Source organism: Nyctereutes procyonoides, unplaced genomic scaffold (assembly GCF_905146905.1).
Source record: "Nyctereutes procyonoides isolate TBG_1078 unplaced genomic scaffold, NYPRO_anot_genome, whole genome shotgun sequence".
Lineage (NCBI taxonomy): Eukaryota > Metazoa > Chordata > Mammalia > Carnivora > Canidae > Nyctereutes > Nyctereutes procyonoides.
In genome coordinates this window covers 1,463,000-1,601,069 of record NW_026575125.1, presented here as the reverse complement: position 1 = coordinate 1,601,069, position 138,070 = coordinate 1,463,000, and the positions used below count along the sequence as shown (strand labels likewise).

The 138,070-nt window shown below is 46.3% G+C and overlaps 4 protein-coding genes across 11 annotated transcripts; 2 read left to right on the top strand and 2 right to left on the bottom strand.

Annotated features, from left to right (window-relative positions):
• Window positions 1-18,033: 18,033 nt before the first annotated feature.
• On the bottom strand, window positions 18,034-46,190 carry ARSH (arylsulfatase family member H). The gene is made up of 11 exons (XM_055339003.1): window positions 46,122-46,190; window positions 40,555-40,596; window positions 38,794-38,943; window positions 36,981-37,102; window positions 34,561-34,686; window positions 32,050-32,473; window positions 30,292-30,428; window positions 26,140-26,274; window positions 23,053-23,215; window positions 21,715-21,836; window positions 18,034-20,089 (listed from the first exon to the last, which is right to left on the bottom strand). The coding sequence occupies exons 2-11, from the start codon at window positions 40,575-40,577 to the stop codon at window positions 19,722-19,724; spliced, it is 1,770 nt and encodes a 589-aa protein (XP_055194978.1). The 5' UTR covers window positions 40,578-40,596; window positions 46,122-46,190; the 3' UTR covers window positions 18,034-19,721.
• A 351-nt stretch (window positions 46,191-46,541) lies between these two features.
• On the top strand, window positions 46,542-70,250 carry ARSL (arylsulfatase L). 4 transcript variants are annotated; one of them, XM_055337334.1, is made up of 11 exons: window positions 46,542-46,606; window positions 51,715-51,759; window positions 52,944-53,093; window positions 53,965-54,086; window positions 55,821-55,943; window positions 57,743-58,166; window positions 59,904-60,040; window positions 62,441-62,575; window positions 63,321-63,483; window positions 65,991-66,112; window positions 69,280-70,250. In XM_055337334.1, the coding sequence occupies exons 2-11, from the start codon at window positions 51,737-51,739 to the stop codon at window positions 69,636-69,638; spliced, it is 1,758 nt and encodes a 585-aa protein (XP_055193309.1). In that variant the 5' UTR covers window positions 46,542-46,606; window positions 51,715-51,736; the 3' UTR covers window positions 69,639-70,250. The 4 variants fall into 4 exon arrangements, with proteins under 4 accessions (XP_055193309.1, XP_055193310.1, XP_055193311.1 ...); XM_055337335.1 differs by lacking the exon at window positions 46,542-46,606 and adding an exon at window positions 47,828-48,008; XM_055337333.1 differs by lacking the exon at window positions 46,542-46,606 and adding an exon at window positions 49,040-49,081.
• Window positions 70,251-71,097: 847 nt separating this feature from the next.
• Window positions 71,098-90,108, top strand: ARSD (arylsulfatase D). 2 transcript variants are annotated; one of them, XM_055338274.1, is made up of 10 exons: window positions 71,098-71,202; window positions 72,984-73,133; window positions 77,013-77,134; window positions 79,331-79,453; window positions 81,919-82,342; window positions 82,526-82,662; window positions 83,774-83,908; window positions 86,047-86,209; window positions 87,693-87,814; window positions 88,838-90,108. In XM_055338274.1, the coding sequence occupies exons 1-10, from the start codon at window positions 71,150-71,152 to the stop codon at window positions 89,200-89,202; spliced, it is 1,794 nt and encodes a 597-aa protein (XP_055194249.1). In that variant the 5' UTR covers window positions 71,098-71,149; the 3' UTR covers window positions 89,203-90,108. The 2 variants fall into 2 exon arrangements, with proteins under 2 accessions (XP_055194249.1, XP_055194250.1); XM_055338275.1 differs by lacking the exon at window positions 79,331-79,453.
• A 3,938-nt stretch (window positions 90,109-94,046) lies between these two features.
• On the bottom strand, window positions 94,047-134,236 carry GYG2 (glycogenin 2). Of its 4 annotated transcripts, none has more exons than XM_055337691.1 (11): window positions 134,216-134,236; window positions 133,134-133,240; window positions 127,991-128,132; window positions 114,904-115,078; window positions 113,744-113,906; window positions 112,698-112,824; window positions 110,188-110,410; window positions 108,843-108,974; window positions 99,836-99,940; window positions 98,633-98,740; window positions 94,047-95,913 (listed from the first exon to the last, which is right to left on the bottom strand). In XM_055337691.1, exons 2-11 carry the CDS (start codon window positions 133,138-133,140, stop codon window positions 95,752-95,754), a joined length of 1,344 nt encoding a protein of 447 aa, XP_055193666.1. In that variant the 5' UTR covers window positions 133,141-133,240; window positions 134,216-134,236; the 3' UTR covers window positions 94,047-95,751. The 4 variants fall into 4 exon arrangements, with proteins under 4 accessions (XP_055193666.1, XP_055193667.1, XP_055193669.1 ...); XM_055337692.1 differs by having other exon boundaries at window positions 98,633-98,737; XM_055337694.1 differs by lacking the exons at window positions 98,633-98,740; window positions 99,836-99,940.
• Window positions 134,237-138,070: the final 3,834 nt, after the last annotated feature.

The window sequence follows — 138,070 nt, the reverse complement described above, 5'->3', positions numbered from 1 at the left end:
AGTGCACCACCCAGGGCGACTCAGAGAAGCCACCGCAGCCTCTCCCAGGATGGAGCGCAGGACACTGAGCTACTCATGATGAGTGTCGGGATGCCACACGCTGCTGGCTGGCCATGGTGCCTGGGAAAGCAGCTTCCTCCAGCTGCCTCACCCCTGGGCGAGCACTTGCAGGGCTCCAGGCAGGCACCTCCTCAGCGGGGCAGCCGGCTTCCGGCCTTTCTTGCTCCACAAGTCCCCTTTGCGCTTCCTTCTGGTGTCCTTTCAACCGAGGAGCACTTTCATCTCATCAGGTGTCAACAAACAGTTCGCAATTAGGACAGTGAAGTGATGCTGGCGGCATGAGCTTCCGAGACGGGGACTCCGGAAAATATCCTGGGAGCTGCTCTTAGGCTTAACACAAAGAACGGTCGTTCGAAATTATATTTAGGATATTTAGGATAAGTTTAGGTGAGAAAGAAAAGCAGGGTTACGGGAAGCAAAGACGTTGTCACTCGGGAGCTATGTTCCCTCACTTTGCCCTTTTCCAGCAACGAACTATTTTGGTTTTACTTCTTAGAAGGTATTTCCATGGTAGGGTGTAAGTTGGAGCTGTTTTCTTTGAATGGCTGGATTGTAAAACTCTATAAGCCTGTGTCGACAATTGAGGAAAACTGTGCTGGAGTCTTAAGTGGAGCATTTAGGGCTCTATTTTAAGAATATACACATTATGTATAGCACATATGTTGTGTTTATTATATACAATATATAAAAAATATAATAATAAATATATAGTAACACTTTATGTATATAATACAATATAGCATAGATATGCTATATTATAATAGGTAATATAGTATAATAATATACTATAAATATATATTTAGTAACATTATAGTAATATATAATAAATATATAGTAATATGTAATAAATGATGTTTATTGTATATATATTGCATATATTGTAGTAAGATGTAAAATAAATATATAATAGTAATATATGATAAATGTATATATCATAGTAATATGTAATCAACTTATATTATAGTAATACATAATAAATATACATTATTGTAATACATAATAAATATATAAGAGTAATATATAATATATATTGTGGTAGTATAATTATAATATGTATTTTATGTACTACATATAGTATATATACTATATACATATTATAGTACATATACTGTATATGTACTTTATATTATATAGTAGTACATATAATATATATTATAGTAATATATAATAAATATATATCATAGTAATTAGACTTATATTTGAATAATACATAATAAACACATATAGTAATATATTACAGTAATATAGAGTATGTATTATAGTAACATACATAACAGTATATTATAGCAATATATAATAAATATATATTTATTGTATATATTATAGTAAGATACATAATAGTATATTATAGCAATATATAATAAATTATATTACAGCAATATATAATAAATATATATTACAGTAATGCATAACAAATATATTTAGTAATCTATATGATATATATTATAGTGACAGATCATAAATACATACATATTAAAATATGTTTTTAATGATCGGTAGGCAAAGTCAGCCAGCAGAGCAGGACTATGAAGGAGGTGATGGAAAGGAAGTCGTCCCCAACGGATCCAATGTGGGTGAAGACATCACGTTGCTGAAGAGTAGAGTGAGCACCTCCATACCTCTAGACGTAGAAGCTGCCGGAGACGGTGGGTAATTTTGACAGGTGGGCCTCCATCTCCAGTCAGGAGAAGCTCGGTGTGCGGCAGCAAGCATGGTGGACGGGAAGGCTTGGCTCTCCCACAACACCGGGAGTGAGACATCTCCCAAAGGACTTTCCAGGAGAGTAGTAAGTGGTTATGACCTAATCAATCCCAACAGAATGTTATGGGTGATGACACAACACAGGGTGTCTTGGGATCTTGGATAGAGACAGAAAGGAACTGGTAAGCAGGCTGCCTTTTCCCACCAGAAATACACATGGTGATGATGAGAGTCTGGGAAGTTGAGACCCATTGGGTGGCAGTGCCCACGTCCTGCCTAGGAGAAGTCACAGGGACTGAGGACAGCTTTGGGGACGGCCACACAAAGCCACATCTGTGTCACATCCATGGGCCTCAAGACAGGGCATCAGCTCTCTCTCCACCAGGAAGTAAGTCTCCGTCCCTAGACAGGCTCCTCTCTACCAGCATCTGCTTCCATGTCTGCAAAACACGTGCAGCGTTGTAGCTATGTCACTGGGTGGGTGACGTGGGTGGGTGAGAGATGGAACAGGATGTGCGGCACAGCACATGCTACGTTTTATGTTTTTAATTTAATTCATGTATTTTATTTAATTAATTTATTTACCTTATTTTATTTATTTTACATTACTCACATTATTAATGAATGCATTTTATTAATTTTGTTATTTTATTTACTCAATTTAGTTCATTTTATTTTATTGATTTATTTTATTTTATTTAGGTTACTTACGTTATTTAATTAATTTACTATATTTAATTAATTTAATTTTATCTACCTTTTATTTACTTGTTATGTATTTGATTTACTTAATTTCATTTTATTCTTTATTTAACTTATGTTAATTAATTAATTAATTAATTTTTAAAGATTTAATTCATTGATTTGAGAAATCTTGAGGTTCTGGGATTGAGTCTCTGTTCAGCCCCAAGTCAGGCTCCTTGCTCAGCAGGGAATCTGCTTCGCACTCTTCTCCTGCCCCTCCGCCTACTCTTCCTCTCTCTCTCTCTCTCTCTCTGTAAATAAATAAAACTTTAAAAAATTCTTTGCTTAAATTAATTAATCAATTTAATTTTATTGAAGGACAATTAAGACACAGCATTATATTTCAAATATCTTTATCTATCTCTTCAATAATTCCATCTTCCTGGCAGAAAAATCCCGTGGTCGTTTCACCTTTCTCTTGGCCTTCATAGATTTTAGGAGCCTTAGGGCCTCTGAGTGGCTCAGTTAAGCATCTGCCTTGGGCTCAAGTCATGACCTCAGGGTCCTGGGATTGAGTCCCACATCAAGCTCCCTGCTCAGTGGGGAGTCTGCTCCTCCCTCTCCCTCTGTCTGCCACTCACTCCCCCTGCTTGTGCTCTCTTTCTCTCTGTCAAATACATAAATAAAATCTTTTTAAGGAATGAATTTATGGGCAGGGAGTGTGAAGATCCTGAGGGCTGGGCTCTTAGCTTCACCACTTACAGCTGGGTGATTGGGGAAATTTAGGTACCTAGACAACAAGGATGGTAACCACTCCTACCTCACAGGGTTCCTGTAAAGAATAAAGGGAAATATGCTTATAAAGCCCTCAAGACCAGCTCCTCATGTCTATATATGGTATATGTGTGTGTGTGTGTGTGTGTGTGTCCCATATATATACATAAATGTTTATACATATTTAGACCATATACATTGGTAACATTTATATATGAAGTATATACACCACATATATACTCCATGCATATATACATGCCATATACATTATATGCACACAGCACACACACACATATATATACATACACCATATATGTGCTCCACATATATACACACACCATATACAGATACCATATATATACCCCATATATATGTACACACCATATATATTATATACACACAACACATATACACCATATATATATATATACACACACCACATATAGATACCATAAATATACTCCAGACATATGCATACACTGTATATATTATACACACAGCACATATACACTCCATATACATATATAAACACACTCACCATATATTTATTTTCTATATGCATATATACACATACCATATATATAAGCACACACCATATATACAGAGTACATGTATATGGTGTCCATATATGGTAACTATATGTAAACACTGTATACACCTGCCATATATATAGTATCTATAAGTCCATATTGAAATACATATTTATATATTATGTGTATGTATATACATTGTACATATTACAAATACATGAACCTAATTTCAGGTCTTAAACACTTATTCCCTGAAATCACTGGCATCGTCCAAATCCCTTATTCCATAGCTCATCTCCCAAACATTCTGATTTACCTGTTGCTAAGATATCTGCTTTCAATTTATATATAAATATATATAAGGAAATGACTCTTTTTGGGTGGAGGATAAGTCAGCTTCAGAGAGCTTCCTTTAACTTGCCTGAGTACAGATCTCCGGTACTGCAAATTCCGGTCTGTGAGGTAAGTGCACATGTCCCTTAGCCATAAGACAGGACAGGAAGAAACAGGCAAACATTCGTCTCTACAGATTGACAGGTCACCACCTGCGAGCCTCCCCCCCCCCATGAGAACACCCCGTTGTAAAACAGGGAATCAAATAGCAGCCAGCAGATGAACCACCAAGGAGCTGTTTATTCATGCATTCACTGAAATAACTATTGGCACTAACTTGTAGATTTGTAAATGAGAGGTCCAAATTAACATATTATTCAAGGATATTCACTGGTTACTGGGAAAAAGCCCCAAAGCCTGGAGCCCCAGCTGGTTATTAAGCTTACCACTGGAACTAATGGCCACAGATCCACTGTCTCCTTTTTTTTTTTTTTTTTTAAGATTTTACTTATTTATTCATGAGAGAGAGAGAGAGGGAGACAGAGACACAGGCAGAGGGAGAAGCAGGCTCCATGCAGGAAGCCTGATGTGGGACTCGATCCTGGGACTCCAGGATCACACCCTGGGCCGAAGGCAGGCGCTAAACCGCTGAGCCACCCAGGGATCCCCATTGTCTCCTATTTTTAGAGGTCAAAATTCTCCAGTAGCTACCATTTGGCCAAAAACAAGCTCTGAAAAGGGCTGTGCTCCCTCTGGCCAATCTAGGGGAAGCTCCTGCCTTTGAGAAAAATAATAAAATAAAATAAAATAATAAAATAAAATAAAATAAATAGAATAGAATAATAAAATAATAAAATAAAACAGAATAAAATAAAATAAAATAAAATGATAAAAATATGTACCTAACGGACTCCAAGTCAAAACCAAAACTGACAATCATACATGATGTGTTCATCTCAGTCAGTGACTTCTTAAAAAAAAGGCAATGCATGGGCATTAAGGAGTGCACATGATGAGATGAGCACAAAGAATAAATAAAGAGAAACTGGCGCTGGTGTGGGCCTCGGGTAAGGAAAGTCTCCTTCGGGAAAGGGCGCTGTGCAAATTTGTACTTCCTGGTTCTCTTTGCCGACAGGCCAGTGGGCTGTACATCATCAAAATGCCAAACTCTTCTTTTCTGACCTAGAATCAGGGTCAGACTGACTTCTGAATTCTCACCTTACCATCTTTTAGCTGCTGGAATGTTTAAATGTGAGATAGGATCATATTTTATTATTTAACTAGTGGTATGTTTAAAACATCACGCAATTTTTAAAATTAAAATATCTTATAAAAAATACTGTCAAAATGTAACTTTTTTTTAAAGAGAGAGAGAGCATTCTCATGCAAACCAGGGTGAGGGTAGGGCCAGAGGGAGAGAGAGAAACCCAAGCAGACCCCATGCTCCGCTTGGAGCCCAACCCAGGACTCGATCTCCACAACCTGAGTCGAAAGCAAGAATCAGATGCTCAACTGAGTGGAAGCCACCCAGGCAACCCCAAAATGTTGCTTTAAAGCAGAAAAAGAGTAAAATGTATAAATGACCCCTTTAAACCTACGGGATGGTACAATTTTACATATATAATATACATTTATATATATTTATATATAAAATATATAACGTGAATGTTTAATTTTATATACAAATTTACATACATTTATATAAAATATATGAATTTAATGTTTATACTTGTATAGATTTACACATATTTACATACAGAATATGCAAAAATAGAATATAATATTGTATTATTTTATATGCATTGATTATTTATTGTATTTGTTTACTCTCTATATACTCAAATTGGATCTCATAACTCGGACCTCAAAACACATGGACGTTCGAGGACTTTAAGAATTGAGTTCACGTGTTTCTTTTTCTTTTTTCTTTTTTTTTTACATGTTTATTTTTCTATGAATTAAATGTCCAAAACATGACATATTGCATATTGCCTTTGGGGGAAACATGCATTTTCATGACAAGACCGTATCATTTAAGTCATTGCTTAATTTTAAACAAGTATGAAGCGACCTGTGCTATTATTTATATGATTTTAGTGTCAGTAAACAAGTACGAACTGACCTACGGCATTATTTATATCACTATTAGTATAAAAAAAAAGTCATGTCAACACGTATCGAGGCTTATAATCCTTTCGTCTTTCTTTTCTTCTTAGGAACTGAATGCAAGCTATCCCGACTGTGTGATTTCAGGCACCGATGCATCTTTTCAAGGAACTAAGTTTCAGTCGGGAAGCGCCAAGGATGTCAAAGCCGGGGGAGCCTCTGGGTTTACATCCAGCGGCGGGTGAGGTGGCAGCCAGAGTCAGAAGACACGTAGGACAGCCACTTTCTACTGGAACCAGCAGGCGACCCGGGTCACCTCCGTGGCAGGTGGAATGGATCCGGGAGGCCGGGCAGGACATGGACATTCTGCACGTCCTTGCCGGCAAAAACATGAACTTGGAAACTGAGCCAAACCACAAATCCTCCAGGGATTCAGCCCACACCCCTGCAACCTGCTACAGGAAGATATTTTGCTTTAGTGAAAACCTTAGTAAGCAGTCAGGTTCAGCCAAGGTTCGTTTTCTGCCACCATCACCAGTTCCTTATAAAACAGCACACACAAGCATTCTCTGTCATCTCTAAAAACCCCTGACTATTTTTCCCTGGGGAGGAGAACCGTGTTTGCAGCCAATATCTCTGTCCCAGCATGGCAATTCTGAGACCCCAAATAAACACTAGGGTCATTCCAATGTTGAAAATCTATTATTGGGACGCCTGGGTGGCTCCGTGGTTGAGCGTCTGCCTTCGGCTCAGGTCATGATCCCTGGGTTCTGGGATCAAGTCCGGCATCGGGCTCCCTGCATGGAGCCTGCTTCTCCCTCTACCTCTCTCTCTCTGTGTGTGTGTCTCATGAATAAATAAATAAAATCTTAAAAAAAGGAAAGAAGTAAAAGAAAATCTATTCTTATAAAAGAATGTTAAAAGAGAAGATGGTCCCTCCTATAGACAGTCTAAAGACATCTGGGAAATGTCCATTCATATTTTTGAATCCTCTTAGTGAAAGAGAAATGCTGTATTACTCCCTTGGTATAGTAGCACACACACCTAGACACACACATGCACGCACACGAACTGACACTCTGTCGAAGCAAATGTGCGGCTTATAGCGTGATTCTACATCTATCGCCTCAAGGTCACAGAATAACACACAGGAGCTCAGTCATGAGGGACTGAGATTGTTAACGTCAAACTTACCATCTTTTATGTAATCAAATAAAACATAGAAAGTATAATGAAAAAAAATAGCTCCATGTGGTTATGCTTTCTTGAGAATACATGTTGTAAAATCTAAACATGGATCAAGTATGTCTTTTCTATTTTTATTTATTTTTTTAAGATTTTATTTTTTTATTCATGAGACACACAGAGAGAGGCAGAGATACAGGCAGAGGGAGAAAGAGGCTCCTCGCAGGAGCCCAATCGGGATGGAGGCTCAATCCCAGACCCGGGATCATGCCCTGAGCCGAAGGCAGATGCTCAACCGCTAAGCCACCCAGGCATCCTCAGATCAAGTATTTCTGATGAAAATTTAGTGTCTGCATTGACATGGCTGTAGGCAACAAATACTCATCAGATTCTGAAGACAACGTGTTAAAAAGAATGTAAAATAGCTCGTTGATTACTTCCTACACCAATTATGTGTTGATGCGGTAAGATTTTGAATATATTGGGTAAAGTAAAACACATTATAAAAATGAAAAAATATCCAATAAACAACATGGCTCCAGATAACTATGGCAACAAATGTAAAATACATAAAAATGATAAAAAATCTACATTAAAGAAACGAATGGACAAAAACCTATAATTCAAAAAAGGGTTTTTTTAAGTTTTAAGTAAAGAAAAACACACATCTTTCGTTTAATGGGAAAATTTAGTACTCTAGAGATACAACTCCTCCCTACAGTAACCCGTGTTTTTAAAGGAATCCTTTCAAAAACTCAAATTGTTTTTGTAACTGGACAAATTGGCCTTGAATGCCATCTAGAAAAACAAACAAAGCACAAAATACTTCTGCAAAAGAAATTATACCACCCGTTGACCCGACAGTCAACTCTTATAAAACTACAGCGAGGTAATGAATTCAAGGTGTAAGAAAGAAAGTGGAATGAGTATGTAAGGTGTGTACGTTACTTCACGCCAGCTGTGCGATTAGAGAAACACGCCCCGGATCTATCTATACTTGGGGCGATTGCCACGAGCTAGAAACCGCAGAGTTCTACACACAGGGGTGCTGGAGAAAAGCCATCCTTTCCCTCGGTGATTTGATGGGGGTGACTAAGGCCATCCATGGACCATTTTTTTTAATAATAAATTCATTTTTTATTGGTGTTCAATTTGCCAACATACAGAATAACACCCGGTGCTCAACCCATCCATGGACCTTGAGACCAACAAGTGGATTAATCCAAATGTCTACATACACAAAGGGTATCTGTTCAGTGCCCCCCTCCTGAGCGCAAGGCAGGACCCTCCACGAGCAGCCGACTCAGGTGGGTCCTAGAGTCTCATACTGAGCGACGAGATCAGTATTGTTTCACGTTGTCCACATGGTAGTTGAATTAATTTGTTGTTGGCAGCAAATATGTCTGCACTGCTGCCGTTATAATATGTGATACATTGGTAATAATCACTATGTAATAATATGTATCTACTAGGTACATCACATGCCTGTTCCAAAAATTTGGCACAGCCTTGCAAACATGGCTTTCCATACGTCTACAATCTCTCTGATATGCAGCAATGCACAACTACTTTGCAACAGGATATTACAATACCATGCATGCACATACTTTTGTAAAAAAAAAAAAGTTTTTTTTTTAAATTTTATTTATTTATTCGTGAGAGACACAGAGAGAGAAAGAGAGGCAGAGACACAGGCAGAGGGAGAAGCAGGCTCCACGCAGGGAGCCCAACATGGGACTCGATCCCGGGTCTCCAGGATCACGCCCTGGGCCGAAGGCAGCGTTAAACCGCTGGGCCACCCGGGCTTCCCCAAAAAAGGTATTTTTTATTTAAAAAAAAAGTATTTTTTAATAGATGTAATAGAATTTAAGATTTAGTAGATTTGATGAGATCTATTCTCATAGATTTCATCCTTTTAAAGGATTTAATAGTGCTATTTCCGGGTGCTAAGAATATAGACGCGTGTTCTATTGGTTTTAGCGTTCTTTTTTCACATTTCCAATATTAGAAATTCAATTTGATTTTAAGACACAGGACAAACAAAGTCTGTCCAGAAACGAACCTTGGCGTGTCTTACTCCTTCTGAGCCAATTATTCTCTGACCTTATGTTGGTTTTCCTGGTTACCTTTATCTTTCTGGAGCCAGAACAGATGGTCAACCAGAAGGCTGGATCCGACAGCCGACGGCTCCCATGTCAACAGACAAACTTGTCTCTGGATTCTTGACTTAGAAGACCCTCCCCCCTCCATAAATATAAAAACCAACCAAACAAAAACACCCCTTATCGTCATCCTGCCATGGACGTTAAGAGCCTTTACAGGTGCAAAAAGGAGACACAGAGCTTGCAATGTTTCTGAGAGGTGGTGCTCAGGGCCCTTCATGGTTAAAAAAAAACCAAAAACATGGTGGGGTTTTAAAGAAAGTGTCCACTTATTTCATCTTGCAGTCTGATAGAAAGGCTAGTGCCCCCGTTTCTCCGACGCTCAAAGCATGTGAAGCATGTCCCAAGTGCCAGGAAAAGTGAAGACGCTTCTCTGGCACTTTGCTTTACGCGTTGTGCTTCTCATTCAAACCATAATTATTCTGCGATTCTCAATCAGGCACCCCGGTAATACTTCAGGAAATGTCCTAAAGAAACAATCCGCTCCAAGGATAATCAGCTCGGTAGGATCGTTCCCATATCCTATCGCAGTTTTGGTGAGTTTGGGGTTGTTTTCAGTGAAACAGAAGCAGGCGATCTTGACTCCCGTGAGAGCTGAACTGGGAACATTTTTGGTGACAGCTCAGTGCCTACCTTCTTGGGTCACTTTATACCTTGGTCGGAGATGGCAGCCCCTGGTTTGGAACAGGTGCCATCAGCAAGCATCTCATCCCCATGGGACCTCCTCACTCTGGTCCCCCACCAGCTGGCTTTGCTCCGACGGGACTGCAGAAAAACCATGGCACGCTCACGGGGCTACAGCCAATGCCCCTGTACCCCGAACTCCAGGGCGACCCGGCTTCTCTCCCTGCTGCCCAACATGGTTCTGTCTAGCTCTTCGGGGGTGCTGCTGCCTGCCTGTCCCACTGGCTTCCCTCCGTCCCTGTTCCAATCTGCAGACCCCTCGGTCTTGCTCCTTTAGACCTTTTAGATCCCAAGATACCTGCCCTGCAGCTCTGAAGGGCCATTATATGATCTATGCCTCCTGCAACCCTATCCGTTTCTTCTTATTATTTTTATGTTTCCTTAAAAGATTTTTTTAAAAAATGAAAATGAGGAAGGAAAGGGATACTGTATACCGTCACCTCTGGCATCAGATAATATTCACACACAGATACAGGAATTAGCTGAATTAAAATCCAGCTCCGTGTCGCTCATGGATATGCTTCTTTTAAAAAAAAAAAAGATTCTATTTATTTATTAGAGAGAGAGCGCATGAGCAGTGGGAGCAGAAGAGGGAGAGGGGGAAGCAGAGCTCCAGTGAGCAAGGAGCCCGGGTAGGGCTCCATCCCAGGACTCTGACATCATGACCTGAGCTGAAGCAGATGCTTTATTGACTGAGCCCCCCAGGCGCCCCCATGGATATGCTTCTAGTAAAATATCAGCTTCCGTTCGTGCTCAATCTAGAAATAGGCAATGTGTGGATCTGCATTCCGATGCATTACAGCCCATTAACCGTTGTACTGATCACCCCATTAGGCGGAAACGGTTTTTAACGTCTATAATCACAGGAAGCAAAAACAATGAGATTTTTAAGAATTGTTTTAATTAAATGATTTAAAATTAATTAAGACTTAAAGCTGGACATCATTTGTAACTATTCTGTACAGGAGAGGAGCAGGATAAAGTGACCACGGGAAGAACGTCAAGGTAAGAAGAGCTGGGAAAGCAATGCCGCGGAGGTGCTGAACTGGTAAAAACGGAACAGAATTTCACAGAGAAGAGGCTATTGAAACTTTCTGAGTAGTCAAGAGAAGCATTTCCACGTTCGTATCTTTTTTTCTCTTTTATTTTTTTTTTTTTTAATTTTTTTTTATTTATTTATGATAGTCACAGAGAGAGAGAGAGAGAGGCAGAGACACAGGCAGAGGGAGAAGCAGGCTCCATGCACCGGGAGCCCGACGTGGGATTCGATCCCGGGTCTCCAGGATCGCGCCCTGGGCCAAAGGCAGGCGCCAAACCGCTGCGCCACCCAGGGATCCCTTTTTTTCTCTTTTAAACAACCGAGAGGTTAGTAGCTCTCCCACGATCAACTGATCGGGTGCAGTTGAAAGTATTTAAAACACAAGAGTAACCGTGTTATCTTGGAACGTCAGCATCTACAAGGAGGTAAGGAGGCCACGAAGGCTCCCACAGAAACACAGCCCAGAAAAGACGAGGAAAACACGCACACTGCCTCGCCTCCTGACCCCCTTCAGGCAGCAGTGTGCTCCAGCAGCACATCCGTGTCAGCCCGGCTAATGACCTAAACACTCTGAAATGCATTTTCCCCGTGGGAAAGCGACAGTCGTTATACGTGCCTCATGGGAGTTGTCAGGTGCGTTACACAAAAAACTAAAAGAACATTTATCCACGCTGTAGGAGCGGAGCCCTCCTGGTGGGCGGCTTCCCTCCTGGTTTGGGGAACGCCCGTCCCCTTTGTTCCGAGCAACCGGAAACCTAGCAGAGCCCTCCAAGCTCTCCTTGACAGCTCTAAGTTTCTTCTTACCCCTTGAGGATTATTATTATTATTATTATTTTTGCTTGAGGATTATTTTGATGTCAGCGCCCTCTGCAAGTTTTTTTAATGGAAAATGCATAGATAAATATATAAGAACAGAACGCTGTCCCGGCAAAAGGCTCCTTTTATGTAATTTTGTCATTGAAATATATGTAGAGGAAGAAGTACAGATTGCAAGTGTACCGCTTGATACGTTACCAGCAAGTGAGCGTGAGAGTCACCACCCTCCAGAGCATCTATCTCACTTACCAAGGATATTGGGTTGGTTTTCCCCTTTTCCTTCTAGTATTTTTAGGATTTTGAGTTTTGCGATCCTCGTTTGTTACATGGTCAAGGATGAGTGTCGAAACCTCACTTATTATTATCAAGACCGAATCAAATGCATTTCCAAGATGCATCAGCTTTATTTTCGGATAGCAATGTTTACAAACAGCCAGGTCTGCCACCGCGTGAGCTTGCAATGAAAAATGGAATAGGTCAATGCGGAAATATTTTAGAACTTTATCAACTAATAATTAACATACGTTAAAACACGTGTGTTAAGTGTCGAGACCAATGACGTTTGACAAAGAAAAAAAATTTCCTAATTGTTATACTGATGCAATCACCATGAAAATCTCTCTGCCTACACCAGATCCACGTCCTGGACAACCACAGCTTTGGTTTCCCCTAATCAAGACTCTATTGTCCTTTTCTAGAGGTTCGTATAAATAGAATAATACTATAATACTTTATGTGCTCTTTGGGTGCCTTATTTCTCAATTTCGGGATGGTGGATTTGAAATTCCTCTATGGCTGTTGTATACGTTGTAGTCTCTTCTTGTTCGCTGTTGAGTAGTACTTCATCCTGTGCAACCTGTTTATGTGTTATTCTATCAATGAAAGATAGACTTTGTGTTATTCTATCAACAGACAGGAACTAATCAATGGCTATTAGGAATGCAATGTTTATAGAAAAGCCCAACAACCAAAGTTTAAGAGAAAGAAAAAATTTGATAAAAATATGGCAAAGACTCATTTCCCTAATAAGACAAACAAACCAGTGGTTGACTAGTTGGTTTGGAAACCAACATGTCCTGTAAACATCCTTGTACGGGGATTTTCATGACCATGAGTCTCATTCCTCTTGGGTCGATACCCTTGGAAGGCATAACTTCATAAGTATATTTTCACTAGTATCTTTCCACGATGCCACCCACTCAGTACATTCACAGGGACCTCATGGTGGATTATTTCACACAGTGATAGGTTGGACATTGACTCTTCGCATTCTGTCCCGATACTCTTGAGCTTTTAGGGAGGCATTAAACTGAAGAGAGATTGAGCAGGAAGCCAGAACACAACTAACATCTGCCTCAAAGGAGCTGAAACAAAGCAGGAGATGGCCATTGGCAGGTGGTGTGAACCCTATGAACGCAACAAGTCTCACAAACTCTGTACAGCCTTCCGAGGGGAGAAAACAGTCTTCTTTTCTACAAGGAGCAAGTTCATGAGTATAAATTCAGTATCCGTTTTATACAAGTGAATCTTCCAGTCAAACACCCTCCCATCTGAAAAAATTAAAACTACCCAAAAATATATGCGATATCTGGACACAAGCTTCTTCATATCTAAGTGGAGAAACTATAAACACAGTAAGGCACGTCATATGACCAGTACTGTGACTTTGCAAATTGTATGTTTTATAGGACATAATAAGAGGGCACAATTTTGCAATTATTTGATGAGGTGATATGGTTTTGATCTGTCACTCACTCATCAGCCAAAAGTTTTTTCTTTACTTTTTTTTTAAAAGATTTTATTTGTTTATCCATGAGAGACAGAGAGAGAGGCAGAGACATAAGCAGAGGGAGAAGCAGGCTCCCCACAGGGATCTTGATGTGGGACTCAATCCTGGGACTCCAGGATCATGCCCTGAGCCAAAGGCAGACACTCAGCCACTGAGCCACCCAGGTGTCCCTCTTTACCTTTTTTCAAGCTCTGTGACCATTAATAGTTTCCACGTCCCGCCTCTTAGCTATCCTTCCAGTCCTATATCCTACTTTCCTCAAGAGGGATGCAAATCTGGGATTCCTTTCCAGGAGCCCTCCAAGGATGCCAGGAGTAGCAAGGACATCCAATTTTGGACCAATTTTATTCAGGGCCATACCTATAATTGACAACATGCCATCTAGCGATGAGGGTCATTATAAAACGTGCACACAGCTCTTGGACTTACGTTCCACCTTGAAGAATGCAACGTTATTTTCATTCAAGTTATTGTGAGTTGGTTGGAGACCACAAATCAATGAATAAAATGTTAACTTCCTCATCAAGAATAGGATCTAACTCCCAAAGGCATGAGCACAGCATCCAGTGACGCTGGGGTCAGTGTGTGTGTAATTCTGTTCTTATCCTGCACCGTGATCTGTCTCCATCTGGCTGGCTGAAAATGTTGCCCCGAATGCCAGCCCCTGTTGCAAAAATGTCTACTGCTCTTGAGTATAACAAACAAAATCAGTGAGGAATACAGTGACTTCAAAACTTTAGGGCATATGGTTTACAATAAGCACAAAGCTATGTTGATCTTTAGATTCCAGACAGGTCTCATTATCACGGATGTGACCATGACACGCATGCATTATATACATTTTAGGCATGTGTGGTGGTTTTTACAAGAAAGTTCAGATGTTTAGCCCTTCATTCATCTTAGCTTTAGTCTTGAAACTTCCTTTATTTATTTATTTTTCTACTGTGGTAACGATACTTCACATAGATTTTACCCTCTTAAATTTTTAAGTGCATAATATAATATGGTTAACTGTAGACACGGTGTTTTAGAGCTTATTCATCTTGCATACCTGAATTAATTTTTTTTAATTCTATTTATTCATGGGACGCCTGGGTGGCTCAGCAGTTGAGCATTTATCTGCCTTCGGCTCAGAGTGCAATCCTGGGATCCCAGGATCAGGTCCCACATTGGGCTCCCTGCATTATTTATTTAATAATAAAATAAAAGATTTTATTATTATTTATGTACTAATGAGAGACACAGAGAGCGAGCGAGAGAGAGAGAGAGAGAGAGAGAGACAGGCAGAGAGAGAAGCAGGCTCCCTGTGGGAGCCTGATGCAGGACTCGATCCCAGGACTCCGGGATCACAACCTGAGCCAAAAGCAGATGCTCAACCACTGAGCCACCCAGGTGCTCAGTGAACGACTCTCTGTGACCCTTCTCCTGCAGCCTCTGACAACCACCAGTCTACTCCATGTTTCTACAAGTTTGACGATTTCTGACGCCTCATGGGAATGGAATCCTGCAGGATTTGAATCTACAGTGTATTTATGCACCTAATATGTGCCTGGCCCCACAAAATCACCATGAGGGTTACAGAAGAAAAAGATATCACTCTAATTACTGAGTACATTGAGATAAATCTCTGATAAAGAAACATATGTATTTTTCCTAAAACACAGTAGTAATTAAAAGTAATCCTGTGAGACCAATGAGGAAATTTCCATACTTAATGAATGGGAGACTCTTGTGGTCACTATATGGGTGATAATAGTTGTGTGGGGTTTACATCATAAATAAATTCATGATGTCTATCATTAACCTTTAATGAGGAGGGATGACTATCTACATTTCCCAGATGAGATATTACAGGGTTATCAAGAGGTGACTCTCCTTAGAGATGGGATGAGTTTGGCCGTGGGGCTTAGTCTACTTAGTAAAGTTGGCTGACTTCTCTCTCTTAAGCAAGAAATAAGCCTGTTGCTCCACTTGAACAAAGATCCTTAGAAGTTAGAACATACATACTCCTATCAGTTCACAGACACTTAACAATTCCCATAACTCATCCATGAAACTGAATCATAAAAAATGTAATAGTGTCACTGAGGATGGTTGAACTGAATTATTGCAATGTCTGATACCCAAAACCATTCACTAATAATAATTCCTCTGATTTCTATTTCAAGAATGGATGAGCAAGCTCCTGACAGACCTATCTCCCCAGAGATCACAGCTGTAATCTCTACACAAAATACAAAAATGAAGTGGTGAAAGCTCTGGAGAGTGGAGCAAAAAAGGCAGATTCTGGAGAAGAGTCAACATTTGGAAGAAGGGACCATCAAAAGGTGAATTTGGTTTTTAAGGCTCTTAAGGCTCTTAATCTGAGAGTAGCCTACAGATTATACAAGGGGCAGCTAAAGCTCACATAGGATTCGAGGGTAGAGTCCAAAACATCAAAAATACATGTAAAAGAAAAAAAAAGAAAAAAATACATGTAAAAGAAGGTGAACATTGCAGAAAGAAAAGAAAGAGCCCGAGTGAGACATTTGTAAACACTGCACGTAAGCTCTGCCCAGATCTATGTCTGGAGCTAGAACTGCACAAATGCGGGGCAAACACAAAATGACCAATTAAAGATAAAAGATCAGAACAGGAATCTGAGCTGTTATCTAGTAGCCAGAGCCTGCTTTCTTTCTTTCTTTTTAAAAGGATTTTGTTTATTTATTCACAAGAGTCACAGAGAGAGATAGGCAGAGACATAGGCAGAGGGAGAAGCAGGGAGCCCGATCTGGGACTCAATCCCAGGACCCCGGGATCATGCCCTGAGCCAAAGGCAGACACTCAATCACTGAGCCATCCAGGCATCCCTAACCAGAGCTTTCAATTTGAGTCCAACCAAGTTAATTCCCTGATCAAACAAAAACATCAACAGTCTTTTGATGAATATCACAGAAACCAGAATCCCCATGCATAATGGTCAAAACGTCCAGGATAGAGTCCAAAATTATGCAGTGTATGCAAAGCCAGGATAATATGACCCACTCTCAAGAATAAAACAAACAAAATAGCAATAGGAACCAACCCAAAGATGACCTAGACAAGGACTTTAAATCAACTGTTATCTTTATACTCAATGAGATGAAGAAAAATATGTTCATCACAAAAACAAGATGGTAAATCTCAGCAAAGACATAGTAGCAATCAAATATGAATTAAATGTAAATTTTGGAATCAAAATGCAGAACTCAAATAAAAATTTGCTATAAATGCCTAAAAACTAGAGCACAAAGGGGAAGAGTCAATACATACATATGTATGTGTATATAACAAATCAGTAACTGGTATAAAGAAAAAGAAAAAAGAAAACAGATCAGCAGAAATTATCCAATTTTCAGATCAGGATGAAAAAAATTTAAATGAAGCTAGAAAACAATATCAAAAAGTCTAAAGTCCAGTCACAGAGGAGAAGGGAGAGAGAATAGGACAGTAACATTATTTGAATAAATACAAAATTTCCAAACTTTTCTGAAATACATAAATTTACGGATTCAGTAGGTTCAGGAAAACCCAAGTAGGATAAATATAAAGAAAACCATATCGAGGCACATTGTCCACAAAATGGAAATGTTTATCTTTAGTCTGAAAGGTAATGATGACTGATGAAAACACAAATCCCCAGATACAAAGAACATGAGAAAAAGTCAATGCTGAGCTAAAGACTATTTTTTTCTCTCCATTTCTTTAGAATGTACACCTTGTTGAAAGCAAAATAATCACACAATCTGGCAGCTACATAACACATGTAGTTGCAATCCATGTAACACCTAGGGCATAAAGAATGATGGAGTGCTGACAAATATATAGAGTAGCAAAGCTTCCCATTTTATGGGAACTGATAGAATATTAACTCTAATTAGACCATAGTAAGCTAAACATATATATTATATTTTCTAGATCCAGCACTAGCAAAGAGGAATAGCAAAAAGATAAAAGATAAAATTATATTCTAAAAGAAAAAATAACCAAAGAACCCAAAGAAGCCAGAAACGCAATACAGTTGGTGCAAACAGAGTTGGAAGACCCATATCCAACCATATCAATAATTACACTAAATGTTAATGGAAAAAAACATTGCAATTAATACCCGAGGTGATCAGAATAGATAAAAAAAAAAAGCAAGACCCAATATGAGGTCCAGAGAAGAAGCACTTTATTATTTTTCAATTAATCTATTTTTTATTTGACAGTAGTTGACACACAATGAGAAGGACTTTAAATACAAAGCCACACATCTGTTCAAGGGATGAGGAAAGGCACACCATTTAAATACTAAGCAATTTTCAATTTAATTAAATTATTTTTTTTAGATTTTATTTATTTATTCATGAGAGACCCAGAGAGAGGCAGAGACACAGGCAGAGGGAGGAGCAGGCTCCATGCAGGGAGCCAAATGTGGGACTTGATCCCAGGACCCCGGGGTCACGCCCTGAGCCAAAGGCAGATGCCCAACCACTGAGCCACTCAGGTGTCCCAATTTAATTAAATTTTAACACTATGGCTATGATCATTTCAGCTTAACTGGACTTCCAGATGAAAAGCATTACCAGATACAAAGAGGTAAATTGCATAATGATTAAAGACTTGATTCATCAGGAAAATAATTGTTTAAAAAGCTTCTAATACCAGAGAGCTTCACAATACAGGAAAGCAGATGAAACAGAGGGATAAAAATTCTAAAGTAGTAACTGTCTATGTTTTTAAATTTTTTACCATCATTATAACATAAGCAGTACCTGGGTTGACAATTTTCTCTCAGTAGTTTAAGGAGATTATTCCCTTGTCTTATGGCTTCCCTTGGAGCCATTAGCAAACCCACTTTTCTCTTAATACTTTTTATTTCATAGGAAATCTGATGTTTCCCTGTGATCGATTTAAAGATATTTTGTTGGTCTTGCACCCGGCCATTTTCCCAAGATTGCTCAAGGTATAGATTTATTTATTTATTTATTTATTTTTTGGGTTTTTTTAAATTTATTTTTGTTTATACTGCTTAGAATTGTTTCCCAAGTGTGCTTCCTGAATGCCTTTCATCAACTAAAAGCTTTTTTCATCCATTTTTATTTTAAATATTATTTTATTTTAAATATTGCCTCTTCTCTATGCTTCCTTCCTGTGAACTTCACAGGAAATGATGAATTACAATGGACAACAATGACAACATTCGTAACAATGACATTGATTGAGTGCTTCCTGGATATAGGGGGTTTCAGATGAATTAATGCATGTAGTGCTCACAGCTACTCTACACAAGAGACATTGGTTTCCTCCATTTTACACACGAAAATACCAAGACACAACAAGTCCTTCCCAATCAAAGGTCAGCAAAACAGGACAAAGACGTGTCGGCAGACCTTTTTTAAGACGGGAAGAGGAGGAAAGAAGAAAAGACGGGGAATGAAGGAGTAGAAATGAGTGTGGCATCACTTCCAGTAATATGTACACCGTCTGCTTCAGGATGAAACAAAATACTTAATCATTACTGATCACAAAGATAAGACGTCTCGGTTTAGGATCCGCAAGGAGAAGTTTCTACCAGAACTATGTAAACACAATGCCTTCGACCTATTGCTTCGAATCACCTTCTAAGAACCACAGAACCATAAGAATCTGCAGAAGGTCACCTTGGCCTGTCTTTTTGCTTGAACAATGACTCGATTATATAAAAACATGGCACAACTCTGGGTACACTAACGTCCAGATCCACTTTCACTTCATTGAGCTCCTGGACATGACTTGAAGAAAGAACTGAAATCTGAGGGTGGAGGGAAGAATTATTTATCCCACATGGACTGAACGAACCAGTGGCCCCTTTCCGCTCACCAAGCAGTGGATAGGATGTCATCTTCTTTATTACACCCACAAAAGGGGAAAGTCCCACAGCAGGGCTGCAGCCATGGTTTCCAAAGGGTGTTGAACACTGAGAACTGCTGTGGGACAGGCGTGAGTGTCCTGCGATGCTCTTTTATGGCCGCCTCGATTTTCTTGACCACTGAGTCAAATAATGCTTCGTTGTCAGGGTTTAGGGGTCGGGTCTCAGAAGGGTCTCTTGAGACGTCAAAGAGCAGCGGAGGGTCGTGGTAGGTGACATCTCCAGAACATGGACATATTCCGCTTCCATAGCAGGCGCCAGCTCCATCGGGGGAGAATTTGGGAGTCACGTAATGGGCCTTCCACACGGTTGCACCTAGAAAACAGAGCTTGATTACAGTTCCATGTTTCATATCATTTTAGGACTCTTTCCATTGAAAATACATTTCTTAAATGCTTTTGCCAACAACTGATAATCTAGTGCACAGAATTACTCGGCAACCGTAGCGTTTCCTCAACCATAGGCACAACTCCCAATTTTGCTGCAAATTTCAAGACTTTTCTTTTGACTTTATCATGAGGGCATTTGGAGATAATAGCCACCACTTGGACGGCTGCTATAATCCTGGAAATTCTGACTCCAATCACTATTTCACCCTGACGTGGCATAGGCAAAATGGAAATTTTTCTTTCTTTTCTTTTATTTTCTTTTCTTTTTTTTTAAATGGAAAATTTTCTAAGACTAAATACCACTTTCCAGTCTGAAATGGACAAAGCTCATTTGGCAAAGTCCATCATTCCTCATTCTTTTCTTCCTCCTTCTGGCCCCCTTTCTCTCTTTTTTCCTTCCTTGTTTCCTTTTTTTCTTCCCGTATAAATGGTTAGTGGTTCTATTCCCAGAGATCATTTTTACTGGAAAACATTGTAAGTGTTCTCCAGCCTGTGGTCAATGAGGCTTTTTCAGAAGGCTGTGGGTGGGGTTTTGCAGAAACACTAGGCTTTTCTAATAAAATTAGGCTGAATCACGTGACTCGGTCCTTCACACCCTTTGCTCCTCCCTCTCCTTCCTACATGGGATGCAAAGGTGATGGTTGGAGAAACAGCAGCCACTTTGCAACCACAGCATTAGAAGGAGCATGAGAATGAAGAGAATGAAAACCAGCATGCCAGAGAGGGCCGAGTGGAGATAGAGAAAGAACCCAGATCCCGGTCATGGTGTTGAGCACTGTCCCAGCTCTGTGCTTCCAACTTCTGAAATCCTTATTATGAAAATACAAGTAGAATTCTATTTGTTTAACCCTCGGTAGTTAAATCTGGGAAGATTTGGTTGTTGAGGGGAGCTGTTTTCTTGTTCCTTACCATTGAACATGCCCCTAACTGATACAGAATCTAGAAGGAAGAGGTTTTTGTGTGTTTGTTCTTATTTCATGTGGGACATTCATCCACAGAGACCTGAAGAATGGATCACATCACAAGTGATGCATCACATGGGAGAAAATCCACATCTTTTCTTAAAATTAAGTTATCTCCCATCAAACAAGAATTCTGGAACTTTATCCAAATGTCTGTGATAGAGCTTTCTCTACAGATGTAAGGAAATGAGTATTTCCTGTTAATTTATATTTGTTTGCATGAATCCTATAGCACGAAGGTGAGGCAGAGATGATTAATTGGAAGGAGACAGTAACTGCTGTGCGGGTTACATGCAGACTTTACTCCTTGCTGCTAATTGTCCCAGGGTCCTTAGTTGTGGAATCTCTCTCTGTCTCTCTCTCTGTGTCTCTGTCTCTCTCTCTCTCTCTCTGATGTATTCATGCACACGAGCTTGCACACACCTCTAGAATCTACCATAGAGCAATGGCTGCATAACTAACTTCCCTAAGGAGAAAGAATTATTGTGGCTGGATGCTGTTTGTCCATGGCACAACTTCTCCCAAGAGGAAAAGCAAACAGGGCTGTGTCTCTATCATGTTCCCACACAATTGCCATCTTCATACTCACAATCCTTCTGATGCCACCTGGCTGTATGCAGGTAGACCCCACAGTAGTGGAAGAGGAACTCATGGTCCGAGTGGGACACTCTGCCTTCCAGCAGGGGCATTAGGTTCCGGCCATCGATGACTCTAGGGAGAGAGGAAGAGATGCAGAAAGTGGTGAGAGAGGCATGGTTTGGTCACACATATTATGACAGCAGGAAGGGGGGAGTTAGTTAAGCAGACAAGGAGGAGGAAGAGAGGGAGGTGGAGGGAAGGAGAGAAAAGGAAGAGGACTTGAAAAAACAGCACACCTCTTCACTGATTTTATAACAAAGAGAATAACAACAACAAAGAAAAGCAGAAAAGGAGGTAAAATTCATAATTTTTAAGATAGTAGAAGAGGTGAGCGGCTAGAGGTGTTATTCCACTAGCTTGTAGGATGCTATGAATGAGTATCGTGGATTAGAAAACTGAGCTCTGGGATCCCTGGGTGGCGCAGCGGTTTGGCGCCTGCCTTTGGCCCAGGGCGCGATCCTGGAGACCCGGGATCGAGTCCCACATCGGGCTCCCGGTGCATGGAGCCTGCTTCTCCCTCTGCCTATGTCTCTGCCTCTCTCTCTCTCTCTCTCTCTCTCTGTAACTATCATAAATAAATAAAAATAAAAAAAAAGAGAACTGAGCTCTCGACATATATTGAATTCAAGTAAAACTCCACCGCAGATGAACAGATACTAGTCCTCACACATGGAATTAAACCATTAGAGCACGGGATGTATTTATGCATCTTGGGAACCCATAGAGAAATAAAGCATAATTCATCACACATACATTGACATATAATTACTTTTTTTGAAGATTTTATTAATTTATTCATGAAAGACACAGAGAGCGAGGCAGAGACACAGGCAGAGGGAGAAGCAGACTCCCCACCGAGCAGGAGCCTGATGCAAGACTCCATCCCAGGACCCTGGGATCACGTCCTGACACTCAACCACTGAGCCACCCAGGTGCCCTGACCCATATTTACTTTTATTCAGTAATTTACCTAATAAATATTTGCTTAATCGTCTGGGTGCTGTGTGGGAATATACATCTGAAAGGGTCAATCCCAGCCTGTGTCTGAGGACATGAGGACAACCAAGCCTGTGTCTGCATAACTATGACAAAGTAGAATATTTTCCAATAGGGAAACAGAGAAGTTCTCCCACCATCCACTAGGTAGAGAAAGATGTTGTCTGTCTATCTTAGCAGAATATTGAAAAATGAAGTAATCACCACATAGACCCCATAGAACATTCACTGATGCGTCCAAGTGCACGTCAGCTATATCTCCCTAGGTTAGGAGCCAGCACTGTGTCCATACCTGTCCTGGGGCAACATGCCTCCGCCTATGTAAGACAGTGTCGGGTAAATGTCCATTAGGCTCGTGGGTTCGTTAATCACTTTCCCAGCCTGCAGGACTGTCGGCCACCGGAATATTCCTGGGACACGAATGCCGCCTTCCCATCCGCCCATCCCTTGCCCACCTGAAACCAAAGATGAAAGCCAAAGATGAATTCGAGTCAACTGCATTTGTCCACTTAGTCGGAAATCACATCTAGATGGAACGTTTCCTGTCACTTCCAAATTCATGCCAGTGTGCTATATTCACACACACACACACACACACACACACACACACACACACGCAGAGATACAGACAACCTGAGATATATTTCTTGCTTTCACAAAGTTGGAATGCAACTTCTGAACATCTGGCCCTCAATCGACAAACCCAGGTATGATAAATAAAAACAAGTGTTGTCCTAATACAGAGCATTATTTTGTGCCAAGAGTGCCAACACAGCTGCACTATTACGAGATAAGAACATTCTGGAAAATCTTCAGTCTTTATTGGAATCAAATGAAGGGACTCTAAAAGATGGATACGTAAATGAAGCTCCAAGAAAGACCAGAGAAACAGGTTCTACCTAGGTCATGCTGAATCTTGAGAGACGATAAGGAATTTGGTTTTTATTCAGTGATCCCCCCATATGGATGGAGACGGAGGGGTCATAGTCACATGAATAGGGTGCAGAGAACGATAAACTGTTCAAGATCGCATCTCAGACTATGGTCATTCCGGGTGTTCCTGGGCACAAAATACAAGAAGCCCATGCTTTGGGACCTATCCTGAGGTCAAGACATTCATGCAGAATAGAGATACGGTCCCAAGCCAAGTGACATGGTCAAGATCATATAATGTCTTTATGGGAAAACAATCAGATTCTCTGGGTGGGGTAAGAGGAAACTCTTCCAAAGTAGAACAAACATGAAATGCTCATGCAATGCCCTTCACATGCCATCACTCTGGTAGCATGAATTACAAAGAAAAGAAAAAGACAAGGTCTCTCTGTGAAAGTGGAGAGACGCTAAATGGTAAAACATTAAGGGACAAAGACACCGGTCTAGCCAGCGTCCAAAGCCATCCCGGCTCATCAGCACCATTCTTTCTGGAAAACTTAACAAGCTGCCTGCACTGAATTTGTGTTTGTTTTGTATGCCAATGAGCAACGGACAAAAGAGCAAGCATAAATCCACCTTGACACTTCCACGGTCATGTTTAATGGCCAGCGACTGTGGTAGGCACCTACAACAAAACTAATCATCTACCCACACATGGTGTCTGTCCTCCTGGTGAGCTGGAGGCCAGTTCCAAAGTTAAAAACTGCTCACGACAATTTCGCCATGTGTCTTTGAGAGACATATGAAGGAGCTTTCTAGAGTGATGGTTTTATGCACAAACAACCCTCCACCACACACACACACGCACGCACACACGCACGCACGCACACAAGCAATATCACTATTGATATAATCACAGCTCATGTGATGGTATATATAGAGTGACTTAATTTTATTACACACCGTTTCTACTAGGCTTGGCACCAACTTAGTCCATGCTAGCTGATGTGACCCACCAGAAAAGGTGAATACATTTAGGAGTTCACTTGCTGTCAGTCACAACATATAACGTATCTATCATGTCTATCTTTCTACTACTTATCTATCTAGTTATCATCTATCTGTCATCGATTCATCTATCAATCATCTACCCATCATGTATTATCTATGTATGGATAAATCAATATATCTATCATCCATTTACCGATTATCTACCTGTCTATCTTGTCTTTCCACCCGTCCATCCAGCCATCCAGCCATCCATCTAGCCATCCATCCATCCATCGATTTATCACCTACCTATCTTCTATCTATATATGATTTCTATCTATCTATCTATCTATCTATCTATCTATCTATCTATCTATCTATCATTGATCTATTCTATCCACCAATCCATCCATCCATCCATCCATCCATCCATCCATCCATCCATCCGTCATCTACCTACCCATCCAGCTACCTATCATGTCTTTGCAACCATCCATCCATCCATTCATCTATCTATCTATCTATCTATCTATCTATCTATCTATCTATCTATCCTCGATCTATTCTATCCATCCATCCATCCATCCATCCATCATCTGTCTACCAATCTATCCTAAATTGTTCCATAAAGTACAAGGAACTACTAAAGTTCTGATTTTTGTAATGATGACGATTTTGACACCCTTTTGTTTTTGTTTTTGTTTGATTGGGATTGGGGATAGAAGGAGGGATGTAGCAAGCACCAAATTCATTTTTAAAATATTCGTTTTCATCCGTTTTTCTGATCCATAAGGGCAGACTCACTGGAGCTACTGAATATTCCAGCATGGAGTGCATCAAAGAAGTCAGAAGAGTCCACTTGCAATGAGGAGGAAGGCACCCACTCCAAGTGAATACGTCCTTTCCTGACGATCATTTCACAGTGTTTGAAGCATAGTGGTAACATAATTGGTTTTATTCCATGAAAAACCTGAATTTGATTATTCAAGTGAGTATTATTTCAGAGCAAGTGGCTCTCAACTAGAGAGAACTTTGGCCCTGGGGGAATATTGGGGAATGTCTGGAGACAGTTTTGGTTGTCACTATTATGTTGGGGAGGGGAGTAGAAGGAGTTGCCTTCCTGGCAACTGGAAGATGAAGATCAGAGACTCTGCTCAACACCCTACAGTTCCCAGAGTGCCCCACATCAGAGAGCCATCCACCCTCAAATGCCCAGAGTACAAGGGCTGAGAGACCTGCCATAGGTGGTCTTTGAGACCCTACACATTGACACTCAAGAAGCTTTCATTACATCAGGCATTTTTGTCTTACATTCTCAGAAATTGCCCCAGAACTTGCAACTTTTCCCATCTAGTTTCATAAGAGAATATAACTCCCACAATAATCTCCAAACCGAGTTTGTGAATGAATGTGCACGCACACAAAACGGAGTAGACAGTACTGAAGTATTATTATTATTATTATTATTATTATTATTATTATTATAACTAAACCACATGGGTACTGTGCACATCACCTTTGTAGATGCCGTTGGAGCCACCCAGCTGGACCTCGCCTTCTTGCACCTCCAATCGACCCCCGTTGTCTGAGGTAAAGTACACCAGTGTGTGATTGGTCAGGCGCTCCTGGTCCAGGGTCTCCAGGATCCTACCTGCAGGTGGAAACAAGACACTCTCACCTTTCACCAGGGACCACAGTTTTCACAGTGTTTTTATTATTAGGGGTTTGTTAGCACAACAGAATAATTAAGGGTTATTTCATTGTATAGGCTATCGTAGCATATGGTAAATCGCTATTACACACTCTAATACACATGTAGCATATATAAGTAGACTATACAGTAGACATATAAATATATACTACATGCCATAGAATATACTAGATAGTATACAATATAAAATTGAGCTTTATATATTTGTAGTTATTTATTATATATTTTATATTTTGTAATATTTTATATATGTATATAAGAGAATATATTCAACATAAATTCATAATAAATAGTAAACATATAAGTAATTTATAGCTAATAATATAACAATAAATATTATTATATTTCAAAATATAAAAGATGTTCCTATGTTTAGATGATATTAAATTGTAGTACATAATATATGATAAATTGTTCCTATATGTTTCAGATGATATTAAATTGTAATAGATAATATATGATAAATATACTATTTGTATGTAAATATATAAAATATAATTTACATATTATAATCCTGTGTACTTTTTATACTATGAGTATTATAAACTAATATGTAATATATGATATGCAAATATGCAATATATGATATGTAGGTATAGTGAAATATTTATAAGCATAATTGATAATATATTAAAATATTATATTGAATATATAATATATAGTATATAATCTATTATATAGTATAATCTATTAAAATATTGTATAATGTTTAATCATTATATATTATATAATAGCATTATATAATATTTACTTATTTTATAATACTAATGGATATTTTATCGTGTAATGTGTAATTTTATTATATGACATTTGATCTATCATTTCAGTATGTAATAAATGATTTTCTTGGGGATCCCGGGGTGGCTCAGCAGTTTACCACCTGCCTTTGGCCCAGGGCACGATCCTGGAGTCCCGGGATCGAGTCCCACTTTGGGCTTCCAGCATGGAGCCTGCTTCTCCCTCCTCCTGTGTCTCTGCCTCTCTCTCTGTCTCTCTCTCTCTCTCTATGTGTATCATGAATAAATAAATAAATCTTTTTTAAAAAATAAAAAATAAATAAAATAAAAATGGGAACACCCAATCTTTAAAATAAATAAATAAATAGATAAATAGATTAATAAATAAATAAATAAATAAATGATTTTCTTCTCTAATATTTAAGTGCTCGCTTTGGCAGCACATACATTATGTAATATTTTAAAAATATGATATGTAATATACATAAAATAAGACTATATATGATACACACAAGAGACATATTATACATAATATGTAAGAAAATATATTTTACAAGTCATGTAATAATATACACATATCAGATACACCCACTACATATACACATACACTATATTAGAAAGTCTGAACTAGTATGTAGTATACAGTATCATCATCACTCAAAGTACAAGTAGCCATTAAATACTAGGTCTGGCCGTTAAAAGAAACTTACGAATGCTAATAAGACAGGAGACGGTTTGAAACCAGACACGTCCAGGAGTAAATTAGCAGAGCCCTAGCCTTGCTGCAGAGAGCATGGGCCCCACCCTGCAAAGGATGAACTGTCCCCTCGCCTCTCTCATCTGACCGGCCGGCTAGTCTTGCTGCTTAGCTCGTAGCTAAGCCTCGGACCATAATTAGTACATCCGCTAGACTCAGCAGGCATTGCGCTGCCGTGTAGACACTCTCTTTAGGGGACAAAAGGTTTTCGAAAAAAACGAGTAGAAAGCTGATGTCGCCACATCCCAAACCATGCTGATTTAATTTCTGATTCCAGCTGGACGTTCGCCCTGGGTTTCTCGTGTCGCACTGTGGTCCTACCGTCCAGCATGACACCCCCCACCCGCCGCAACCTTGTCCCATTCAGACATGCAAAGACAACGTGACCAGCTTCGAAGAAAAGTGGTTTAAGCATAAACTCATTAACCTGGCTTCCTTGTCTAAAAGTGATTTGCTTTGGAAGGTACGTTGACCATTTTTTAGGAATGTTGCAGCTAAAAAAAAAAAAAGAAAGAAAGAAAGGAATGTTGCAGCTAGAAATTAAAATATTTTACAAAAAATAATAATAAAATATTTTACAACCCAGATTTTGTAAAGTAAACAAAATTATGGCTTCTTGGTAAGAAAATAATTACATGTAAATTATCAGTTCTTATCAGAGCTGGCTATCATATTTAGCATCATGGTGATTTATGCTATTTATACTAAGTAAATAAAATACATGCGAATCGTTTTATTTTTTGGAAATCCATATCTGTAACCTTCTGTGGACTCGATGCATAAAACCTATAGGAGTGTGTGTGCATATGTATGTGCGTTTTGCAGAAGAATAATCATGAAACTTCTTAGACAAAAATGCAAGGAAAGGAGACAAAAATAAAAAGCTGCTAAAATATATTTTTTTTAAATACGAGTGCCCTTGAACAGAGAATTTAAAATATTGCTGAATGCTTGGGGCATTTGGAAGATTCACTCTGCGTGTCATTCTGAGTCTAGCATTGGGGCAGCTTCTTCTTGAGAAAGTCATTAGGAAATGGTCCTAAGTTTTATCACCATATCGCCAAGTAGAAAAAAAAAACACGCACACAAAAGACACCTGTCTGATTTTCAGTCTGCCTCTGGTTTTGATAGGATTGTCATCAGCCACGAAGCGGGGGGGGGGGGGGGGACACACATCGTATTTGGAAGATGTCCTGCAGAGAAATACCTACTTTTCATGTCTCTCATGTGAACAGTATCAGCCCAGGAATGCAATTAATAGTATTACTAAACGCAATTAGTAGTAGTCACCGCACATCTCCGTCATGTATTTACATAGACAACAGAATAAAAACATAATTAGCAAAAATAAATAAAAATTCAAAAAAAATAAAAATAAAAATAAAAGCGTAATTAGCTGTTCATGGCAAACTCTACATGTAAACATGGGCAGAAAGTCCTTTTGCATAAAAGTGTTCTTGGCCTCGAGATAGAAATGCAGCAAAATGCCTTGTTTCCAAAGCAGATTATCCTGGAGGAGGATAAACGTCAAGGCAAGAAATCATAATCTTTTACAGTTACACTGACGTCATAATGTTAGAGCTGTTTTTACTGCAGCAGGTGTCACTAGCTCTCAATGTTTGTGTGTATCTGCCAGTAAATTAAAAAAAAAAGTATATACTATGCATATAAAGGCATATAAACAGTGCATGTACACATATATGAACATTAATATTTAACTTGCAAGGATATATCTAAAATATCAATTTAAATTAATTCCTTGCTTCATTGACTTCATATTGATAGACATTAAATGCATGTTTATATGTATTCAGGATATCCAAAAGTAACATTTTGATCTTTAAGAAACTTAAAAAAATGTAAAATTCTGTGAATATTAGTTTAGGTGGTTCTGCACAGAGCACTTTTCAGAGGCCTCCACTAGTAGAACGAAACAAACAAACAAAAAAAAGTCCCGTGTTTCGAAAGTAAAATACTATTTTGAGCCGAAGAAATCCTGCATCACGTCCAGTTGAGGAAAGAGGCTATTCGGAAAACACGATTGGTTGTTTTATTGATATGCACGTTTATTTATGACCCTTTGTGTTGATGTCTGTATTGACGCTTTATGACTTCTAAACACAGGGCTTCGGTTTTGGTAAATTCCGTCCTGCTTTTCTAAGCATTTCTCGTAACAGTGAGCTCATGAGAATGAGGCCTTTGCACTTACATGCATCCAAACGATGGGGAAGGGCTGTATCCTTCACGAGGCACCTTCATCGATTTTGAACAACGGGTCTCGACCTTAAGGACGGGGGAGCCCGTATTTCTAAGTGTGGCTGCTCTCGCTGCACAGTTGTTCATGGGAACAACTACTCAGCGACCGGCTGACCTACCCGAGGGGCTGTCCGTTGTTTGAGGGAGCCGGTGCGGATTCGCTTTCTCACGCCTCACACAGTTAAGATGATTTCCCTCCATACTTACCCACCATCCAATCCATTTCTTCGACGTTATCCCCGTAGAGACCGTACTTGCTGTGCCCCACAAACTTGTCTTTGGTGATCAGCGGAGTGTGGACGTGCAGGAAAGACACAAACAGCAGGAAGGGGCCGCGTTTGTACCTAAGTCGGAGGGGGCGGGACACGAGAAGTGAGTTACCATCGCAAACCGAGGCGTTTTCTCCACTCAGGTATGACTCTGCATCAGTCGAAAGATCCCGAAATGGTTGATAGAGGTTGTCTATGTCCTTACGTCACCTTAACCACCCACAACGAGTAGCAAGTAATGCAGTAGCAGAAGGACGTGAGTGGAAAGGCCATGAGTAGGAATAAAGAATATCAGAACGTTCGCAGTAGCGACAAAGCAGTGAGTGCAATCTGTCTTCGTTCCTTCCTCCTCCTCTTCCTTCTCAGTACTGCCTGAAACATAAAAGTGATGGCTGGAGCTTTGGCATGAACTTTGGACCATGAGGCTGCTTGCACAGAATCCCGGGAAGCAACATAGAAGGAGCTAAGGTGCTAATACACCTTATTTGTTGTGTGTCATGCATTTTAATGTCATATGGAGCCATTTAAGATTTCTCCTTCACACCTTTACAACCGGGCCTGATAAAGGGGGAAGGGCATAGAGACTGGGTGTGTTCTGTCAAAGACGGCGCATGGGAGTGGCAAGCAGAGCTCAGTGACCGCATTCTGACCGCTGTGTTACATGCAGCAAACAATCAAAGCATATGAGTGGGTGAAATTCCATCGTTGGACTCATTGATCCCACAAAATTATCATTTTCTTCTTCCATCTACTCCCCAATAGCACAGACAGAGCCGATGGATGAGCATCCACACCTACAACTCAATCTGCTTCTAGTTGGTAACCTAGAAGGGAGCTAGCGTGCAGAAGACAGGAGACCTTCACCTTCACGCTCACGTGGCTTCTACTGAACACATAAAAGTTCAAATTACGTATTTACGCCTAGAATCACTCCCTCATCATTCACGGTTAGAGAAGTATTTTCGGGCAGCTTCTAAGGCAAACCAAAATCAAGATCGATCCGTAAGATTGATTCAGTTTAGATCCCAATCCACACTGAAGTGATATAGATCAAAGTTATAGGCATTCCAGTTTTTATAAAAAAGAGTGAATAAAATTTATTTCTTTTTTTTTAAAAAAAGATTGTTTAAAAAGATTTTATTTATTTATTCATGAGAGACAGAGAGAGAGACACACAGACACACAGGCAGAGGGAGAAGCAGGCTCCCTGTAGGGATCCCAGTGTGGAACTCGATCCCAGGACCCGGGGGTCATGACTGGAGCCAAAGGCAGATGTTCAACCACTGAGCCACCCAGAGGTCCCAAAATATATTTCTTTTTTTAAAAAGATTTTTATTTATTTATTCATGAGAGACACACACACAGAGAAGCAGAGACAGAGGCAGAGGGAGAAGCAGGCTCCATGCAGGGAACCTGATGTGGGACTCGATCCCAGGACTCTAGGATCACGCCCTGAGCCAAAGGCAGATGCTCAACTGAGCCATCCAGGCGTCCCTTTTTTTTTTTTTTAATATATTTATTTACCATTTTAGTGTTTTTCAGGAAATTTCATGTTCAATTTTATTGTAAGGGGAGATCCTAGTATATGGCAAATATCACACACACACACGTGCACACACAAGGAGGCCTAACCCGACTTCTCCGAAACACAAGCAAAATTCCCGTGCAAGGAATCGGGCCGGAAATGACCCCATACCTGTCGATAAAGGCAAGGGCCTCCTTCAGCATGAGTGAAGCCACTCTTTCCTCCCGCATTGGCTGCTGGATGATTTCATGGTTTCTCATAAGAATGCAGTTCCAACGCCGAGTAAACCCGTAACTGGAGTACCAGGCAATGAAAAACAGAAAGGCGAGGAGAGCGAAGGTGAGGATGACCTTCCACGGAACCACGAACCAGCGGGCGTACTTGGGGATGAGGAGCAGCAGGGGGACGAGGCTGAGCGCGGCCGTGGAGATCCAAAGTTTGATCCGGAGCCAGCGGTGGAGCTCCGGCGTCTTGGAGGACTGGCAATCGCTTAGGAGGCCAAAGGGCAGCCCGTAGAAATAGTCGAACCCGTGGTTGAGGGGGTGGTAGCAGTGATCATTCCGAGAGGCACAGCTCAAACCCTGGTGCCATTTGCCTGCGGGAGAAACAAAATGGCACCAGGGGAGCAGATACATCCACCAGTTTCCGGAACGTGGGCTTCGCTTAGAAAAGTTAAATATGACTCGCACTCGCTCGCCATGAGGGTATCGCCTTGGTACTCCAACCACCTCCCTGGGAGATGCTAAGAAGGTCCCCATATTTGTCACCTACACCGCTTTCCCTACACCCCGCATCTGTTGTCCAGCAGTGCCTTCTGACTCTTTTATTCCATCCCACTGAAAGGGAACCAAAATTCTACCAATTCTACCTTGGAGCTGCTCCAAGGGTCCGAGGTAACGGCAAAAGAGTAGCCGTAAGCAAAAGGCTTCAGGTGATGCTCACTATTCGTTTTATTGAGCTCTTACTAATCCACTTCCGCACACTATTGGACTTAATCCACTCCAGGCCCTCGATTGCCAAAGAGAAATTCACCCTGTAGATGGATTAATAACCCTGAGGTCATGTTAATTAATAATGGCAGAGCTGAATTTCAACCTGGGTTTGGCCGTGCTCTGGAGTATTCCAGACACACAGTGTATGAGGTCTCCGTCCACACCGCGCTGCTTGCAGTTCAATAGGGACAAACACCGTACTGGTCACATGGTGGGGGGGGTACAAAGTCATTCTTTTGTTAATTTATTCCTTTAAGGGAGGACATCTCAAAACATTTAAGAGTCAGACATCCCACGTTGACAATCCTAAAAACCATGCACATAGTAAACAGGTGGCATTTCTGAAAGTTATTTGCTCACAGCATCTTACTCATTGGATTGGAATTCCACAGAATAAATGTGGTGGGATGCTGTCAAAATGTCACGCCTCCCCCCGGAAAAGGGCGTAAGATATCAGGTGACCCGGCTAAGTAGACTACAGCTGGCCGTCACACATCACAGGTCTGAACTCTGTGGGTTTACTTACACGGGGACTATTTTTGATAAATGCGGTACAGTCCTGTGAATGTATCTTTCTCCCCGGGGATTTCGTGGGATCAGTGTCTTCTCTCCAGCTCACTTTGTTGTAAGAACATGGCATTTAATCCGTAGAATTTACAAATACGCGTCAATCAATTGTTTATGTTATTGGCAAGGCTCCTGGTCAACAGCAGGCTGTTGGCGGTTGATTTGGGGGGAACTCAGAATCTGTACGTGGACTTTCCACTGTGCGGGGTGGGCGGGGGGTGGGTGTCAGCGTCCATAGTTCCCTCATTAGTCAAGGGTCAAATGTAGTAATCACCTCATCTTGATCATTATTCATGCCTTTGATTCTCCAGCTCAAGAGGAGCTGTTTAAAAACACATTTCCAGGCAGCCCGGGTGGCTCAGCGGTTGAGCACCTGCTTTCGGCCCAGGGTGTGATCCTGGAGACCCGGGATCGAGTCCCACATCGGGCTCCCTATATGGAGCCTGCTTTTCCCTCTGCCTGTGTCTCTGCCTCTCTCTCTCTCCCCTTCTCTCTCTGGCTTTCTCATGAATAAATAAACGAAATCTTTAAAAAATAAAAAAAAATAAAAAATAAAAACACACTCCCAGGGCACCTGGGTGGCTCCATCAATTAAGCATCTGACTCTTGGTTTTGGCTCGGGCCATGATCTGAGCGTTGTGAGATCAAGCCCTGCATGGGGCTCTACCGTCAATATAGCATCTACTTGAGATTCTCTCTCCCTCTGCTTCTCCCCCTACACACACTCACACACTGTCTCTCTAAATTAAGTAAGTCAATCCTTAAAACCATAAAATTTTAAAAAATTAAAAAAATCAAAACGCATTCACTTCTCTGCTAGTTATGATGTCATCAAAGTATGAATTCCTCCCCCCTCCCCCACCCCGAACTCCCTACAGAATATTCCATTTTGGTTATAACAATGGATGAGCACATTTGCGATTCGTTCCCGTGATTCTTCCGACACCCTGCTCTAGGTACCAAAGGTCCTGAACAATCGTGCATTAAATCCTTTCTGCTCGCATCTCCTCTCAACAGGTAGTCAGCTGGCGTGAGTCCAGCTGATGTCCCCAGGGAAGGCAGAGCCCCAGTGAGACGGGATGTGCACGACCGCGCTTCCCAGGCAGAGTTCAGCGAGCCATACCTATGAGGCCTGTGCGGTAGCCGTAATGCTGAAGCAGCTTGGCAAAGGTCGTTTCATTGGTGGGAAGACCGCCGGAGCCTCCAAGCCAGGTGAGCCCGCGGTTCAGGTTGTAGGGAGACGCCATTCCTAAGGTCACAGAAGGGGGCACCAAATGAGTATCGTAGTCCCTCATTCATGACACTCATGACAAACTCTAGGATTCTTCTTCCTCTCCTCGCAGTGTGTGCTAGTGCACCTCCACCATTCTGTTCTTTCCTGACCTTTCCCTTGCTTTTTCATCTCTACTGAGCTTGTCCTCCCATTTGTCAAATGCAGGTATCCTGTTGGGATCAGGACCACCAGCTCCATACACGATATCGGGTCACACTAGAATTTCATAATAATAACAAATGATTTTTTTTTTTTTTTTTTTAGTGCAGGCATGCCCCAAATGCTGCACAGGGCATACTTGTACTAAAGACCTATTCATTGATTATTCAAAATTCAAATGTAATTGTGCATGTTACTCTGGATGGTATCCTTGGACCTCAGTTCTGAGCTTTGATCTCATCTTTCTACATGGTGAGAAACCCACATCTCCCCAGACCCTCTGAAGTTGAGTTCCTATCTAGACGTCTCTATACTTAGGAACCCTGATCTCAACGTGAGCAACACAGTCAGTCGATGGTTATCGTACTTCAATCCTGCCTCAACAAAGGACACCAGAATCCCCTCCCCAGCCACTCAATGCACAAATGCCTTTGGAATCCTCCATCTCATTCAGTCTTGCCTCTTCCGTCAAATCCCATGTCAAGTCCTGATAACTCTACCCTGGTAAACGATTCAGATATTTATCTCTGATGCCATAGCTTTGGGGTAGAGCTTAAGTTGGGTTGTGCTGTGATGTCCACCAGGTGATCTCCATCCACCATCTCAGGTACCTTCTGAAGAACTTTCCAACCCATGTCCCTCCCCTGGTCAAACCTCATTACTATCTGTCCATCTAAATCTAATCTGGGGTATAGCTTACACAGTATTTGATAACAACTGATTTGAGATGATTTGAGACAGTTTGAGACGACTGATTATTGATGTGGCTGCCTTATTCTCCTAGTGCACTCACATGTGACTGCATTATCTGTGCATGCCACTACCTCTACTAGCACACCCTCACTTCTCACTCCTCACATTTCAAGGAACCTCATCCAGGAGGATTCTCCTGGGATGCTTTATGGGCTCCTATGGGCTTCCAATGCTCATTGAACGACCACTGGGATAGTTGCACTTTGAAGTGAATATATCCTACTTAAATTACAACTACCAAGAATAAACCTATAAATGAAAGGTATTACACCAACATACATAATCAATTTTTTAAAAAAACCAGAATATGTTAAAATAGCAGTGATCCAATCTGCTTCTTGCTTTTCCCTTCTCAACAGAAACAGGTACATTAAAAAGGGTGCCTTTTGCCAAATCCTAAAAGATGGAAGCCTACCTATCATTGTCAAGAAAAGTGGTTACATCTTTTAATTAATTATAAATATATGTACAGATGTTAGTGTGTGTATGAAAATCGGATGAAGGGGCAGCCCGGGTGGCTCAGTGGTTTAGCACCACCTTCAGCCCAGAGTATGATCCTGGAGTCCCAGGTTCAAGTCCCATGTTGGGCTCCCTGCATGGAGCCTGCTTCTCCCTCTGCCTGTGTCTCTGCCTCTCTCTCTGTGTGTCTCTCAATAAATAAATTTTTTTAAGAAAATCTGATAAGCAGAACTTCGATCCCATCTTTCTACATGGTGAGAAACCCATGTCTCCTCCAGGCCCTCCTCTCAAGTGGAGGTCCTATCGAGACACCTCTATACTTAGGTAGAAATGTGGAAATTTAGGGATCGGGAATATCGGTAACTTCTTCATCATAAAAGGTTTGATATGTTGTAGCTGAGTATAAACATTGATATTTGTAATGTTGATTCTACAACATTATGTTCTATGTGTGTGTGTGTGAGAGAGAGAGAAAATGTATGACTCTCATTCTTTTCCATGTCCTCCCCAAGAGCTCCTTCTGGTTCCAATCACATCCCCAGACACTGCACAGATCCACTTTTCTTGGAACTACTACATGCTCTCTGCTAGCTTGAAGACAAGAGGAACACTTTGAAGGCTCTGACTACACGTACCTGCAAATACTAGAAGCAGTTGGGAAATTGCTCACCAGAGCCTGAAACCCTTTGCTGTATGCACACAGGTGAGCAGGCTTAGTGGCACCCGGCAAGAGACCCACCTATTTAATATCTGCAGGTAGAGCAATACCATCCCCATTTGTATTTAGATCCTTAATACTGTAAGTGATCTTTGGAGAGTCTTTATGAAGAGTAGCAAAAAATAAATAAGAAGAAAGCACGACATATAGACAACGTTGGCCTTGCATTGCCCTGACTCACCTGATCTGATGGGGTACCTCCCTGTCAGGAAGGCAGCTCGACTCGGGGTGCATACGGAGGCAGCTGCCAGGTGCTGGGTGAGCCTCACGCCCTCGCTTGCCAGGCGGTCGATATTGGGTGTGCTATAGACAGAAGGAGGGTTCATCACGTGGGTTTCTAATTCTCAACAAAATAAAGAAGATTCAAAGCCATCCCGTTTTGAGTCCAATGTTTTCTGTAAACCTAAAATACATGCTTTTAAAGCTTCAACCCATCTACCTGTTTAGATGCATCATCCACGGTCACAAGGAAATGGAAAGCACACTTTAAAACAACATATCTTCAGGCGAAAACAATTGCAGACTAATACAGGTCCGCGGGTATAATTAAACTATAACCAGTGTGAGCTCATAGGCATTTCAATGCAAACGTTAGTCCATTTGTTCATATTATATTCCCGAAATGAAGGGGTGACTTGGATTGCATAAAATTGAACCGTATTTCTTGTAGTAAAATGTATCCTTTTTTAAAAATAAAGGAATGGTAGCATTTTGGAGTTTCACTTACTGCCCACTTTGCTCATCTGGTATTTTACGATCTCCAAAGATTTTTTGGAGCATCTATAGGATATAGGCTCACACAGGTGCTTTTAGCAAATCCCATAAACTAAGGTATCCACAATCTTAATAACACACGAATGACAACCCCACAGCAATGTGAGGGGGGAGAGAGCCCCATATTCCCAAACACTCTCAGCATCTGCGTAGGGGAGAGTCCGTCTGTGCAGACTGGTATTTTGTGCAAGTAGAGTCAGCATCTGGCTGAGGGTGACAGTACCAGATTCCCAGGCAACGTCTCCTGCCTTACCCGTTACTTCCTTGCAGGAGTTTAAATGGGAAACAGATGTGCTCATGCAGACCTTAAATGCCTTTAAGAAGACCAGCTCCTTTCAAAGTACAAAAATTTGCTTAAAATATAGGACTAGGGGATCCCTGGGTGGTGCAGAGGTTTGGCGCCTGCCTTTGGCCCGGGGCGCGATCCTGGAGACCCGGGATCGAATCCCACGTTGGGCTCCCGGTGCATGGAGCCTGCTTCTCCCTCTGCCTGTGTCTCTGCCTCTCTCTCTCTCTCTCTCTCTCTGTGTGTGTGACTATCATGAATAAATAAAAATTTTTTTAAAAAAATATAGGACTAGTGCGTGAGACACATTCCAAGGAGAACCGGTGGTATTTAAATTCACGCTAGGAGGCACCGTGTATTTGCACACGAATAAGACTTGTTTGGTGCTGAGGAGCAAGGATCATGGTCACCAAAAGCTTCAGTAATAAATCAGGGAAGATCCTGAAAAATCTCTAACGGGTCGTTCATCTCGGCCGTGGAATGTTATTTCCTTACAGACAGGACGGAATGACACTTGCTACCGCGTTGTTGAAAACATGCTGCTCCGTGAAAGAAACCAGACACGAAAGGGCACGTAATGTGTGTCATGGGCTGAACGGTGGTCTCCCCAAATTCGTAAGTAGGAGCCCTAACCCTCAGGACCTCAGAATGGAGTGTTTCTGGAGGTGGGGTCTTTTTTTTTTTTTTTTCTTTTCTTTTCTTTTTTTTTTTTTTTTGGAGGTGGGGTCTTTAAAGAGGAGATTAAGTTAAAGTCAGTGGTGGGTCAGTGGTCAGCGGTGGGTCCCAAGAGGAGCAGGGTGTTCTTAGAAGAGGAGATGAGGACACACACAGACGGATGACCGTGTGAGGGCATAGGGTCTACACACCGAAGACAGAGCCTCAGAAGGAACCAGAGGACCCAGGCACCCCCTCCACAGCGGGGTGGCTTCTTTACCTCACTGTGTTATTACCGTAGCAGCACAGATCCCCAACCCCCAGGTCGTCCGCCATCAGCAGCACAATGTTGGGCCTGGAGTTTCTGGTCATGAAGCCTGCGCTCAGGCCCCCAAACCAGCAGCACAGCCACAGCGACAGCCGGCAGGTCCTGAAAGCATGTGGGGACGTGACAAACACAACACGCGCCGTCAATCCGTGTTTGAAAGCCTGAAGTCCTGCTATTCCTTACCAACTGCCACTACACAGCGCACCTGACCTGCCTTATTCAGAAACCAGAATTGTCTTTAAAGTCTTGTTTTATGTTAACATCGTATAACATACACGTTAATTTTCTATGCCTTGTGATATTCAAATTCTTGTGACTTTTCAAACTGTTTCCTGACGTGAGATTCCTAAAAGAAGACCTAATAGTGGTGAAACTTCCTTGGAAGTGCTAATAATTTGATTTAATTAACGTTAATTTTCTATGCCTTGTGATATTCAAATTCTTATAACTTTTCTTTTTTTTCTTTTTCTTTTCTTTTTTTTTCTTTTTCTTTTTTTTTCTTATAACTTTTCAAACTGTTTCATGATATGAGATTCCTAAAAGAAGACCTAATAGTGGTGAAACTTCCTCGGAAGTCCTAATAATTTGATTTAATTAACGTTAATTTTCTATGCCTTGTGATATTTAAATTCTTATAACTTTTCTTTTTTTTTTCTTATAACTTTTCAAACTGTTTCACGATATGAGATTCCTAAAAGAAGACCTAATAGTGGTGAAACTTCCTAGGAAGTCCTAATAATTTGATTTATGTGAATAAAAATGTAAGCAAAATAGAAAATCGGAGGCTAATTGCCTGCTAGTCAGCTTTTTTTTTTTTTTTTTTGGACATTCAGTTGTACTTTTTAATACATTAAAATACATATTTAAAATAACATTGGGAATTCTTTTAACATCTGAAAAAGGAAAATTAACATATTTATATAGTCTACTAAGTGTTAAGCTGTACACTCACGCAATCCTTACTGCTAATGGCTATCATATGCTCAAAAACACACAATAGCCTTTGACCAAAATTGCTCCAAGTTGAGGACCATTGTCTTATGCAGGAAATGGGTTCCCCAACCCCAAATTCCATCTGATCCATTATAAGTTGTTAGCTCTACCTCAGAAAATGCATCTTAAACCCATTTGCATCCATCCGTCATGGCAGGCCAAGTAACTCGCGGTGTCTCTCACTTGGATTTCTCAAAACTCTCCAAGTGGCCTGACTGGTCCCATTTTGGTCACTTGGGCACCCTCCAAAATGTAGCCAAGGTGAACAACCCTATCAATGTACCAATCTGGTTGCAATGCTCCCTAACCAAGTCCAATGGCTTCCCATTCCCCCATGACTGGCAAGGCTCACAAAATGGCGCTCTTGGCTCTTTCATCATGCTTTCCTCTCATTACGCAACCACCAGCTTAGGCTCATCCATGGACGTCCTTACAATCCCTTCAATGATCCGTGATTTTGGCCTTTGTGCAGCCCTCACCTTTGCAACCTCCTGCCTTTTGCCCTATAAATTCGCACACACGCTGACATTCTTAAGGTAAGTACTGCCTCCTCAAAAAAGCCACCCTGTGGGATGCCCCCAGCACACCCCTCATTATCCTTAGGAGGTGTCACACAGATTAGGTAGGCCAAACATCAGCGGGGGTGAGGAACCCGGGGACAGAGAACGCTTCTGTCTGGCATACAGAGAAAAAGGAAGGTTTAGGAAGTCACCTACTTACCAGTTATAGAACAGCTGCTTCATGTCTGCGTATTTGGCTCCCCTAGGGAAGAAAAGAAAAACCAGAAGTACTGCACAGCCAACATGTCTCTCATAGCCAGGAACTCGATCCTGAGTATTAGAGAACTTGTTAATGTGGTCATCCTCTCAATTCTTCACAGCTAATTGCAAACAAGTCACGTTCCTCCAGAGTCAATCTGACCAAGAACATGCACGACCCAGTCCATTCTGGAGAGATATCACGGCTGATTCCCAACACGTTACGTGGATCTGACAACAAAAACTCGTTATTGCAAAGTCAGTGAAATAAATAAGCCATCCACGACTACGCATGCATTCCATAACTACTTGTATCAGGCACCCGGTACGTATGTACTCTGCTGCAAAGAACATTCTTCTGCCCAAGGTGGATAAATAAAAAACCCAGTGATGAACACCATGGACCTACGGCCTTGTTGCCCAAACTCATTGAGCACAATGAGTTTAGCAGCATGTTTAGGAGCTGTAATTATGATCCTTTTATAAGAGTCCAAAGAGTGGTAGAGTCTTGTGTTCCCCCCACCCCACCCCCGCGGAAGACCCTCAAACAGCTCCAAGTAGGTGATGCTTTGTAGGCTGAGGAGCCATCCCACAAGACAAATTCTATGTAATAATGATTAATGACACCACCACAGAGTTTATTGGGCTTTCTCATTCCCAAGGCATCTCTACACACGTTCCCATTGGATCCTCAAAATATCTCACCCAGCTTGCCTTGAAGGCTTAATGACACCTCTTTCGTTTTATGGGAGAGGGAGCTGAGGTCATAGGGTTCAGAACACTTTCACAAAGGATGGTAAATTGGAGATGTGGCATTTGGGAGGTCTCTGTAATCAGGTATGTGTGTCCCATACCCAGGGCTACCTCACCATCTTAGACCTCCAGTAAGGCTCTCAAATGGGGCATTGCCAGAGGTCAACTCTCGAGGGGGCATTTGATGAAACGTACACTCCCACTGTCTCTGCCCCACAAACCCCGAAGCAATACTTGCGCATTCGACTTGGTTCCATGGTGACCTTTGAACATCTCCTTGAAGGCAGCTAGAAAATAAAACCAATTTGGAAAGCCACATTCGTATGTGATGCCAGCCTCATGCATTTCTACACCTCCAGGAGCCCAGGTACGCCTCAGCAGTTTGCCCACCTTTTCTAAAATCCTAGGTTAATATTTGGGAGTAGGGAAAGGAAGTGGAGAATGGGATCATGCAGAATGGGGTAGAGATAGAGGAGCTACCTGGGTGGACATGGTCTTCTTGATATCCCTTAAAATCCAGATCTGATATGTATAATTCTTTGAGACTCTAGGAGCTCTTACACCAGGAAGTTAACTTTTATTTCCATTTATTTTGCAAATAGCTTTTTATTCCTTGCCAGTTAGGAAGAACTTTGCACAGGTGACCAAGACCATCCATTGTGACTGTTACCAATCTTGGGTTGGAGAGATACTTACTTATGAAATGACACGGCTACAATTGGTAAATTTTTAAAAAGCACCATTCTTGCTTTTTTTCACCCAACACTTAGGAAATGCTTGATGTCTCCGGGGAGCATGTACCGGAAATGCATTCTGGGAATTACTGGAAATATACAGGAATGCCATGTAATGGGTTAGGCAGTGGGGTTGGAGAAGGGGAACATAAGATTATGGTTTTTCAGGCCTTTGAGGAGATGTTCAAAGTTACGGACCTAATCAAGAAGCACCACTCGAAAAACTACCCTATAAGATCACGTTGTCAATAACTTGCATCTAAGAAAAAGTAGGAAGCACATTAGCCAACACGAGAATTACATCCTCAAATGGGTGAAAATGCACGTGCACATATGCGTAGACTCTGTTGAGAGTGAGAGTCAAAACAAACCAAAACCAAACCAAACCAGTGCCCTTGGATGGTGGTGTGGCCCTTCTAAAATATTGGGTGGAAAATGCAACTATGTGAGGTGATTCATGTGCTCGCTAACCTATTTTTGGTAATCACTTTGTAATATATACAGACAGCAAATCATCACATCGTACACCTTAAACTTACACCATGTTCTATGTCAATTCCATATCAATAAATCTGGAGAAAAGTCTTTAAAATTCCAGATTTTCATGTTTTCGGCTTTAGAGGTTAACTCCCAATGACCAAGAAATAGCAAAACATATCAGTCATAGACAGCTTAGTGAGAGAGAGGTTATCAGGTGCTTACATGGAAGAACCTGTGGGTAGGGCTTTATATGGAAACAAGGTCTTTCCAAATGTGATTAAGTGGAGGATCTGGAGTTGACACCATTGTGGATGAGGGTGGCCCTAAATCCAATGACAGGTGTTCTCATAAGAGACAGAGAGGAGATAGAGACACAGAAGAGAAGTCATGTGAGGACAGAAGCAGAGATGGGGGGGTCATGGCCAGCAGCCCAAGGACTCTTGGAGCTCCTGAAGCTGGAAAAAGCAGGAAGGACCCTCTCCTAGAGCATCAGGAGGGAGCACAGCCCTGCCTCACCTGGATCTCAGATTTCTGGTCTCCAGAACTGCAGTAAGATATATCTCTGTTGATGTAAGCCTTTGGTTTGTGGTCATTTGTTACAGCAACACCAAGAAACAAATATAAGCAACTGGGGGTGGGGGGACAATTTCTGCACACCAGGAGACACCATCCACAAAGCAAAAATGCCATGTTTGGAGAAGGAGAATATATCTGCAATATTTTCTATAAATAGTTTGGAAGAGGGAATAAAAACACAATAGAAAAACTAGACATCTGGTGTCTACTCATGGAAGACACACACGTGGCCAATAAGCTCATGACTATATGCTTAGTCTCTTCAGCAACTAGAAAAAGTAAATTTTAAGGATCATCAGGTTGCATATCTATCAAAACCCCAGTAATTTCTTCAAGTTTGATAGCATGCAGTTCCAAGCAAGATTCCATGAAGGTTACCTGCACACTGTCAGTGGAAGCTTTTGTTGCCACTAAATATTAATTTTTTAAAAAAATCGTAAGCCATGACACCATGGCTTCTCACCCCGGAGGGACTCAGCCAACAAGCAAAAGGCGGGAGAAAGCGTGTTCATTGCAACATCACTTTTAAATAGAATCAGGCTGAAGCCAACTGAAATCACGCTGACGAAGAATAGCTGGATAAATGGGAATTTATTCATAGTGCAGAAGTCTATGCTATCTCCTTGAAAAGAAGGAAGATGCCCTCATTGACCTTTTGGGTTTCTTTGATGGTAAAGCCGTATAATTCTGTGAGGCATTCCTCAAGCACGGCGGCAATCAAAGCAGTAATTACTTTCATGGGACCTTTCATCCAAGGACATAGTGATGCTACCTGGATGTTATGTCCTTAAGCTTTGGAGGAAGGACGGTAATGATAGGATTACTCCCACTCTTCTGTGGATACAGGGGGCCCCAGGGGTGAGGGTATAGCTTTAGGGCCAACTAGTAAAGTCAAATGCACCCTCTCCACTAATTAAAACATTCTCTCTATTAATATTCACTAATAAAAATCTTCTAGCCACTGAACCTAGTCTCAGAACTACCTGTATGCTCTTAAAAAAAAAAAAAAAAAAAAAAAAAAGGAAGCTCCTTCTTTCCCCTACACACCTGGAAAAATCATGCAATTATATAACCGAAGCCACAGCTGACTTGCAGAGTGCTGGTGGCCTGATGCCCGGTGGAGGCCCACCATGTTACTACGGCGGGGGCGGGCGGCAGTAGTACGTGTGTAGGATAGCGAGTCAGAGACATAGTTGCAACCCAGGGGGAGCCGGGCAAAACTCAGCAGGTCATACTCAAAGTGGAGCAAACAACTGATGATAATTTTCACTTGAGCATCTCCTTCCTTCCTTCCTTTGCTACATGCTCAGGACCAACGTCTACAGCGAGGCCGGTCAATGCAGCTAAAGCAGAGGAGATGCTCAAAGACGTAAATTCCCACCCGTGTCCCTAAAAAGAGCTTGAGAGGCAGAGCCAGGGAAACCGGTCAGACGTACCAGATGGCCGTCTCTCCATCTCAGCACTGAGGGCATCTGGAGCTGGATGGTTCTCTGGGGTGGGGCATCCTGTGCACTGTGGGGTGACGAGCAGCATCCTTGGTCTCCACCCACCACATGCCAGGAGCACCCCCTCCCCAGATATGACAACCACAATTATTCCCACATATTGCCAAGTGCCCCTGGGGCATGAAATCACCGTCTCCGTGGTGAGCTCCATTGAACCAGACCGTTCAGAAATCACCCTTGGATGATTTCAAATGCTGTTCATTCATGAAGCAAGATTCTGGTTTCTCATCCAGAGCTGTTGATTTAGAGTAGACCGGCTGTGATTCTATTCTCCCCCCGCCCCTCATTTAAATATATTAAATATAATTGAATAATATATTAAATATTTCGAATGTTAAATAATTGAAAGTAGCAATTTTCTCATTGCTTTATTTTACTAATTCCTGCTGGAGAGCGTTTAATAGGTTGAATGGCATCTTGTGGTTCCTCAGTTAAATAAGACACTTCTGAAAAGATTCACATAAAGCCCCAAACTTCCTCCAAATTGACTGATATTCAATGACTCTTGCAACATCGTTATTATAAAGTGAAAAAGAGAATACTCAACAGCATGAAACGTCTTAAATACATCTGTCATTAAAAGCCGACTCTCTTCCCCACCCCCAACAATTCCTATAAAGCCACATTTTCTGCCTGATGAGATTAACCCACCCCTCCATTATTTGCTTTCCACTAAGAAAAGGTCCAATAGTAAAACATTAAATGACAACCACTGTGAAGTAAATTCAGAGACCAGACCAGAAGCCAGGTTTCTGAATAGGCAAAACTGTTATGCTATGTGTGAACCTACGGTTTTCAATATTTTGGTGTTCATTCGTTCACTGCAATGGTACGAGCCGCATTATCCCATTCAAGGATTATAACAGCATCTACAAAGAAGAAAAGGAAGGAAGGAAAGAACAAAAGAAGGAAGGAAAGAAGAAAGGAAGAAATGAAGGAAGGAAGGGAGGAAGGAAGGGAACAAATTTTAAAGTTTGCAAGCTTACTTGTAGAGACTTTATCATTTTACTACCGAGCAAAGGTCACTCACCTCCACGACCTTTGATTATTAGCCCACTTACTTGTCTTCCTGGGAATAACAAAAACACTCTTGAACACATAGCATGCACTCCAGAAAATAGAATTTTACACCCCGAGGGTCCACCAACAGGTGGATGGATAAGTCGCCAATCCAAGGGAATACCCCCCAGCAACCACGAGCCATGCGCTATTGACAATACCGGCGACAACCCTGAGGATCTCCACATGAGTATGCCGAGTGAAAGAAGCCACACGAAAGAGTATCTAATACCTTCTGCTCCCATTTATCTAAAATCTTAGGAAACGCAAAAGAGAGAGAGAATGATGATTTGATACAACTAATCCTCCACCCATCACTCTCCACCTTGCTGACCATTAAAAATTTAAGCAGGCCAAGCTGGAATTACATGAACTTCACATATTATCTATTGAATCATATGAGCTTAACATATTTTACTTACTGGAAACAAGTTGTTTCTCCAGCTCCTACATTTGTGGGTACTGATCCTGTGTGTCCAGGCTCCTGCCACAGTTCCAAGTGACTGCACTCATTATTATAATTAAACGTTTATTAAGTACCGAGGTTGGGCACTACTCAAGTCTGTCAATTATCTTTATATGTAGGCATAACCTACCACGGCAGCCGATACATAGTTATTTAGCAAAAGGATCTTTCATCTCAGCTTTCAAGGGCCACCAAACATACATATATAATTAAGGGGGCTTAATTAAGTCAAATATGTTTTCCGCCGGGATAATTCTCTTAAAATCTCCACCAACGACTGCAGTTAGGTTTTTCAAAAGAGCAAAGAGAGAGTAGATGTGCAAGGGGAGTTTCAGCATCTTAACATCTTTTGCAAACTCTCAAGAGTAGCTTCCATCTTGCCGTCTAAATGTGTCTTATCAGCACTGCATCTTTAAGCCTCAACGCACACCTCTCCGGAAGGTGAGCATCATTAGCTGCACATATAGGTGGATATAGCATCGCACTGACACAGCCTGGATGCAAGATTCAGTTACACACTCCTAGAAAAATAGTTGATCGAAGAAATGCTTAGAAGATAGATGATAGATAGATAGATAGATAGATAGATAGATAGATAGATAGATGAAAGGGTGGATAGATATAGATGGTAGATAAGACAGTTGGATGAATGGATTGATGGATAGATAGATGATTATTGGATGCATGGGTGATACATAGATGATGGATAAATTGGTGGATAGATGATGGATGGATGATAGATAGATAGTAGATATTCTCGATAGTTGGATGGATCAATAGATGATAGATATGATGGATGGATAAATAGATGATGGATGGATGGATGGATGATGGATGGATGGATGATAGATGATGGATGGATGGTTAGATGATGGATGGATGGATAGATAATGGACGGATAGATGGATAGATGATGGATGGACAGATGAATGGATGCATAGATGATAGGTGATGGATGAATAGGTAGATGATGGATGGATAGATGATGGACAGATGGATAGATGATGGATGGATGGATAGATGATGGATGGATGATAGTAGATATTCTCGATAGTTGGATGGATCAATACATGATAGATATGATGGATGGATAAATAGATGATCGATGGATGGATGGATGGATGGATAGATGGACGAATAAATGATAGGTGGTTGGATGGATAGAAGAATCGCTTCTATCACAGCACCTTTTCTCATTTAATTACACCCTTTATTGTGGTCCCATCATGTGTCTGAAAAAGGGGGTATGTGTGCAACGACAAGGAGACACGTGTGTTGAGGTGAGAAATACCACGAAAAAGGCAGGCATGTCATCGGCCAAGCACACAGCTTCAGCCAGAGCTCCATCATTTCTGGAGATACAAGCAAGGAGCCAGCCTTGCAAGGAGGTCACAGTTCAAGGACACCCTAATCCTGGAATCCTGGAAGCCCTCACCCTGTAATGCGATCTCTGCAAACAGACCTGCTCCCCAGGGAGCCTGGTTTGCTTCTAAGGCCGTTCTGCTGCCGTCTCCCTGTGATGTCTGGGCTGCTGCTGGAGACTGCCTGGAGGCACAAAAGCAAATACAGAAGAAGCTCAAGGTCCAGGTTGGGGAGGGGGTGTGGTGCCAATTAGAACCCATCCTGGCAGGAAGTGATGCCAGCCACATAGACACAGCGTTTCATGTCATCCTACAGCCACAAATGACTCAAAACCAAAACGCACAATGATCCCGTTTCAGGGCAGCAGAAAAACAGGTGTCTCAAGAGGTGCTACGTGTGGGGCACGTACAGTGAAAAGTCGCCAAGGGCTTGTTCCTGGGATTTCTCAGCTACGAGGAGGATCCAGCGGCTCCCAGGCGCTGTAAGTCTGGGCCCGGAGCCTCAGTGTACCCCTTAGTGCCTTACCCCCCAGCATCATCCACCAGCCCTGCCACGAGCACCAGCTACTCCTACCGAAAGGCGCTCACCTGCTTTTTGCTATGATTTGTTCAATTCATGACGGATTCTCGAAGCCGGGAAGTCGTAAGACGGTGATGGGCCCCGCGTGAGCCTCACATCAGGCCTCGCCGGAGCTCAGGCCGCAGAGAGCAAAAATGCACGAGGGGGGCTACAAGGACGGGCGTTTGCATGTGATTCCCCCCCCCCCCCCCCGGAAGTGTGCGGAGAGCGCTCATCCAGAGAAGTCTTTGAAAGGGATCACGTATGCCTGGAATCTGCATCCTGCCACCACCGGAGGAGGGAAGACAGGGGGCTCTAGTGAATAGAAAACACGCAAACAGCAACGGGCGTAAAGGTGGAAGGAGCTCGCGCGCGGCGGTGGGGCTAGGGGGGCGCAACCTGCTGGCGGTGAGGATGCTTGGTGGGGTGCGCACAGCTGTCGTCGCCTCTTTTTCTCTTCTTTTGGCAATTTGGTCATTTGTGAGGCAGATGCGGGGGCTGGGGCAGGGGGAGGGGGAGCCACAAAACGCCAGGCGCGCTCGGGAGGCATTTGTCAAGGCCAGGGCTTCCCCACTGTGGGAGGGAGCGCAGCAGGCGAGCTCCCCCGGGGGGTAACAAAGTCGGGAGCGGGAATGAATGAGTCACTGCGCTCAGCAGGGGGGTCCGCCCCGCTGCCGCTGCCCGAAGGCTCCTGCGGAAGAACAGCGGGTCCCCGGTGCGACCCGGCGGACGGTGCCCTGCAGGGCGGGGGCGGGGCGGGGGCGGGGGGGGGCGGGGGGCAGCTCCCTGCGCAACCGAACTTGCTTCCCGCCAGCTCCTTGCCCGCGCTTTGAGGCCCGAGTCCGCTACGCACATGCGTGCAGCGGCCCGCAGGCCCGGGACTCGCAGCCTCCGCTCCCTGCGGGGCCAGCGCCCACCCCCAGCGCCCAGCGCCCCAGCCCCCAGCGCCCGCCTCCGCCCCCGCCCCCGCCTCGCTCCCGGAGCGCAGCCCCTCAGGTAAGACGCCCTCCCCGCGGGGCCCGAGCCCGGATGCTGCGCAGCTGTCCGGAGCAGCACCCCCACCCGCCCTGCAGGGCACACCCCCGCCCCCCACCCTGCAGGGCACCCTCCCCCCCCACCGGCCCCATTACCCCCCGCCCTGCAAGGCACCCTCCCCCCTGCCCCCCCCCGCACTGCAGGGCACCCCCCAGCCGCCCCAACCTGCAGGGTACCCTCCCCACCGCCCCCCACCCTGCAGAACACCCTTCCCCGTCCCCCCCACCCCACCCTGCAGGGCACCCTCCCCCCCCTCTTGCCCTGCACGGCGCCCTCACCCCCGCCCCCCCACCCTGCAGGGCACCCTTCAGCACTCCCCACGCTGCAGGGCACCCCCCAGCCCCCCTCGCTCTGCAGGGCACCCCCCCAGCACTCCCCACCCTGCAGGGTACCCTCCCCACCGCCCCCCCACCCTGCAGAGCACCCTTCCCCCATCCCCCCTACCCCACCCTGCAGGACACCCTCCCCCGCCCCGCCCCCCCCAGGGGCACCCTTCCTCCTGCCCCCCTGCACTGCACTGCAGGGCACCCTACCCCTGCCCCACCTCCCCACCCCCCACCCCCCCCCCCCCCGCCCTGCACGGGACTCTCCCCTAGCCCCCCTCCGCTCTGCAGGGCACCCTCCCACCTCACCTCGCCCTATAGGGCACCCTCCCCCGTCTTCCCCACCCTGCAGGGTACCCTACCCCCTGCACCCCCTCACCCTGCAGGGCACCCTCCCCCGCCCCCCTGCCCTACGTGGCACCCCCCCACCCCCCCTGCAAGGCACCCGCTCCCCCCGCCCTGCTGGGGACCCTCCCCCTGTCCCCCCCTCCGCCCTACAGGACACCCTCCCCCTGCACCCCCAGGCCCTCCCCACGCCCCCTGCAAGGCACCCGCTCACCCCGCCCTGCTGGGGACCCTCCCCCTGTCCCCCCCCCCCCCGCCCTACAGGGCACCCTCCCCCTTGCACCCCGGCCCCACCGCTCCCCCCCCATCCTCGGAGGCCTCTCTGGCCATCCTCTAGAAGGGATTTTGCAGAAACATCAGTGGGAGATCTCAGTGGTTGCCGGGGGTTGGGGCAGGGAGGGATGAACAGGTGCAGCACAGGGGACTTTTAGGGCAGTGAAACCACTCAGTAGGATGCTACAATGGTGGATCCATGTCATTATACGTTTGTCCAAACCCACAGAATGGACACCGCCAACAGTGAGCCCCGATGTAAACTGAACGATTTGGATGATAGAAACAGCACATAGGTGTAATCACAAGACACCATACATCCTCCAGAAGGGGAAAGAAAAAAAAAAGTCCTTGGAGCTGGGTGGCTCACACCTCACTAAAATCCTTCCTGGAAATGAATAAAGCAAGTCAACAGCCATGGTTGGGTGCTAGACTTTGCCCGCTGATGGAACCCGTCAGCCTTTATCGCATCTGAAAACTTCCCTACCACCCTACGTGCGGTGTCCACGTACAGCCCACAAATGAACTTATCCCGTGGGGTCTTTCTCTACACATGCTTGGCCCTGTCCTCGCTACGCATTACGGGCATCTGGTTGACCACAGGCTCATTACCCTGTCCTTCTGCTGAGGTGAATCAAGTGTGCAAGGGTGTGAGAAATCACCTGAGATGGCCAAGGAGCTTGGGAAAAAACCCCTACCACCTTGTGGCCAAGGACTGATGTTCACAGAACATGAAGGGCACGGAAAGGTCAGGCTGGATTGGAAGGACGAGGAGCCCATCTGGCCCTCCTCGGGGTGGGGGGTGGCACTCAGGAGGGCTGGGTGCCTTCTGGGCTCAGAAGCCCCCCAACTATGGAAGCCAAGATCTCTTCAAACAACTCATGAGTAGGGCTTCAGGTCACTGCAAAGGCCATGCCAGGTCAAGGTCCCTGACCCACAGAACCCCAGCTTGGTTTTCCCTTCATGTCTGAGCCAGGAGCTGGGGAATTCGATAAAGAATTCGTACTTAATGGGGACAGAGTTTCACTCTGGTTGGATGAGAAATTCCTGGACGTGGGTGGTGGCGATGGTTGTTCAACTGTGTGAATATGCTCAAGGCCCCTGAGCTCCGTGCTTAACGATGGCTAAGACGGTACATTTCGTTCTATGCATTTATGACAATTTTTTTTAAAAGTTGGATATTGGAGATTATTTCAAGTGAATAATCTTATCACTTAATTTTGCATTTTCTCTCCTTTCTACATTCGATATCAAAGATCACAAATCTGTGGTTCACGGGGGCAAACATCACCTGATTTGCAAATAATGTTGCAGCGGAAGCCAGCAACCCCAGTCACGTGTGTATTGTCCATGACAGCTGCCGTGTTACAGCCACAGGGTGGACCATCGGGGCAGGAAAGCCCCAAATATGTTAAATGCTTACCACCTGGCCCTCGATAGACGCACGTCCTATATTCTTAACGCAGCATTCAGCATCTTAAGTCTCTCCAATAAGGAAGATCATTCTTTTCATGAGTTTTCAGTCATTGTTTTAAGGTTTTATTGAGAGCATCAGAGAGAGAGTCTCCCTTTTGCTCCGTACTTACTATTTTACATATGGAATTGGTGCAAATCTGCTGCCTTTGTTACAATACACCTCTTTATTTCCTACAGGGAATAAAAGGCAGAAGACAATATGCTGCATCTGGAGCATTCCTGGTAAGACGGGATTACGGGCGATCGTTAATCTTCTGTTTCTGCTTCTACATTTCTGTACGTCCCTTTGCCAGGATGCATCGACCCAGTAGGCTTGCTCACCTAGTCACTGATTGTGCATCGGGGGGACTGGTCCTGGGACTCAGGATTCATATCAGTGACTCACACTCCCCCCATCCGGGAGCTTCTGAAGGAATCTTCTCATGTTTTCCACGGAGCCCGTATGGCCAATCTTCTTCAGAGACTCAGATCCCATCTGTATTTCATGGCACTGGGGATTGGAACACTCTTGTCCTGCTCTGTGTGGACGTGGCCAAAGTGGCTCCACGGACGCCACGGTTATGGGAGTGATGAAGGTGAAACAGCCTCCAGCCTTTGTGGCAATTCTTCCTTCTGATATGCCACCACGAGGGAGTCTCTACCCTGGGCTGGAACCTCCATCACCCCAACAGACCCACTTCCCATCAGGTATCAGTGAGCGAAAAAGGTCAGTCACATTCGTGCTGGACTATACAGAGACTTTGAATTGACTCTGAATCACCAGGTAGAGGGCACCTGGGTGTCTCAGTGGTTTGAGCATCTGCCTTTGGCTCAGGACGTTACTCAGGGTCCTGGGATCGAGAAGCAGGCTCCCTCTCCTATATCTCTGCCTCTCTCTGTGTGTCTGTTCATGAATAAATAAATAAAATCTTTAATAATCTTTTTTAAAAAAAGAATCACCAGATGGTATCGGTAAACCCTTGCCCTGACTTTTCCGCTCTGCCTTACTCTGGTCGGTAGGTCCAGTCCCACAAAGTGCCAAAGATAACCCAGTTCAGCGCAGTTCACTTATTTAAGGAAAAATAAACAAGAGGCAAGGGGGAAGGAGCTATAGATGTTCCTTGGACCTGATCCATGCATAATAAGAAACCAAATTAGGGCTTTTTCTTAATCATGGGTATGATGATCTAACAACAGGGATTCAAAAAAATTGTTTACAGTGGGAAATAAAACCATCAAGAGCATGAATTGTCTTCAGCTAAAAAAAAAATTAAATGCCTAAGAATAGACTCAAACTCTTCTGCAGTGGGATGCTAATATCAAAGTCCCCTAAAATGGTGACACCCCTAAAAAAAATCCCATTTACAGAAGTCACGTAAATGAAATGGGAAGCAGGGTGAAGCGTTCATCGGCACCTTGTGTTTCAGGAGCTGGCTGGCTGTGATGGTCGGTGTGCTTCTGGGTGCCAGGCCCTCGGCTTGCAGGGATTTATCCGGTTCGCGTCCAAACATCCTTCTTCTGATGGCGGACGATTTTGGCATCGGCGATATCGGCTGCTATGGCAACAACAGCATCAGGCAAGGATCCGAGAATCGCTCATCGGGCATCCCGACGAAGACACCAGTGACAGTGGATCTCGCTCTTCAGACGTGCGATCCAAACTTCGACAGGATTCTGTGCACGTTTCCTTGAACACCCTCTCACCCTTCCTTCTTCCCACCCCAGCACTCACCCCAGCTCAAATTCATCCTGCCTGTGACTCCTCACTTCACTTTGAGACATGGTTTCCATCAGCACGGTCTGTGGTAGACAGTGTTTGAAAAAACATTTGTGTTGCATCTGAGTCAAAGACCCGAGCTTACTCATGCTCCGCTTCCACCCATCAGGCCAAGACCACTCGCTCATACATGACTTCGGCGCCTCCTGCTGAAAAGCTCTGCTTCAGACAGCAGAATCCATGTCACCACCACGACATGCTTATCTGTCAATGCTGCTCCATCTCTCTGAGAATGAGCTCACTGCATCGCCTTAGTCACATTCCCATTACCCTTGAGGGCCCGGCTCAGGCCACAGCACGGAGCTACATCTGAATCCCACCCTCCCGTACCAACTACCATCTGTTGGTGCCAGGAGGTCAAATTTCCCAATCAAAACTGTGAATCCCACGTGAAAAAGCACGGCGGGCTCTCGATTCTGAGTTTCCCCTAATGCCCATCTCAGTACGAGTAGCGTGTTGCAAAAACTTAGCAAACGATATCAAATTGAGTTTCCGTTTCTCTGATGGTTTGGATGACATTTGAACATCTTGCCTTTTGGTCATTCCCAAGAACACCTTGATGTGTTACATGACGATGGCCTGGTTTTCTATGGACTATGTAGGTGTGCCTGTGGAAAAGCCTGTTGAGTTTGTTTGTTAAGGAATAAAACTGTTCCTGTTTCCCTCTGCAGGACTCCAAATATTGACCGCCTCGCAGAGGATGGGGTGATGCTCACCCAGCACATCGCGGCTGCTTCAGTGTGCACCCCAAGCAGGGCTGCCTTCCTAACGGGCAGATACCCTCTGAGATCAGGTTTGTCCTCCCTCATGTCCAACCATGGTTCCGGAGAAGAAAAAGCTCCCGGTATTAGAGGAATTAAAGGGTGGGGAGATTATTCTCCCTGTGGGTAGACAATAATCTAATCCCTCCATAATTTTACCATCAGATTCGGTCAGTAAGAGCCATAGAGCCCCACAGATAGTGAGGTCACACAGGCAGGGGGATTGAGCAGGGAGTAGTCGAAAAGTTCAAAAAGTCTGTGTGATGTCCTTCGTGTGCTCCTGCTCTTTGACCCTAAAGATAAGAAACCTCCGCATCAAGGGCTATCTCCTTTGGTTAAAGCCAACTGATTGCAATTGTTAAACCATATCTCGAAAGACCTTCACAGAAACACCTCAGCTAGTGGACTTGTGTTTGAATAACTAGAGACCGACCTGGCTGTGGGACACATCAAACAGACTCTCACAGACCCTCACATGTGTGGGTCCCTGGCACCCTCTCATGCCCCAGGGAAGAAGGAATCCCACCCAACGTAAGCAGAAACACGCCGGCTGTCTTTGTTATGGCCAAGAACCATGTGTGTCTCACTAGTCTTCCCCTGAACCAGACGCATGCTCAAAGGTGTAGAAAAATCTCAGAAAGAATTCTCCAACTTCCTCAATAATGATTGATGAGGTAGATTCACTCTTGGAACCAGGTAGATCTCTAGCAAGACGGAGCTGCCTTCGTCAAAATGATCTAGGAGGCACAGAGCATCTTCCAAATCGGTGGTTTTCCACTGCATACTGCAGAACTTTAGAAAAATGTTTAGTTTACCTCTTTTAATTTTTTTTTTATTTATTTATGATAGTCATGGGAGAGAGAGAGAGAGAGAGAGGCAGGCTCCATGCACCGGGAGCCCGACGTGGGACTCGATCCCGGGTCTCCAGGATCGCGCCCTGGGCCAAAGGCAGGCGCCAAACCCCTGCGCCACCCAGGGATCCCAGTTTACCTCTTTTAAACACTTGAGTAGATGCCTTGGATTTATGAGAGTCAGTGTGATTTTTATCCGCGGCTCCCTACGTTGTTAGCACATACGAATTGTCTGCGGTATCCTGCAACCGTTCCAAATCTGCGCTTCCACCCCCAAACCAACTAAAACCACAGTCTCTAGTGGGGAGCGGAAGCAGATGGATGGCTCGGTTGGCTAAGCATCCAACTCTTGGTTTTGGCTCAGGTCATGATTTCAGGGTCATGAGACTGAGCCCCACATTAGGCTCCACATTCAGCCTGGAGTCTGCTTGAGGTTCTCTTCCTCTCCCTGCTCACTCCCTCTCTCTCTTTCCCTAAAATAAATAAATAAATAATAAATAAATAAATAAATAAATAAATAAATAATAATAAATAAATAAATAAATATTAAAATAAATAATAAAATAAAATATAAAATAAAACTTTATGGATTGACAACCAGGTTTCAGAATATTCTGGAGCTTCCCAAATGATTCCAAAGTACAGGCGAGTTTGAGAATCCCTGCATTATATAAAGACTTCGGTGAAATGATAAAACCATTTTTAAGTCTCCTTCCTTTTTCTCCTTAAGTCTCTTTGTGTTTATAACCTTCACGTAAAAGGACACTAAGCCTTCTTGCTAAGTTTTCAGTTAATTTTTCACCACATATTTTAAGTGAAAAATTAATAGTAGTGATAAAATCTGTCAATTAATGATAATGATAGAATCTGTCAATGTGCGATGGTTAACGTTTCTTTGAAAATGGTTCCCCAAAGGTATGGTTTCCAGTAATGGTTATCGTGTTCTTCAATGGACCGGAGTATCTGGAGGGCTTTCGACCAATGAGACAACTTTTGCAAAAATATTAAAAGACAGAGGATACGCCACTGGACTAATAGGTATGTACGTTTTTAGTATTAAGCACCTTTCTTTTCTATGGAGAGTATATTCAACCGAAAAGGTTGGAAAGGCAGTGGTTTTGAGGCAGTGGGATTGTCCTCCAGACAGAAAGCTCCATGAATGCAGGGATGACCTCACTACAAAGAGTGCTTAGTGTTGGGGGATCCCTAGGTGGCTCAGTGGTTTAACGCCTACCTTTGGCCCAGGGTGTGATCCTGGAGACCCGGGATCGAGTCCTGGTTGGGCTCCCTGCATGGAGCCTGCTCCTCCCTCTGCCTGTGTCTCTGCCTCTCTCTCTCTTTCTCTGTGTCTCTCATGAATAAATAAATTAAATCTTTTTTTTTTTTTTAAAGATGCTTACTGCAAAGTAGTTGCTCAAGAAATATCAGCTTAATGAAACACCTGCCATTTCTTGGTATTTGTTGATGCACCTTGATTTTTTTTAAAAAAAGGAAATTTTTTTCTAAAGTCACCAAATCACCATCAATTTCCATAATGCTGTTTTCCTTAAATTCTGCACAAAAATGCGACTGCAAGGCTTAATTACTTCCCTCTCTGCTTCCATAAATGGCATATTTATCTTTCTAGATGTCAACAAACCATGTCTTATATAGAATGAAGTACGATGAAGGATAATCGTTTCTTGACAGGGGTCCAAGCTGTCACTGTCATCATCATGTTATAGTAATAATTTTTTATTAACAGTGCCATCTATTGATCATGAAGAGCAACACGAGCTGATACACTGAGTATCACATGCAATAGGCTTATTATCATTTTTCAAGAGAGAAATCTATTTTTGTGGAACATTCCTTGGAAAATTGGAAAATTGCATGAGGTTTTCTGGATGAGAGATGCCATTTGGGGTGGTGGGAAGACACATAGGTCTCTATCAACACTCTAGGAGTGACCATAGAGAAGCATGTGCCATTGATTGTACTTGAAACCTGTGCCATGTAGAACCTATGGCCTACCATGACTCTGACCACCATTACAGTGGTTTAACAAAGACAGGGAAAGAATGGTAATTCCAAAGTTGGGAAATCTTTTACACCCACTGATTATAGCAGATTGAGTTTTCTAGAGCAATCAGCCCACTCCGTGCCTTCCTTATTGCTCAGTCACAGACCTTTGCAAATTCAGGTACAGTAGACTGAATCATGGTCACCAAAGATATCATGTCCTACTTGCTGGAAGCTAAAAGAAAATACTAACTTATATGGAAAAGGGGTCTTTGCTCATGGGACTAATTCAAGGATCTTGAGATGTGGAGATTATCCTGGATTACCCAGGTGGACCTTATATGCGAGGGCAAGGGTCCTGTTAAGAGACATGTAGAGGGATATTTGACGCGGAGGAGGAGAAGTTCGTGTCGCCACCGAGGCAGAGATGGGAGGGGTATGACCGCAAGTCAAGGAATGCATGAGTCCCCAGAAGCTAGAAGAGGCAGGAAGGATCCTTCCCAGGAACCTACAGAGGGAACATGGCCCTGTCACAGCTTGATTCTGGACTCGTGGCCTTAGAACTGGGTGAGCATGAATCGCTATTGTTTTAAGCAACCGCGTTTTCGGAAATTTGTTTCAGCAGCTCAGGAAACCATGTATCACGTAACGTTGCCACGCAGGGTCCTCATTCCCCTGTAACAATGAAGCCAGGCTGTGATGGAACTCTACCCATGCACCTCTACTTCCCTGCCCTATTCCTGAACCCAGCAGAGCACCTGGAATGCAGCAAGCACACAATACCTACCAGCCAGTGATCAACTAGTTGTCACGTGGGTGTACTTTTTGCCTTTCAGGAAAATGGCATCTGGGCCTCAACTGTGAATCTTCCAATGATCACTGCCACCACCCACTCAACCATGGATTCGACCATTTCTACGGAATGCCCTTTTCCATGATGGGAGATTGCATCCACTGGGAGCTGTCAGAGAAGCGTGCAGGCATGGAGCACAAACTCAATGTCTGCTTCCAAATCATGGCCTTCGCTGCCCTCACGCTCACTGCTGGGAAACTCACCCACCTGATATCAGGCTCATGGACTCCGGTCGTCTGGTCAACCATAGCTGCCACCTTGCTCTTCGTGACCTCATATTCTATAGGTGTCCTGATTGTTCACGCAGACTGCTTTCTGATGAGAGACCACACCATCACTGAGCAGCCCATGCACTTTCAAAGGACGACATCTCTTATTCTCAAAGAGGTCTCCTCCTTTGTCCAAAGGTGAGCGTCAAAGAGTTAGCTCCATCCTAGCGCTCTGGTCCATGCTCAAAATGCATTTGAAAAAATCTTTTGAGTTCCTTTCTGTAATGGAGCTATGAATGGGGAAATCGCCCTGGCCCAGAAAGATATTTTTGGTAAATCGGGCCAGAGATGTTGTTCAGTTGAGTCCAGCTTGATCGCGCCCATTGAAACAAGTGACAGGGATCCCTGGGTGGCGCAGCGGTTTGGCGCCTGCCTTTGGCCCAGGGCGTGATCCTGGAGACCCGGGATCGAATCCCACGTCGGGCTCCCGGTGCATGGAGCCTGCTTCTCCCTCTTCCTCTCTCTCTCTCTCTCTCTCTGTGACTATCATAAGTAAATAAAAAAATTAAAAAAAAAAAAAAAGAAACAAGTGACAGGTCAGTTGAAACTTGCTGCTGGCCCCTCCTACTTGGAGCCAGTCCTCTTAGTAAGCACTGACTGATCACCTCAGGCCATATTTAACTAACAAAACAAACTGAATCACTGAAGATTTACAACAGATTCTAAATATTTTTAAAGCTCTGTCATCAGAACTGTTGCTAACTTGACCCTAAATGTAAATTTGAATAACAAAGGGACTCAGTACGTCAGAGCCGAGAGGGGCCTGGTAAAAAGCTACACCAGAGTCAGTTCCACGCTCCCCAAGTGTGTCCCAGTAAAGTGGGGGACACCGTGGAAACCCAATTCACCTGGTGGTGATGAGGTTGCGATCATGTTCCAGAACATTCTTGTCATGGAATTGCCTAACATGGGTCAGAAATGATGCTGATAATTACAGTTGACCCTTGAGCAACATGGGGTCCCTGGGGTATCAACAGCTGACACCATGTGTTGTTGAAAATCACACATACCCTTGACTCCCCCAAAACTTAACTGTTAATAGCCTATTGTTGACTGGAAGTCTTACTGATACCATAAGTAGTCGGTCAACCCATGGGTTGTATGAGTTCTTACAATAAAGTGAGCTAGAGAAAAGAAAATGTTATTAAGGAAATCATAAGGAAAATACATTTATAGTACTGTACTGTATTTATATCTTTTTTAAAAAAACCCACATATAAGTGGATCTGCAACACAATGAACCTGTGTTGTTCAAGGGTCAACCGTAGCTTGCAAATGGCAGCGGGTGAGCCTAACGTGCCCCAAGTAAGTCTAAGACGTTCACTTTTGTTTCTGTACTTTAACGACACACAGTGGGTCATAGAGATCAGACGGAGAGAGGGGAGGGGCAGGTGAGGCATCGCCTCGGTGGGGGGACGGTCAAACCGAAATCAATAACGTAATAATCATCATTTTAAAAGTGTGTTTTTAAACAATCATGTCAGGGCCTAAACTTTGTCGCTCGAGAGCAATTAAACAGAAAACCATATACGCAAAATGTCCTTTTGTTCTATACGCTAATGTTCGGGACGGGGAACATATCCCGAAATAATTGAATGGAATAATTGTCAGATCAGACAGTTGCCTGGCCTTCTTCTGTCTTGCCTTCACTTGCCAGAAGTATGTAGGGTTATAAGTTGATAAATTCCGGGAAAGAACGCACAGTATCAGTGCAAATTTTGCAACAGACTTTATAGAAGGGTCAAGTCATCCCATTAAAGAGTAGCAGATACACTTGTTTGGACGTGATCATCTCGGTCTGTATTTTGCATCCCCCGGGACCCGAATCTCTGCTTTTATGTAAAAGTGGCTCCAGTCGCTGTTATTTATTTTCAGAAACAAGCACAGACCTTTCCTCCTCTTTGTCTCCTTTCTACACGTGCACACCCCTCTGATCACTACCGAGAAGTTCCGCAGGAAGAGCGCGCACGGGCTGTACGGGGATAACACGGAAGAGATGGACTGGATGGTGGGTAAGTGCCTTTTCCCCGGTGAAAACGGAACTGGTGCTCCTCCCGGAACAGCAGGAGGAAAGGACATGCAGGATGAGATGACATTGATCCAGGCGACAGCTGGGAGAGGCAGTGTGAGTAGTGCGATCTCATCGCGTACATGAAGGGTGTACGCGATTATAGCCTTTTCCTCACTGCGTTTGCTTTGTTTCTGCTCATCACTGTCGTAGGTGGGTTGATTTTCGATTCTCTCCCAGGAGAACGTAGATTAAAATCCCCATGGGTAGGATGGTCTTGCTCTGTTTTCCTCCTGCATCCCCTGGGCTTGGAATCGTATCTGGCACGACAGACAGCACACATTTCTTCAATGGTACATGGATATGGACACAGCCACTTTTCTGAGTCTCACCCAAGGACTTGGGTGCCCCTGGGTTGATGTAGTGGCAGACAGAGAGGGCCAGGAGCTACAGCAGCATGGGAATCAGAGATTTCAGGAGAAAACATACTTTTAAAAATCTGTTGAAAACATCAACTTGGAGGAAAATGCATTATATTTGAGTGAATTGTTGGGGGAAATGCTGGACGTTGGGAGACACGTAGGCAAAGAGCAATGTCACATCACATCCCTAGTGGGGCTTCAGGACAAACTCACTCAGTGCTGCACTATGTATGGTCCTTGTGTGGAAGAGATTAAGAATCTCTGGAAGATACAGGCTGTTTTATGTGATACCAAATATTAAGTGTCTAAAACACAATTCACCATGACGCACGTTGAGGGAAACCCTTTTTCCGTGAATATAGGTGAGGATGTAGGTAGTAGAACACGTACTGGATGATAAAGTCTGAAATTCTCCAGTACAGAGTTTAAAAAAAAAAAAAAAAAAAACCCTAAGTCCCTCAAGATAAGGAACTCTGAAGCCGTATTTCTAGAATCTTCTCTATGGCTTCCGTGCCTCTGTGTTCCAGTTTCAAACTCAATCAAGCCACAGTATGATCATTTTTTAAATGAAAACCGTTGTCCTGGTGCAGGTAGGTGAAGGAGAAGGGATTTTTAGGACAGAGAATCTATTTTGTCTGATACTATAATGCTGGATGCATAGCATTATGCATTGATCAAAACCCTTAAAATGTACAACGCCAAGAGCGAACTACCACAGAAACTACAGACTTTGGTTAATAGTAACGTGTCACTATTGGCTCACTGATGACACGAAGACTCGGCTTACCCATAAAACCCAAAGCTGTTCTAAAAATATTAAAATACATAAATAAATAAATAAATAAATAAATAAATAAATAAAAATATTATTAATTTAAGGAGGGGGATTTAGTAGAACCGCAAATTCACAAATCTGTGTCCAAAACAAAGCACCTGAAAACAAAGAAATGGTTGAACCGTGGGTGAGACCAAGAAAGAGCAAAAATAATGACATGGTTAATTTAAAGTTAAGTGAATGGACAATTGTCTTAATTGCGCTCAATCGAACCAATAAAATGCAGGATCATCAGACCGTATCAAAAAGCAAGACCGGGGGATCCCTGGGTGGCGCAGCGGTTTGGCGCCTGCCTTTGGCCCAGGGCACGATCCTGGAGACCCGGGATCGAATCCCACGTCGGGCTCCCGGTGCATGGAGCCTGCTTCTCCCTCTGCCTGTGTCTCTGCCTCTCTCTCTCTCTCTCTCTCTCTGTGTGACTATCATAAATAAATAAAAATTAAAAAAAAAAAAAAGCAAGACCGGAACCCAAAAGACATGCTGTTTAGATCTAAAGGCACAGATTAGGTCACAGTAAAAGCTATCCAAAAACAGGATCTATTTGAGACCATAGTCAACTTTCACGGTGTCCGGTCCTCATGACAGGGGGCAGATTAAAAGCCTGGTCCATTGTTAGAAATAAAATAATATGATTCTTCTCGTCCGGTTAAAAAAAAAAAATCTCATGGACATGGCAAATTGCATCAACCATAAGCTTTCCCTTTGAGGTGACTATAAGACACCTGGAGCCAGAGGTGTAAACTATTCTTCATCAATGGACACATGTCGCCAGTGCCATTGTCAGCCTTCTTCCTAGAGCCCCTCGATCTCCTTCTTTTTTTTTTTCTCCCCTCTTTCCTTTTTTTAAAATTGAAGTATGATTGACTCTATAATCTTCTTCTACCTCCTTTTTAAGACTTTGCTATGTTGTCCTATGTAGTGTATGCCCTACAGCTTGCCTTAAACTTTTTGGAAGCAGGATGGGGTGTATCTAAGGGCGTATATGAATCTTGGGTCAGCATGATTCTACCGCTGCTCACCCCCATTAAATGTTAACGCTAAAGGCTCATTCTCACGGAAAGATCCAGAATGCTGAAGCACACGCTGAATACTTTGGTTTCAGACCCTCTTCCATTTTGACCGGCTCAAATGCATGTATCCTCTGCAGGGCAGATCCTTGATACTTTGGATATGGAAGGGTTGACCAACAGCACGCTTGTTTATTTTACGTCGGATCACGGGGGATCTTTAGAGGCCCAACTCGGAAAGGAGCAATATGGCGGCTGGAATGGAATCTACAAAGGTAGAGAGATGACCCGATCCTTGTGTATGGTCTTTATCCCCATCCTACAGTTCCCAACCCTTCCTATGGAATGGGGCCACCCACTTCAAGAGAATCACCAGGGACTTTGCTTTGCGATTCAGGGTGGAAATGACAATTTGTCATGGTCAAATCTGTTGTGTGGGTGTGTTTTTTTTTTTTCCTTTTGCACAATGCCGTGGGTTTTGGTATATTCACGGAATTGTGCAACCGTCACCACCGCTGAATTGCAGAACATGGTCACCTCCTCAAAAAGAGACTCAGTACCCATTTGCAGTCATTCCCCGGTTCCTCCTTCGCCCAGCCCCGGGCAAGCACCAACTTATTTCAGTCTCGGTGTATTTCCCCATCGTAACCATGTCAGGTAAATGGAGCCATGCAGGATGCGGTCCTTGGCTACCAGCTTCCTTCACCGTTTTCCAGGTTCATCCACATTTTGACAAGTGTTAACTGCTTCATTCCTTTTCATGGTTGAATAACCTTCCTTTGTACGGATGGACCACATTTTGATTATCCCTCCATCAAGTGATGGACTCAGGAATTAGGCAATGCATCCAAGCAGAGTGGGTGCCACGGCAGCCACATCATATTCAAACTGGAATCCTATCAACTAGAGACACATCATCCTTGGATGTACCCCGCCCCCCCCAAAGATCGTAAAACACGCTGCCAAAAAAAAAAAAAACATGGAACAATCATATTCTTTTCTGTTCATGTTTACACACAGGTGGCAAAGGGATGGGGGGCTGGGAAGGTGGAATCCGCGTCCCAGGGATCTTCCGGTGGCCTGGGGTGCTGCAGGCCGGCCGCATCATCCACGAGCCCACCAGCCTGATGGATGTTTTCCCCACCGTGGTCCAGCTGGGGGGCGGCGAGGTGCCCCAGGACAGGTACAGACAGCCCAGGGAACCCTAGCAACTCAATTTGGCACAGAAACATGTCTGTGAAATGTCATTGTCCTTCTTGTATTGCATGGCACATCCATGAAATGAGTATCTGGGACAACACTCTAGGCTCCCTGTTATTAGCGACAGGGGTCAGCTGTCTGCTTCATTTTATACGTACGAATCCACTTCTCCTCTCCCGATTCTTAAGTGGAGGCATTTCATTATGGCGGTCATTGAAAAAGGTAACAATTCATCACAGGAAACTCCTTTTCACGTACTGCGGTAGAGATTTTAGATTCCAATTTTCCTTTGTCTTAAAAATTACAGAAAATTTAGGGTGGGGGAGTAGAAAATAAAATTATGTCATAATCTGATAATTATGTATACAATCATATAATTATTATGCAATCGCATGATAAATGATCCTCAGACAATTACAAATTGTACGATACATATCATGTATCTAGATCTACATCTAGATCTATCTAGATATGCAGATTTATTTTTTTTAATTTTTATTTATTTATGATAGTCACAGAGAGAGAGAGAGAGGCAGAGACACAGGCGGAGGGAGAAGCAGGCTCCATGCACCGGGAGCCCGACGTGGGATTCGATCCCGGGTCTCCAGGATCGCGCCCTGGGCCAAAGGCAGGCGCCAAACCACTGCGCCACCCAGGGATCCCTAGATATGCAGATTTAGATATATCTTTTAGATAGATTTTCCATAGTTTATATGTATTTATGTAAATATATAGAGAGAGACTTAGAGGTCCTTGTGCCTCTAAATAAATATTTAATAATTAATATTTAATTAATAAATAAAGAATTTAATGCCTTCGTGGCATTTTCTTTCAACCATCCCCTTATAGTTGGACACTAGCCTTGCCGTAAAAAAACAAACAACAACAAAAATAACCACTATCTTGTCATGTTGCTGCCTGTCATAATTACTTCCTTAGTAAGAATCCTTTAGAACGTAAATTCCTGAGTCAAAGAATATGGCCATTTATAGGTAAATCTCTCGATATGTTTTGTCAAATTGTTCCTTGGGGATCACCACCAGCCATAAGGGAGATGTCTATTTTAAAACATAATAGAACTAAAATAAATATAAATTCCTGCATAGGTTCCTCATATGTGTGTGTACAAACATACATATATGTGTGTATTGTAATTTTCACTGTTTTATCACTAGAGAGGTTGACTATTTCACCTTAACATTCTGTTTTTTCTTGCACTGAATATCATATCTTTTTTCATTTTTTCCCCCTAATTGGATGCTAATTTTTATTATTTATTTTAATTTTTTAAAAGATTTTATTTATTTATTCATGAGAGACACACAGAGAGAGAGAGAGACAGAGACACAGGCAGAGGGAGAAGCAGGCTCCATGCAGGGAGCCCGACGCGGGACTCGATCCCGGGTCTCCAGGATCACACCCTGGGCTGAAGGCGGCGCTAAACCGCTGAGCCACCCAGGGCTGCCCCATGCTTATTTTTAAATTAAGTTATAATGTATCACTTGCTTTAAAAATAGAAATTTATGTGACATGTATATTGCGAATGTGTTGTTGCACTAGAAGGTAAAATAAATACAGCCACATAGTGTGTGCATATATATGTGCTTGTGTGTATATGAATACATATATTTGAAGGTGTGATTATATATATGTATACACGTGTATGCACGCACATCCATGTTGTTGATAGATTCTTTTATTTCATTTTCATGATAATTAGTGACTCTAAGCAAAGTCTACTTGGGGTTCTGAATTCTCTACCTTGATAAAGAACATTGGTCAAATTGCAGAGAAAGATCCCTTTTTAGATTAGAGTTTTTAGATTAGATTAGATTTTTAAGATTAGATTAGATTTTTTAGATCTAAAGATCCCTTTAGATTTGAGACTTTTACATCTGTAAAAATCTATCCTCAATATTGATGATTTACTTTTGATCCTGAAAACTGACCAGGTCACTGGGACAGAAAATGCTCAGGGCCATCCCTGCAAATCACAAGTGGTAGATTTGGGCTTTCTCCTAAGAAGGGTGGAGAAAAGTGCAAGTGGGATCCCAAGAAACCTCCACCCATCCTGAATGGGACTGGAGCTGGATCATGGAAACTGAAGAAGACGAGGAAGTGGGAAAGGGGGGGAAGACAAGGCAGGCAGGCGTGGAGGAGGGGCTTCGGAGGCAGACAAGGGAATGGTACCCGGTGTTGATGAAGAACGCACCATATCCCTTAATGGCTTAGAGCCCAATAGAGTGTAAGACCAAAAAGGCATTTCACGGAATCCTCAGCTTTTTCTTGCATTCATAATAAGGCTGGGAAGGTGATACCTTAAGCCGAGCATGTCCATGTCGGATCCTCGGGGCTCTTGTAGCCAAAGCTGATGCCTGTAGACGAGTAATGGGAGTGGTGGTTTCAATGCTTCCCCAAGCTCGCTAAGGCTCGCGCGTGCCTTGTGTGCGCACTTGCAGCATCCGTGAGTCTCCGTGCTCCTGTCTGCAGGGTGATCGATGGCCGGGACCTGCTGCCCTTGCTGCTGGGGACAGCGCAACACTCTGGCCACGAGTTCCTGCTGCACTACTGCGAGAATTTCCTGCACGCAGCCCGCTGGCGCCAACGGGACGGTGAGTACTCTGGGTGACTGAGTCGCATCTTGGCCTCTGCTCCCGTGGCTCTGCTTCACACCAGCCCTTTTCTCTGTTTCTTGGCACTAATTTTTCCTGACATCAGCAACATCCTTGCTAATGCAAGCCGCCAGTCACCTTAGCACCCCATTACCGTCGCTTACGGGATTTTTATATGGCTTTCCTGCGCACCAGTGCTCCAGTCTGCCTCTCCCCCTTCGAAGCCTCTGCCCTTAACAGCATTGGTTTCCACCCGTCTCAACCACCGTAACTCAATGACTCCATCACATCCTTGTTGTAATGATCATAACTTTGTGATATAAGCAGCAACGTCCGTGCGGAATAATCTCTGTACTTAGAAATTTCCTGGGCTGTTTTGGCCCAACTGGGCTTTTAAAATAACTGTAAAATCATTTTTTTAAAAAAAATTTACAGCTAGATTATTTAAAAATCCTATGGAAATATGAATTGGCTTTGCATCCCATGTGTAAATTCTACTCAGGGAGAAGACTGGTTATCTTCACAATATCGGATTTTCCCAACTGAAACATGTTATGTCCCTCCACTTATTCTTCTTATTTCAAAAATATCCATTTCATCAAGCACAGTTTCTCCCGTCCCAAGTAATCTCACTGTATTTCATTTGCCTCCACGTTTATATGAATCTATTTTCCATCTTCACCTAACTGGCATATCCAGAGGTTTTCTGTTTTTAGGCGTCATTTTTCGTTCGAAAATCCAGTTCTTGCATCTGCTCAAAAACTGTTATTTTTAAATTTTATACGCAGCTGATTTCTGCCGCTACCTTTGCCTTCTGATAACAGAGTTTCGCCTAATTGAGTGACTTTTCTTGATTTCTAGTTCCCTATTATTTTGCCACGTGCTGATATTTTCTCCTCTCTTTTGGATTTGCCCTACGATTGATTGGATGTGTGACTTTGTGATTGCGTAGGTTTTATGATTCTTTTCTTCCTCTGGTGTTTGGGAAGAGCCGTATTCTCCTTGTGATTTATCTCTTACCTTTCCATTCCTCAAAACCATTCTCTTAGAAGCCTCCAGCTGTGTGAATCAAGAGTGAAGGCATACCTCTTGGGATTTCCCTTATTTAAGAGCCGTCTTTTTTTTCTTTTTCTTTGAATGTCCCTCCTTTTCATCCATTCTTTTCAATATCATTGTAATCTGGTATGACTTTTATTGCTACATTTTTGGTTCTTTAAAATCATTTATTACACATCTCCTTCCCTTTTTGAGGGTTTTCTAAAAACCGTCATTCCACTGTACAGCCCAGTCTACAACCATGCATGCCTAGCAGCACAGATAACCGGGTCCAGTGTTCAAATCTGTTCTTTTACATTGTGGCTAGCCCATCACTGACCTGTCATCTCTGTTATTGGGCGAATATTTCTATATTTTTTTAATGGTGACTAGAGTGTATTCCCACGGCCCAAGCCTCTTCAGTGGTACCCCTGAGTGGCCTCCAGAGGTCTCCTGTTTATCCTACATGCATGATCCACTTAACCCCCTGCTGAAAATCATCCCAAGACCCCCATTGCACACACACATCAGGATAAATTCGTCCTTGTACTATGAGCGAGGCCCTCCCCATCTCAGAACACTCGTAGGGCGACTGGATCTCCATGTGACTGGCTCATTCTTGATGGTCAAATGCAAAATTACCTTCCCAGCAAGGCTTTCTTGACCCAAACGAGTCCCCCTACACCCATGCGCCCCACACACTCACACCTACCTCCACCATCACCTCCTGCCACCTGGACCAGTTGCATTTTTTCCCCAGGCATTTTGCACTTCACAGTTTCCTTATTTGTGTATGTTTACCACTATCTGGTCTGTTTCCACTCACTGAGACTTAATCTCTCTTCTCTTTGTTCTTAACACATTTGCTGGATTATGGAAGTCGTGACTGACCTTTATTGAGCAGGTGACGGAGGGTATTCCATTTCACCCTGGAGACAATGGTAGATGACAAAGGCTATGCCCATGTCTCAAGCGAGCAGACTGGGAGCTGCTAGGTCACCCTAAGTGCTCAGAGGTGGACAGAGGACAGAGATGTTAATCACAGGGTGCAGGTCTGTAAACACCAAAGCACAGGGGCACCAGCCCCAGGAAGCAGGACTCAGGCAGGGCGTAAGAAGGAGGGGGCATGCCCTCCTGCTTGCACACACTTGCTAGGGAGGGGCCGTGCTTCCTGGCCTCCTTCTCCTGATCCCAGGAGCAGCTGTGACCCATATCTGTCCCTGCTTCCTGGTCTTTCTGCCCCTGGAGGAGGCAGGGCCACTAGAGTCCTCTCTACCCTCCAGTGACACACATGGCTTCCCCAGACTCACTGGTGCCATTTTAAGCCTCTGAGCATCCTGCCTGGGACAACCTATGACAGGAGGAGCTCACTCCTTTGCCAACAGTTTTCCCGAGCTGTGATTCCATCTTAGCTCGGGACAGACTGGTGGCTTCCAGACAACAGACACCTGCTGGGTGGTAGATGGCCACCTTCTTGCTGTGTCCCCACATGGTGGAGAGACACAAGGGAAGCAAAGCTCTGTCCTGACACTTGTCAGAGCTCATCCCATTTCTGAGGGCTCTGTCCTCGTGACCTGTTAACCTCCCAACGACCACCTCCTGGTTCCATCCTGTTGGGGGTCAGGGCTGCCATATATGAATTTTGGAGGCACGCAAATTCGGTGCGTAACATTCACATACTGTAAGACTCAATCTTTTAAAATGTACAGCTTGGGGGCATTTAGCACATTCAACATGTTGTGCAGACATCATCTGTGCCTAGTTCCAGAACATCCCATTCCTCCAGAGACCCGGTCCCCATTAGCTCCCACTGCCCATTCTCCCACCCAGGCACTGGTATCCACCCTTCTACTTTCTGGGTCTATGGATTTGCCTGTTGTGGACGCCTCATACAACTGGGATCGCACACTCTGTGGCCTCGTGTGTCTGGCTTCTCTCACGGAGCATCCCGTTTTTGAGGTTTATGTCAGAGCTCCATTGACCTTTATGGCAGAATGCCATCCCATTGCGGGGCTGGCCCACAGCTGCTTATCTGCTTATCCATTCCTCGCTTCAAGGACACATGGGCCTGTCTCCAGCAACACATTCTATGTCTCCACGTGAGCCCCCTGACATCCTTGTCCTTCCCTCAGGAGGAAGACTGTGGAAGGTCCACTACACGACCCCACTGTTCCACCCAGACGGAGCCGGCGCCTGCTATGGGAGAGGGGTCTGTCCCTGCTCCGGGGACCAGGTAGCCCATCACGACCCACCTTTGCTCTTCGACCTGTCCAGAGACCCTTCTGAAGCCCACGCCCTCACTCCGGACACGGAGCCCTCGTTCTATCACGTGATGGACACAGTGGCTCGGGCCGTGGAGGAGCATCGCCGGACCCTCATCCCAGTTCCGCTGCAGCTGGATACGCTGGGCAACATCTGGAGGCCCTGGCTGCAGCCGTGCTGTGGCCAGTTCCCCCTGTGCTGGTGTGACCGGGAAGGCGACCCACGGTAACTGCCCGGCAGGACAGCTGGGTCCCCCCTACCCCAACCCCTGCCCTTTGTTGCCGGTGGAAATTAAACCCCCATCTGAAGTTAAGCGTCCATTTCCATGAGTGGAACAGTTGTGCCCTTCAAAACGCAGAGGTACAAGGAAGAGGCAGGGGCGTGCGCTCGTCACGGCAACACGAGCCAGGAGGGGTCGTTCAGGCCTGGCAACAAGGGAGTGGGGAGCAAAGCCCGTCCTGCCATGGGCATTTCCACCAGCGGACCCCAGCCCCATCCGTTTGGTGGGACCCCACCAAGAGTGCACAGCCCCAGTGGAAGCTATTCCTGTGTCGTACGGAGTAGGGGTTCGCGTGCGCAGAGACGTCGTTGGCTGTGGGGCCTGGGGGAAGATCCCCATCCTGCTGGAGGCCCGACCTGGGCACGTCCAGTGCGCTGAGCCGGGTCCTCATGCAGTGACCTCCCAGTGCAGAGCCTGACACCGAATACCCAGGACGGCCCCCCAGTTCTGGGCTTCCCTAAGTCACCAGGGCATGTGCTCAAGAATCACTTGAAGAGGCCCTGTTTGAAGTGTCTTTTTTCTCCTCGACGCTGAAAATAATAAACCGACACTCTGAGTTGGTCCCCGGGTCTCCCCTTCTTTTTTTTTTTAATGTTTGTTTGTTTGTTTGCTTATTTATTTATTTATTTATGATAGAGAGAGAGAGAGAGAGGCAGAGACACAGGAGGAGGGAGAAGCAGGCCCCATGCCGGGAGCCCAACGGGGGACCCAATCCCCGGACCCCAGGATCGAGCCCTGGGCCAAACTGCTGAGTCACCCAGGGATCTCCCCGGGGTCTCCCCTTTTCAGGGCAGGTTATTACACTGGGTCCCAGCTAGCCTGTGTGCTAGACAACCAGCAGGGTGGCAGCTTAGGCCTCGCCCTCATCCTTTCCAAGCTCTGGAGGCGGCAAGCCGGGACCAAGGTGCGGGCAGCAGGGTGGGTTCCTGCCCAGAGGCCTCTGCCAATTCCAAGGCGCACAGGTCTTTCTCCAAACACACCCTTCGCAGAGTTTTCAAGGAACAGCCTCCAGGGCACTTAGGGCAGCCCCCCCCCCCCCCCACCGCCCCAACACACACACACACACTTTGGGAAAGCTGAATTCCCAAGCATTGTCTCCCCAACGCGCAGATGGGAGTTGGGAAGGGAAACGGAGAAGTCGGGGCAGGTCATGGGGAGCGGGTCATGGGGGGCAGGGCGGGGATGCGGGCACCAGGAAGGCCCCGAGGGAGAGTCCCCGGGGCAGGGTCTGACCCACGGCCCCAGGGCACGCGCGCTGCAGCGCTTGCTGCAAGAAAGGGGCTCGCCGGCCGACATTCCCCATGGGGCCTGCACCCCAGTGTCCCGGGGGTGCGCCAGGGCCCCGCGGAAACAGGTTTGCAGGATCGGTTCCCGGAAGCCCCGGGGCCGCAGGAGGTGCGGCGCGTAGGCGGGACGGGCGCCGAGGGCCAAGGTCCTGCGCGCCCCGTGCGCTCGCGGCCATGGCTCCCGGGACTCCCGGGGCTCCCGGGGGACGCGGCGCGCCCGCTGCCAGGTGCGCGGGGCCCGGGGAAGGGGGCGGGGGGTGCACACGGGGGAGCGCGGCCCCCGGGGCGGCAGGGCGGGCGGGGTGAGCCCCGGGAGTCGCCAAATCGCGGGGAGGCGTCCGTGTCGCAGTCGCAGGGACGCGGGACTGGAGAGCTGGCGCTGGAGGGTCGGGGGGGACACAAACGGAGGGACCCGGGGGGTGGGGGGACAGAGAGGGCACCCCCGGGCAGAGCGCGGCCGGGTCCCCACCGCCCCCACGCGCTCCCTTGGCCCCAGTGTCCCCTCCCTCTACGACCCTGCGGCCCCCCCCAAGAGCGAGGCCGGGTCCCCACCAACCCCCGCGCGCTCCCTTGGCCCCAGTGTCCCCTCCCTCCATGACCCTGTCCCCCCCACTCCCTGTCCCCCCCCCCGGAGAGGCCGGGTCCCCACCGCCCCCACGCGCTCCCTTGGCCCCCAGTGTCCCCTCCCTCCATGACCCTGTCCCCACCCCCCCGGAGAGGCCGGGTCCCCACCGCCCCCACCGCCCGGACACGCTCCCTTGGCCCCAGTGTCCCCTCCCCCCACTCTCTGCCCCCCGGAGCGCGGCCTGGTCCCCAGAGCCCACTCTCCGAGGCAGGCACTCCTCCCCCCCGTTCCGTCTGCACCCCCACCCCGCTCCCTCCCTCCCTCCCTCCCCGCCGGGTTCCGCTCCCCGCCCCCGCCCCCCCCCGCCCTCCCCGACTCGGTGGCACGTCCGGTCCCACCCCCAGGTCCCGCCCCGCAGCGCGCCGCTTCCTTCCTCCGCGCGGCTCGCTCCCGCCCCGGCCCCGCCCGACCCCAGCCCTGGCGCGGCGCTGGCCTCGCACCGCGACCCTGGGGCCCGCGCAGCCCCCGCGACCCCTGGGCGGAGCGCAGCCGTGCCCCGTGCCCGCCGCGCCCCCCCCCCGACGCGCCGGGCCCCCTCCCGGGTTGCGGCCGCCCCCGAACGCTGCGCCCACGGCCTGTCCCGCCGCGGCCACCCCAGACCCCGGCCCCCAGCCTCCGGGCGCGACGGGGGGACCCCGCCGGGGGCCGCGGGCACGCTGGAGCCGCCAGCTTGGAGCCAGGAACGGGGACCAGGGCGCCCCGGGCCCCCCCACATTCCTCCTTAGAAAGTGCGTGTCCGCCCTTGCGGCGACCTCTGGGCCGGCCTGCGTCCCGGGGGGTCGCCCCGGGGAGGGACGGGGACACCTGGGCAGCCGGGGAGGCAGGAGGGCGCGATCCGGGGAGGCGACCCTACCCTTTAGCGAGGGCACTCCCAGAAGGAGCGGGGTTACCAAGGGTCGGGAGGGGGGCACTAAGGGCTTCCTTCCGCGCAAGACACTTCACTGGGGCACACGGGTCTTGCGGGGGTCCTGCGGGGGGGGGGTCCTATGAGGGGTCCTGGGGAGGGTCCTGCGGGGGGTCTTGCGGAGCGGTCCTTCGGTGGGTCCTGTGGGGGGTCCTGCGGGGGGTCCTGGGGAAGGTCCTGCAGTGGGTCCTGCGGGGGGGGGGTCCTCCGGGGGGTCCTGATGTGGGTCCTGTGGAGGGTCCTGCGGGGGTCCTCCCGGGGGGGGGGTCCTGCGGGGTGTCCTGCGGGGGGTGTCAGTATCGGGAGCAATCAGAGCAAAAGGAGGCAGAACGCACAGGAGACGGCTCCGTCAGTAAATCCCAACCTCGCACCTAGCGGCACCACGTGCCGCCCCAGCAAGCTGCTTCGGGAGGCCAGGCCGGCTTAACGTCGCACGTAAACCCGAGACCTTACTTTTGGCCGCCGGCTTGTCTCTGCAGGCACTCCTGGTGGCCTCTCCTCCTCCTGTGTTTGCTCCCGGGGACGTGTCACTTAAAAGCAGCAAATGCCTTCAAACCCAATATTCTACTGATAATGGCAGATGATCTTGGCATTGGGGATCTTGGTTGCTATGGGAACAGCACCCTCAGGTACAGTATGCTGGGGGTCCTGGGTATGCCCAGGCGTAGGGGGGTACACGGCGCTGAATGATGCGCTTAAAACCTGCCTGTAGTGGGAAACTCCTTAGTGCCTCAGAGTGAAGAGCGAAGAAATGATTTTTTGGCAGGGAAGCAGGGTGCCAAACTGATATTTTCAGACAGGGCACTCTGGTGGGTGGGGGTATTTGATTCATTCGTAGGGCTGCCCTAACACAGGGCCCCACAGGAGTAAGTGTAGACAAGAGGAATTTATTCTGTCTCAGTCCTGGAAACCAGATGTCTGAGATGGAGGCCCAGTGGGGGAGACACGCTCCCCCTCTTGGGGGAGCTCCAGGGAGGGTCCCTCCCGCCTCTTCTGGCATCTGGGGCCCCAGGCCTCCCCGGCTGGTGACCACATCCCTCCAGTCTCCGCCTCCATCCTCCTCTGCATCTGTATCTCCTCCTCTGTCTCTTACGAGGACCCTTGTCATTGCCTGTAGGGCTCATCCTCATCCCAGATGAGCTCATCATTAGATCCTTACCTAATTACACCTGTAAAGACCCCATTTCCAAGTAAGGCCCCCCCACCCTAGTGGATTAGGCCAGGCGGATCTGCCCTGGGGGCTGCTATTCACCCACCTTAGCGGGCGCTGATTGCACATTCACAGTATGCAGGCTCCTAGGCCATCCCTGGTGGCAAACAAGTGTACGGTGATGTTTGCAGGCTCGATGCAGCAAGAGGAGAAAAGGTAGGAAAGCACCTCATTCCGTTTCTTTTAGGAAGACCACCACCCCAACGTCACACAACCTGCCTTGGAATAGCTGCCCACCTTGGGACTGGCCTGCAGAGGCCCACCCCACCCCCCTTTGGTCACAGCCCCTCTAACATCAGCAGAAATCTGGCCTGTGTGTCCAGGGACCTTCCTTCCCCACGCTGACCCTGCCCACTTACATCTGCCAGAACAGATCCTTCACCCAGTGAAAGTGGACAGTTCACTGGCTTCTGGCATTTTCAGAGATGTGCATCCATCACCACGATGCATTTTAGAATATTTTCACACCCCCAAGGAACGCCTTGCACTCTCTGAGCCATCATGCCCTGTTATGGACTGAAGGGTGTCCCCAGAATTCATATATGATGAATTCCTAACCCCTCAGGACCTTTTGTGGGCTGCTGGTTTGGGTTCAGCAAACATAAGCCATTAAGAAATCAAGAAACTGGGGCTGCATTCCCATTACCACCCCTAGGGGGTCGGCACCCATGATTTTTATGTCTAGTGTTTCTCCTTCCAGCTAAAATACTGGCAGTGCAAGGACAATCTTTGGGGACATCCTAAAGCCAGCAAAGATGTTCTCTTAATTTAACTCATTGGCTCGTTGATGAAGACATTGGGCCAACCAGCCACACGAGTTGCAGCATGCCACTTAGGGATGTGGGGCCGTGCCCCTCGCGATGCACCTGTAAGAAACGTGGCCATTCTGCCCAAACCTACTACACTTTGCTGGTCTTCAAAATGTTGTCTACACTGCACGTCCACCCACCCCAACACGGGCAGGCCACACCCCCCTTTAAAAATCCTGCCAAAGTAAGCTATCAAGGCTGACAGGTGAAGACTTAACTTGCGTGTAAGAACCACCTGCCTGAGGGAAACTGTCTTTGGCTCCATGTCCCATAAGCCATCTTTGCCTTCGTCCTTCAGTGATTTGCTATGGAATCATTCCGACTTCTGTCGCACATCACATAAGCCGCTCTTCACTAGTAAATCCGTCCCCTCGAATCATTTCTAGCAACCACAGTATTTGCCGTGCGTGCCTAAATACCCTATAAGACGGTTGTGCTCGAAATCAGGGCTCAGACATCCTCCTTGTCAATCCCTCCGCTCGCTCGTGTGGGCCACACCAGCTCCGTTTCGTATCTTGCCTCGTAAGAAAGGGGCCTCAAGAACCCATGAGGTGTGTAATGAATGTGTAGCCGCTGAGGGTCAGGGGGATAGGAGTTCAGGACAGAAGAGGGAGCCCCGGAACTGGCTCTGTGGCCCCCTCAACCTGCCTCTGAATAGCTGTGCCATCAGTCACATGTCCAGCCTCAGTTTCCCTTCTTGATGTAAGGCCATTGGATGATCTCCATGTTTCTTTCTGGCCCCATAATGCAAAACACGGAAGTGACCCCTGATGCTCTAACAGCAAATCCACACCAGGCATGTGTTAACGATATAGCCAACTCTCTAGATAACGTGGAACCTGCCCGTTTTATTACCATCATAGGAAGAAAAGATATCTCTTCTCTCGGGAAAGTCGCATTTATGCCCTGCCCCTCCATTCCTTTGCTGAGAGTCACTGGGCTATTCCTCAGCATATTAATATCATTCTCAGAACTCTTATTCTTTCTGCTTTTTTTTCCCTCTGTTTTTTAAATAAAAATATCTGATCCCACATGCCAGAGAGTTATTTTAAACAAAAAGAATGCATAAAAAATGAAAGGCACTTGAGTGTAGTATTTCAGGATTATATTTGCCAATCAACTTGGTTAGGGAAAGAGGGAGATGACGTACATTGACTGAGAAGCAGAGAATTTAAAATCACTAGCAGCATCTTTCCTGTTTTAAGGTGCGTTTTAACAAGTAGAGGAATGAGGTTCTGCAGGAAAGATTTCAATGCTGGGGTTGAAACCTGTGATGTTTTTCATTCTGTTCCACAGTATAGATAATCATGAAGACATCTGTAAGAGATAAATACTTGATAGAAGAGAGATAGATACTAGACAGATAAATGATTGATGGATGGTGAAATGAACCGATGGATGGATGAATGGGTGAAGGATGGATGGATGGAAGTATTGATGGATTTCCATCAATATGGATGGATGATTGGAAAGATGGGTGGATGGATGGGTGAAGACATGGATGGGTAGAAGGTTGGATGAATGGATGGATGGATGAGGGTGGGTGGAAAGATTGATGGGTGGAAGGTTGGATGAGTGGACAAATGATGGGTGTATGGAAAGATGGGTGGGTGGATGGATAGATGGACAGAAAGATGGATGGTTGGTTTAATGGATGGATGAAGGATGGATGGATGGATTCATTGGTGGATGAAGGATGGATGGAAAGATTGATGGATGGAAGGAAAGGTGGATGGGTGGATGATGGATGGAAAGACGGATGAGTGAAAGGATGAATGAATGGAAAGATGAGTGGATGGACGGATGGAAGGATGGATAGATACATGATACATAGATCGGTAGGTAATAGATGGACGACCATTGGATAGCAAACTAGAGATAGAACTTCTGTAAACTGAGACATAGCTCAGAGCTAACATAATTATACTTCGCTGCTAGAATCCTATAAGCCCTTGCAATTCATATTCAGAGCTTAGTAAAAAAAAAAAAGTAAATTTTAATAGTTGGGTTATTGAAAACACCCAACCTTAATACCGAAATGGGTGATTTTTAATAACAGCATTTATATTTCAGTCGCTCACAATTTCAAAAAGAGTCAAAGGGGACAAAAGCAGCCAGGGCAATCTTAACTGACAGCTGTTCTTTGAAAACAGGCGTGGCCAGGCCCCAGCAGCTGCCCGGGGGAGCAGGTGTCGAGTACTAGCATCAGCTGTGGCTTCTGGGCCGGCGAGGGGCCAGGAAGCCACAGCCGAGTGACTACAGAGAACAGCTTGCACACAGCAGGGCGAGGGGCGCTGTGTCTTTAGGAACAGAGTCGTCAGGAAAGAAGCTGCAGGGGTCACAGAGTGGGTGGGTGGAACCCCCATAGGCAGCTACCTATGTAAAACCCTAAGGAAATACTGGTGTGCTCCGCGCCCTACTTCTCGGTGCAGGGGTCCTGGTCAGCACGTCCCCCGCCTGACAGGGATGTTTGTGTGTGGTTTGCTCAGGACACCCAATATCGACCGGCTTGCAGAGGAAGGCGTGAGGCTCACCCAGCACCTGGCGGCCGCCCCCCTCTGCACCCCCAGCAGATCTTCCTTCCTCACGGGGAGGCACTCCTTCAGATCAGGTCAGTGTGGTGGGGACGACCGAGAGGGGGGCACATCTGCGTCCACTCATGTCTTGCCCGTGGTATCATTAGCGATGCTTGAGATGCAGGGAAAATGGTGCAGATACCATCTGCGGTGCCATCACCCTGAAATTATGTAAAAAGAATGAATACTGTGTTTTAGGTAAGTCACGCGATGATTGGGTTGATTGGGAATTCAGACGCCGAACCTGTCCAAGGGTAGCTGGTTTGGGTTGACATCACACTTATTGGTTTAAATATTTTAGTTTAGAGGAATATTTCCTTATATGGCCAAGGGGACTTCGAAGAGGCGATTAAGTGGAGGGTCTTGAGATGGGAACGTTATTCTAGATTATCCAGGTGGCTCCATGTCCTCACAAAGGTCCTTATGAGAGAGAAGCATGAGTTAGAGGACAAGGAGGACGTTGGTGTGGTGCACTTCAGGTATGGCTTGTCATTGTCTACTGAAGCTGAATGCACGCACGTGCCGTGACCCAGCAATGCCTAAGTACGTGCCCAACATGTACACATGTGCGTGTTCTGCAGAAGATGGAATGGGAATGTTCACGGCACCACAGTCTGTAAGGTGCTGACATAGATATAGTTCATCAGTGGAAGACTGCGTTAATAAACTGGCGTATCCACGTATTGGAATATTGTTGTATTCTCTGAGCAGCCAAATGGAGTACCACAGATGGGGCAGCCTAAACAGACATGAATCTTCTCACCATCTTGGAGGCTGGGAGCCTGGGATCCAGGTGTCGGCAGGACTGGCTCCCTGTGAGACCTCTCTCCTGGGCATGTAGACGCCGTGTTCTCCCCGTGTCCTCACGTGGTGGCCCCTCTGTGCATGTCTGTGTCCTCACCTCATCTTCTTATAAGGACCCTGGTCCTATGGGGATCAAAGCCCACCCCAGTGAGCTCATTTATACCTCTTTAAAGTATCTTCAAATACAGTTGCATTCTGAGGTGCTGGGGGTCAGGTCTCTATGCACAAGATGCTAGTAGCAGCCACTCTCCCCACCAAGTTGTGACAACCAAAAATGCCTCCAGGCAATGCCAAGGATTCCCCGCGGGGCAGAATTACCTTTGGTTGGGAGCCACTGCCACAGATAGATCATGGAGAGACAATAGAGATAGGTAGGTAGGCAGATAGATAAATAGATAATAGATTGATAGGTGATATTAATAGATTGATAGCTGGGGAGATACATAGATAAATTATAGATACATGGATGGATGGATGGATGGATGGATGGATGGATGGATGGATAATAGATGCATTGATAGATTAATATAGATGGATAGATGGATAGAAAGATGAATGGATGGGTGGGTAGATGGATAGATGGAGGGATGATTAGATTAGATAGATAGATAGATAGATAGATAGATAGATAGATAGATAGAGGAATCAATGGATGGGTAGGTAGGTGGATGGATGGATAGATGGATGGTTGGATGGATGGATGGATGGATGGATGGATAAATGGATGGATGGATGGATAGATAGATAATAGAATCGATGGACGGATGGATAGATAGATAATAGAATCGATGGGTGGATGGATGGATGGATGGATGGATGGATAGATAATAGAATCAATGGATGGATGGATAGATAGATAGATAGATAATAGAATCGATGGATGGATGGATTGATGGATGATAGATAGATAGATAGATAGATAGATAGATAGATAGAAAAAAAAAGACAGATAGATAGATAGATAGAGGAATCAATGGATGGATAGATGGATGGTTGGATGGATGGATGGATAGATAGATAGATAGATAGATAGATAGATAGATATAGAATCGGTGGATGGATAGATAGGTAGATGGATGGATGGATGGATCGATGGATGGATCGATCGATAGATGAGAGGATGGATGGTTGGATGATGAAGAGAGAGAGAAAGATAGAGACACAATCTCTCCTTCTAAGACAGGGTTTCTCAACCTCAGCAGTGCTGACATCTGGGCTGGATGGTTCTCTGTGGTGTGGACATCCTGGGCACGCTAGGGTGTCCCCACCCACCACATGCCAGTAGCATCCCTCCCTCAACTGCGATCACCCAGACCAATCCCAAGCAGGGTGAAGAGTCCACTGGCGTGGGCCAGGCCCCTCCCCAGGTGAGAACCCGTGTTGTAGTCATGGGAGAGTGAGTGCGTGCTCTCTGCTCTGCTCCACAGGCATGGAAGCCCATGATGGGTACCGCGCCCTCCAGTGGAACGGGGCATCGGGCGGACTCCCCAAGAACGAAACCACATTTGCGAGAATCCTGCAGCAGCAAGGTTACGCAACCGGCCTCATAGGTACTCCTATTGTTCAGGGAGCAGGACGGTCAACCATCAAAAGAACTTGTTTCCCTACGGGGCCAAAAAGTCACGTGTCCGAACCCAAATCAGGGGCTGGCCCCATGTGACCTCTCTTGGACCAGTCATACTGTTGGATCGTCTGTCATTCTGTAGGGGATGATGGGAATCCTCTGGAGAGCTGGTTCTCAGACATCGTTAGTTCAAGGGCCAACCCTGTAAGACCACCTGTCTGAGAAGGGCACTCTGACACCTGCTAGGTTACTTCTTTGCAGATGGGCGCTCCCCCGTCATGGGCCAGACGCTTGTGACCCTTTTCACTCCTTGCTCAGCCTGTGTGCTTAGAAGTCGTATCCCGTCTTACAGGAATCGGAGGCTAGATGACGACGGCGTCTTCCCTGACCCCTCGGTCAAGGGAGGGCTGGGTCAGATCCGTGTGCAAGGGGGTCCCATTTGAGTCTTCATCAGCTTTTCCACACTCAGAGTCCCCGTTGAGTTTAGAGGGGACCGTGACACCCCCACTTTGTCAGGACGAGGGAGGGGTAATCACCCTTCCCCCCTTTTAAAATTTCCTACTACTTTAGAAATAGAGATTATGTAGATTTACTACCCACAGTTCCAGAGGCTGAGGAGTCCAAGATCCCGGGCTGACAGATTCCGTGTCTGGTGAGGACCCTCATCCTGCTTCACAGATGACCGTCTTCTCTCCATGTGTCACTCGTGAGAAGAAGGAGTGACCGTCTCTCTGGGGCGCTAATTCCATTCGTGGAGGCTCCAGCCTTAGAACTTGATCTCCTCCTCCCCCAAAGTCCTGCCTCCAAATACCATCAACCTCAGGGTCAGGTCTCAATGTAAGAATTTTGGGGAGACATAGATACTCAGGACATAGCTTATCGCTTCTTCAGGGACATTTTCAAGGACTTTGTGCGCATCTACTCTACTGCCTGTATTTCTCTTTTCAATCTTAAGACGTAGAGCAAAGCTTCTTAGTTACTAGAACTTTCCATTACCAGCTCACTGCCATTGGGTCAATGTCCTTCATCCCTACAACCACCCATGTATCTTCTACTCTGTGGGTGGAATTGTTTTTAACACTAGATAAGTAGATTTCTTTAGTGTTTACTGGAACTACGGACCAGGGTATCGGTTCCTTCTGTGAATCTTTATTCTTCTGGTCCACACACCTCATCTACGTTTAGACAAGGCTGTTCTTCACGTCCCAAATGGTAGAAAGCGGACGAGAAGGAGACTCTCCTGGATACTTTTCTTCTCCACCCGTTTCAACCCATTCCGGCATTTTCGCTTCCTTAAATGTAAGCGGGGGTACAAAGGGATGTCCCTGGGCTTGGAACTAAAACCAATGCTCTGTAATGGGAAGGAAGAACAGGGTGGGGACCTGGTTTAACCTCTGCACTTGGAAATTATGGCAAATAGTATGTTGGACCCTTTTCTGTCCTATTTTGTAGCTAGATTTAAGCTGGCTGAGTGTCTGGAGCACATAAAATAGGAAGAACCCAATTCTTGTATATCCTGCTAGAATTAGACATATGGGTCTCCTCATGTTCCATCTCAATGATTTTATAAAACTTACTGCCTTTGGAAAAAAGTCTATTACAAGCATTTGTTGCTCACTAGTTAGTGGAGTGAGCCAGTTCCTTCTATTCTGTTGTCAGATTATTCTAGAGCCAACCCCCTTTATCAAGTGGTTGTCTTTTAAGTAAGAAATATCAGTAAATGATATTTTCTGAGTTATTTAATAGCAGGATAGTCTAAGCTTGCAAACTTATAATTCCTAACAGTCCAGAAAATCTTAAACTTTCAATCTCTTTTTTTTTAATTTTTTTTATTTATTTATTTATGATAGTCATACAGTGAGAGAGAGAGAGGCAGAGACACAGGCAGAGGGAGAAGCAGGCTCCACGCACTGGGAGCCCGACGTGGGATTCGATCCCGGGTCTCCAGGATCGCGCCCTGGGCCAAAGGCAGGCGCCAAACCGCTGCGCCACCCAGGGATCCCTTAAACTTTCAATCTCTTGATAACGATCATGACTCCACACGTTCGTTTAGTAGTGCCATGCATTTTATATCAAACAAATTCATTTTATTCCTTTCTATTTTGAATTTCTATTATGTCCCTTTTTTAAAAGATTTTATTTATTTATTCATGAGAGACCCAGAGAGAGGCAGAGACACAGGCAGAGGGAGACGCAGGCTCCCTGCAGGGAGCCCGATGCGGGACTCGATCCCGGGACCCCGGGGTGATGACCTGAGCCAAAGGCAGATGCTCGACTGCTGAGCCACCCAGGTGTCCCTATTATGTTCCTTTCCTATTTCAGATTTTGCTGTTTGCATAGCATCCTTTTGATTGGAGCACGGCAGTTATTGAGAAGGTGATCGGTAGCACGCAGAGTTCCTTCAAGAGTACTTTCAGTGTGTGTTCTTTACCCCTCTGCTCTTATTTTCAGGAAAATGGCACCAGGGTATAAACTGTGAATCCCGTACCGACCACTGCCACCACCCACTGAACCATGGATTTGACTATTTTTATGGCATGCCTTTCACACTCGTGAATGACTGTCACCCAGACAGGCCCCCGGAAGTAGACGCCACCACCAGAGCAAAGCTGTGGCTTTCCACCCAAATGGCGGCCCTGGCGGTACTGACCATTGCTGTTGGCAAGGTTTGCGGGTTAATCTCCGTGCCCTGGAAGGTAGTTCTGGGTGCGGCCAGCCTCGTCTTCCTCTTCTTTGTCTCCTGGTACGCCAGCTTTGGGTTCGTGCGCCGTTGGAACTGTATCTTGATGAGAAACCATGACGTCACAGAGCAGCCCATGGATTTGGAAAGAACGACGAGTCACATGCTACGGGAGGCCATTTCGTATATTGAAAGGTAATAAAACCCTCCCATTTTTAAAGAGGAGGTGAGTTCTCAGAGCACCTGAGTGAGTCTCTTTGCCATCTTTGGGATTTCTTAAACCAGCCCCAATGGGGAGATGGGTTTCAAGGACTCAGATGGATCAAACAGGGTTGAAACAGGTGCCATTGTATCTGAAGGATGTTTTTCTTCTTTCAGAAATAAGCACCAACCATTTCTTCTCTTCTTGTCCTTGCTGCATGTACACATTCCCCTGGTAACCACAAAACAGTTTCTTGGGAAAAGCCAGCACGGCTTATATGGTGACAACGTGGAAGAGATGGATTGGCTTGTAGGTAAGTCAAGGTGCGGCCGTCCCTCATTCACCCTTGGCCTCACCGCACAACTTTGGTAACAGATGGGCCTCCTGACTATGAACCGGGTTGCAATAAAGAATAAGACAAAAGGCAAAGAATAGGGGGAGACTTCCCCGTATCATTCACATGCTCCTTCAGCACTTCCGGTTCCTCAATCCATTCCTGCACCAAATCATCCTTCCACAAAATGCATTATTTAAAGCTGTCATGTGACATCACAGAAAGGGAAGCAAGAACGCTGTTGTTCAGGGCAACAGACCAACATTGCTTCCCCCCGCACCGCCAACCCCCCCCCCAATGACCTTGAGAAAGCCTGGAGAGATCCGGTGAGTGACCTTGTAGATTCTGTTTGCTTTCACATTGAAGTATAGTTGATACACAAGGTTACCGCATTTCAAGTGTATATAGATTCTTAAAAGAACGTAGACATCTAAATTCTTGCAGGACCAGATGATTGTCCTGGGAGAAGCATGATGATTATAGTAGACCAGTAAAGAGGCAAATAACCTCAAAACATGAGGGTGGGTTACATAATGCTTTAAAAACACGCATTTCCACTGCTGCACCTGCCCACGTGGTTTGAAATCTCTACTTTCAGTGCTTTAGATGTGCATTTGGTCTCCGTAGAGAAAGCAAGGGCTGGGCTTATAGCTGGCTCTGCTCTCCTGAGCCTTGGCCTGCATATGCCAACACCACAAATTGATGCTCATGGCTCTGACTTCCTCCTATTTCAATAGGGGTCTCCCATGAAATCCTTTCTCAGCACGTTCCCACCCCCATGCACTCTTTACGGACACACATATTCATCCCAGCAGTGCATGTTCAGAGCACGCCATCCCTGGCATACTGCCTCTAGGCGTTTATTCTGTTTTCTATATTTGTGATACCTTTGTAAACAAGATTCTGAATCTTGTGGTATCAGAAAAATCAAGATAGGGGCTCACACTTTGTGATCACATTCATAATGATGGTGTCCTGGCAACTGCCGAGTCCCCTTATGAGACTTTCTAGCAAGAAAGGACAAATTGGGGTTGCATTCGCTGATGCTATTTCACTGGCTCTGTCGTGAAATGTTCCAATTCTTTCAAAGGTGAAGTCCTTAATGCCATTGAAGAAAACGGTTTGAAAAACACGACATTCACCTATTTTACCTCTGATCATGGAGGACATTTGGAGGCAAGAGACGAACGTGGCCAGCTGGGGGGATGGAATGGAATATTCAGAGGTGAGACCAATGGATATCAGGGGTTAAAAGGCAGATATATGACCCACCAAATGACTCCCAGAAATACAGGTTGGAAAACAACCAGAAGGGGGAAAAGTGTGCACTTTCAAAGGTGGATTTCTTGAGCAGCTGCCATACACCAAATTCTATCCAGATGTTAAGAGAGAGAAAATAAGACATACGCCCTTCCCTTCAAGGGTTTACATTTTAGTGGAAGAGAGAGATATACAAATAAATAAGATAACATTAAAATAAATGCCACCCTAAATCAAAGGTAGGGCAGTAACCATAAGCTTAGTTACATATTCCACTATGTCATGCGAGATTGGGGGCATTATACCTTTGTTTTTCCATTTTTAAATATATTTTATTCATTTATTTGAGAGAGAGATAGAGATAGCATGAGCAGGGGGTGAGAGGGAGAAGCAGGCTCTCTGTTGAGCTGGGAGCCTGACACAGGGCTTGGTCCCAGGACCCCGAGATCATGACCTGAGCCCAAGGTAGATGCCTAGCCAGCTGAGCCACCCAGGCGCCCCTATATTGCCATTAAAAAAAAATCTGATACAGTCACTCTGCATGATTCGTGGATTCCATATTTACTTGCTAAAATTTATCTGTAACCCCAAAATCAGTATTTGCAATGTCTTTGCACTCATTTGAACAGCAGTGAAAACATTCATTGCCCGACACACACGTTCTCAGCTAAGGTCAGATGAGGCGACCCTGTTGCCTACATTTCGTCTCTCAGACTATACACACGTGTCCTTTTTGTGGTGTCTTTAGTGGCCATGTTTTTGTGGTTTTGTTTGGGTTTTGTTGATGACTCTGCTGCTTCAAGTGGCACCAACTGTACTGCCAAAGGGCTGTGCTCTGTTCCCAAGGGCAAGAAGCTTGCGATGGGCCGTATGGAGAAAATAAGTACGTTAGATTGGCTTCATCCAGACGCGAGTTCCCACACTGTTGGCCATGAGGTCAATGCAAACGAATTGGAGTATCTACTCAAGAAGGGGTCTTTAAACCAAAACATACGAAAATAGACCAATTGACTGAAGCAAATACAGGGACAGAGTCTCCCTGGTACTGAGCCCTGTATTAAATCTGGAAGTCGGGGTTCAGTATTTGCTAACTGGGTGTTTGTGGCGACTTTGTAGAACATCACTCTGGGGAGTAATGAGGGTCGACTGTATATGTTCCTATGGCTTGGAAGTGGATGTTTTCCCCCGTCTTCCGTGTACATCCTGAAGCTGTAATAGGTTCATGATTCTCATCATTCCCAGTAGTATATTCTACAAACCGCCGACACCTTGATTTCCAACTGTGAGACCAGAGCAGAGTAGCTGCAAAGCCACATCCGACTCCCAACGTACAGAACTGAGACCTAATACACAGGAGTGAAGCTGCTGGTTTACAGTAACTTATTATGCAGCAGCAGCAGCGCAAAACGAAGGCAGACGAGGCGAGTGCGTTATTACAGTTTCCAAACTGCAACAAAGCTGCATTTATTTAGCAAGACTCTGAACACATGTACCCTTCTTGTTCACAAGTCTCCTTTTGTAACATAGGATGGCTTTAATTCCCATACCCAGAGCTCCTAGGGAGTGTAAGCATGTTGTCTAATGCTCAGTACCTATACGCCTTTCCCCAAGAGCCAATCTGGGCCCCAACCCATTGCCAGGGATCCCAGAAATGAAGAATAACCAGGAAAAGCAGTAAAGGAACAGGTGGGTGGTATGGCAAGCAGGTGGGAGAGGAAGAGAAGCAGGGGGGTCCCAGACCCAATTTCTAGTCCTTCCAGAAAGAAAAAGGATAGAGGAAGGATCATGCACACTGTGAAATCCCAATGCATTACACCTCTGAAGCCACGCATTGCACGCCCCGTGTGTTCCAATGGTCATAAAGACTCATCGAATGTCAAGAGGAGAGCATATGGACTCCACCTGCCTGTGGGGGTATGGCGAGGTTCTGGAATTATTGCTGCAAACATTTTGGGAGGTGCAGGTTGCTAAAGTGTGCATTTGTGAGCAGGGGTGCCCAGGTCCATAGACAGAGACAGACAGGTGTATCCAGGTGTGTGTGTGTGTGTGTGTGTGTGTGGATGGGACCATCTCCTGGAGAATTCTAATGGCACTTACTTACAGGTGGCAAAGGGATGGGGGGCTGGGAAGGCGGCATCCGCGTCCCGGGGATCTTCCGGTGGCCTGGGGTGCTGCCAGCCGGCCGAGTGATCCACGAGCCCACCAGCCTGATGGATGTCTTCCCCACCGTGGTCCAGCTGGGGGGCGGCGAGGTGCCCCAGGACAGGTACACATGCAGTGAGACCCCCTCGTGCCCCAATTCCTGACAGCTATCCTTTACTATTTCACATGTAATGAGAAAACCTACCACGAGATTAAAGTTCTCACATCCTTGCATGGAGGGGACAGCCTAATGCAAAATAATCACACTCGGCAAAGAGTGATGATATAAAATATTGGGTCCTTCTCGTTTGGCTGTTTTGGTAAAATTTTAGAACTGCGCACAACAATGGGGGGATTGAAAGCATTAGATGTCGATCTGTTGAAACTCATCTCCCTATGATTTCCTGAAATGGACTTTTGCCCATATTTTAGTGAGGCTCTCACAGCATGCTTTAAAAAAATGATTTATTACCTCAATATTAGCACACGACCAAAGTCTCTTGCTAACACAAGATAAAAACAAAGCAGTAAATATTTTGATCATGATTGGATTTTACTCCATTTAGAGGGGCAAATAAATACTCCCGTATGAGAGAGATGGAACCAGTGCAGGTACGTGTCTGTGCTTATAAAATAAGACATTTATCTTAAGGGATTGGCTCATGCAATTGTGGAGGCTGGCAAACTGAAATCCTTACGTCAGGCCATCAGGCTGCAAACTCAGGTAGGATTGCTGTGTTGCAATCTTGAGGCAAAATCCCATCTTCCCTGGAAAACCCGTCTTTGCTCTTGGTGGCTGTCAACGGATTCGGTGAGGCCCACCCTCATTATGAATGGGCTCTGTTTTGCACAGAGCCCACTGACTGTGGATGTCAACCATTTCTAAAAAAACAAGTGCCCTCACAGCAACCCTTAGACTGGCGTTTTACCAAATCACTGAAGACTGTAACCCAGCAACTGTCATCATTAGGGTATAATTAAAATAAAAGTGCTTTACGGGATCCTTGGATGGCGCAGCGGTTTAGCGCCTGCCTTTGGCCCAGGGCGCGATCCCGGAGACCCGGGATCGAATCCCACGTCGGGCTCCCGGTGCATGGAGCCTGCTTCTCCCTCTGCCTGTGTCTCTGCCTCTCTCTCTCTCTGTGACTATCATAAATAAATAAAAATAAAAAAATAGTTCTTTAAAAATAAAAGTGCTTTACAACCGTAAGGAAAAACACTATGTTTGCACATTAAATTCAGATCAAGGATTTTTTTTAAATATCAATTGTTGTAAGGAAGACTCTCCAGGTCATGTGACCATCACTGGCTGTCTTCATCCGCTTCCTGCGGACGTATGACATCTTTTGGAATCTGTTATGTCTTAAAATGTTGCCGGTAGTGCTGTGTAACAAATGACCCCACAACTTAGTGACTTTGTGTCTAAAAACAATGACATGCATCTTGCTCAGCAGCTTGCAATCTGCATAGTATCAGAGAGACAGCTCATCTGTGCTGTTCTTGCTCTTAGTTGGGGGGCCCTTACAAGGTTAGAGTTTCATTTACAGGTGCAACACAGCCTGAGTGGTCTTGGTCTGATTCCTTCCTATGTCTGTTCATGGAATCAGGGTGATTGATGGCCGTAGCCTGGTGCCCTTGCTTCGAGGGGCTGCTGAGCACTCAGCACATGAGTTCCTGTTTCATTACTGTGGAAAGTATCTCCACGCGGCACGCTGGCATGAAAAGGACAGTGAGTACATGCCTTCCCCCGGTGCAAGGGGTGGCTTGCATGAGTCAGGGTTCCCCCAAGAAACAGAACCCACCATGTGTGGGATGCATGGATAGATGGAGGGAAGGGAGGGATGAGGGGTGGATGGATGGATGGATGGATAGACAAGAGACGCATTGATGAAAGATGGAGAGATGGATGAATGGGTTGGACAGAGGGATGAACAGAGAGAGACAGATGGACAGATGGATAGATGGGTGGGTGGACGGATGGATGGATGGGTGGAGAGATACATGGACAGGTAGATGGATGTATGGATGCATGAACAGATGCATGGTCAGATAGAGATGGATAGACGGAGAGATGGATGGGTGGATAGATGGATGGACAGGTGTATAGACAAATGGATAGATGGATGGGTGGATGAATGGATGAGTGGAGAGATGGATGGATGAGTGGAGAGATGGGTGGATGGATAGATAAATGAATGGGTGGATGATGGATGGATGGATGGATGGATGGGCTGTTTGAGAGATGAGTGGATGGATGCATGGATGGACAAATGAACAGATGGACAGACAGATGAATGGACAGATGCATGCTTGGGTGGATGGTAGATGGTGGACTGGTAATAGGATAAATTAACACACGAGATAGATGACAAGTAGATAATAGATGGATGAATGACAGAGAAGATAAGGAGATGTAGACAAATGGATGGATAGAAACACACACACACAGAGAGAGAGAGATTTGAAAGACATGTCTCATGTGGCTGTAGGGACTGGCAAGTCTGAAACGTTAAGGGCCAGCCCGCAGTCTGGCCAGTGTGGATGCTGCCACCTGGATTCTAAAGCCTAGAAACTCAGGCATGATTTCTAGATCGTACTCCGCAGGCATTCTTTCCTCTTAGGGGCCTTCAGTCTCCTTTGTCTCACACGTTCAATTGATTGGGTGAGACCCATCAGTCTGGAGGGCAGTCAGTCTACTAATATAAATGTTCATCTCCTTGGGTGCCCTGACTACGTCTCCATTTGCCTTTAGGTGGAAGACTCTGGAAGGTCCACTACATGACTCCACGGTTCCACCCCAAGGGTGCAGGGGCCTGCTATGGCCGAGGCGTGTGCCCCTGCTCGGGTGATGGTGTGACCCAGCACAGCCCGCCCCTGCTCTTCGAGCTCTCCAGGGACCCTTCCGAGGCTCGGCCCCTGTCCCCTGGCTCTGAACCTCTGTACCACATGGTAGTAGCACGGGTGGGTGAGGCCGTGGAGCAGCACAGAAAGACCCTGAGCCCTGTGCCCACCCAGTTTTCCCTGAGCAACATCATCTGGAAGCCGTGGCTGCAGCCGTGCTGTGGGACCTTCCCCTTCTGTGCGTGCGGGCAGGATGGAGATCACAGTGAGACATGACCTCACACTTGGCAGGATGCCCGTCATCAGACAGACAGATGGGGTGAAAAGAGTTGGCAGGGGTGTGGCAAAGAGTCGAACCCTCATGCCCTGTGGGTGGGCATGCGAACTGGAGCAGCCACTCTGGAAACAGTATGGAGGCTCCTCAAAAAATTCAAAATAGAGCTTCCTATGACCCAATGATTCCACTGCTGGGCCCCAAAGGAAATGGTAATAGGATCTCAAACAAATCTGCACCCCCATGTGCACAGCAGCATGATTCATGGCAGCCAAGACCTGGAAGGAACCCAACTGCTCATCGATGGATCGATGGATCGATGGATCGATGGATGGATGGATAAAGAGCAGGTGGTCCATCCACATGATGCAACATGACTCAGCCACGAGAAGGAAGGAGATCCTGCCATTTATGGATGACGTGGGGTGGACCTCAAGGACATTGTGCAAAGTGCAGTAAGTCAGACACACCTAGGAAAAAAAAAGCATGAGCTCACCGATACATGCAATCTTAAAAAGAAATTCGAACTTGTAGAAAGAGAGGGTACAATAGTGATGGCTGCTAGGAGTTTGCGGGGAGGTGGCTAGAGGATGCTCAGAGGACACGAACTTTCAGTTATGAGAGGATCACATCCTGGAGATGCCTGGGCCAGCACGGGGGGGTCTAGTTACTGATCCTGTGTCCTGTCCTTGAAATCTGCTGAGAGACTAGCCGTGCGGTGTCGTCGCCGTGCATACCCTACGTGATCATTAGCGAAGGTGATGGGTGCGTTAATTCACTTCACCGGGGTGGTCATTTCACGCGGTGTACGGGCATCGCATCATCGTGCTGTACACCATAAATACATACAGTTTTGCCAGTTCTGCCCCCGTGAATCTGCGAAATAAATATTGAACGTTTAAATTGAATATTTATTTATTTTAAAATTTTTTTTAATTTTTATTTATTTATGATAGTCACATAGAATGAGAGAGAGAGAGGCAGAGACACAGGCAGAGGGAGAAGCAGGCTCCATGCACCGGGAGCCCGACGTGGGATTCGATCCCGGGTCTCCAGGATCATGCCCTGGGCCAAAGGCAGGCGCCAAACTGCTGCGCCACCCAGGGATCCCCTAAATTGAATATTTAAAAGGGAGAGGCACATCTCGCCCACATACCAGGACGATGGAAGGGGACACACACCATAAGGTCTAGCCTGGGTTTCCCTGTCTTGAGTACCGTGTCCTGGGCACAGAGTGGGCAGTGGACACCCAGTAATGCCCCCAGTCCTGCTCCTCTCCTAAAGCTCGGGAGTGATCATGATGCCAGGATCCGATTTTTGTACACATTGATTTTAAAGCATCCATCCTTGGGGTTTCGCTGCGTCTGCGGACAGCCTTACACAAGGGGAGGCTGATGTTTCCCAGCCTCGTCTTTCTGGCTAACAGAGAAACCAGCTCCATGTCTGGTGTTGAGGATTGGAGGATCTCCTGAGTGGCTGATGTGACCCCACACGTTACATTCACCATCCCTCTGTCCTCATCTTACGAGTTAGAAATTACTTTGGGGCTGCTAGTAACAGACATCAGGAATAAATGCCATAAGTGAGAGAAGGATGTGTGCTCTCGGAGGGGAGCAACCGCGGGCTGGCAGCTTCATTGCAAATGCACGCTCTACTGTCCTCTGCCTCATGGCCTCAGGATGGCTGCAGCAGCTCCAGCCATGACGTGGACATTCCGGGCTGCAGGAAGAAGGGCATTCCTCCCAGTCGAGTCAGCCCCAGCAAAGGGGATTTTGCAGAAGCCCTAACCCCAGACCCCTGCTTCCATCCATAGATAGAACTGGGAATTGAGAGATGCACTCTTTCAAGTGGGCACATATCAGCCCCAGTGTTAGAATCAGGGTTCATCTCAGCCTGAAGGTGAGACAGCCTTTTTTTTTTTTTTTACTTGACCAAGGTCTGAAGTTTTTTTTTTAATTAATTTATTTATTTATTTATGATAGTCACACACACACAGAGAGAGAGAGAGAGAGAGAGAGGCAGAGACATAAGCAGAGGGAGAAGCAGGCTCCATGCACCGGGAGCCCGACGTGGGATTCGATCCCGGGTCTCCAGGATCGCGCCCTGGGCCAAAGGCAGGCGCCAAACCGCTGCGCCACCCAGGGATCCCTGACCAAGGTCTTTGATACGTCATTTCATTGCCAAATTAAGTGACTTCTTAAACATATTTAGCCCTTGCCGTTCATTTATAAACGTCAGGAATTTCTACAAGAAATCTCCTCCAGGGATTTTTTCTTTTTTTTTTTTCCGTCCTTTATGACTTGTTTATCTTCTTGTGAGTCAGTCTTTTCCAGTGAAATGTCTCTGCTCACAGAACACTATCAGTATCCAGCTCTACATCACTGTGTTTCTTTTTTTAATGCAAAACCGACTGGGTGATGGGCACTGAGGGGGACACTTGACGGGATGAGCACTGGGTGTTATGCTGTATGTTGGCAAATCGAGCTCCAATGCAAAAATATACACAACAAAATGCAAAACCGAGGCAGAAGATGGGACGCCCAGCAGGGGGTGGGGGCGTGGAGAGGATGGGGGAAAGCCCCCCCCCCCCCCAGGCACAGGGAGCTGGGTGCAGACCCTCTGGGGTAAGCGGGATTCACAGCAGGGCTCGGGCACTCAGAGCTCATTCACAACCTGACCGGACAAGCCCCAGCTCAGTCTCCAGGGCTCTGGTCTCATGGTGAAACATTGGCAAGGAGCCTCACCGGTTAGACCGGCTGTGGCTTAACTAAGGGGCAGGACAGACCCCTCCCCTCCGCTGTCCGCTCTGAGCCAGCTTGAGAGGAGTTTCCTCCCACACAGCAAATGGGGAGCTCTGCACGCGGTGTCGGATGTTGCTGAATCCCCAGGGCTGCCTGCCCTCCCCTCCCACGCCCTTGTAGCCAGCTCTGCCTGAGTGTGAGCACGCCCAGAGGGGTCCCGGGGGTGCACTCCAGTATCCAAACTGGGGAAAATTTGCAGAATGTGCTCAGCTTTGGGTGGCCCCAAAGATCAGCTGGTTAAACATCCAGTGGGGCGCTCACTGGCACGTGCCAAAAACCCCACATATTTGGACACTCTACCTCTCACAGTGTCTCCAAGAATGAACGCCAAGTCCACCAGGGACCTAAACGCTAGGAGAAGAATCTGAAAAACCTTCAGAAAAAAAACTCAGGACAAAAATCTTTGTTTTTTGGGGATTGGGAAGAGATTTTTGTTTTTAAGGATACCCAAAGCCTGATCTACTATTCAAAACTTGATAAATGAGAGTTTATCAAAAGTCAAAGCTTGAGTGCTTCAAAGAGCACCGTGAAGAAAAGGAGAAGATAAGCTGCGGGACCGTGGAGAAAAATATTTCCAAATGAATACAAATCCATAATAAGGAGACAAATCATCCGGTAAATGAGCAAAGACGTGCAGTCATTTTACTAAAGATACAAATGACTAATAAGCATGTAAAATGGTAATTGGTCTGTGTTTCCTAATTCAGGAGTGGGGGCCAGAAAGAACCCCCGTTCTGCTTCAACTTGTCTGCAGTCCAATGCCAAAACCCATCAGCACTCGGGCTGCTTGTGTGCATTCAGGTAGCACTCAATGGTTTCAGCAGGATACGACCAACTGAGGACACTATACTTTGTTCCTCTACATCTAAGCACCTTCACCCACCCTACAACATCAGGATATCTACAAGTGCTTCTCCTACATGCCATTGCCTCCTGCCCCCAAATAATAATTGGAAAATACTACTAGGAAAATACAATGTAAAAAAAAAAAACCCACACAAGCCTCTTTTAATGCGCCAAAATATTAGTGATAGTACAGGTCAAATCTCTTGCGGATTCAACTTCTACAACCGTGTAGTCCTGACTTTATGTAGAATAGATTCTGGCGTTGGCATTATTCAAAGAACACCACCATATTATACCTCTTACAAATATGTTATTTAGAAACCTCAGAATGAACTATTCATTTATTGAATACGTCATGATATGACATATGAACATGTCACAGTGCCTGCCATACAGAGAACTCAATAACCATGGGATGGATGGATGGATGGGTGGATGGATGGATGGATGGATGGACGGATGGATGGACATATGAGTGGATGGTTGGATGGATAGGTAAGTGATTGGATGGAAGGATGGGTGGAGGGATGGATGGAAGGTTAGGTGGATGGACTGATGGGTAGATGGATGGATGAAAGGATGAGTGGATAGGTGGATGGAAGGATGGATGCAAGGATGGGTGGGTGGAAGGATGGATAGATTGATGACTGGAGGAAGGATGCATGAATGTGTGGATGGGTGAGTGGATGGATGGATATATGAATGGATGGGTGGCTGGCTGAATAGGAATATGATGGCTGGATGAAAGGATAATGGATGGATGAAAGGATAGATGGATAGGTGTATGGATGGATATACCAGTAGATGGATGGATGGAAAGAGGTATGATGGGTGGATAAATGGATGATGGATGGATGAAAGGATGGATGAATGAGTGGATACATGGATGGGTGGTTGGATGGATGGATAGACTGAGTGAATGAATGAATTAGTGAATGAATGAATGAATTCACGACACTGAAAAACAGTGTTAGGAAATGGGCAGCTTCCCTAGAGAGAGACCTTAGGGAATTTCACACACTGAGAAGTAAATAGCTCTACACATTTTACTGCAATTAGGAATTCTGGGGGAAAAAAAATGTTGGTGATTTAAATTTAGTGTAGGACAAAGACACCCACATCCCTTCCCTCTGTTACATATAATATATCATTCTGATGGCTCAGGACGCACGCAAACACACACCAGAAGGGACACCATGTCGCTATTTTAAAATTTTAATTGAAGTGCATTAACATCCATTCACATCAGAAGATAGAGACCAGAATGCAGAACAGAAGTCCGTGTTGAACGGACACCTTAAAGCAAGGAACTTGTGTCCAGAAACAGGAGTTCTCTTCCACACAGAAGTTGAACCAGATTCAAATATCCAACATCTGGACTCTTTCCTCCTTCTCAGTATGTCAGACCCAGGCTCCTGTTTTCCATAACCCAACACCACAGCACACAGCACCCACGGTCTTTCCCCAGAATAAATATAGTGTCATTCTAATGGCTGATGACCGTCCCAGCTCTATCCCTATAAGGCTATATCCATATGGCTATCTTCACTTAGCTCTGGAAGCATCCTAGGTGTGATGCCAACCAAGACTGCAGACCATTAGCCACCCAGACGTAAAGGAAACAACCCCTCCATAACTCACATCTTGCAGAAGCTCACATCACAACTAATGTCATGCACTCCCCCAGATTCCCCTACCCAAGGGCTCACCTGCTCGACATGATGTAAAATGTGGCCAAACACACCCACCCAACTATAGCAGGGCCAACACCACTTGGTCCAAACCTATCTGTATGAAACCTTTTGATGTCCCACACCATGTGCATGATAATGCATTCTAACTTCAAAAAAAAAAAATACACACACACACACATTTCCCTCTCTTTAGGACAGTGATGCCTGTTTCTAATTATGATTGTGGTGGCCATGAGCAGTGACCCTGTGAGCTGTTCCAACACACTGCATGAATTCACAAAATTGGGGTACTTCGGAAGATGAGGATTTCTCCTACAGCATCCAGTCTCATAAAAGTGAATATTCTCCCCCAAACAGGTGCATTGAAATGGTCTAGAGAACACAGTGACTTGACTCACTACTTGGGACTGAGGTAGCGATATCCAGCATAGAGCAGTGAAGTGCACTGGATGGCAAACGGATCTGCCTCTAAACCAAGAGCCTCCCCAGATCCTGTTAGTGTGGATGAGGTGTCATCAGAACCAGCTGGAGTAAACCCTTGGTTCTCCCAAACCAAGACGACGCTCTATGTCCCAAGCCAGCTAGAGTCTCCCTTCCACGTTACCTCCAGCATTTCCCGTTGGACATCCGTCAACGGCACCTGGCAGTCCCACTGGGTTTGGCAGAAGAGAAATAGCAGCTGTAGTGTCTCCATGAGACTTACCCTCGTCTGAACGTCTCCCTAGTCCTCAAGGAAAGGACTTTCCATTGTTGAGGGTTCCTGAGGTCCTGAATACATACACTGGTGTCATTAGCTCAGGGACAGAAGAGAATCTGCAGGGACGTCTAACCCTACATAGGATAGGTCATGGTAGCACCTGCCCAAGGCAGCATCCCAGAGCTCTTTGGAGCAGGACCAGAGAGCACAAAGAAGGGTCTACCAGAAGTTTATTCCTGCTCCCATTTGCTGAAAAGAACTGGCAGCTCAGGGAAGCCAAGAAGGCATGGGTAGCTTGGATCGGCAGGGCGGGAGCGGGGAGGTAGGGGGCTTTAAGCTGAGTTTTTGGCGGTCTACATAATTTTTGTGAGGCACTCAAGTTGGTCAGCCGCAAATAGAGGCACATAGTTGAACACCTGTTCCCTCTGAAGGGCGTGGAGGAGATGTCCGCGTTCACGGGATCATGCAACAGAACACTGTCTAACCACACATGGCGTAACACGACCGCTCGGGTTACTGCAGAAACCGGTCCAACTTCTCCTGGATGCGCGCGAATGCATCCTTCCCCATGTAATCGATGCGTCCCTCCTCCCACTTCCTCCTTTCTTCCTCGGGACTCAGCTCCTTGACCTTCTCTTCAATGGAAATCTCGAAAACCGACACGGCCAGGTCAACCTAGGGACGACAGACAGACAGGAGACAGTTTTTGAGGCCATCACTGGGGTGACATAATGTCCGCTTTAGCCACTGGTTCTACAAATGAAGCTCAGTTCTTCTGAACAAAATACGTGCTGAGCTGAATATCACACTCTTTGAAGACGATGCTTTTCCTGGCCACGTTTTGTGAAGTCTTACAAAATACCATTCTACATGTGTTCACTTTTGCGTTAGAAGTGTTTTAATTTCTGGCCACTAAACTGATTTACGCACACACTCGCACCTATTTAATGCTTCCACGCACCCGAAACCTCAATGTCTTGCATCACCGCATATAATGAAACTACGTGAAATCAAGAGAATGGTTGCCATATATGAATAAAGCCCATAGTAGTTTGGACCACCCGGCAAAGCCATTTCAGCAATAACCCCAGTGGTTTTCTGCTTGCAGATGGCACGGTTTTTATCTTCCTAAGGCCAAAATATGCGAGAATATATAAACACACACATGTGCAAACACACTCACCTTTTCTTTGGCACCCAATGAGCCAACAAAAGTAGTAAATACGTTTGTTCTAAAAATTTCTTACCAAGGATTAGGAAAAGACATCTAGAAATATGCACGTGGTGATAATATACACACCCACAGACGCTACAGGGGACACCCAGGTACTCCCCAGACGCCGTGTGCGTTGGTGGGATAATACCAGATGGTTCAATTCGACTTTCGATACCACTGGGCATATGGTACATACTCTCTAACTTTTTGAAGGTGTCTTTGAAGAGTTTGTATGGATAACTTTCCATGTCCTACCCTTGTTTCCAAACGTTATGTTCAAACATAGCCATCCTATTGGTCAAGGAAATAATAGCAAGAGTTAAATTTTTTTTTTTTCCAGCATACCTTAGCCCTTCTCTCCTCTAAGAGCACTTGGATTCAGGCTCAGTGCATGTCTGGGAAGTTAAACTTTCTAGAATGAACAGGACGCATAGCACACATGCTACAGTACTGCCCAACACAAAACAGTGTAGTGATCGCATCATCCATGATACCAAGAAGAGGTACATATCTAGGAAAACCACAAACTCCCTTGATTTTATGACACACGGTATTATACAAAACAGTGAGGGTCCTCCACACGACAGTGAAGACACACATAGGAGGAGAAAGTGAACGTGCCCCAGTTAAGCAGACAAGTAGTGGAGTGCCTGTTTCGGGTGCTCACAACACCCCCTCATCGGGATGCATCAGGTGCATGCAGGTGCATCGCCCCAGAAGGTGCGAGTGTTCCTGGTGCCATCTGCCGGGAACAGCCAGGCTAAAGCCCTGGTGGTGGGGTGGTGCTGATCCTTATGAGCAAGGCACTGTCATGGATTCTTCTAAATCACTCCTGGGTCTAATCCCCACCCCCATCTCCCACTTTCTCAGGTGGGCACCCCTCTATCCACTTCATGGATCAGAGAAGGTAATGAGCTCACCAATGGTCCCAAACCCACCACACCACATGGCTGGGCTGTCACATGAGGTCTGCTCAGCAGCACCCCCATACCGTGTTACCCCCTAACCACTATTTATCCGAATCAGAGAGCCTCAGAGCCATAGCACAGGAGCTGAATATGCTCATGTTCCACATGCCGGACAGCACAGGTTGAGAAGAAACCCTGTCACTGACACTTCTGGAAATAAGTTCAAAATACCGCATTTGGCATTTAACACACTGACAAAGAGGCAACGAAAAGCGTACATGTTTCCTCCAGCAGTAAATTCTAGTAGAGGCATTGTACAAACTAAAATATGTATTACATAATAGGCCATATGGCGACTATTGCTATAAACTAAATATTTGTGCTCCCTCAAAATTCATGCCAATCCCCAATAGGATGGTATGAGGAGGGGGGCCTTTGAGAGGTGGTCTGGTCATGATGGTGGAACCCCCATGAATGGAATCAGTGTCCTTATAAAAGGGACCCCTGGGAGCTTCCTCATCCCTTGCTCTGTGGGAAGACACAGCAAGAAGATGGAGGTCTATGAACTAGGAAGCGCATCTCACCTTGACCTTGGACTTCCAGCCCTCAGAATTGTGAGAAATAAATGTACCATGTGCATAAGCCCCCCTGTCTATAGTATGCTGCTAGAGCCTCTCAAATGGCCACATGTTCAATATTAACTTTCATCGGAGACCCAATACCCGAATCTGGAGCCATATTAACTTTACTTAAAAACCAAAAGGTGTCATTCAATCACTGTTAGAAAAAGAAAATTGTTTTGCAATTGCTTTGATTAAACATATCCACAGAAAGAAGAACATTTAAGACAAGAACACAGAAGAGGAAGGAAAGGTACCACTAGCACCATTTTAGCTCAAAACATTCATCCCCAGATTTTTCTCGCTTTCATCCTCTTCATTTGAGACAATGGCTCGCTGGGCAATTGTACCCATGCTCGCCGTACAGAACAGCAAAGCCCTGAATGTCAATTCAGTTTTGCAGAAAAGTGTGCAAAGAGAGAAAGGCCACAGTGATTAAGGATGGGAAATAAAGTGACCAAGCACCCCACGCAAATGCCAGGAAGGAGAGAGACAAATCAGAAGTACCAAGAGATGCAGGCTGAGTCTTATTTCAAACCAAATCAAGCTGGAAATTGAGGTAGCAGTTGCCGCACGAGTGCTGCCGGCCCCAGAGATGGTGGATAGCTAGCGTCCACCAGGAGTGCCAGACAAGACAGTTAGGGTACCACCTCCAAAGCATCCTGAGGACTGGGGTCCCCGGTGACATCCACAGGGGGCTCCTGGCTTGGTTCCAAAATTTCCAGAGACGGGTCACCTTCTGCTTTATCCGCGGGCTGCTAGAAACATAACCATTGCATTGTTAGTCTGCAGACGGCCTCGGGCAACTAGTCTTAACCACAAGGACAGAGAACTCTTTGCCAGGGGAAAATAAGATCAAATGAATCTCGTGCCAAATGGCCCTTTCTGCAAAGACTTGAAAAGGCAGGCCTGACCGCTCCCACCATCCACCCCTGACACCCACTATTTCCCACACAAGATGAGATGCTGGAAGTTTCTATGGGATGCACCAAAGGTAATTTTTCAGACAGGGATTCAATTACAGTTCAGCCCTGAACGACGTGGCATTAGGGTCATTGACCGACACACAGTCGAAAATCCACATATAGCGATTGACACCCCGGAAACATAACTGCCAATAGCCCACTGTTGACCGAAAGCCTTACCAGTAACATAAAAAGTCGATCAACATGTATTTTGCACGTTCTACATATTATAGAGTGTATTCTTATAATAAAGCGAGATGGAGAAAAGAAAATGTGATTAAGACAATCACAAGATGTGAAAATACATTTATATAGTGCTATCGTACATTTTTTGGGAAGCAATCCATGTGTATAAGTGCACTCGTGCAGGTCAACCCTGTGTTGTTGAAGGGTTGACTATAGTTTATACCAAGTGCCCATGAAAGTATCTTACTAAGCTCGGGTCTCAATGAGCATAGCAGACTCTGAGTTCTATCTTCTGATGATGCATGGTAACAGAAGCTCAGATTCATGAGGGCACATTTAGCAAAAACAAGGGTATGACCCATAATCCCTTAATACTGATATTAAAGATGGATCCAAAATCCTACCAAAAAAATCTTTTTAAAAGGGGGAATATGTGTTATGGTGATGTTACACCTTTGTCATTTCTAATGTTCCTAAAGGGAAATGGACTGACCAAATGACCAACAGAAGTCTGAACAGACACTTGGGTCCTTTACGGACTAATCACAACACGTATTCGAGGTTGGGAAAACCATTCGGCAAGATCACAGGATGAAGAATAAAAGCATGGGGCATCTTCTCTGCTGTTCGACGGACACAGACACACCAAGAAAACAACACTAGGAGACACAGATGTGCGGGAGGAGTATAAATGAGGTGTACCGAGGTGCTCTGGGTCCCTGAGGAGTCTGCACATTGGGGGGAGGGTGGTGACAATGGGTCACACCTCACTCCAGCGGATGTCTCAAGTTCAGGCCACCCTATCGTCTGTCATAAAGAGAGAAAGAAAAGTACATTAGAATAACCCTCCTGCAAATATCTGAAAACACGCAAATATCTAGGTTGTTGGATTCCACGATACAAAGGCAGCACGACAAGGAACAGGTGCGGGGCAGACACGGCCAGGGTCACCAACTCCAGCAGCTGCTCCACTGTGTTGGGCTCACACTGTGTTGGGCTCCCGTCTTCTTTGTACGTATGTGGAGACGCACGGCGACTTCTCACCCACGCCACTGAGATGCACTGTGACTCACCTCCACTGAGGTGGGATATGCTTTTCCCACTCTTGCTCCTCACATGTCACATGAGGAACAAGATCCCTCCAACCTATTTCAACTGAGGTTCCACAAGAAAACAAACCCCTACAGAGAGCAACTCGAGGGATTATTTTCTCCATGTTTCCAAGGATGGTCCATAGCTACGGTCATTCCAGGTGCACAGGAGAAAATACAGGGCACTGTGTGCAATGGCTGGCTTCAGCGGGGAGGCCTCATTCTGTCTCAGGGAGCCACAGTGGACATGGGATGTCCTAGAAGAAGCTGGAGCAGAACAACAGGAAGATACTGGATCCCACGATGACTGCATGGAGCCCAGCATGCCTCTGCCACCAAAGCTGACTGGGACACAGACATAGATTTTTACCTATTTGGGGCTGTTAATACCCCGTGCCTAATCAATTCATGGTCAGGAAGCAAGTTTGTGCCCACAGGCTGGGGTCTGTAAATGATCCAAAGGCTTCCGCAAGATTAACCTAATCACGTCCACCACAGAAGCTAGAGAACACTGACACGTTCTCTGAATTGCCCCAATTCTCCCTGCAAACACACGCAGAAGTCATGTGGGCAGGCTGGGCTGCACCTGTAATATCAATCTCATAAGTGCATCCAGCATCTTATTTCCCCTTTAGGCAAGCAAGAGGCTGTAGACAAGAGTTTAAGCAGACATTTCAGAGGTGCTATGAGGCCGAGGAACCCATAAATGATGAGGTGCTCAGGAGGGACCCCCTGTACACCGCAGGCTTTCATGAGGGACTCCACTAAAAGGAGGGGCAGAAAGAGAGCGCTCTTACAAACACAGAAGCCCAATTTCACACCAGCTCAACCTCTCACGGGCTGTGGGCAAATCACCTCTATGAAAATTTCCTTCCTGGGGGGCGGGGGGGAAGCAATGCCCACTGGATGTTGATGATTCAAAACTCCCAACGATCCCTGCAGTTTCTCCATAAGCAATGTGTCGTGTGGTATCAATAATCACCTAGCACAGAGCAAGACAAGACCACATGAATGAAGAGCAAGAGGAAAAACAAAATCAAACCACAAGAACCACAAGATCCACACGAAATCCCAGATATAGGATTTATCAGACATGGACTGTAATCAAGTGTAAGAGATACTTTAAATGAAATAAAGGGACAAGTTGGAGAATTTCAATGAAATATAGAAGCTGCGCTATTAACATTTTATGTTAATTGGGGTTAAAAATAAAATAGCTGAAATGGAGTGTTGAGACCATGGGTTTCACAACTGATGAAACGCAACGAAAGAGAAGATCGATCAATTGGAAAATAGGCCAGTGGAATGAAGCATGGAAGGAGAAATGGGAGGAAAGACGTAGAGAAGGGAATCATAGATGCGGTAAACAAGGTAACAAGTCCTAATGAGATGTCATCAAGGTCCTAAAAGGAAGAAAGAGTGGGGAGAGGGAGGGGGAGACAGAGACATACAGAGACACAGAATGCGCAGAAGGAATACAGGCTCAAGCTACAGCCTGCAAGTAGGACAAACAGGGAAAATAATAAAGCCAGAGCTGTTGATTATAAAACAGATAATCAGAGCTCAGGAGAAAAATCTTAAGGGCAGCCAGAGAGAAGAGATAAATCGCCCTCAAGTGCCTAAACACGAGTCTAGGAGATGAACCTGCAGAGCGATAGTGGGCATCAGGAGATGCAGGAACAACGTCGTCAAGGTGCCCTCGTAAAAAGAACCGCCAAGTGAGCATTCTGCATCCCGGAAAACCTGGTCGCAAAATGAAGGTTAAGTAAAGGAATTTTCAGATATACAAGTGGAGAGAATTTTTCAGCCTGAAGCCTGAATTAAAATGAATAATAATTGGGATCCCTGGGTGGCGCAGCGGTTTAGCGCCTGTCTTTGGCCCAGGGCGCGATCCTACGTCGATCCCACGTCGGTCTCCCGGTGCATGAAGCCTGATTCTCCCTCTGCCTATATCTTTGCCTCTCTCTCTCTCTCTCTCTCTGTGTGACTATCATAAATAAATTAAAAAAATTAAAAAAATAAAATTAAATGAATAATAATAATAAAATTAAAATAAAATAAAATGAAATGAATAATAACAGAAGTTCTTTGAGGGGAGAAGACAGCTGTTATTGATAGAATGAAGCACAGAATGAAAATAAGATGACATAGGTAAGTGGACTTGGACGGCAGGAAGTGGTTACAGAATTAAAACAGACAACAACAGCACAAAATGTCAGGGGAGAAGAGATCAATCTGAAACCCTTCTGGGTTCTTCTACTTCCCGAAAGTCTCGAAGTCCTAAACACATTACATTACATCAAAGTCAGGAATGACAATTGGAAAATCTCCAAGTAACCACTTAAAAAAATGATCAAAATAATGCCACAGTGACATGGAAGTGGAGGCTAAAATGAAATAACTAAAAACACATTCGTGTATCCAAAGAAAGATTAAAAAGAGAGAAAAATATCCTTCAAATCGGTAATAAAATAAATAAATAAACCAACCATAGGAGAGATTTAAACATAAGTATCCCAGTAATTGTATCAAATGTCAACAATCTACCCCAGTTAAAAGGCAAAAAAAAAAAAAAAAAAAGGAAATGGATAAAAACAGAACCCCATTCCGAATTTTTTAGATAGTTCCAGCCTCAACATTAAGAACACGGAAAGATTGACAGGAAAAAGGCAGAGCAAAACATACCACGTAAGTACTAAGCAAAATGAAGCTTTAAGGCAATAAACTTTGGTAGAAATTATTTCATAACAAGACGAAGATGGGCCAAGACCATATAGTAACTTCACGCGTCTTGCTTCGTTAACCGCTTTACTAAAGTACCGTTTCCATACTATAAATCGGGACTAACCTGCACAAATGGGCAAGTTTTGACCTAGTCAAGAGAGCAAACACGTGTCCTCGCCAAAAGTTTTCCCTCCTTCCTCCACCATCCCCAGGGACCCTCTCTCATCTTCTATCTGTCACTGTAGATTATTTCACCTCTTGTAGTATTTTAGAGAAATGGAACCGCTTGGTACATATCATCTTTTTTTTTTTTTTTTTTTTTTTTTTTGGTCCGGCTTCTTTGACTCGGTATGATTACGCTTTGCACATCGGTTGCCTGTCTCCGGAGTGCATTTCCTTTCATTGCCCGAGTAGCATTCCAGTGTATGGACGGGCCGCAATGTGTTCACACTTTGACGTGTTGATGGACACTTGAGTCGTCTCCGGTTCTGAGCTATTACACATCAAATCTGCTGTCTTTGTATGAACGAACTTATGCTTTGATTTCTCTTGAGTAAATACCGTAGGAGTGGAATGGACAGATGACACTGGTCGATGTATGATTGACATCTTAGCAAACTACGGGACTGTTTTTTCCTTGCAGGTGATGTAATGAGGTATGCAGAATAACCAAAAGGATCCAGGGCAAAAATCGTAGGTTTTACAATAACACTATTTATAATGGCCTCAAAAACCACCAAAAACTAGGAATAAGTCCGGTAAAATGTATGCAAGATCTTTACTAGGAAAATGACCATATTGAAGGAAATTAAAGAAGATCTGTGGGTGGCTCAGTAGTTGAGCATCTGCCTTCTGCTCGGGTCGTGATCCCAGGGTCCTGGGATCGAGTCCCACGTTGGCTCCCTGTAGAGAGCCTCCTTCTCCCTCTGCCTGTGTCTCTGCCTTTCTCTGCAAACTAATAAATAAATAAAACCCTTTAAAAAATCTAAAAAGAGGGATCCCTGGGTGGTGCAGCGGTTTAGCGCCTGCCTTTGGCCCAGGGCACGATCCTGGAGACCCGGGATCGAACCCCACGTCGGGCTCCCAGTGCATGGAGCCTGCTTCTCCCTCTGCCTATGTCTCTGCCTCTGTCTCTCTCACTGTGTGCCTATCATAAATTAAAAAAATAAAGTTGTTAAAAAAAATGTAAAAATAGAAATATACTAAGTCCATAGAGCAGAAGACTCAAACTTTGGTGATATTAATTCTTCTAAAACCCATCTATAGAATCAATGCAATCCCAGCCGAAATTCCAGATGATTTTTTTTTTTTTTGTATTCCAAGAAACTGTGAAGCTGATCCTAATATTCATATGGAAATTTAAAGGAAATTTAGCAAGAGGCAAGGAAAGAAGAAAAAAGTTGAAGTACTTGCAGGACCGGTAATGAGACTTTTAATTAAGGCCACGGTAACCATGGCACTGATTATCGGTGCAAGAAAGGGAGAAATAAAACAAAAAAAAATCGCGTCTGGAAATAGATTCATCCACGTATGGGCAGTAGACTGAGGGCAAAGGAAACATGACCAAGCAGGCGGGGAGCAATGGTGTGGTCGATAACCCGTGCTGTGAATTAATGACAGACACCCAAGTAACACTAGTGAATGTTGACCCCAAATGCATTTGTTACCTAACATCCATCCCAAGTAGGTGATGCGCTTCTGTGTAAAAAGTGGAAACAATAAAAATTCTGTAAGACAACGAAGATGATTATCTTCATGACCCTAGTTTACGGACAGATACCCTAAAGAATAAACAAGACACACTACTCCTAAAGGAAATACTAAAACGTGGCTAAACTATAAACTTCTCTTCGTAGAAAGATGCCGTTTGGGGATTGAAAAGGCAACAGAGTAGGAAAAAATATTAATACGTACTGTACTACCGAAAAAGAACTTGTATCTCGAATATACACACGTCGTCCAGACGCTAACTTAGAGAAAAAAAGGGAAACTCTGGAGAAAAATGTTCAAAGTATTTGAACGAGCATTTCCAAAAGAGTCAAAGCTTGGTAAAAGCACCTGAGACCTGGCTCGAGTTAACTGAACATCATCTCAACCGTGCAAATTAAAACCACAAGGATGGGCGCTGGGTGTTGGCAAATTGAACACCGATAAAAAATAAATGTATAAAAAAATAAAATAAAACCACAAGGAGATGCCCCACGTGCTCACCGGCACCTTGGAAGGTTGGTGAATGAAGATGTGGCGTCATCCAGAGCTCCCAAACCCCGCTAGGGCTGCAGCCGCTTGCAAAATCCCGGGCGGAATCTACTAACGCAACAGGGTACACGCGATGCCCTTTGATGGAACGACCCCACCGTTGTTAGGTAGAACGTCTCCAAAAACGCTTAGCAAGGGCCACAACATGCACGAATAGGCTTGCTGCTAGCCGGGTGATACCGGAATTGATCAACGCGCCCATCAACACCGGAATTGATCGATTCTTCGGGTCTTGCTACGATTTGATAACACGCAGCCCATGAGAATAAATCAACTACCGACCCGCTCGGCAGGACGAATCGATCTCGTACAGATGTCAACTGAAAGAGACCAGACCCAAAAGTACATACTGTGGGGCCCCCTTTAGAAGGTCCTCGAAAGCACCCGCAGGGAAGTGGTGTGGGTCAAGGTCGGGAGAGCATTTCCTAGTGGCTGCGAGGGTGCGAGAGGTTCCCTTGGGGTGAGTTTCTGGACCTGGATTGCGGCGATTTAGGACGCTTTTCACTCTGAAAATGCATCAACCTGTGCATGTGTGTTATCCCTCCACGAAAGGTTTTACGAAAACAAAATAGGATGTTCTACGAAATCACAATAAAAACAACCAATAACTCCAAAAAATAAAATAAAATAAAGGGCATTCCTCATCTTTCCATTTAAGTACATTTCCCCACCCAAGATACTGGAGGACAAAACACTTGGCTGTGAAGACAGTACATGGCGAATACATTAACTCCTACGGGAAGAAAATGAGACCTTTAGCTTTATTTTGGAAAACCGAGACCTGGTCAATACTGTTGCCATCGTTATATATAGAAAGGCTGCTATCTTCAATAAGGCTCCCAATTTCAGGACCCAGCTCTTGTACACTTTCAGGAATTTATGAAAATGATCTTATTTATTTATTTATTTATTATTTTTATTTTTAATTTATTTTTAGACAGGATTCCAGCTCCCCAAACTAAAGACCCGAGGTCAATGATTCAATACATGGCCGGTAGGTGGCAGTGATGATGTATAATTAATTCCCAAATAAGGAACCATACCCCAGATACTGTGGAAGCTTCCCTTCCTTTTTTATTCTTGTTTCAAATTTTTATTTAAATTCTAGTGAGGGCAGCCCGGGTGGCTCAGCGGTATAGCGCCGCCTTCGGCCCAGGGCGTGACCCCAGGGTCACGGGATCGAGTCCCGCGTCGGGCTCCCTGTGGGGAGCCTGCTTCTCCCTCTGCCTGTGTCTCTGCCTCTCTGCGTCTCTCTCTGTGTCTTGAATAAATAAATAAAATCTTCAAAAAAATAAATTCTAGTGAGTTAACATACAACGTGATTCTAGTGAGTTAATACAGTGTAATATCGGCTTCAGGAGTAGAATTTAGTGATGCATCCCTTCCTTTTATTTACTTATCCCTTCCTTTTAATGTTTTTTATTATTTTTTTTAAATAAATTCATTTTTTTATTGGTGTTCAATTTGTCAACATACAGAATAACACCCAGTGCTCATCCCGTCAAGTGCCCCCCTGGGTGGCGGGCACCGAGGTGGGCATCCCTTCCTTTTAAAAGCGTGAGGATTTCATCGCTTCTGGAGACACGTGCTCATCAGCAATCAGGCGGGCCACCCAGATTTCTTCAACCGTCAGTCACTGCAACGCATAATTCACAGACGGCAGGATGGAGAGGTGGGCTAGAGCAGGAGAGAAGAATGAAGCAGACACCCCGAAACACCACGTTACTACGGATCAAAGTCACACCTCCCGGTGGCCTGCTCTGTATTCCTTCCTCCGGCCGCTTCCTCTCGCCATCTGTAGACACGGGTCATTGACCGCAGCCACCCACCGTCTGGAGAGGTTCTCCAAGCCCGGGGCGTGGGGGTACGGAGCTGAGCGGGAGCAGGGACGGCAGCCAAGACTAGAGTTGGGAGTCCCACGATTACTTGTGAGGACTAGTGAACTATCCTGAACGGGCCACACTCAACCCACCCGGGGAGTCGCCTCCCGTCTACCGATCGCTTGGGCCTCGGGCTCAGACTCCACGGAGCCCAGGACGATGGCAGCCCCAGGCCCCAGCTATAGACCCCACGGCCCGCAGGGTCACACGTTCAATGACGTTCACTGACGTTCCTCCTTCCATACAGGGACTTGTTCTGAACCCACTTTTCTCCAATCTTGGGCTCTCTCCCACCATCTTCCTTCCCCCAGTCCTGCCCCTTGAGGATGGGGTGGGGTTCGCGGCCAGAGCAAACTTGCCCAAATGGCGCCACAATCTTCCACCACGGATGGACCCGGCTGTCCCCGTGTCTGCTCCATTCGTTTGCGTTGACGTGAAATCACAACTCAAAGACTATTAGCGCGTGAAGCTGCCCAGACGAGGTAATTTACTCCACATTATAATAAAGCGTAGAGTCCCTTCCACAGACACGTCTCCTAAAATTCAAACACTGGCTGTTCCCAATCTATGACAGTTCCGCCAACCCCGGGTGCAGCACACAGAAAAACACAACAGCCCTTGAACCCACCACCCCCCAGAGCCATCTCCGGCTACAAATTCCTAATAATCTCGGTGAGGAATTAAGGGAATAAAACCGGCTTTCCACATGAGGATTCAAACTCAGAAACCTTCAAACACTGGGCATTATTCCAACGTATTCACTCCGCGGTCGGGGAGGGAGAAAGAACGGCCTCGTTTGGGGTTATCCCTTCTGCAAATAAGACCCGGTATTAGTTTTCTCCTCCGAGGAGGAGCACTCAGCAGACCCAGGCTCAGGAGAAACGAGCACGCGGGTCAACACGGATCTGCAAGTCATAGTCTCATCGAGGGGCTGGCGAAAGCTCTCCGGCTGTAGAACTGCGTGGCCTGGCAGCTGGGCTCCAGGGAGATGCAGGCGACACCTCTCGAACTTGAATGTTTGGGGACCCCACAATATCAGGATGAGACCCGACACCTGTTCTCAGGGTATTAGCTTCCTGTGGCCGCTGGGACAAATGCTCACCCTCGCTTCCCCTTTGGGGTGGCTCCAAACGATGCAGACTGACCATCTTGCGGTTCTGGAGCTCAGAACTCCGACACGGGTGTCCCTGGGCTGAAGCCAAGATGCGGGCCGAGTAGAGTTCCTTCTGGCGGCTCCCCCAGATGCTCCATCTCCTGGCCTCTTCCTGCGTCCCGAGGGCCCTCCAACCCTGCTTGTGGCCACGCGCCCCTGACGCCAGCAGAACGCACCTCTTCCCGTCTCTGTGTGGCCTCTTCCATCACCTCATGTTCTATCAGCAAATCTCCCTCTGCCTCCCCCGTCTGAGGACCCTGGTGACGACACAGGGCCACCCGGAAAACCTAGAGTCATCCTCTCGGGGTCTTCAACCTAACCACACCTGCCAAGACCCCGTTTCCAGATAAGGTAGCGGTTTCAGGTTCCCAGGACTGGGATGCACACCTGGGAGAGCACTACGCCACGTACGCCGTGTGACACGGTGCGACGATCTACACGAATGCAGGAGCCCCTCGAAGCCGGAGCACCCCGCAGACGGGGCCACGCCCTCTCCCTCCCCGGGAGCCCCAGGAGCTCCGGGAGCAGGCTCGGAGCCCTGTCTCCTCCGGGAGCCAGCGTCTGACTCTCCCGGCACACCTGTGTGGAGGGCGGGTACTTACGTCTTCCGCATGGCATCCCTTGGGTGAGGGTGGGGTGTCATCCGTGACCACGGTCTGCTCCACAGGGCCCTCAGCAAGCCAAGGCTGGCTGGACCCCACTGCTGATATTGCACCCAGCTCCTCGACACCAGCCTGCACAAAGAGGGATGCATCCGGTAAGTCCTCCTTACATCTTTTTAACTCTCTGGCTGCCCTGGAGACCCCAGGACCCGTCCAGTCCTCTATGAGGCCAGTGCTCCCCAACCCTATCAATCGTCGGCACTCAGTAAACATAAGCTCACCCAAGGAATGCACACAGACTTACAAAACCAGGCCCTGAGAACCTATCAACAACCTATAAATCTTCTGGGCCAGGGTCCGACACTCTGGAAACAAAAGCAAGCACTCCCGTGCCGCAGGACCGACACAGAGACCCCCGGGGCCGTAGGGTTCGTGGCCATGGGACAACTCACAAAGGTAATAAAACAGGTGACAGGTGGTCCTGCAGGAAGTTGCCACCATTCTGGCAAGAACCACCACATGGGTCACGTGTCCTAGACTTATTCCTCAGAACCACCCGACTCCACCTCTTTTCTTCCTCCCCGTAAAACTGTGACACCTTGCAAACCACCTGGCAGGAAATAAGTGGCAACACAAACACAAATAAACTCCTATTCCCTCGTGTGAAATGATCAGAGAAACTCAGTCCTTCCAGAGAGAAGCAGCCCCTAGTTCCAGCAAACAAAAACCGTGGCAGAGATTATTTTCAATTTGTATGGATTCTTTTCAGTTTGGCCGCATGGTACTAACACACGCGCTGGGGTAAATAACGATCAGGTAATAACCTTTCCTGGGACCGAATTTCAAGAAGCCTTCTGCGCGGCAGGTGGCTGCACAAACGGGACTATTGAGTGCATGGAGGGTTACCATTACATTCTGAAAAAACCAAATTGGTCTCAATCAACGGTTTCAAAAATCCTCTTGAGCAACGTCCTCCAAAAGCCACTTGAATTGATGATGTAAATTGGCAAGAATCTCCTAGAACAACATGGCAATCAATCACCCGCAGCCACTTAGCTGCAAGTGGCTCTTTCCCTGATGAAGGCGGCCAACTGAAATAATCTATTTATGCACGAACCCTCTAAATCACACCAACATTTTGGCCCATTAAACATTCATGATTTAGAGCCAGAAAAAAAAAAAAAAAAAAAAAAACCAGACCAGGGTGTCTGTATCTTCGGCGTCCTCTATGAAATACGGCATGTTCAAACAGAAGGGAGCGTTCCGAGTAAGTACACCGGGTACCGATCGCGCAGAGCCTATGCCCGTCCTCAACTCTTGCTTTTAGAGGGTGTCGCTGGCTTACGGTGTGTCCCGGAGATGCGTGTTCTTCTTCATCCCGGAAGCTTTCGTAAAGGGGCAGGATGCTGTGCTGGTAGATTTTCCACCAGAGGTTAAGGAAGGATGTCTGGTGCTGGTTGGCCAACCCGGAGCCCTCCTCCAAAACCGAGCCAGTCTGGGGGTTGTACTTGTAGTTCCAGGGCTTCGTGGGCCCCAAAAAGTGGACGACCTTCACACTCGAGCCAAATCTGAGGAAGAAACACAAAACAATCTACTTTGCACGTGGAAGTGATCACACGCATGCAGGAGGCACCCCACAACCACCAGACACATCAAAGAAAGCAGTACATGGACACTTGTCTCAACGCTACTAGGTGGACCGGGTGGTAATTTTCCTTAATTTTTTTTAAACAATGAACTTTTGGGGATCCCTGGGTGGCTCAGCGGTTTAGCGCCTGCCTTTGGCCCAGGGCGCGATCCTGGAGTCCCGGGATCGAGTCCCGTGTCGGGCTCCCAGCATGGAGCCTGCTTCTCCCTCCTCCTGTATCTCTGCCTCTCTCTCTCTCTCTCTATGTCTATATGAACAAATAAATAAATCTTTAAAAAAAATAAACGATCAACTTTTGGAGTATTTTGCTTTCTATCTACCAAGAAACTTCACCATAAACTATTGGGAATCCTCAAACCCATTTGAGGGAATCCTCAAACCAGAAGACTAAATCAAGAGTCTTATAAAGATAAACATTATGGTAGATAGCCCAAAACATCGTCTTTTTTTTTTTGCATTACAGCATTATTAGTATTTATTAATCATTCACAGATATAAGCACAAAGGCCAATGGACGTCAGGCATCAGTACAGACCTCCTTGTCTAATATTGGATCTCCTCATTATTATTTTCTTAATAATAAATTTATTTTTTATTGGTGTTCAATTTGCCAAGATATAACATAACACCCAGTGCTCATCCCGTCAAGTGCCCCCCTCAGTGCCCGCCACCCAGTCACCCCCACCCCCCGCCCTCCTCCCCTTCCACCACCCCTAGTTCCTTTCCCAGAGTTAGGAGTCTTTATGTTCTGTCTCCCTTTCTGATATTTCCCACACATTTCTTCTCCCTTCCCTTATATTCCCTTTCACTATTATTCATATTCCCCAAATGAATGAGAACATACACTGTTTGTCCTTCTCCGATTGACTCATTTCACTCAGCATCATACCCTCCAGTTCCATCCACGCCAAAACATCATCTTAAAACAACAGGGACCCTCCCCCAAAAAATCGCTTTTACGGTAGACAACACTAGCTACAAACAAGAAAACTGGGAATCCCTGGGTGGCGCAGCGGTTTGGCGCCTGCCTTTGGCCCAGGGCGCGATCCTGGAGACCCGGGATCGAATCCCACATCGGGCTCCCGGTGCATGGAGCCTGCTTCTCCCTCTGCCTGTGTCTCTGCCTCTCTCTCTCTCTCTCTCTCTCTGTAGCTATCATAAATAAATTTTAAAAAATTAAAAAAAAAAACTGGGTTCTCTTACAAGATTGTGAATTTTCTCCTCTCAACGTCTTTAAACATTTTTTTCCCATAATCATCTTCCCATGAAATTTGAACTGTGTATCTGCATTCTGTATGTACATCTCTGCTTTATACATCAGAAAAAATAGGATGTTTTCACTCCCCAAGGACGCATTTCTGCTCCTTGGAGGCAATATGTTCGCTGTTAAAAATACATGCTTTTAGAATTTTTCTTTCCCTAGATTCTGCTCAAACTTTCCACTTTTGTTTATAACAACATCACCCACAGCAGCGAATCTCAAATGTTTTGGTCCTAAGACTTCTTGACATTCTTTTTTTTTTTTTAATTTTTTTTTTCTTCTTGACATTCTTAAAACACACTGAGGACCGAGACTTGAGCTTTGTTCACGTGGATCCTATCTGTATGCATTTACCGTCACAGACAACAAAGCTGAGAAATCTGAAGACAGATTTAACCAATTCGTTAGAAATCAATCCGCTCACGAGATGCTGACGCTCATTTCATACTTTTCCGTGAAAAATAATTGTATTTTCGAAAAGCAATTCTCCAAAGAATGATGCTGACCATCCCAAGAGGAGATGGCTGCTTTCTCTTATCTGCATCTGCATTTAGTGCGTGGTTCTTTTTTTTTTTTTTTTAATTTTTAGTGTGTTATTTTACCACGTCATGGAATTCCTGTAAAATCCCCCTGTATACTTACAGAAAAAAAAAATTGAGAAGAGAAGAAAAAAAATGACATCTTAGAATAACTTTTTTAAGTCATCTAGACTCCGCAGACATTTGAAAGAATTGTGGAGAACCCGTCGGGGGTTCCTTAGGCCACACTTTGGGAACCACAACCATTAAGCCTCACTGCCTTGACTACCTATAATTTAAAGCAAGAGGCAAAGAGAGGGATGATCTAATTTGTTTTTGTCCCACATGCCAAAGGGTGATGAGGATTCTAGAGACAGGGTTGCTGGAAGGCACCAGGCATGGAAGGATCTAGAAAGTGGAGAACTTACCGCTTGAAAGCGGGGCTGTAGGTGTACGCCGTGTTACTGCTCAAGTTATAGATGAACGGTAAGTGCTTGTGGATGTCTGCTGTCGACCAGCTACTGAAGAAGCTATTCAATAAGCCTTGATCTGCCCCTAAATGGTGAACGTACACCCAAGGAGGTTAATCACGCATGGTCCAGCGCTTCCAAGGAATTCAAGACGTGTCTGAAGGGCTTAAAATACACAGCCGCACGTGCGGTCCCGTCGTACTTCTTTTCTCCAAGCCCATTACAATAGGATCGTTTGTCTCAAAAAGAATCGATCACCCATATCATTAACTTTAACAGTGCATATTCTCTCCAAAATTCTCTACTCATAACCCAAACCTTTGATAATCATACCCTCGCATTGTCTCCAAAATTCTCCATTCCTCCCGTGATGAATTTTATCTGGTAGCCACACTGCTTTCCCCAACCGTGTCTGCCTGGTGGGCAACTCCTCGCCCTCACCCAGAGACGATTCTTGGTCGCTGTACTGTTTCCTTTTTGTGACGACAATTCTAGCATTTTCCGCATCTACTAACGCGCAATCAAGCCAAATATCGGCTTCTCGTGGCTCGCTTGACTTTATTCTACGTCAGGGGCTGGTCAAAGGACGCTGGCATCCGTTTTTGTTAATAAGGTTTTACAGGAACACAGCCATAGTCATTGAAGCCTTGTCGGTTGCTGCTTTCGCTCTACGACTACAGGGTTAAATATCTGCCCCAGAGATCGGATGGCTTGTGATGCTGAAAAACCTCTATTACCGGGTCTTTAGAGAAAGGTTCGCCTACCTACTTCTGTATGGTCAGGATTGCGGAATCATTCTTCTTACTCACTGAGGATATTTCCCTCAATGGGTTTGTCTGTCGCCTTCACTTATCCCTCCCACCCGGTCCGTCCTCATGCTCCCACTCCCTCTTTAACCGATTAGTGCCACTCCCATATCCAGGGGGAGTGAGGATGAGGCAGGGGTATGGGCGCTGGAAACGGCCCCCTCCCCTCCCACCCACCTCCAGCATCCCGTCGCTCACCGTCAAAGCTGCCGTGGTCGGTGGCGTGCTGCAGCAAGAGGCCATGCGTCTCGAGAGACGGTTGGAAGACAAACACCCCGCTATTGAAGCAATCCGGCCATCCGGGGTCGGGGGCTGCAGAAAACTCTGTCCTATCAAACAGCTCGTCGATGTTGGATAGCACCTGGCCGAGCAGAGCATGGGGAACCCGTAGCGTCACGTCTCTTACCTCCGGGATGCAGGTGACAAATGCAGCAGGAACCCGAGGGTGGCCAACGTGTAGTGATTGGAAACCTGTGCCCATTTTGGGGGCTGACTCTTCCTCTAAGGCTTGCTTTAGGAGGAGGAGAGACCCTAAGATTGCCCTCCGGTTTATTTCGACTGATGGAACTAACAGCGTCTCCGAAACTATTTTCTCAAAGTTCTTAAAATCCTCTAGCGAGCTCGCCTGACTGTGTATCCTCTTTAATCTAGCAAACGTGACCAACAAACCTCTGAAAATGCACACGTGGAGAGGCCTGCAAGTCGGTATGATGCAATCAGTTGCCTTCTAGAACTTGACTACTGACGCCAGACCCCCTCCGACACCTGCCGCCTTGCTAAATTGTGCTCTGTTTGGAACAAAGAAAATGTGCCTCCAACTGCGTTACTGGCCTCACTTTCCTCCGAACCTCTCCATCTTCCTAGAGAGCCGCTTTGACACAACCAAGACAATCTAGAACGGATGCGTCATTTCCCATCTCAACTTTCCAATGGCTGTTTTTCAGAGTCGTCGTCATTGGTTCCTACACCGTAGGCCACTACCCCAAATGACACACGGAGGACGCCACAGCCTAAGAAGCCAGGTGCACCAGTCCAATCAGAACTATGTAACTCAATAGGCAACCAAGGCAAAATATTTTTTCTAATTATTCTATTTTGTGCAGATGACATCACGTGATTATAAACCCCTCCTAGGGAAGGAGCAAGCCTTCGAGTCCTGTAGCCTCGGGGGCAGGGTTACAGCAGTGCTAGTGCTATGTCATATCTAATTTTGGTCAATGCTGGTGATACAGATGCATGTTACCTGGTGGGAATCCACCTGTAGGAATCAGCAGCCTGCTTAAAAAGGGGAAGGCAATGTCCTTGAAGGGTTCCTCACCAAGTGGAGTATCAGGTCCTCATTATCCCTCTGTACTCACCAAAGTATCTGCATCCAGGAAGACACACTTGCTGTAATGGGTGAGGGTCCAACAGTGAAGCTTGGTGAGGGTGACCCCAAGCTCAGGCCTCTTCAGAAAGGCCAGGTGGATGTAGTCTGCACTGTCTATCAGGTTTACCTCGATTACTTCATCAAACACCTTGGAGAGGATAACCCTGGAAAAGACATAGCACCAAGTACTAGGAGACCAAGGGAACATTCAACACACAGGACGTGCTGTCCCCTTTGCTTCATACAGACGTGAAGCGTGCATCCAAGATCCCATCAAACTCAGCACAATCTTCCCATGGAGCTTTGCATCCGTTCTGCTCATCCTTAAATCTTATGCAAACTTGAAGATCTTGACCCCTATACCTAACTGTGTTAGGTAGGCTGATTCCAGTCATCCCTCAGAAAGGTATTTCTCTTTCAAAAATGCACGGGCCTTGGGATGAATGCTGAGCCAGTAGAAACTGACAGATGTCCACTACGATCTCCATCAGCTTTTATTTTATGTATTCACAACCTACATTGTTAATAGCATACAAGTTCAGGACTCAAATTTTGGAAGACTGTACCTTTTCTCAAAATGAAATTTTCCTGTGTTCCATTATATATAATATATATATATATATATGTACCACCACCACCATCAAAAAAAACCAACCAACCAAACAAACAAACAAACAAAAAAACCAACCTGAGTAACTCTGTAAAGATTAAACTATTTTTAACTAAAAGTAAGGTTTCTTTTATGACACTATCAAAGTTTCTTCATGTGAGGAAAAAAAAGGCTCAAAAATAAGAAAATATTCATTACAGAAAATAAGGAATTTTATAGGACTTTTATTTTCTTTCATATTTAGGCATTGTTTGAAAATTTCAGTTCTATTATATATATATATATATATATATATATATTCTTTTTTTTTTTTTGCTTCAATTCTACTTTATCATAGGCTGGAATATCTTGTGATGACAAAAAAAAAAAAAAATTGAGGAAAAGCCAGAAAAAAGATGCAGGCACATCAAAAGGATACAGGGTGACGATCAGGATTTGAACAAGGAAACAAATAGGAAACCCAAAGTATAAAATGAATATTCAAGGAATATTTTTTTAAGATTTTATTTATTCATTCATGAGAGAGACAAAGAGAGAGGCAGAGACACAGGCAGAGGGAGAAGCAGGATCCATGCAGGGAGCCTGACGTGGGACTCGATCCCAGACCCCATCCCTGACCCCGGGATCTCGCCCTGAGCTGAAGGCAGATGCTCAACCACTGAACCACCCAGGCGTCCCCATACATATGTAATAGTAATCTAATCTAAAACCAACCTAACATCCATACTAATACTTATTAATTGAATAAATAAGTAAATGGGGAAGAAGGAACAGCAATTCCTTACAGAAGGATTCCAAATTCTAAACACATTAGGAATGAGGGAAATAGAAAATCATCATTGGGTTGATGGGATGAGCACTGAGTGTTACACAAATTGAACTTAAATAAAATATTTCTTAAAATCACCCTTTGGCTAACACCACAGTAATAACTGTAGCCGACACTGTTCACTGGTGGATGCTAAAATCAAGGGGTAAAGGTTTTAAGAAGAAACAGCACGTTTTCATAGGACGAAAGCAACTCCCCCAAGGTAACTATCAGTTACAAAAATCATAACCGCACAGGTAGTACCTCATCCATGTTTTCTTTTTTTTTAATTTTTTATTTATTTATGATAGTCACAGAGAGAGAGAGGCAGAGACACAGGCAGAGGGAGAAGCAGGCTCCATGCACCGGAAGCCCGACGTGGGATTCGATCCCGGGTCTCCAGGATTGCACCCTGGGCCAAGGGAAGGCGCCAAACCGCTGCGCCACCCAGGGATCCCCTCATCCATGTTTTCAAGGTTAATATCACCAGGGACAAGACACAGCAACATCACATACTCCTCAAAAGGATGCCCTGAAAAAGGTACACCACCCCTGTGGACTTTTTTTTTTTTTTTTTTTTTTTTGCCAAAAACTTATAACCTCAGTCGGCTAACGAGAAAATATGGGACCAAAACAAGCCGAAAGAATTCCATGAAACAAATGACTAGTACCGTTCGAAAATGTCCGGATCACGACACGTAAGGAAAGAAGGAGGAAGTGTTACATAGATGGATGGGAAGTCACAGGGCAGACATGCTAACTAACGCGATGTGGGGCCCTGCGTGGGAACCGAGTCATATAATCACATCGAACGCATCTTTTACTTTCAACATTTTGTGTGGTGGTCGAAGGTGCCTCCTGTACACGTCCAGGGAAGGGCTGGCCTTTTCCGCTTATTTTGCTACGACAAACGTCTCTCTCTCCCTTAGAAGAGTTTTAATGCCTTTACCTTTAGTATGATCATTGATCTACTCAAATGGAATCCTACAGGTTTTTTTTCCTTTTTTAATTTTTTAAAATTTATTTACGATAGTCACAGAGAGACAGAGAGAGAGAGGCAGAGACACAGGCAGAGGGAGAAGCAGGCTCCATGCACCGGGAGCCCGACGTGAGACTGGATCCTGGGTCTCCAGGATCGCGTCCTGGGCCAAAAAGGCAGGCGCCAAACCGCTGCGCCACCCAGGGATCCCTTTCCTTATTTTTTTTAAACAGTTATCATACTTTCTCTGTCTTCGTAATTCCTTTTCACCCTCCATTGCTTGGATTAGATTTTTTTTTTTTTTTTTGCTTCCATTCAACACATTTGCCACTAATGCTCAGGAAGTTGTACACATCCTTTCCAGTGTTCTGGTGGTTTCCACCCTCAAGCTGGCAGCACACGAATCTAAACTTATATTTTTGATCGAATATAAAGACAGCCTGTGTATCTTCACCCCGCTGCCACCACCGATCACCTCGGTGTGGAGTGCAAATCCCAGATCATTTCCACAATTATGCCTCAATCCTTTTACAATTAACTCTGAGTTTCACTCACTTATTCGCTTAGAGCTGCGTCTTTGTTACAGGATCTTCCTTGGATTCACATTTCACTTTGCTGGACTACATCCTCAAGTCATTTTGTTCCCGAACATCTTTGAGGGGTAACATTTTCAAGCTCTTACGGATTAGGAACATCTTTAATTTGCTTTCGAATGGCACTAACTTGGCTGAACACAGAGATCTCCTTCCAAAATTACTTTGTGCGTTGCCCGCCCCCCTCCCGAACCACCTCGCCCTGGAAGGGTGGTGGGGAAACGGGTGAAATAGGTGACAGGGATCAAGAGGTACAAGCTTGGGGATCCCTGGGTGGCGCAGCGGTTTGGCGCCTGCCTTTGGCCCAGGGCGCGATTCTGGAGACCCGGGATCGAGTCCCACGTCGGCTCCCGGTGCATGGAGCCTGCTTCTCCCTCTGCCTGTGTCTCTGCCTCTCTCTCTCTCTGTGTGTGACTATCATAAAAAAAAAAAAAAAAAAAAAAAAAAAAGAGGTACAAGCTTGTCGTTAAAAAGTGAATAATCGGGATCCCTGGGTGGCGCAGCGGTTTGGCGCCTGCCTTTGGCCCAGGGCGCGATCCTGGAGACCCGGGATCGAATCCCACATCGGGCTCCCGGTGCATGGAGCCTGCTTCTCCCTCTGCCTGTGTCTCTGCCTCTCTCTCTCTCTCTCTCCGTGACTATCATAAATAAAATAAAAAAAAAAGTGAATAATCACAGAGATGACGAGTACAGCACACAGGGAACATAGTCAATCATACTGTCAGAATTTTGTACGGTGACCGTACTTGATGTGGTGAACGTTTTGTAGCACACAGAATATTGAATCACCGCGTCGAACACTCGAAACTACCGTGATACTGTCCATCAACTATAACTTTCCTAGACACACACGTGAAATTATTTTGCTCCAGAAAATTGGAGACATCAGCCGGCTCAACTCGACTGATGCTGAAGTGCTTTTAGCACCTTTCTCGGGTCTTGGGGCTCTGGAATGCCACCCCTCGGTATCAACGCCTGCCTTCACTCATTCTGCTCGACGCTCACGGGGCATTCTCACAGCCGAAACAGGAGGGGAGTTATTTCCCACAGTCCATTCTCTCTTTTGCTCTTTTTTGAAACTTCATTGTTAGGCAGGTGTTGGGGCTTCCAGGGCCTGTCCGTTGTAGCCCAGACTGGCTTGTGGGCTTGTGCCTTACGTTTTTCTGTGCTTTTTCATCGAACGGTACTGAAAGTACCTACATCTCTGAGAAAGTACTATTTCATCTCCAAGTTTTCCCCTTATTTTTAACCCGATTATTTATGGAATTTATGGCATCCTTAGGGTTGTATCAAGATCCGGGAGCGGGGGTGTGGCGGGCCAAACAAATCCCACTCCTTGCTGCTACAAATAGACTGTGACGTTGGGCCTTAAATCCCTTTGTTCAGCGCTGCCTGTCTTCTCAAAATAAGTGCCTGGACTTGGAATTCAGTTTCAAGACTACAATCTGTTTGAAGCTCTGAGCATATGCTCCTGGCTTTGTTTCTTTGCAGGAGAGATTACCCCACTCTGCACTTGGACCACACAGCCCACAGCCCGGAAGAGCACAGTGGTGGTCGGCATCCACACCCACAGCCTTGCTCGCTTACGGTCACCTGTCACTGTTTGTCACTGGACCACAGGGCACTGTTCCTCAGCCTTCCCAATGGTTGCGAAGCCTATAATGGGTCCTAGAAAACCGAACTGGTTCTGCAACACTGAACCTTCTCAGGATTCTTCGATGTTACAGTTCATCGTGAGTGGACCAGAAGATTGAAGAAAGTGAGTGCGGACAGCTTTTACTGACCCTGATGAGACAGGAACGGAGGAGGGAATCATGCGCTCTTCTGGGATCCTTTTGGTTTTATCAGGACAGTTCTACCAAAAAAATATATATATATATATGACTGCCCCCAATCACCAGGGGGACTGATGGGACAACAGGCAACCAAGAAAGACCTCGTGTTTCCCGTCTTGGTCCCAAGCGAGACACATAAGGACGTGTGTCCACATCAGGGTCAGCTTTCCCAGCTCTGTGTCTGCTGGAACCTCTGGTCTGACTCTGAAGGTCAAGGCTCTAGACGCAGGTGGATGTCACTGCAGCTCAATGTGTTTCTCTCTGGGGCCCGAAGAGCTCATCTTTGGCAAGAGGAAATGCATTTTATGCATCGATTAAGTTAAAATGCTTCTTGGGGGGATGGGTTATAACCAATTTGCCTCTGGTCTGATGATGTCACTTGATGTCAAAGGCGAAGGTCTGCCCCCTAAAATACCAACATTAACAAACACCACTGCCAACCTAGCTGGTTGTAAAGATCCCCCAAAGACGTACCGTCCGACATGGTTACGTCCATCCGTCCATTTGTGAGGCCTGATTGTAATAATTATTTGAATAGTGTTTTTGAACAAGCCTCTTCTCCACTGTGCATTTTGTAAATGTGTTCCTTAGTTTATTCGTTTGATCTTTTACTCTTTTTACTTTTACACATGGTATTTCTGGCCTATCACAGTCCCGATGTCCACCTTTGCTTTAATTTAAGACGGTTTTCTCCACATTCAGATGAATGAAATATCTATCCATGTCAGTGCCTGGAGACAGTTTTTCCTTATCACAACGGCAAGGAGGACTTGTAGGTGGTGATCCTACTGGCATATGGTGGGTAGAGACCAGGAACACTGGTCAATGCCCTACAGTGCCCAGGATGCCCCACATGTCAATAGTGTCCAGGCTGAGACACCTTCATCTACTGACTTCTAAGATTTCTCTTTGCCTTAAAAATGTTCCATCTAGGACACCTGCACCCCGATGTTTCTAGCAGCAATGTCCAGAATAGCCCAACTGTGGAAGGAGCCTCGGTGTCCATCGGAAGATGAATGGATAAAGAAGCTGTGGTCTATGGATACAATGGGATATTCCTCAGCCATTAGAAACGACAAATACCCACCATTTGCTTCGACGCGGATGGAACTGGAGGGTATTACGCTGAGTGAAATAAGTCAATCGGAGAAGGACAAACAGACTCCTAACTCTGGGAAACGAACTAGGGGTGGTGGAAGGGGAGGTGGGCGTGGGGTTGGGGGTGACTGGGTGACGGGCAGTGAGGGGGGCACTTGATGGGATGAGCACTGGGTGTTATGCTATATGTTGGCAAATTGAACTCCAATAAAAAATAAATAAATAATAAAAAAATAAAAATAAATTAAAAAACAGATTATCACAAAACCTAAAAAAAAAAAAAAGTCCCGTCTATACTCATAATCTACCTGAATTCATCTTGGTACATTAGCTTTACATTAAAAGGACCATATCATTGCCTTTCTCTGATATATGGATGAATTACACTGCGCTCATGAGCTGTCTTCCTTCGGGCACCAATCATTTCTCTACGACACATATGGAGCCGTCCGGTTGGTGTTGTGTATTTGGTGGCTTTTTTTTTTTTTTTTTTTTTTGGTCTCTAGGTAAAACACAACCAAACCTGTAAATCACGTTTGGGTATCAAGATTAGGGCAGTTTCTTCAAATAAATGAACACACTCATTTTTTTCCGAAGCTCTGAGATAGCTCCTATCACACGGAAATTCATCCATTGTGGCCAATGTAACAGAACGTCCTTTATAAACCACCCGGGCTCAGAACCTTCTACCAGATAAGCCTTTGATACCATTCTCTATTTCCCACCCTGGGCTACTCGCTAGCAGTGTATCCTATGCCTTCTAGTCTCAGCGTGGGGTCATGCGAGTTTCCCTAGAAGGATCAAGCATTTTGTCAACGTTACCCGTTACCCGCAAAGTGCTCTGTGTCCCATTTGCTTTTAAAATTCAAATTGCCTGGATCTGAATGCCTGTTTCCCTTCCCAGATTGGGAAAGTTTTCAGCTAGGATTTGTTCAAATACATATTCTGGCCCTCTGGCCCTTTCGGCGCCCTCGGGAACCCCAATTAAACGTAGGTTTTTCTTCCAGGAAATAGAGAGATCCCCCCCTAAAATCAATAAAAACCGTTCAACACCTCGACATCTAATAGTGAAGCTTGCAAATTCCAAAGATAAAGAGAAGATCCTTAAAGCAGCAAGAGACAAGAAGTCCCTGACTTTCATGGGGAGGAGTATTAGGGTAACAGCAGACCTCTCCACAGAGACCTGGCAGGCCAGAAAGGGCTGGCAGGATATATTCAGGGTCCTAAATGAGAAGAACATGCAACCAAGAATACTCTATCCAGCAAGGCTCTCATTCAAAACGGAAGGGGATATAAAGAGCTTCCAAGACAGGCAGGAACTGAAAGAATATGTGACCTCCAAACCAGCTCTGCAAGAAATTTTAAGGGGGACTCTTAAAACTCCCCTTTAAGAAGAAGTTCAGTGGAACAATCCACAAAAACAAGGACTAAATAGATATCATGATGACACTAAACTCATATCTGTCAATAGTAACTCTGAACGTGAATGGGCTTAATGACCCCATCAAAAGGCACAGGGTTTCAGACTGGATAAAAAAGCAGGACCCATCTATTTGCTGTCTACAAGAGACTCATATTAGACAGAAGGACACCTACAACCTGAAAATAAAAGGTTAGAGAACCATTTACCATTCAAATGGTTCTCAAAAAATACCCTAAAAACTATAGAACACTTCTGAGAGAGATTGAGGAAGACACAAAGAGATGGAAAAATATTCCATGCTCATGGATTGGCAGAATTAATATTGTGAAAATGTCAATGTTACCCAGGGCAATTTACACGTACAATGCAATCCCTATCAAAATACCATGGACTTTCTTCAGAGACTTAGAACAAATTATTGTAAGATTTGTGTGGAATCAGAAAAGACCCCAAACAGCCAGGGGAATTTTAAAAAAGAAAACCATATCTGGGGGCATCACAATGCCAGATTTCAGGTTGTACTACAAAGCTGTGTTCATCAAGACAGTGTGGTACTGGCACAAAAACAGACACATAGATCAATGGAACAGAACAGAGAACCCAGAAGTGGACCCTGAACTTTATGCTCAACTAATATACGATAAAGGAGGAAAGACGATCCACTGGAAGAAAGACAGTCTCTTCAATAAATGGTGCTGGGAAAATTGGACATCCACATGCAGAAGAATGAAACTGGACCACTCTCTTGCACCATACACAAAGATAAACTCAAAATAGATGAAAGATCTAAATGTGAGACAAGATTCCATCAAAATCCCAGAGGAGAACTCAGGCAACACCCTTTTGAACTTGGCCACAGTAACCGGAGAAGGACAAACAGTGTATGTTCTCATTCATTTGGGGAATATGAATAATAGTGAAAGGGAATATAAGGGAAGGGAGAAGAAATGTGTGAGAAATATCAGAAAGGGAGACAGAACATAAAGACTTCTAACTCTGGGAAATGAACTAGGGGTGGTGGAAGGGGAGGAGGGCGGGGGGTGGGGGTAAATGGGTGACGGGCACTGAGGGGTACACTTGACGGGATGAGCACTGGGTGTTATTCTGTATGTTAGTAAACTGAACACCAATAAAAATTAATTTATAAAAAAAAATAAATAAAATAAAATTCAAATTGCATGCAAATAACTACTTTTTCATTTTAGTTTTGGGTATTTATGTTTTCTGTAGTCTTAATTTACTTTCTAAATAATCCAGAAGTTAGATTTGTTTCCTGTTCCCAGTTTTTAGTTTTTAATGAATCTCTCCCTTCTTGCCTTACGGATTTTTTGTTTGTTTTATTTAAATTTTTTTTTTCCTATCAGAAAGGGAACATGAGACTCCTAACTCTGGGAAATGAGCTAGGGGGGGTGGAAGGGGAGGTGGGTGGGGGTGGGGGTGACTGGGTGACGGGCACTGAGGGGGGCACTTGATGGGATGAGCACTGGGTGTTATTCTATATGTTGGCAAATTGAACACCAATAAAAAATAAATTTATATAAAAAATAAAATAAAATAAATAAATAAAAATAATTTTTTTCCCAACTGGATAACTTCTTTGCCGATTTCAATTTTTGTATTGTCTGCCTAATGTATTTTTTATCTGTTTGTTTTAATTTAAAAGCTTTTCAAACTGGATAATTTCTTCATTGCTTTTTTGTATTGTTTGCCTTACATATTTTTCGTTTGTTTTAATTTAGAAATTATTTGAACTCGGTATTTGATTTCTTCGCTGATTTTAGTGTTTCTCTCTGGAGTGATTCCAGCTTTCCCCTTTGGTTTGTATAGGTAGCATTCATATTGCTAATATTTTTTAAGCACTATAGAATTCAAGCTTTGATTTGTCAAGCCATGAAGTGTTTAGGAGAGAATTTCTGATTTAAAATGTCCGAGGGTAATGCAGTTTTTAAATTTGTTTTGCTCTTAATGCCTACGTTTATTACATTATAGTCAGAGATCATAACATTTAATTCCTGCTCCAACCGACACATTAAATGCCTCCTTGTACCATGAGTATAAAATCAATTTTTATATATTGATTTTATATATATATTCATATTTTAAAAATGAGTATAAAATCAATTTTTCTAAGTGGTCCATACTGATGAGAACAAAGATCACTGTTTACATAATGCACAGCATTTAAGAGATACCTCATGCATTATTCATTACATCAATTTACTCACGTGTCTGCCTTTTGATTTAAACTTAGGAAAACTATATAAAAAAGACTCTCCCTCTACCATTTTTTTTGCATTTGCCTGTGTATCAAATAGGTTTTGGTTTTTTGTTTTACATGCTGTATATGGTGATCATTGGTGCATAAGGGATCTTGAGCACATATCCTATTCCTTGAAATAGGAATTCTCCACTTTATTATGCAGAGTGTCTCTCGCCTGGATCCTTACACTCGGGAAACCATACGATCATTTCTGCCTTTCCTTTCTCCTACACGTGATGCAGTGACTCTGTCCATCGTTTCCTAAACAAATATGTCAGGTAGGGGAGGTGGGCGAATGGATGGGTTAAGCAGGTGATGGGGATGAAGGAGTGCACCTGCCGTGATGAGCACTGGGCGACATAAGCAAGTGTTGAATCACTACACTGTATGCCTGAAAGTACTATTACACCGTATGTCAACTAACTGGAATTTAAATAAAAACTTAAAAAAAAAATAAAAATAAAAACTTAAAAAAATAAAAAATATATCAGTAAGTCAGGAAATGACAGATGTTGGTGAGGATGCAGAGAAAGGGGAATCCTCTTAGGCTCTTGGTGGGAATGCAAACTGGTGCAGCTGCTCCGGAGAACAGGATGCGGGGGTTCCTCAAAAAGTTAAAAATAGAAATACCCTAGGACTCAGCAATTGTGCTACTGGGTATTTATCCAAAGGATACAAACATAGTGATTTGAATGGGCACTTGGACCCCAATGTTCACAGCATCCATGTCCACACTAGCCAAAATGTGAAAGAGCCCTAATGTCCATCAACAGACGACAGATAAAGAAGATGTGGTGTAAAAAAATAAAAATAAAAATAAAAATAAAAATAAAAATAAAAAAAGAAGATGTGATATATAGACAATGAAATAGTACTCAGCCATTAGAAAGAATGAAATCCAGAAATTTGCAATGATGTGGACGGAACGGGAGAGTATTGTGCTGAGTGAAATAATCAATCAGAGAAAGACAATTATATGATCTCACTCATGTGGAATTTAAGAAACAAAACAGGGGGGCATGGGGAAGAGAGGGAAAGAAAACAAGATGCAATCAGAGAGGGAGACAAACCATAAGAGACTCTTAATCACCCCCCATGAGGGTGGGTGGAGGGGAGACGGGTGGGGAGCTGGGGTAACTGGGTGATGGGCATGAAGGAGGCACGTGACGCGATGAGCACTGTGTGTTATGCGCAACTGATGAGTCACTGACCTCTACCTCTGAAACTAATAATACATTCTATATTAATTGATTGAATTTAAATACATTTTTAAAAATAAAAAAATTCATAAATCAGATAACCCGGTCCCTTTTCACTGTGCCCAGTTTCATAAATATACTTACAACAGTGATTCACCCTCCGTACTAGGTCTTTCCTCACCTCGTTGTCCTGCCAGAAAGAACTTTCTCGTTAAGTTCTGTGTTTTGATGTAACGTTTGGCCAGAAGATGCCATTTTTTTTTCAGTAGCAAAGCCCCTGAGCACCTACATGCTTCACAATCACTTCCAACCATGGTGCCGATGACCGATAAACTTGGCCACGTGGGTTCTTGGGTGTATCCAGAAACCTCTATCACTGCAGCAGTAACGAGTAAGTCCTCGATGTGTAGATATCTACAGGTGGGGTCTTCATTTGCTTCCCTCATGCCTTGGCGATACCCATTTTCTCTGGTATTTCTTCACCTTGGGAAATTTTCTTCAAGTATATCGTTGTTGATGGAGCTCATTTCACTTGCTCTCAGCTCTGCAGCAGGGCCAGGTCTCCTTTAAAGCTTCCTACTCTACTAACTTCTGCTCACACACCGGGAAGTCTTTGACGTCTTCCACAACAACGAGTCTACGCAAGTCTGCAGGGCCGACTGCATATAACGGGGTCTCTAAGAAGTTGAACTATTTTTTTTTTAGTGACTTTTCTTGACTGCAAACATTTCCTCAGCTCACAGCCACACCACTTTCAGTTCACTCTGGGTTCTCCTCCTCCCCTCACACTACCTAGTCCTGATCACAGCTGGCCTCTCAGATCTCAGCCCCGAGAGCTAACCTGACATCACTCCTTCTGCAAACTCCGAGCCTCCCCATGTTCTTAGGTGCTGGTCAGCCAGAGCTTGACTCTCGCCTGCCAAACCCTGGCTCCAAGAACGCCTCCTCTGACCTCCCATGAGGAGGAAAGGCCATGACCCTTCCAGGCTCTCTCTGCACATGAGCGCCATGGCCCTGTCCACCATGCGCACAGCCGAGGACAAACTGGAAGACCCTCATGCCCACGCTGCTATCACAACCTCTCCTACCAATGCTTGCATTTCCTTGTGGCAAACTGCACACCTTCCAAAGTGCAGGCATCTGGACCAGCCTCCAGAAGCTGCAAATTCATGAATTCTCCATGCACAAGGTTCCACCATGGTGACATCACTCACCTGGGGGCATGTGGAAGGAACAGACGGTCTCCCCAGTAACTCACGCCATTCATGATAATGTGGGGACACCACCATGTGTGTCCACAGATGGGAACGTCCCCACACTCAGGCTGGAATGCACAACCCGCTCAACAGAACCAGGATGCTGATGTGCTCAGGTGTCTGCATTTGCGAGCACGCACACGTGAACCTGCAGGCATCCTTATCCAACTAAGTCTGGAATCATCGTTGACCTCCCATCTCAAGCGCTGCATGGCAATGTCAAGCCAAGTGCACGCAGCTCCTGGACACTGGGAACCACCTGACTTCAGATCAGTCCACGGGAGCCCAGCCGTTTGCATGAGACATGTCATGGCCCCATCATGGTAGGAACCTGCCCTTGCATCCCTGTCCCTTGCCTCCGAAGCTTCCTCCTACGGACACCGTGTCAACTGAGTGGCACCAACAACACACAAGCCCAGAGAAAAGGTGAGATTCACATGAATGAAGCTGTGTCCGAAGCTCACAGCAATGCCGCTACCATGCACACAGCTATCATGTGTCCCATGTGTTCCAGACCTCAGGAGCCGGGAATCGGCTTGGTCGGCTGAACAGCTGTGCTCTCTGATGCTCATCACATGCACGGCCATGTCCCACATCCTGTGTCCCACCTCTTGGTTATATCTCTACATGTGGGCGAACTGATTGCATCCAGCCTCTGTGTTCTAGAGCAATCCAGAGAAGCCCAGAGCTGTGCTTTGCTCCTAGACACACAGTCACCACCACAGCAGAACAGCCACACACGAGGCACAGCCCCCCCGGATGTACCTCCACTCATCTTCCCCAGGAAGCAGCCAACACAGGGACACACCAGAAACCTGTTCTGCACCATGCTATGCCTCCATGCCTCCTGCAGGAGCACATGTGGCCTGCTATGACTTCCAACGTGCGATCTCTCCCTTCCTCTACGAGACCTGCTTGCTTTGATAAGAGCTTGAGCGCACAAGCGTGTCAGCGACGCTCCAGAGCCACGACACTTCCCGTGACGTCCGCGAACGTGGGGGTCTTCCCGACTTACCTGAGCATGTTGGACACTTGTGGGGTGATGAGCACCACCAGCCTCCTGGTCGCCCTCTGGTTCCTCAGGGACTGGCCCAGGACCAGTGCACCCTGGCAGTAGATGTCGTTGGTGGCCAGCGTCACGAACGCCTGGTCAGACACTGCGGATGTGGACAAAGACACCAGAGTCACAGCCCCGGGGGGTTTCAGCAGGTGGCAGGCTTGGCGGTCACCGCTCTCTCTGTCTGAACCAATTAGCTGTTCCATATTTTATAAACATTCACTAGGAACATTTCATCTACATCCTTTCTTTTGTTGTTTTGTTTTTTTCTTTTTTGTTTTTAAGTAATCTTTCTGCCCAACATGGGGCTCGAACTCATGACCCCAAGATCAAGAGTCACACGGTGCATCACTGAGCCACCCTAGGCACCCCCTGCATCTTTTCCTTTTAAAACACACACACAGAGCACTTTCTAACCCAACACATGAGGCAAAGCCAAGCAGAATATGGTTAAAATGTCCTGATGCTGCAAATATATTGCCTGGATGGATACCCAAGACTCTTTGCTTTGCTCTACATTCAAGTCTGAAAAACTCACCCCAAATATCTGAATCTGAGACACAAACACATCAAAACGTGTGGGCAACCGCCCGGCTGTCTGAGCCAGGATGCAGATGTCCACTCAACTCAAAACAAAAACAAAAACAACCAAAAAACAAAACAAAACAAAACAAAAACCCAACTATAAAAACAAAAAACAAAAAAAAAAACAAAACAAAAAACCCCAACTATGACCAGTTTCACAGTGTCCCGCTAGGAGGGGAAGAAATGCTCATGGCAGATTCAATTGACGGTGATTTCCAGTCTAAGTGCGTCCTCGTGGTGGCGGCGTTTATGGGGACTTCCAAACAACTCTAATTCCTGCTCCCCCAAGAGCGTGTTGCCAGGAGAGACACAACAGTTGAAAGAAATCCTGTGCAGACTCCAGTGCTGTCTGCAGAAATTAAAATGCGCAGCACGCAGCAGCTCTGGGCCAGAACACACAGACCTCACTTCTCAAAGACCAGAGCGTCCTCCCCTCCCCGGGCCAGTGGCTCCCACTGCAGGGTCCTAGAAGGGCTCCTGTTCACGCTAAATATAAGGTGGCAGATGCAGGCTTCTGAGGCCTGTTTCCCCCGGGGGCCCGCCTCCTTGACCTTTACATTCCATGGGGGTAAATTCCAAAATGTGCCTGTTACAACAGGCTCCTGTCTGCACGTTCTTCTGCTGCTGCTGCTGACTTGCTGGATTAAGAGGGGTCTGCACACTCCCGCTGTCTCCACTGTGACTTGTGGGTTATACTCAGAAAGTAGACTTCAAAACTCAACTTTGCAGCCCCCCAAAGTATCTGTCTATCCATCCATCCATCCATCCATCCATCCATCCATCCATCCATCATATCTATCATTCATCCATCCATCCATCGATTCTATTATCTATCTATCCATCCATCCATCCATCATATCTATCATCCATCCATCCATCCAATCATATCTATGCATCCTCTATGTATCCTTCACATCTACTATCCATCCATCCATAACCACCTAGATCTATCGTCTCCATCCATTCATCCTTCCGATCGGCAATCTATCATCTACATATCCATCCATCCATCATATCTATCTATCCATCCATAATCATGTATCTAGCATCTATTCATCCATCCATCCACCATATCTACCGTCTATGCAACCATCCATCCATATCTATCTCTCCATGCATCCATAGTCATCTCGACTGATCTATCATCTGTCATTTTTCAATCCATCATCCATCCACTACATCTATCCTTCTTACCCTCTATCCATCCACTCTATCTACCTTCTGTGTATTTTTCATGTATCTACCAATATCTAAGAAGTGCCTAGGGGCAGCAGACACCCCTGTCTGTGGACATTTCTGAGACATGGGAACAAAGACTGGGATCCTCCAAAAGAGTTCAAGGTGATGAGAGATTCCCATATCCAGAATGGACCACCCTGCAATGGGATAGCCATCCAGACAAGAGGAAGGTGCAGTTGCATTGGCCCGAGGGAATGTACGGGGTGGAACATAATACAAACAGCAAAGTCACCAAAATTGGCAACTGCATACACTGGTTTCGCAGCATTTTTGTAAGGACGTAAATGTAACTGCTGTAATCAGCGGGTATTGTGAGCTGAAATACGTCCCTCCTGCCAAACTCGTAGGAAGTTCTCTCTCTGGGCCTCAGAATGCAGATATATTTGGAGGTGGGGTCTTTAAAGATGGGGATTAAGGTAAAACGAGGTCACTGGGGTGAGCCGTGATCCAGTAAGACCGGAGTCCTTACAGGAAGAGGGGAGGAGGACATAGACAGGCACAGAGGGACAACCAAGTAAGGACACAGGGAGAACATGGTGTCTACACACGCAAGAGAGAGGCCTCAGGAGGAACCAGCCTCCGTCCCTCTTGGACCTCGGACTCCCCACCTCCAGGATGGGGAGAAATAAGTGTATGTCCTTTAAGGCACCCCATCTTTGGGTTACGGCAACCCTAGCACCCTAATAATTTTTTTTAATTTATTAATGATAGTCACAGAGAGAGAGAGGCAGAGAAACAGGCAGAGGGAGAAGCAGGCTCCATGCACCGGGAGCCCGACGTGGGATTCGATCCCGGGTCTCCAGGATCGTGCCCTGGGCCAAAGGCAGGCGCCAAACCGCTGCACCACCCAGGGATCCCTAGCACCCTAATAAATTGGAGCATTAAACTCAGGAAGCAGAGCCAGGAATGCCACCCACCCTGGGGAAAAGAAGCTCAGCAATCACCTGGTGACCCTTTCAGGTTTAAGTTTATATGCATCTGCCCTTTTCAGGCTGAGATACTACCTTTTTCTACTAAGCTGAAATTGCATCATCGTAACTGGCTGCATATTTCCTATTTAAACGATTTAAACGGGGCCCTCCTCAAAGAAAAAAAGCAAATTCGCAAAGGAGCTTGGTTGACCTTTCCAAAAAAAAAAAAAAAACAGAAAACAAATAAATTTCTCTCTAAATGGAAGATAAAACAAAGACATGAAGAAGACCCAACCAGATTATTCCTACTCATTTATCCTCTCAATGATCCCTAAGGAAACTGTTCTCCAAGCCGCGAGGCCCGTTTTGAGTCATCACGGTTTATAAGCACGGGCCGGGCCGCCTTCCCCGGAGAGCCATCAGGCCAGACGCCAGGACAGTTGGATTTCCAACCGTCTCACGTTTCGGAGCTACTTCGTTTGGACACATCAGCTGCTTCCACGTGACACACGGTCGCACGTGAGGCAGGGGGAAGGGGAGAGCTGCCATGGTCCATGGAGGGAAGCGTGTCACCTGGGAGGGCTCTGGCGACCCCAAATGATACACTGAGGTCACTTCTCCAGAAGCTTCCTGATTCGCGGGATGGAGAAAGACACGGCTGGGTCTCTGGGGAGTGTGTCATGTGTCACCCGGCTCCTAGGCTCTGCCCCTGCTCGGGATGGAGGGATTTGTGGTCATATCAACAGGATGACAGCTCGGCACCCCCGGACAGCAGAGACCCTCTCTCCAGCGACCCCAACACGCAAACTCACGCTCTTGCAGTGCAAGATCCCCCATGGGTAAGAGCACCATCAGAGGCCCAAAGACAGGCCAGTGGACTTTAAGGCAAAAAAGAATGAAAATTCATTAACGTGTCTTCAGATGCCACACGGCCTTGCTTTTTAAGAAGCCACCAATGACCAATGACCGAGATTCGGTTTGATAGCAAACAACGTCCAAGGACACCGCATTCAGAGTCCGCTGCAGCCCAACACGGCACCAGGGTGGGGACTTTCGTCACCGCCACGGAGCGGGGAAACAGCACGTGGGGCTGTACTCCAACCACGGGCTTAAGAGAGAGAAAAAAAAATGAACTATTGAAAAATCAGGTTTGGCCCAAAGAACATGGTGCCTGAGGGTTTCGTAACGAGCCAGGGAGAAACGTTCCTTTTAATCCATTTCGATTCCTTGCCGGTCCTCTGCTCGACCCATCTTCTATCCGCACCCCCCAACACGCACACCCCGAAATAACACCGCCAGCCTCCTGGTCTGCCCCTCCTCTTGTACTCAAAGGTGGCTTTTGTTCCCCTAAACGTGTCGAATGCCCACTTGGGGTCTTCGAGAACGTTCCAGGGCTGATGGAGATGTGTCCCAACGCTGAATGCTGCCACTGTATGGGCCCGCGCGGCTCCGGGGGGCAGCGTGGCTTCAGGCGGAGGGCGGCGAAGCTCCCTGGGACACAGACTCGGTGGAGCTTCTCCTCCCAGCACGGTCCACGCCTCTGCCCCCGCCTCAACCGTGTTCCTTTCCGAAGCAGACGGGACGAAAGCCGTCATTTTACCCAAACGCTCCTCTGAACAAAAAGTAGTCTGGGTTTTTTTTTTTGTTTTGTTTTGGAGGTTTTTATTTGGTTTTTGTTTGTTTTTTTAATGGGCTCGTGGTCGGTCAGGTCTGGTCTGGTGCAAGACCGGGGCGTCTCGGGGATAAAAGCGGGTCGGGCATGGTTCCCTCAGGTTAGGGCCACAGACCCCTTATCTAATTTCTGGCCCTCTGAACTGTCACATCTGACGTCCAGAAAACGAAAGGGCAGGTGCACAGGACTCCTGTGACCCTCGGGGGCGACGCCTTGCCTTAGGCCCCAGCCACGTGGCCACCCCAAACCTGCTGCCCTGCTGGGGGTTTCTCCCCAATCTTTCCTGCAACAGCCAAGTATGCTTGTGGTCTGAACTTGGGAAACCCCAAAGGCACTCTGTTCCTAAAGTTTTGGGGGCGTGAGCTTCCTATCTGTGTAGGAACTGGGCTCCCTGCAATTGGATGGCCAGAAAACCAGCGCACGGCGCTCCTCGGGGTGGGCCTTACAGAAGGACCATTGAGGACTCTCAGGGCCCTCGGACCAGGCTCTGCACGGACCCCCTCCCTGCTGCGGAGAGCCACCCCATCTCCATCTGCCCCCCGCAGCGCGGGTCTCTGCACACGCGGGGGTACACAGGGGAGGCGAGGGGCTTGGGGTGACCGGGCCCTCAAAGCGGGGCTCTCCCCGGAGCAGATCCATCTCCGAGGTGGGAGAAGGGGCGGGGACGCTGGACCGGAAGCGCTGGGGTACTCACCGGGCATGGCGTGGGCGCAGCGGGGCGGCGTGCGCCTGGGCTCTCCGGGGCGCGGAGCAGGGCCTAGCAGCGGCGGCGTCTCCAGGGGCCCGCGCCGACCTCCAGGCCTGCGGGCGACAGCTCGGCATTCCAGACACCCACCGCGGCAGCCCTGCGCCCCCCACCCGCCAGCGGCACCGGGGGCCGCTGAACCCAAGCCACCTGTGCGCCCCTGGCGCCCTGCAGCTCCTCCTCCGCCCTCCGGCCCGGCCCCCCTGCACCCCGTTCCTCGCCCCGGAGTCACCTGCGCCCCCCACGCGCCCCGCCTGGACTCCGCGATCTGGGGCCCCGGCCCGCCCGGTGTCAGAAGCGTCCCCGCCGCGCTAGGGACCTCCTCCCGGCTCCAAGGCGTCCAGTGCTCCCGCCGGACGCCCCACGGCACCCAACCCCCACCCCACCCCCGGCCGCCCGCGCGTCACCTGCGCCCCCCGCGCGCCCCGCCTGGACTCGGCGATCTGGGGCCCGGGGACCTCCTCCCGGCTCCAAGGTGTCCTGCGCTCCCGCCGGGCGCCCCTCGGCACTCACCCTCCCGTCCCACCCCCCGCGCACCCCGCCGGGACTCGGCGATCTGGGGCCCGGGTACCTCCTCTCGGCTCTTGCTCCTCCCTCCTCCGCTCCCGCCCGGCGCCCCCTGCCCGCGAGTCACCTGCGGCCCGGCTGCGCCCCGCCCCTCCTCCGCGCGCTCCTGGCCGCCCGGCCCCCGCCCGGCCCGCGCCCCCCTCCCATCCTGTCCCTGGAGGTCCCCCCTGCGCGCCCCGGGCGCGCCCGAGCGGCCTCCACGCCCCCGCACCCCCCGCGCGCTCCCGCAGCTCCCACCCTGCCCGCGCGCCCCAGCGGCCTCCACGCCCCCGCACCCCCCGCGCGCTCCCGCAGCCCCCGCCCTGCCCGCGCCCCCGGCGCGCCCCAGCGGCCTCCACGCCCCCGCAGCCCCAGCCCTGCGCGCCCCGCACCTCGCTGGCGCCGCCGCACCCCCGGGGCGTTCGGAGTCCCCGCGCCAGGGTCCCCAGGGTCCTCCCGCCCCCCGCAGCCCCCGGCCCCCGCACCTCCTGCGTGCTCCTGCGGCCTCCGGCCCGGCCCGCCCTGGGAGGCCCCGGAGGCCCGCGCCCCGCGATTGGCCGCTCGCCGGAAGCCCGGCCCCACCCCCCCAGCGCCCGGGGCCCGAGTCCCCAGCAGCCGCCGCCCGCCGCCCCGACCCCGCCGCGGAGGGACAGGGCCGCCTTCCCTTCCGGCGCCGCCCCCTCCCTCCCCGCGGAATCCGGGAGCCCCGGGTCGGTAGCTCCGGACGTTTAACCTTTACCCAGCGCGCGCCACGGCCGATGTTTGCAGAGGCGGGAGGCCGGGCCCAAGGCCAGGGGCCGCCCTGCAGAGGCCGCGCTGGAACCTACGGCGGGGACGGCGGGCGGCCGGGAAGGGGAGGCAAGTGGCCGATGGACACTTGGCGCCTCGGCGCTTGAATCCGTGCGCGCGTGGGCGGACGCCGCGGAGTGTGTGTGCGTGGGGAGCACACGCGTGCAGGAGTGCGACTGTGCGGGCAGCGCGAAGTGTGGGCGCCGGGGTGCGGCCGTGCGCCCCCCACTCGGATGCGCCAGCGCCTGGCCGCAGGAATGAATGAATGAATGAATGAATGCGTGCGTGCGTGCATGCAGCCGTGTATCCGCACAGGACTGCAGGGGGAGGGTATGACGTGAGTGGGTGGCGGAAGGACTAACTGGATGCACGCGTGCATGAGTGAAGGACCCATCTAGGAATGAATGAATGACTGGGTTCAGCGCATGAATGAATGAGTTCCCTTGCGCACGCTTGGAGGAGTGCGGGAGCGCCCAGCTCCGTGAATGGGTGACACTGCGCGGCAGTGAATGAATGAACCCAAGGCACGAAGGGGGGCATGCGTGCGCGCAGGGAACGAGTCCACGGCTGCACGCAGGAATGAATGAAGGACTTGAACTAGTGACGGAATGTGTGTGTTCATGAATGAATGCGTCCTGGGGTGACGGAGGAGGAGAGGGGGGCGACACGTCCCCTCTAACCCGGCCACCTGCCCTGCAGGCTCACCCGTGTCGTGTCCACACCATCAGTGTGCATACCGACGTAGTTGAAAAACACCAATGATGTCTTGGTATTCTGGTGAAACCTGCCTGTCCCAACCCCCACCCACAGACTTCGGGGTGTCAGGGAACCCCCTCCTAGCATTCCACATCCCACACTTTGGGCGCCGACACAATTTATCCTCCAGAAACCAGAGAAAAGGGCCAAGAGGACATCCCCCCCGCTAAACCCCACTAAGGATCAGCGTTGTAGGGCGGGGATGTCATCCATCGCCCATCAGACCAGGGACATTGCCAAGCCATATTATTATTACCCCAATATCATTATTACTATTGTCCCAGCATCTCGGCTTCCCCAGAGCAGGACTCTGCTGGATGTCATCTGGTTCCCCATTGTGCCAACTTACCCACTCACGACCCCACGGGGAACGGGGTGAAAAGCCATCGAGGCTCACTGGCTTCGGAAAAGAAGGGGCTTGGGCGTCACAAGGACAGAGACAGAAGGGAAGGGCGCCAGGTTCTAGATGCACCTGTACCTGGATCAGTAACCATCACTCTTATGGGACAGATGTTGGTGGCGTTTTTCACCCCGCGTCACAGGCCCAGAGCTGCGACGGCACTGCAACCAGGTGCAGGCGCTTGGGCAGTGCCATCTGGAAAACACAAGCGTGGCCCCCGCCTCATCACACTGATGGCTTCCCCTCCAACGGTCTCCAGAAGGCACACCTGCCTGGAACAGGAGACACGTTCTCATGAAGCTGGACACGTGCGGGAAGGGTCAGGTCCCACGTGAGTCCTGCTCAGCCCCCGACAGCCCCCTCACTTCCAGGGGAAGGCACAGGTTCCCCGGCCTCTCTGCTGGTCTTGCTGTTGGCCCCAATATTTGCCACGTGTACCCTCACATCGTGCGGTGGGTTCATTCCGTTTGGCCTCATTCTGGCCTCAAGTGAGCAAACTGAGGTCCTGTGTGCAAACGCCCTCCTACGAGGATTGGGTCCTGGGACAGAACTGCAACGATAAGAGATCCATTTGTAAAGTCCCAGACAGCTGCTGCCTCCTTGATGTCCTACATGGGGCAGTGGGGTTCCCACATTGTCCCCTTTACATGGGTTAGAATTTACCCTCCAGCAGGATTTCCACTGGGTGCTAGTGATGTGTGCAGTGGGTCACTCTCTGAGGTGGGATGTCCTGTGCGCTTTAGGGTGTGGAGCAGTGTCCCTGGTGTCTACCCATCACGTGTCAGGAGCATTCTCTTCCCTCCCTCAATTGTGACAACCAGAAATGACTCCACACATTGCCAGTGGCCTCCTAAGGGGCAGGATCATGCCTGGGGTGCTAACCACTAGGATGGATGGATGGATGGATGGATGGATGGATGGATGGATGGACTTATAGTTAGATAGACATGATGATGGATGGATGGTTGAAGTATAGATAGATATGACGGATGGATGGATGGATGGATGGATGGATGATGGATGGATGGATGGACATGATGGTGGATGGATGGATGGATGGACATGATGGTGGATGGATGGATGGATGGATGGATGGATGGACATGATGGTGGATGGATGGATGGATGGATGGATAGGATGGATAATTGGATGGTTGGGTGGTTGCTTGGTGGCTGACTGGCTGCATAGATAGACATGATGGATGGATGGATGGATAGTCTCTTGTGCTAAAGCAGGTTTTGTTGGCATCACCAGGACTGACATCTGGGGCTGGACCATCCTTGGCTATGGGATGTTCTATGCACTGTAGGATCCTCAGTGTGCACCCCCTAGGTGCCAAGAGCACCCTCACCCCCAGTTGTAACAACTGAAAATGTCTCCAAACATTGCCCCATGGCCTCTGGGGGCAAAGTTACCCCATCATTGAGAAACTCTGTCCTGTAGCAAGAGAGCCTTCTGGGAGGAGGCCAGCTTGGGGCTGAGTCACCCGGATAACCCTCTGCCAGGGCCTGAGGAAAGAAAGGGGGGTGCTCTCCCTTCTCCAGTCACCCCCATGGCATCTTGGATGTATGTCTCAGGGGTCTCTGTGTAGAACAAGTAAGACAGAGGCGGTGACTGCCGTGGGGGGTGTGCGGGTGTGCGTGCTCCACAGAGTCTGGGGTGGCTGGTCAGCCGCGCCGAGGGTGGCCTCCTGCCTCCCCAGCCTCCCGCTGGGCCGGCACATCTGTCTCCAAGTGGAGCTTAGGCCCCTGGCTCCTATCCGCACGCACTGCACGGGCGTCTGGGAGAATTACCAGGAGCCAAAGTCAGGTCACGGCAGCTCCGTGCTGGGGTCTCGGTCCTCAAGGGGCTCCAGTGCCTGCGGGGTGGGGCGTCCTGTGCTCCGCAGGGTGCAGGGTGCTTCCCTGGTCTCCACCCCGGGATGCCAGCAGCCTCCAAAACACAGACAGGAGCTGAGGACGCGCGGGGTGGGGGCGGGGGATGCCCTCTCCGAGAGAGGGTGGGAGGGTTAGGGGTCAGGGAGGGCTCCCACCGCCCCTAAACCAACCATTCCGCACCCCATAGGCTCTAGGGAAGGGGGTGTTGGAATGCCCGCGTCCACGGGGCTCTCGGGGAACGGAAAGAAACAGCGACAGGTGCAGATGGTGGGGGTGAAAGGAGTAAGCATCGCCCCCCCTCCACGCCCCACCCCGGCCTCCAAGCCCTGGGTCAGCCCATTAGCAGACCCCCGCCCCCGGGGAAGTAAATGTGGGAATGCTCATCCTCCAGCCGCCCCAGGGCACCCCCGGGATCAGCAAAGCGAGTATGGGGGCTGGTGGCTGCCTCGGGCGGGATGCACGCTCCAGCTGCAAGCTCTGCTCTGTGCAGACGGAGCTGCCTTGTGTCCCCACCTCTG

What these genes read in the sequence shown, in the direction of transcription:
- ARSL (XM_055337334.1), top strand. Translation starts at nt 51,737, where the DNA reads ATGCTGCATCTGGAGCATTCCTG. An exon ending in TATGGCAACAACAGCATCAG is followed by an intron (nt 53,094 to 53,964) that starts GCAAGGATCCGA and finishes TTCCCTCTGCAG; the next exon opens with GACTCCAAATATTGACCGCC. An exon ending in GGCGAGGTGCCCCAGGACAG is followed by an intron (nt 63,484 to 65,990) that starts GTACAGACAGCC and finishes TCCTGTCTGCAG; the next exon opens with GGTGATCGATGGCCGGGACC.
- ARSD (XM_055338274.1), top strand. Translation starts at nt 71,150, where the DNA reads ATGGCTCCCGGGACTCCCGGGGCTCCCGGGGGACGCGGCGCGCCCGCT. An exon ending in TATGGGAACAGCACCCTCAG is followed by an intron (nt 73,134 to 77,012) that starts GTACAGTATGCT and finishes TGGTTTGCTCAG; the next exon opens with GACACCCAATATCGACCGGC. An exon ending in GGCGAGGTGCCCCAGGACAG is followed by an intron (nt 86,210 to 87,692) that starts GTACACATGCAG and finishes TCATGGAATCAG; the next exon opens with GGTGATTGATGGCCGTAGCC.
- GYG2 (XM_055337691.1), bottom strand. An exon ending in CAAGTGTCCAACATGCTCAG is followed by an intron (nt 115,079 to 127,990) that starts GTAAGTCGGGAA and finishes TGTCTTTTCCAG; the next exon opens with GGTTATCCTCTCCAAGGTGT. An exon ending in TACAGCCCCGCTTTCAAGCG is followed by an intron (nt 110,411 to 112,697) that starts GTAAGTTCTCCA and finishes TTTCTTCCTCAG; the next exon opens with ATTTGGCTCGAGTGTGAAGG.
- ARSH (XM_055339003.1), bottom strand. Translation starts at nt 40,577, where the DNA reads ATGAAGCAGCTGTTCTATAACTG. An exon ending in TACGGTAATAACACAGTGAG is followed by an intron (nt 37,103 to 38,793) that starts GTAAAGAAGCCA and finishes TTCTGTCTATAG; the next exon opens with CACACCCAATATCGACCGCC. An exon ending in CAGGTGGCATCAGAAGGATT is followed by an intron (nt 20,090 to 21,714) that starts GTGAGTATGAAG and finishes TCTGTTTTCTAG; the next exon opens with GTGCAACCGTGTGGAAGGCC.